This window comes from Xenopus laevis, chromosome 1L, assembly GCF_017654675.1.
Source record: "Xenopus laevis strain J_2021 chromosome 1L, Xenopus_laevis_v10.1, whole genome shotgun sequence".
NCBI classification, from domain to species: Eukaryota; Metazoa; Chordata; class Amphibia; order Anura; family Pipidae; genus Xenopus; species Xenopus laevis.
Genome location: NC_054371.1, coordinates 155,519,981 through 155,664,159, shown reverse-complemented (window position 1 = coordinate 155,664,159; position 144,179 = coordinate 155,519,981). Strand labels below are relative to the sequence as shown.

Sequence of the window (144,179 nt, the reverse complement as noted above, 5' to 3'; positions counted from 1 at the left end):
CAAGTGTACAAAGTCACTGAGAGCCACTTGGGGAGCAGTAAGGTGAAGAATAAAGGTGCTACTCAGCGAGTAGTTAGAGGTAGAAGAGTTTTGGTGGGGGCTCAGCAGTCTTTGTCTCATGAACCCAACTATTTACAAGTTCCAGACAATGTTCAGAAGTCCAGAAATGGAACAATGAGTGAACAAAACAATGAAGAAGGCCCAAAACTTGGGGCATCAATCTTGAAGAACAATGAAGAAGGCCCAAAACTTGGGGCAATCAAACGACGTCCTCAAGTGTAAACAAATCATCTCTAAGAGGAATTCTCACTCTTAGAGGCATACTGAAAAGTTACAACACACAGGGTCCAGCCGGATCCACTGTGGACAGCTTAAGAAATCATCCCATACTTTTCCAAGGTATGTTCATAGGATAGATAGTAAGAAGGGTGAGGCTTATCTACCTTCCCTCCATTAGGCAGAGTGGTTGACAAGCTGAAGAAGCGGTCCTCTTGAAACTTCCCACAACTTTTAACATGGTGCTTTAAGATGGTACGCCCATACCACCATTCGCTGAGGGTGTCACAGAGGAAGACCATGTCACGCTGCCGCTTCTGTGGATCGCTTTGAAACAATCCCTTGGGTCCCACATCTGTTTTCCTTAGAAGTTCTCCATAAAGCCATTCTTCCAAATTCTTCTCTACTTCGTCATAAACCCACTCAGGTGCATAGGGCATTGGATATCCCCAACGGTCACGCACACGGGCATTGATGATGCGTTGCACCCGTGAAACTGTGCGTGCCTTCTTGGGGTCGGCCCTTCCCTGAGCGACCCAGAAACCTTGTGCCTCTGGAGAAAGCAAGGGTGTTGACAAGCAGGCAACAGGCTGCTGAGAACTGGAATGCTCTGATGGAACCACTGTGGATGAAGCCTCATCCTTTGGTGCAGTGGTTGGCTTTGGAGTAGCAGGCCTAGGCATGGCAGGCTTGGGTGTGGCCGGCCTAGGAGTGATAGGCCTAGGTACAATATCAGGGTTCCTGCGCATAGTACTCCCCCTCCCTCTGGGTGGAACACGTGTTTCCTCACTTTTTGTGGCTGCATCCCCACTAGCGCCTACTCCATGTGAAATAGACAAAGCTTTTATAGGAACGATCAGGCTTTGCTTGCTGGGTGGACACCCTGAGGAGAAGTGAAGAGGATATGCGGGAACAGGTGCAGGAGCAGAGTCTCCTGACACTGAAGACAATCCATCTGTGTCTGTAGCGATGGATTTTGTCTTTATGCCCTTTTTAGGATCAGCATAAAGTACATAGGGACCTAACCAGCACTCGTGAAAACAATGGGGGCACGATGAGTGGAAATTACAGGTCTCTGTGGATAGTTCACGGGTACAGTGCCCGCAATAGGGAACAACTATCCGGTTATAGTGGACATTCAGTTTTTCTCCATATGTCCCGGCCCAAATATATCTAAGGCCAAAGTCTACATCTTCTATGTCCTCATCCGAGAACAGCGGAGCCCCAGATAGGTTCTCCTCCGCATCCGCCCAACCCTCCCAGGAATGGTCAGCCATAATAACTGAAAAGGGTTTTACCGGAATGAAGAATGTAGAATAGTCCTCCACTATGCCCGCAGCCGCAGGGCAGTCAGTAGTGAAGTCCGGAAGGTCTGCACGTGGATGGGCCACAGCCGAGGTCCGGGGTGGTGCAGCCTCTTGAACCAGGAGCGGTGTAGAAATCCTCCGGTTCGCTGAAATGAGAAGCTGTAAAGTAGCTGGTACAGCTGATGTGAAGAGTGGAAGAGCGGTGAAACTTCTAGGCAGCCGCCGGAAGTCCACAGGCACTAACAGGTGGAGTAGTGATTCACACGTCCTCTCTCTGCAAAGTCCCTTCACAAAATGGCGGCGGGACGTGACGTCAGGGACCGCCTTACTCCCAAAAGCGCGCCAACAGTTACAGCGCGGGAAAAAGATTGGCGCCAGCGAAATCTCGCGCTCGCGAGACTTGAGCTATGGCGCAGGCTCGTGTATCGGGAATAGAACCTCCAAGCCCGAACCCACGGCCCTGAGATACTAGGGGAAAAATACCTAGCAAATTTAGTAGAAAAAGACGTGCAGGCAGCCTTTTGCCAATCAGGTCCGCCACCTGTCACGAAAATTTAAAGCGACAGTGCACCAAAACACTAAATCACAAAAATACAAAAATAGCCTGGATTTAGGGGCGTGGCCCCACGTTGGGCGCCAAAATGTAACGCTTTTCTGGCCTAATCTGCCAATTAGGAGTTAAGGGTGACCAGCTAGATAGTGAGCATGGGTTACAATGCGAATCTTCACCCAGGGCAGAGCCTTCGCCAAATGGAAGCTTCCCCTCTAAACTATAGTTGAACTACAACTCACAGGCATATAAGTGCAAATAGAAGAATGGACGCCAGGAGGTTCTTTTGAAGGATTAAACAGGAGCACAGGTTTATTATGCCAAAGGCAAATGACCACAGGTTTACTTACAACAGTTCTGAGGACACAGCAGATGGAATCACTTTGGACAGTAAAGGTTCACAGTCAAACAGATGCGACTCCCAAAAGATATTGCAGATAGGTGTATATCAAATCCCAGTTCAACCGACGTTGCACAGTGAGGGGATCGGGATCAATCAGGTAGGGGTCAGGTAGTCCTTTGCTCACCTACTGCCCTAACAACTGAGTTCCCTGCTCTAAAGGCAAACAGGCCTTGTGGGAAGCTACTTCCTCCTACAATCCTCGTTGGAGCGACAGCTGCTCTTTCTGCTACACCTCTCTGTCTTTCTCTCCTAGAGAGAACTATAACAGTATCTTACTATTTTAGCTGGTCCTCGTTCACGGGGTTTACCTGGTCCCCGACTTAGCACTAAAGGTGTCAGGTCCCTTTAGGGTAAAGGCTTTACTGGGGCCTATGGTGATCCCAGGCTCAATGGAGATTCACCTAGCAGCAGCACCAGGAGCCAAAGAGGAAGAGGACACTCCCTGCACACACTATATAGCAGTGTGGCAGGGGAGTGTCATTACACTCTTTGTCCAATAGGTGTGGGTGTTACACTTTGCCAGTTACAAGGGCTTGGCCCAATAACAAGGGAAAAGAGAACTACATACAAACGGTAGGGGATTAACTCTATAGGGATAGGATATCCTATAGGTCCCTACACTTCTAACCTAAGAGCGACCGAATCCGCCAAATTGCGAGATCCGTCTGCTTGATTAGCTGAGCAAAAGTACTTGGTGTGCGGATCGTCCAGTATATGTAGAGAGATAGTCGCCTGCTTACTCCGTTTAAATATAGCCGTCAGCGCTGGCGAGGGGAGAGCAGGTCTCTCTAATCAAATTTTAACTGTCGGCTTCAGCCCGCACCACCCTTCCTTTGAGATGAGACCAAACCGCTAGGTGGAAGGTGTCAGAGCCACAGAGCACTGCGGCTCGTATTAGCGTACCGGTATTACCCGAACCACCCTTCCACCCTTCCGTTTTTAGACCCACAATTCCTCAAAGCACCGTCCCTACCTAACAGTTTAAAAAGAGAAAATTGTAAGAGCGCCTAGACCTGGTTTATATATATAGTACCACTTAACCCTATTTCCACCCGATCCATATATACACGGTGGGCCACCAGTACTCCAATACTGTGAGTGAAGTCGTGGGTAACTTACCATTTATTTCTAAGAAAACCCACACCGTTCCGACAAGTAAATACCGTCTACTAGCTGATGACCTTGAGTCTACTTCAGCTTCCTCTCCTAACCTTGATTTTAACATACACTTTACGTTTATTTTGTCTCACAGTAATTTTAGGATGTGATCAATAAAAGTTATATTTTATTACTTTTTTGCTTTGGGAATCCAGTTAATCAGTGTGGGAAGGTGCAATTATATGGGTCATACTTTCTCTCTTTTCTCTGTATATTCAACTATTAATGACCTTGCACACCACCACTTTTGTTTCAAATCTCTATCAATGGGTGGTGCTACCTACCAAACTAATATATTCTAATTATTTTGCTGCAGCCAGTTGGATAAAGTTTGTATTAAACAATACAAAAACTATAAAATCCACATTAGATTACATGACAACACAGGACCCAGTGCAGTCTGTATATTCTGATTATTAATCAGTCTTGCTGTATGGGCTTCTGGCAGATATTATTTGACTTGTGCTGTTTTGATAATTTATGATGATCCCTATGCAGCCCAGACCACACTGAGCATGTGCACAGTCTTGGTCTTGCAAAGATGTTTAACAAAGATGATGACCCCCTGTGGCCAACTTTGAAAGCATAAATCATTTGTTTGATTAGGCTTGTGGTGCAGTAAGTTCATGTTTATGTTTAGTATACAAAATACAGCATTATTCTATTTTAGACTTTACTTCCCCTTTAAGAACTTTTGCAGCCTATCACAAAGTCGCCAGCGTTTTTTGAACTTTGATGCATTTTCCACTCAGAATTTAATGTAAGTGACAGAAGATTGAGGTATAAATATGTATTCCATTGCACTTGCCTGGTCTGAGCTGGCGAAGGCAAGTCTGTCCTAAGAGGTAATGTTCAGTAAAATCCGCATTTTGGTGAATTTGTGGAATAACGTCTATTTGTCCCTGCGGGTGGTAATGCTGGCGAATTGTTGCTAGCGTTAGCAACTTCGCCCTTTAGTAAATCTAACCCAAGGAATATGATGCATGATGAATGTCAACACAAGAAATTCCAATTTTCCACGGTCTTCACTGTAACTGATCATGAAACACTTCCTGAAGGCAAACCATATAAACAGAAGAACAAACATGGGTCTCTCCCCAGATTAAAAATGTATCTATGTGGAAAAGTTGGTATGCTCAGTGACACTGTATAGCATTACAAAATCTCATAAAAGTTGTAATTCTTATACCAGATATAGACCTAACCTGATACATTTACTTTCAAATGTTGTGTCTAATGCAGCAGGCAGTTTCCAAAAACAAAAATGTTACAGTTGATAATGTGCGTCACTACATCAAGGAGTACATCTCAATATTTATGTAAACACATTTAAACCTACAAGGCGAGGGGAGGGGGGTTGCTGAATACAAATGGTTTGATTGTTTTCTATAGGGTAAACCATGAACTCCACAGAAAAGTAAAGTTTAACCTGGACATGAGAAACCTGGATTTGAATATGTGCTGCTTGTATTTCCCACAGCATCACTTGCTACTCACATGTCTCATGTTTTCCTGGACTTGGTCCAGTGGTGCATGTTGGATACATGAACAATAGCCTGCATGGAAGAATGTTGGTAAACAAGCCAATAGATTAGGCCTTATTGCTGCTAACTACATATCCTTTGTCCTTTGTTGTATATGAGAAGCAAATTGCAAACTGCCAAAACCTACACATGTCCAAGTAGATTAACCCAACTCAAAATATGTATGTACATTTATATAAATTTGGTATTCTCATTAATAGAAATAAAGATGGCCATAGAAGCAAAGATCTGCTCGTTTGGCGACATCGCCAAACGAGCGGATCTTTCCCCAATATGCCATTAACGAGCATGGCTATACCGGGGGTAATCTGAACGTTTGGCCGTATGGCCGAACTATCTGATTACAATGAGCAATGGGCTCCGGCGGGATCGGGGTCGGGTCAAAATTGAACCTGTCCGATCGACCAACCGACCGATCTCCGCCGGACGAAAAATTTTGGCACACTCCACACACAATCCGAAAATCGTACGAATCCTTGCTTCATACCATAGGACCTTTGCGTCTATGCCAGCTTAAGTCTTTATTTTTTATCTCAGACTTGGAATGTCAGCATTTTTAACAGCAGGCTAAAAGGGACAGAACAGGAACACTAATTCAGGAATGGGACTTATTCCTTGTCAGTATACTTGTTAAAGTATACTAAAATGTCCATTTCACCCAGTCCTCCCCCCCCCCAAGGTGCAGACATAAAAACAATATATTTAGAATTACATAGATAAAAACCTTCACAATTTAAAAAAAGAAGAAATGATATGTACCATGTTCTCAAATAGCATTTCCTTCCAGACGTACAGAAAACATATCTCTAAAACCACCCTCCATACTTTCACTCTTATATATGCCCAAATGACCAAGTGACATGAACCTTACACGTGCCTTTCACTAGTGAATCATTTTCAACCCTACCTCTTTTTAATGATCTGGATTATTTGGATAAAATGGAGTCTATGGAAGATGGCTTTACCTAATTTGGAGCTTTCTGGATGACGGGTTCCCGGATAATGGGTCCCATGCCTGTACTTTATGTCTACAAAAAAAGTATTTGAACATTTAATACACCCAACAGGGTTGTCTTGCCACCCATATGGATTAATGCAGAAAAGTTATCATATTACAAGGTACTGTTTTAAAAATCAAATTATTTGCTTGAAATGGACTTCATGGAAGATGGCCTTCTGGTTATTCAGAGCTGGATATTGAGTTCCCCGGTAAGAAATCCCATTTCTGTAATAAATAAATTCATACCTTATATAGGACCAAGTGAAAATGTGAAATTCTGCATCCACAATCCCTTAAGTAAGGAATAAATACAGCAAGAATTAGTTTTTTCAGAGAAAGTCATTTTATATCAGGGAGCATTCTAATAAGGCTTTCAGACTGGAGCCAGATGAGCATTTTAACATCATGAGAAAGTAAAACATGCATCCCATGGGCCTCTTTGGCCATCACTTTGCTGTAGTCACACCATATAGTGGTATCAGAAACAGGCAGTTGGCTAGCCATCACTTTTAATTACCTGTAGCTGGGGAAAAGGCAACACCAGTTGTGGTCAGTTTTGCATACAGTTCCCATCAGGCAGTTGGAAGAGCACACTTCTATGCAGTGCAAGGCACCCACTGTCATTGATTTCGTCATTAATGTTATCAGTCTCTCCAAGCAGAACACCCTGCAGCTGTATCTAGCTCTGAACCATATTAGACAGATCTATACATGGCAGTTAGATTGCCTGTGGGCTTTGGCCTTACAGTGTTTATTTTAGGACTGAATTAAAAACATAATTAAAACAAACAGCAGCATACATCAGGATTGCCTCCTCTTTCCATCATCATAATATTATGATTTGCTTGAGCTGTAGGTTTGCAAGAGGAAACTGATATGTCAGCTGCAGTTATTACTAGTGATCAGCAACCCTTAACCCCTTGAAATATATTGGATATGCCTTGAAAAATAGGAAAAATCTAGCTTTACCTTGAAGCTAAACAGTGGTATGACTGGAAGCAAAATCATTTTAAGCCACTTTTCATAAACCAACATTGAAACTGCATCAGTCAGTGCCTCATTGGGACCCTACACCTCCTGCCCCCACAGCAGTAACAGAACATGAGGGATTGCGACAGATCAAAATACTAGCCCTACAGATTATGTTCCATTGACTGCAGTGGGATACACTACAAACAATCTTTGGATCACATTGCCAAAAAATGGACTGGTACATAGTTTCTGGTTGTGTGCCTAGTGTATACCACATGGGCGTGACCATTTCCCCTAATGAGAAGCAACCCAAGGGCATTTCCAGGACGGCGCAGCAATTTGTATAACAACAAAAAAACAAAAGGCTTAAACAAAAATCTCTAAGAAATGTTAATATCTGCTATATCTATTGTTATTTCAAAATAATGAGAACATGCTTCCAGAGAATGCTTTATTTATTCTAAGGAATTTATGCTGGCCATAAGGGGCACATTGAAGCTGTTGGCAGCTTCTCTGCTCTGCCCAACAGCCTTCCCAACAGATATCTGGCCGAAAGAGTATACAGACATCTATCGGGTATGTTTGAACATCCCATTGGGCAAGGATCACATCAGTGCATTGCTGCTGTCCTCCCCAACGGGCCTGAATAGTCCCTTGTTAGGATCCAATTATTGGTCAGAGGGCCAAATGACCAGATCAGTTTGATTTGGCCCATACTGTAGATGACCAATTCAGGCCCATTTGATAACCTATTTATATGCAAGCCTACTTTTAGGCTTTCCTCCACCCTAGTAACCTTCTTACATACAGGACGATAGCAGCTCTCTACCTGTGAATTCATTATCCATCAGGCATTCCTCTGCCCTGCACAAATGTTCTCTTAAAACTCCCCTTTTCCATGAAGCTTACACTCATACCTAACAACTTCTAACATCTCTTCCCATAGCATATAATTTTCCACACATTACATACTGCTGACCCAATATCTCGTCACTAACAGTCATAACACTGACAATATTTCTCCAACATCTACATCTCCCACAGCTACATATTTTTATACCTAGTGTGTCACTTATCACCACCCCTTTAGATTGTAAGCCCTTGCAGGAAGGGCCCACATTACCTAATGTATCAGTTTGTTTGTCAGTTGTCAAGTACAGCACAGCAGAATATGTTGGAGCTGCATAAATAAATGTAATAATAAGGCATGAGACAATTCCCTTTATGCAGTGAAAAAAGTGTAGACGGGTATATGTTATTCTTTATAATTTACAAGTATAACCCCAATAAATTGCAGGAAGTTACAGGCAGATTACTGTCTTTTGTGTTTTACTGTATGTGGCTTTTTTGACAGGGCATTGCTGTTAATTAGGAAAATAATGACCTTTTGACTAAACAGGAAAGAAAGGTAAATATGTACATATATATATATATATATATATATGAGATTAGTGTAATTTAAATCCCCTTCCTAATCCTAATTATTTTCTTTTCCTCTTTTCATGTTTGTCCTTATGACCTGACCATTCTGTTGTGCCTTGATTATATCCATCACTATTAATTTACATATGCAGAGCAGCCCTCCTTTATTTACATTGGCTGAGTATGCCTTTCCTTATTTACATGTGCACAGTTAGTCCACCCACCTTTATTTATATAGACACAACAGCCTACCTTTATTAACATTTCCACAGCAACCCTCTCATCTTTAAAGTCATTTTGTTTTATTTATATAAGCACACCAGATGCCCCTTTATTTATATAAGCACAGCAGGGTCTACTAATATAAAGGCACAGCAGGATGCCCAATAATTTATATAGATATGGTTAGTGATGGATTTAAGAAAAAAATCGGGTCCTCTGACAGAGTGGCGATATGGAGTAATCTTCTTCAACTGCCTGTCTGCTGTTTATTTCATAGACAAGACAAGAGTTAATCTGCACCACCAATACCACAACAGCTAACAAAAAAATGTTTGTTCCACACTACTACTTCTCCATCACTTACTGGCCTCTCTATCACCATACGACCCCCAGGCTCTTCTGGAGCTCTTGTCTGGAAAGCCTTGTGGATTATGTACTTTTGAGCATGTCTTGACCCTAATAAAATAATATAGGAACAGTAGTCCCTTCCATTACCTGTCATGCAGCACTATGATAATGCCCTCTGGGTTTTTGCAGTTAATAGTACTATATTATTATGCCACTATATAATATTAGTACTAATATTAGTACTATATTATTGAGGCACTGAGAGGCACTGAGTTCTGCCTAGAAATTAAACTTGTTTCCAGATTCATCTGTCTCTTATCTGTTAGTAGATCTAAATTTGAAGATAACATATCCCGCAGTTTACAGAAGCAGACATGAAATGGACCAGCTTCTATTCATGACTAATTTTAATATTACATATATTTACAGTGTTAACTGCTACATATGGCAAATAGCAAATATTAATGGCAATTAGGCTACCTACCCAGCTTTGATTGATTGATGCCATACATTACACACCTTACACTACTGCCTTAACTTTGTAAAGGAGAATTTTGGAAGGTATGGGCAAAAGCTGTCAACTTGATTGGAAATGTCCGAGCCTACTGATTTATACAGAGATCTCAGCCTTGAATTGTTCATAACAAAAAGACTGGAGCTCAGCAAATAGAAGATAAAACATATTTTTACGAACATGGCCAAAGAAAAAATAAAAGCTAACATTGGTAAGTGGCTGGTTTTAAAACTGTCATCTATCAGTCTGAAAGAGTTGCTGTCATTAGACATAGCACTTGCAGCATAAACAGAAAATGTGACCATAAGATCTAATGTGACAGATGATATATTAGTTTGGGATGGTTTTCTACAGCTAATAGTGTTTTCTGTGATAAGATTATCAACTTGTACCTCTGTGGAAGGGAATGTATAAAAATTCTCAGAATTGAAAGAAGTTTGCAAATAGATGGATGCCTCATGTTTAGGCAGGAGATTACTAGTGCAAAGGCCGAAATGGATGCTTTTAGAGTTAATATAAAAGATCCGTGTCGATCATACTTTAGCATGAGATTGTTGCTCTTCATGTAGAGATGCATTTTTGTGTTATAGACCAGAGATTCCCAGTGGTGACTTGCTGGTCACTAGCAAAATGCCCCACTGGTCTTATTAAGTGGCCATTCTGTGGCCTAAATGGCTAATATATCTGCCATATTTTCCTAATAAAAATCAAGTCATTTGAAGGGAAATTACACATTATGTTTTATCTTGAGTGATTTATGGTCAAGGACAGGCAAGAAAAATAGTTTACTGTATGTGTGAGATTAGAATGGCCATTTCTTATGTGGTAAACAGAATTGGCAAATATGATTGGATGATATATTTATTGTAGCCTAGGGCAGCACACCCTTGGATATGAGTGTATCTAAATAGACTTACCATAAAGTGTTCTCACCATCTGAATTTTCCTGTTAAAAATATGTTTTATAGTCAGATTTAAATCCTTCTAATCTTTCAAATACTCTACTGATATTTTTGCCACTTAGCATATTTAATCATGACTTTTACTTATTTTAATCCACAGATGAGCACCCCCTGCCATTTTAGTATGAGTTTGCAAATATGCAAGATGCTCCTCTTTTTTTTCTACAACCCCTCATTGTTTTTATAATGTTAATTGATATTCTTTTTGTCTCCACACTTAATTTATGTATCAGCACATGAACACTTTGTGAATTGCTCGTGGTTTGCACCAGCTGCATTGAAAGGTAGACGAAGATAATCAAGTGGTCACATCATTTCGTTGCCAATATTTTCTGTGGGGAAAGTTGATCAGTGCTTTTTGCTGGGGTAGAGCAAAACAGACTATTCTCCCGATAAACAGGGACAGTCATTGCCTAGAAAGATAATGCTGGTAGCTCTGTAAATGAGGAGCACACTTATCTCCAGTTAGATGGAAAATACCTATTCAACAAAGGATGGTCATTGTGGCATTGTAGCTTTATTACAAGTAGTAATATCCCATAATGTTGTGCATCATACAAGTTTGGGACCTGTTATCGGGACCTGGGGTTTTCTGGATAATGGATCTTTCCATAATTTGGATCTTCTAGAAAGTCATGTAAACATTAAATAAACCCAATAACCTGGTTTTGCTTCCAATGAGGATTGATTAAATCCTATTTTGGATCAAGTAAATAATGCACCCTACCCTTTGGCAAGTAAATGCTCTTTAAGATGTAACAGAAGTTTTGGAATATTTACCTGGTGAACTTGGAGGTTTCTGATTGACAGCCCTACCATAAATGAATCGGTGTGAGAAGGTTTGTTAAATATTTGGACATGCAGATTGTTTGAGACTGGTTTATTGTATTCTTTATATTAATCTGTTTCAGACCTGCCTATACCTGTTGCAGTGCCCAATATTATACAGCTCATTTTGGGACTATGCCATAGTTAAATAATACTCTCTATCCACTTGCCAAGTACATACTCTTTGAGAGATAATAGAAGTTTTGGAATATTTATCTGGTGCACTTGGAGGTTTATGACAGCCCTACCATACATTAGTTGGGTGTGTGAAGGTTTGATATATTCTTTGTATTAAGCTGTTTAATACCTGTTGCTGTGCTTTAGCTTTTTCTTAATGAAGTTTTCTTATATAGGCATTGGCTGTTATGATTTACCATGTTATCCTTTGACACTTTAAGTAATTGTGAGGGAGCTTGGTGCAGTACCAAGGAGGGATCAGCCCGAAGGCTATATAAGGTATGATTTAGGTATAACAGCCATTTGCTCCCATGAAAGCCCAGCTTGTAGGTTAATTTAAAAGATTTCAATTTGTATATTTTTTACTCTGATATTATTAGAACTATTGATACATGGTTAATACTACAACATTTCCCTATATCAGTGACCTTGTTATGAGTTTTAGGGGGGCCTATACAAGGTTTGAAGGGAGAAAACCCAACAACAGTTTTGGCTGGAATCAAACTAAGGACCACAGCACTTGAGCCACGATGCTGCCCCTTTCTTTGAAAAACATGTAGTTAAGGTGCTGTAGCTCCACCAGATTTTGCAGAATTCTCATCCTCATATATATATAAGACAAGGAATTCCAGAAAGTTCTTTGAGCATTTATATGTTGTGTGTTCAGAGCATGTGACAGAAGTGGTGGGAGAGGTTAAGTTGACTCCACAAAGTGATGGATTCTATGTTTCCCAGAGTCCATACCTCCCAACTGTCCCGTTTTCAGCGGCACAGTCCCACTTTTGACAGCTCAACCCGCAGTCCCGCGTTTGTACTGAAAAGTCCCAGCTTTCTCTGCACTGAACAGCCAGAAAAAGAAACAAAGTTTCTAACTTAAAGGGGTTGTTCACCTTCGAGGTAACTTTTAGTATATTATAGAATGTCTAATTCCTAGCTACTTTGCATTCAGTCTTCATTATTTCTAGGTTATACTTTTCGAGTTATTTGCCTTTTTCTTATGATCCTTTCCAGCTTTCAAATATGGGTCACTGACCCCATCCAAAAAACAAATGCTCTGTAAGACTACACATTTATTGTTACTGCTTCTTTTTATTACTCATTTTTCTATTCAGGCCCTCTCCTATTCATATTCCAGTCTCTTATTCAAATCAGTGCATGGTTGCTATGGTAATTTGGACCCTAGCAACCAGATTGCTGAAATTGCAACTGGAGAGCTGCAGAATAAAAAGCTAAATAACTCAAAAACCACAAATAATAAAATATGAAAACCAATTGCAAACTGTTTCAGAATATCACTCAATACAGCACACTAAGGGGCAGATGTATGAAGGGTTGAATATCGAGGGTTAATTAACCCTCGATATTCGACTAGGAACTAAAATCGTTCGACTTCGAATATCGAAGTCGAACGATTTAGCGCAAATCCTGCGATCGAACAATCGAAGGATTATTCTTTCGATCGAACGATTAAATCCTTCGAATCGAACGATTCGAAGGATTTTAATCCAACGATCGAAGGAATATCCTTCGATCAAAAAATCTCAGGCAAGCCTATGGGGACCTTCCCCATAGGCTAACATTGACTTCGGTAGCTTTTAGCTGCCGAAGTAGGGGGTCGAAGTTTTTCTTAAAGAGACAGTACTTCGACTATCGAATGGTCGAATAGTCGAACGATTTTTAGTTCGAAACGTTCAATTCGAAGTCGAAGTAGCAGTCGAAGGTCGAAGTAGCCCATTCGATGGTCGAAGTAGCCCAAAAAACACTTCGAAATTCGAAGTTTTTTTAATTCGAATCCTTCACTCGAGCTTTGTAAATGTGCCCCTAAAAGTTAATTTAAAGGTGAACAACCCCTTTAATTGGCTTTTGGCAGAGAGCCTAGAACAGCAAGCAGGTGCAAATAAGGTACTTTGTAACAATATTGAGATAAGCAAATAAGTAATTGTAACAATCTAGATAAGGAGGTCCCTTGGGAGAAGTTAAAATTACAGCTTAAAGGGTAATTCACCTTCATTAGCAAAACTGTAATAACTGAAAAAAAACAAAAAAACGCATAAATATGTTCAAACTTTCATAACCTGCCAAATTTTGTAAAATGAACATGGTAATTAGGGGATGTGGTCACAAAAATGGGCGTGGTCAAACAATTTTTTCGCTGTGTTACGCACGGCTAATAGTTTTGTCCCTCTTTTTATTTCCAAAATGTTGGGCGGTATGGATTCCTGTTTAATCAACACGGAACTGTGAGTAGTACAAATCTGGCAGGCCCTGCAAGGGTTAATAGCCACTGATGGACAACACTTTGCATAGCACAATCACCATTATCTGAACCGCCATAATGGAGCAGCCTGTAACGTTAGGTGCTTGAATTTGGCTGATTTGAATATGCACATTTTGTTTTGGCTATTTTGACTAATCTTCTGTGGACGATTCAGTGTTTAGTTGAATTAAAATATTTTGGATTTGGTGCATCTGTAAACACCGTGTAAATGTATTGTATTGGTATTTATAACAGTCTCCATGCTGTGGCCCTCAAGCCTCTGCACAACTACAACTTCCAGCACGGCAGCATGCAAAAGCTGGAGACTGTCAGGGACTGATGGGAGTTGTAGTATAACTGTTAGCATGCAGTTTCTCTTTAAGAGTTTGTTCCCCCCATGAGCCAGTGTCCCAGAGATACCAACTCCCCCCTTGTCTTCAGGACATTACTTAGAGAGCTTATTTCATGTTACCATGGGGGTGAGCTGACATTTCTGCCTGCGGCCCTGTTAGCAGTAGTGTAACTTACAGGCAGAAATAAGCAATTTTATACAGTAAGCCGTGCATGTAATTCATACAGAGGGAAATGCCTATTTGTGACAGAGTGATATCTGCTCAGCTCAGTGTAGGACACTTTTGTGTGCAGGAGAAAAACCGCATCAGAGCAGCGCCACCATGTAACATCGATTCCCATTTCCCTGCATTGAAATATGGCTTATGTCCAAACGCGCCGCTTGTGAAGGCCCACAATTCATGCCCCCCTTCTGGCCATTTACATGCCTCTTTGGAGTGATGTGCTGACTTTGTACAAAGAGCATTTATATTCATTTAGTGTTCATACCCTGGATAAAAAGATACCAAATCCTTCTTTGTCCAGACATGCCCTTCGTGTCTGTTATTGGCACGTGCACACATTTAACATACAGCTCTCATATGATGGCACGGCCATTTCCCTCACACCAGGCATGTGTGTGCAGTGATCTCATTTATACAGTTCTATCCTTCCACATTTGTATTTATTCACTTCATTGACAGGAACACAGACATAAATAACTTTAAGATAAATAACCATGAAGATGGAGGAGTGAGAGGCAAGCAAAGGGAGTGTCTGTGTGGGAAAAGGAAGAGAGGGGAATTGTGGGAGGTCCATTTAGAAATACTAGAGGGTGCATCTGTGTCTGAGGTGCAGTGACAGAACTGTGTGTTTGTTTGGGGGTAGGTTAAGGGGGGCATGTGGGGTGGTGATAGCTGGTTGCCAGGGAAACAAGTCGTCTAAAACAGGACGATGAATATTTATCAGCTCTAATGAATATTAATAAGATTGATTGAATAATCAGGATTTCTTCACTGTTAACACTGCTCTGCAGATGGAATATTAACACTAAAGCCTCTTGGTGCAGTTGCCAGAGTGACGCAAAAAGCATCTGCCATATTGTGCCCGGACAAAACATACTATCAAATAGGACTTTTATTCAAATAACAAAAAAGCAAAACAAAGAAGAGAAAAACCTGTTAATATCCAAAGGCTTATTTAGCAGTCACTGAATCATCTTTCTCTCACACATTGAGTTCCTCATGAGAAACGGAGCCAAGACTTAAAGTTTGAAATAGATTATCCCACCTGTTCTAACTATAACATGTTATGCAATGGCAAAATGCTCATCCGCAACTCAACAAATATGTTGTTGATTGTGTCATAAATGCTGTTCTCCCTTGTGTCCGTGGTCTTATTTGTAAACATATTTATATGATGATATGATGATGACACGTCTCAGGGTATGGCTAAAACCTAGCCAATATAATAGATTATTTGTGTGCCCTGGGAATATGACCTTAGCAAAGGCAGGCACAGTGATGTATTTCATTTCTATAAATATATACAGTGAGTTGGGCCTTCAAATGACACGTCTATGGCACTAGTCGACAACATTCATAAACTGACACGTTATCACCAAAGAAAATAAATGACTTATTTAAGTTGGCATTCAAGTTATTTGCAATCCTGTGTTCAGCCATCTTTTATCTGGTGCCTGACAAAACCCATACTCATCTGTTGTGTTCAATGAAGCCTTAGATGCTCTGCCAGGGGGGCTGCTGTCATGAGGCAAGTTGAGAAACTCACCAACTCACCTCAGGCGGCAGTGCCCATCAAGTTAACAGAGGAGGTAAAAAGCTGCAGATGGTAACTTTGAATTTCAAGATTTAAACTGGAAAATCAGCTCTTCTTGTGCAAAAGAGCACAATTACACTAGCAATGCTGCCCCCCATGTCACCTGCCTGTCAGTGCACAGACAACACAGATTTTGGCATGAAAATATACTGAGATGCAGATGACATGCCTGTTAGTGCACACTGATGTTGGGGCCAAAGAGAGTGGATCTGTGTTCCCGCCATAGAAACGCCGGCAGAGAAGTGGTTAGCCCTACAGCCAGTGTGAGACTGGCCCACAGGGATACCTGGAAAACTCCCGGTGGGCCCAGATCTCAGTGGGCCCTTATGCTTCTAACCATTTAGCTTATTTCATGTTCATTCCATATTTCTTTATGGGGAAAAAATCAGGAAATGTAAGAATATAGTAGATATAAGAAGAATATAAGTAGATATAAAAGACTAGGAGAATAAAGAGGTTGAGTGAGGAGAGGAGGATTAATAGTTTGGAAAGTGGTCCCACTGACCAAAGGTGGCCATAGACGCAAAGATCCGCTTGTCTGGCGACATTGCCAAACGAGCCGATCTTTCCCTGATATGCCACTAACGGGCATGGCTATAATGGGGAAACCAGATCAGATTACGATGAGAGTGCAATGAGTTCCGGCAGGACAAAATCAAATCTGTCCGATTAACCAAACGACCGATCTCCGCAGGACGAAAAATCGTATGAATCGACGATTCGTACGATAGGATCTTTGCGTCTATGGCCAATTAAGGTTTTCTGGTGGGCCCCTGGCATCTCTGTCCGACACTGCCTACAGCTGTGTACAAGGTGCACATATGATCTGCTCATTGTTTTGTACGAACAGTGTTATTATAATAACAAGCACTCCTGGAGGCTTGACAAAGCACTAGGGTAAAGCCCAAAACGTTCCCTGTGGCACTTGATTAAACGTTTTTTCACTTTTTTCAAACATTAATGCTGCTGTTTTATACTGATTTGCAGATGGTTCAGCTTGCACCTGGGGCTGCAAAGAGCCGCCTTTTTTCTACTGTCTAGCACACTTCAACTGATAACAATGGTTCCTAATGGGACCTAGGTACCCTGGCATCCTCTCATTTTTTTAAAAAGTATTTATTTAAATTTTCAAGGGAAGGCGGGAACATACAACAAACTTGGCTCACAACAATAATAAGCATTAACACGCGGTGTCTCCAATATACGATTCACAGGAAATCATATGATCGTCAGAGAGTGTCTGACACAGCACCGTACATATATACAATATGTACCAGTTATCTTAGCGCTCAGTCTATCTAGCTAGTGAATGTTGGTATTCAAATTCAGTGAGCTCTATCAAATTAATATCAAGCCAGGGGTCCCATGTCTTTTCAAATTTTCCAGGAAATCCTCTGGCCAAGTAAGTAAGCTTAATGGAGGGCTTTAATCATTAGGTTGACCCATTGAGCGACCGTTGGAGTGCTATTGCCCATCCAGCACATAACCACTTTCTTGGCATAGTATAGGGTTACCCTCATTAGTAATCTGGCCCGATTTAGGGGTAGTAGGTCTTCTACTAGCCCAAGTAAGCAGACCTCCGGGGGGGAATCAATGTGGGAATTCCAGGAGCATCCCCTCATTTTACTAGTACAGTATGGGAATTCAGTGGCAGTCATTTACTAAAGAGCAATTGGTGCAATTGACAGTGCAAATACATCTGTAGTTATTAATTTGTTTTGGCTCATATGTATATTAATGCATACTATTGCATCCAAGATATACAATCTGAATTGCAAAGTTTACCAAGCTGGAGAGTGGTGTTGCGTAAAATCACTTCAGAAATTGTACAGTGCTTTAATGCGAAACTAACTCCACTGGGGACCAGCGCTGCAAAATATGTTGGCGCTATATAAATACATGTTAATAATAATAATAATAATAATAATAATAATAATGATACTTATATATATATGCATCCTTAGAAAATTATTTTATAATCATTAATATTATGGGAAAATAATTGATTACTGATATCACTTCATTGGCCATAATTGCACTGAATAATACATTTAGAAATTGCTAATAGATACTATTTATGTTTGTGGTAATGTGGTTATTTATGGCGGGCTAAAAAATCTGCAACACTTATAGGTTGACCTATATGATCGACAGAAACGTCGCAACCACAAGAAATAATGCTAAATTTAACCGCCACGCTTGCATGACTAACAGCAGTTACCACATATTTTGTTACAACAAATTTGTTGCATCGGACTTTAGTGAGTATGGGTGTGGAGGTAATTTTGTCACAAGACAATTCCCAGTGTTTGTGGGTGATGTAGATATGTTTTTGTAAATGGATGTCTCTTTATATATTGTTTTCCAAACAGAGAAAGTTATTTTTGAAACCAAGCTATTCATTTTGTGTGCATATCACAAACACCTTTTAATTACATTCAATATGTACAATCCAGTTTGAAATGGCAGGATACTGATACAGAGTAAAATACAGCATCTTGGTAAATTGGAAGTAAAAAATATTGTTTCATGAGTCTGTGTAAGGTGACATTTTCCCTCGTGGCTCAACCATGCAACATGCATGTGCAAGTCGGGAATAAGATTCAAAAGTGTCCCTGGCTTTTTGAGTACACACAGAGGCCCAAACAGCCCCCCACAAACCTGAAAAATAGTGACATGTCATCTTACAACAACCCCTCTGGAATTTGCCCAAATCAAGAGATTCCAGTCTGGGCATGTGCAGGAGGCACCAAGACCATCTGTCAAGCATTCCCCTAGGGCCCACGATCGGATCAGCCGATATTGCCCACCTCAATGTGGGCATATCGGGGAGAGATCCGCTCGTTTGGCGACATTGCCAAATGAGCAGATCTCTCCGTGTATGGCCACCTTTACGGGGTGGAGAAGGTTAACATCCACATATCAGATAACTGTGTGTTGAATTCTGGCTGAGCCGAGTACATTCCTTACCATTAATTTTGCATGCCCATTGTGAGTGATCGCTGCACGGAGCATTCCCAGTTCTCCTTTACAACACAGCTATGCTGTAACAGTTTACAATGCATTGTGTCTTTTTTAGCCTCTGTATAATACAATCCTAAACAAAATGGTTTCACAGGAAAATCAGAAACTCTAGTTCAGGGCCAAGATCTTCCAGCAATGCCCGTTCCCTTACAGTCTCCTTATTCAGGCTTAAGGCTGAGAAAACAATGAGAAAATACATAGATTGTCCAATTCCATTTTTGGCTGAGGGTGGACAAACATATCCCAAGGGAAGAAGGAGGGAGGTGAGGTCTCCATGATTTTGAGGTAGGCTGATTACCTTTGGGAATACACGACTGTCAGATTTATCTGCCTCCTGAAGGGCTCTGCATGGAAAATGGATTGGGCAGTTTGGGCAGGGTTGGCCAAATTCTTTGGTGCAGGTTTTCGTTGTTCCTAATTTTAGCAGCTAATTTATGCAAGAATTTACTAGGTCAGTATCTATTATTACAGCATCACTTTAATACTGGGAAGATTTAGTAGTGTATATATATATATATATATATATATATATATATATATATATATATATATATAAGGCCTCTGAAGAGGTTGAAACGTCAGTCTCCTATGTGAATAAAAATTTTTTTAATTTCTCCTAAATCCTGAGAGTGCGGACCTTATTTGTATAATATTTAATTTGATTTTGGACACTGCACCCAGGCATCTGTGAACTTTGTGACGTGAGTGCCGACTCCTCCATTGACACTATATATATATATATATCTATATATATATCTATATATATATATATATATATATCTATATATATATATATATATATATATATATATATATATATATTATGGGTTGTGTTATAGTTGTGAGTTCTCCTTATGCTATCTGAGAGCATATCTAACCTGACCTGCAAATCTGAGATGGACTATTATACTATAAAGCTAAGCCCTTTATAAAGGAGTAAGGAAATCAAGATGCTCTCAGCCACATAACAGTTTATTCAATATTTTCTAATTAATGGGATGGGTTCATTATGGAATGTGTTTAAATATGTACCATGGTCAAAGTAAAAGGGTTTTAGGAGTTGATTTAGATCTTGAATTTTGATAAAACTCTATAATGGCCATAGTTGATCTAATATTCTGGCTAATGTATAAACTGCAGAAAGTGGACTTTCATTGCAGTGGGTAGCATAGTTTCCTCCATATTTACTGTGATATATTCTGTTTTTACTTTAAGTATTACCATCTTCTCAAGTCAGGCCATATATGCACTGATAAAATCAGACAATCCCAACTCAAATCTATATACCATGGATATTGGTTGCATCAGCATACGAGGAAGTGGAAGTGCAAGCCCATGTCCTGCTGCTCCAATAATTGGGACTGTGTATGGTCCTTTGTATCATATCCATCTGTTCAGCCTGTGGGCCGATCTGTCAAGTAACATACAGAGTCAGCCTCCTTTAGTGTGCATTGTCTAGTTCATAGAAGGGTAATATGATGTCTCATACCATGAGAAGATGTAAGACTGGCAGTTAGAATGGTGAAGCAGTCACCTCTGTGGGCAGATACAGGATTGGGGCATTCAAAACAACTCTCTTAGCCAGTTGCTGATTCTGAAGGGAGTAGAAGGAATCCTGCATTGGAAATTCAGTTTTCCTCATAAATTTTTAATTTTCATAGAATTCCGTATCAGTCCAACAACATGGGTTCTGATCAGAGACAGCTGTGGCTATGCTTTTAAACCCATTGGGTAACTTTAGCCTATGGGGTTTTCTGTGATTTAAATTTAAGGAGCAAAACTGGGGTTCCTTTCCAGGATTCCCTCTGCATTGCATATGTCAAGGGACGGAGTCTGTTTCCCATGACCCACAAAGCACGGTAAAAAATTATTTCTGTCAGCTAATAACCTTTTTCTACTGTGCCAGTGATGAAAATACTTTGTTATAGATAATTTTTACTTTAGATAGAGCTTTATAAGTGGGATCAATATTTTGTATTGCATATGTATTTCTGTACATATATTTCTGTATATATGTGCGGCATATGTTAAGGCAGTCCCTGCCATACTGAGCTTACAGTCATTAATAGCTTTACATGAAGATCATTGCAGTAAATGAATAATTTAATTGAGATATTTTGGTGGCAGATTGTGCTACTGAGAATGTGAGTTATTATAGGTATTGATGATGGGCACTTTGACAAAATTGAAGCCTAGAAGAGAGACTTTGGCAGGAATTGTATGAAGGCTGTTTTTTTTTGTTCTCCTGTGTTCTTGTTACAGACTTTTTACACTGACTTCTGTTACTCTCTTGCCCTAAGTTCAGCTTCTTTCAGCACAATCTGTCAGCACTTCTTAGTGTTCTGTCTCCACTTCTGTCCTCCCACAGTCATTGTAGGCTGAAAGCTCTTCTCAGAGCTCTGTTCCTCTAATACTTCTTGCCAAATTCTAAGTCCCAATGGCGGCTTGTTCCTCTGCAGTAACGTAACTAGGTGGGGGCGGGCCCTGGTGCGGGCTGTGCAGTCGGGCCCCCCACGCCGATTTTCTTTGCGTCTGCAGCCCACTAAAGCCGGCTACAGCGGGGCGTGATCTGCTGGGGGGCCCTGTGGGGTGCAGGCCCTGGTCCAATTGCACCTCCTGCTCCCCTGGTAGTTATGCCACTGTTCCTCTGCGTCAGCACCAGAGGGAATTACTTAGACTCTTACTACCGAGCTGCTACCTGGGAACCCACTTTTAACAGATGTTACCTTTGTGTGGCATATAGGGCTAGCACTTCATACCATGCTGCCAAAAACAAAGTTAATTTAATTTTATGTATGTGAATCTTTTAGACAGGTTGATACATTAGAAAAAGATCATTACTCTTCCCATCTGTGTCTGCATCTGGCCAAGCTTATGGCAGGATGGAAGATTAAACAGAACTGGACTCCTTTTGCTTCATAAAATGCTGCCTATTACTTTACCCACCTACATCTGTTTATCTAGTGGATTTCTACTCCTGGCCTTTGCTCAGTTCAGTGTGTCGTAGTGGGTCTTTCAGGCATCCTAGGGGTTCCAATGCAGGCAACCCTATTACATGAGCATAAGAACATTTAGATCTGTTTATCACCATTTATATTGAGACACCGTCACAAAACCTGCTACACTCCACACAACAGCCTAGGTACATCATATATGTTTTACATATATATATACCCTGATATATTGTTTAATTAAATTAAATAAAAAAAATATTTGTGTTTGTACAAGACCTGTTGCAGTGCTTCCTGGGACCATTACATAATTTGTTACCAGCACCCTGGCAGGTGATATATTTTTGTGTGAGTGCTCCTCCTTTGAGACTATATATAAAGATATATTTTTGTAATACTGATTATGTTGCACATTTATTCTTTGTTTACTTGTATCCTTATTATTATAAAATATGTATGTATTTTAAATGATCTGTACAAAATGGCTGCATTGTATGCTCTTATTCTCTTCATAAACTCTCCCAGGTTTTGTGCACATTCAAGTATCAATGCCTCCTGCTTGTTAAATCTATATCAAATAAATATAAAAAGATCAAATATTCACAATAAGTAAACCCATCATGGCCTAAACCCTCCAGGAGTCAACAAGTATCTTAGTTACTGTCAACATACATCAACGTCTTCTGATTAAGGAAACATGTGGAGTCTCACATGGAGCCACTTTGTTTGATTTGTTAAATCACCTTTAAATGGTTTTCATTGACACTTTTATACTCATAATATGTAATGTTAACCATCTCAACATGTATGGAAAATTGTATGGCAAAAAACAGTGATTGACCTTGTATTTTCTTAATGTTTAAAGGGGTTGTTCACCTCTGAGTTAACTTTAGTATGATGTAGAGCAGTGATCCCCAACCAGTAGCTCGTGAGCAACATGTTGCTCTCCACCCCCTTGGATGTTGCTCTCGGTGGCCTCAGAGCAGGTGCTTATTTTTAAATTGCTGACTTGGAGGCAAGTTCTGGTTGCATAAAATCCAGGTGTAATGCCAAAAAGAGCCTCAATGTAGGTTGACAATCCACATAGGGGCTGCAAAATGGCCAATCACAGCACTTATTTGGCACCCCAATAACATTTTTAATGCTAATGTTGCTCCCCAACTCCTTTTACTTCTGAATGTTGCTCATGGGTTCAAAAGGTTGGGGATCCCTGATGTAGAGAGTGATATTCTGGGACAATTTGCAATTGGTTTTCATTTTTTAATATTTGTGGTTTTTATTCAGCAGCTCTCCACTTTGCGATTTCAGCAATCTAGTAGCTAGAATCCAAATTACCCTAGCAACCATGTACTGATATGAATATGAATGGAAGGGGGTCTGAAAAGAAAGATGAGTAATAAAAAGTAACAATACATATGTAGCGTTACAGAAAAATTGTTTTCAGATGGATTCAGTGACCCCTATTTAAAAGCCAGGAAATGCCATAAGAAAAAGGCACATAATTAAAAAAATTCTAAACAATAGTAATGAAGACCAGTTGAAAAGTTTCAAATAATTGGCCAATTCATAACATAATGAATGTTAACTTTTAAAGGTAAACCAACCCTTTAATAAACACATTATACAAAAATTTTTTTTTTACAAAAATAAAAACAATATATATATTGTTTTCTGGTATCCCTATGATTTCAGTATCTTTAATATTTATGCATTTAATTTAATATATACAAAATGGCAGCTTTGTACGCTCTTCATAAAATCACCCAGGTAGGTAGCAGTGCCTCCTGCATAAGTGCTTATCTCCATCTAGAGGCAGTAAGTGCTGGTTTTATGTAGAACTCTATAAACATTTCTGTTTTAAGAAATAAGTGCAACCTAGAGATATCAAAGACCCCACTGCTGAACTTATTCTGCAGGGGTTTGTGTTATACTTGAAAAATTATTTCTATAATCTCAAATTCATTTTATACAGTCAGTATAATCTTACGCAGCTCTCTCTCTCGGGGCAATCTTTCTAAAATCATTTTGACACTTTTCTACTGTATGTACTATAGTAATTAAGTAGGTATAGTCGGTACCTTGCAGCCCAGGGTCTTTATTTCTGGTTCTTATTCCCATTGCTGCACTGTGCATTCCCCCTGCATGCTAAGCTTTGGGGTATAAGAGGTTATGATTGGGCGTAGTACCAATATAAGCAGCCAACCAGAGCTTTGAACTCCCAGCAAAAATTGTAACATGGTGTCCTATTTTACACCAGAAACTTTTTAAAAGAAGCACTGTGTTTTTGTCTCGCTTTCATGGTCTTCATATTTTGAGCTATAAATAATAATAAAAAATAATAATGCAGAACAAACCCTCGAGTAACCATTCTATCTAAATTTCAATCACACTTCTAGAAATGTGTTTGGGGGGAGGAACCTGTCTTATTTTTTTTGTAGCCCCACAGGCCCAAATGGTGGAATGCCACACTTTAGAAACTTCCCCAATCTGAACAATTTTCTGTTAGGAAAACTCTACTCAGTAATCTATTATGGATCCCCCCCCCCATCCTCCCTCTTTGGAAGTCTTCAGTACAACTGGGATACATACCTGTTGATTTCTCTCCATTGACCAGCATTATCACTGCTAGATAACCCGGAATTCCCTCCAGGCCAGGAACCTGGTGCTTTATCTTGGTGGCAACAGAATAACTTTTATACCTGTTAACTCAGAATAATATGTTCATCCCCAACCAAACTCTAACTGAGAACTGAGCGATATCAAATTCCCAGTACTGAAATTTTTCGATATGTCCAGTTACACCAACATTTCTTATCAATAACGGCAATAAACTGCATGACCTACTCTCACTTAGGGTGGTGGCAGATGTGGCTACTGGGGGAGATTAGTCACCCAGCAACAAATCGTCTCTTCTTCGGGCAACTTTTACTCCCCAAAATTACTTCACTCCCGCTAGAATGTAAATCGCCGGGCAGGAACCCTTTGTTTTCCGAAGTTGCTGGACTACTAATCTCCCCGAGTAGCCACGTCTGCCACCACCCTTACTGTTATGTAACGGTTATGTTTACACTCCCTCTCATATAAAGGAGCTACTGTATATCTATGATATACGAAGTATTAATCCACCAAATACCCCCAGAAAGAATTCTTTATTTCTAGATTTCTAATTCTATATTCTGGTGAAAAAAGTGTTGGAAGATGAACAACCCCTTTAACGGATTAAAGTGTTCAGATGTTGTACGGACAAGAATACAATAAGGTACAGGTCTTCTACAATTTTTAATTCGCATTTACCCCTTTAATAGTAAGTATTGACATACTTTTTATGCTGGCAAATAGGCAACAAATCAAGTCGTTCAGATATAGATTTAATAGGAAAATATGTGCCAAGGACCAGTGTGGAGAACAAAGGATATGCCAGAAAGTAAATAAGCACCTGAAGGGCAGATTCCAGCAATAAATGCATATACATGGTGGTAGAAATGATCCTTTTTGATACCAATGGATTGTACCATAAAATAAGTGCTTTTTTGCAAAGGTATTCAATAACAGTGTGACATGATACCACTTTATCTGCTGTATAAAGAAATAATAGAGAGTTTCATAGAAAAAATTGCCAAGAAATCTAACTGGGCCAGAAATGTACCATCAAGTAATATACAGATGATTAAATGGGACCCATCACCCTAATAAATGATTCCAGATTCTTTTCTATAGTTAGTTAAGCAAAATACATGTTACTTTCACTGTACAGATGATTTAAATCTTGTTTCCTTCAGTCTTGGAATCACACGATCACAGCAAGCAGGCAGGCGCCATTTTGTAAACACTGTAATTAAGCCAAGCTTTGCATCATGCCAAAATCTTGTTTGTGTTCCAGAATGGGGGAATTGATGCCCTTGCGCATGCACTGGCTGTACAATTAGACAGTGAAGAAGAAGGGGGGATGTGAGGGGGGTGGAGACATCTTGGAAGTGCAGAAAGAAAAGTGAAAGTAATTGCCTGCCCCACTTCTATGCCTGAGGCAGGACAGCTGAGATTTTAAAATAGCTTTTATAACAGGTACAGATGTTTTTATAATAAACAGAATGTGGGATTCGTGTTTAATTTGCAATGGAATTTTATTATGCAACATTTTATGTGTGGGTGACAGGTCCCCTTTAAACAGACAATACTGTGCCCTAAATACCAAACGATAATAAAGAAAAAACAAGTTAATGACTGGAAAAGTACCATAATGTCTCTGTGCAGTCTTTTCCCCACTGAAAAGATAGCAGAGCTCCTGCCCTCAAATAGAAGTTGACAGAAAGTTATAATGTCGTATCAAGAAAAAGATTAGCTGTGCCTGCAGCGATAACAACAGGTGGATCTCTACAGAGACCTCACAGAGCTGTGACAGTGGTGGATCTGGCTGTTCTACTCAATCACAAAGTACCAGATTTGTGCCTTTTAAATACACCGATCCAGTCTTGCAGCAGCAGTATTACTAATACATTCCCTGCTGCGGATACATGATGTGAGCCCAACATTCCCACTAAGCTGCCTTATTGTGCACCAAGCCCCTGGAACAATTCATTAGAACACAGAAAAAAGCTTGTTTAAATCATTAATCGACAATCATTTTACAATTTTGAGTGGTGTTAGAGCTTAAAATTGCCCCTGAGCTAACAACTCGCACAACAGAATGGTTTTAACTGCTCAAAGCACTCAAACACATTCTGACCCATTTGTCAAAAATGTTTTTCGTAACATCAGGATAGTGCTTGGATAGTCCTCCTGGTGATTATTACAATACCTCATTAAAATCCAATCAATCCTAAACTGACTATAATCAACAAATGATCTTGTTTTGCACCTACACACAAGCATCCTGTTATGTCAGGAACCAGGCCCGGACTGGCAATCTGTGGGTTCTGGCAAATGCCAGAGCGGCTGCTGTACGGCTCCATAGAAAGTTACTATATAGTGGGCTGGTAGGAGGCTGTTTGGGCCTCTGTGTACTTGGAATGACAGGGCCTATTTTGACTCCCAGTCCAAGCCTGTGACAGGAACTAATGGATGAGAATATTCATCCTTGTTGGGAGCGTAGTTATAAGACAAAAGGTCTGGCCACCAGGATTTGCCCTTTGTGCCTTAATGCTGATTCTGGTTTGTCCATCTACCTGACTGAATACAGCGGATCAGTACATGCTCAGCACATAAACCACAGGATTGAAGTTTATCTGTGTGAATTCCAATCTCTGTACTCTTCATGTGCACAATGTAGCTGGGAATGGGCAGAGCAGAGATGTAAGCTGGGCATATTTGGGAGGTTAGATCATTAGTATTATAGAACTCTAGCACAAGCATGCTCATAAAGCAATCCAACAAGACTTCATTTCATACATGTTGGGTCAGATTTATTATGTGGTGTTAAAACGGTGGAATAATTCGCCACACGTTGCTGTCTAAAAAAAATGGTATAAAAATGGCGTCATTTTTTAATGCGCTTTTTCTTTCAGCAACTTCCACCGGAAGCAGTTTAAAATAACAGAGTGAAGTTTGCATGGCGTAATTTGCCATTTATTTAACACATCTTGTTTTACACACCATAATAAATAGCCCCCTTGTTTTTTTGGTCTGATTTAGTTGGTGGGATTGCCCTTTAAGGGAAGGGCAATGTGAAAAGTGCATAATATGAGTAAATGTACCATAATAAAAGAAAGAAGAAAATAGCTGACCTTTCTAAAAACCCTTCTCCTGTGTGAAGTGTTTTGTGATTTTATATGTGTTTTAGGCCAGATTAAGGGGCAGATGTATGAAGGGTCGAATATCGAGGGTTAATTAACCCTCGATATTCGACTAGGAACTAAAATCGTTCGACTTCGAATATCGAAGTGGAACGATTTAGCGCAAATCCTGCGATCGAACGATCGAAGGATTATTCGTTCGATCGAACGATTAAATCCTTCGAATCGAACGATTCGAAGGATTTTAATACAACGATCGAAGGAATATCCTTCGATCAAAAAATCACAGGCAAGCCTATGGGGACCTTCCCCATAGGCTAACATTGACTTCGGTAGCTTTTAGCTGCCGAAGTAGGGGGTCGAAGTTTTTCTTAAAGAGACAGTACTTCGACTATCGAATGGTCGAATAGTCGAACGATTTTTAGTTCGAATCGTTCGATTCGAAGTCGAAGTAGTAGTCGAAGGTCGAAGTAGCCCATTCGATGGTCGAAGTAGCCCAAAAAACACTTCGAAATTCGAAGTTTTTTTAATTCGAATCCTTCACTCGAGCTTTGTAAATCTGCCCCTAAGTGTGTGTGTGTGTGGTAGCTCACAGGTGACACTACCGTTTCATTGGTTAGATCGGAGATAGAGAACATTTGGTTACCCCACAACAGTTGGAATAGTAAAGGCTGCATTAGACAACAACCAGTGATTCTTATAAGGGCACCTGTCACTTATCCTGTAAGTCCTCCAAACTGGGGCTATTTCCTAGATTAGCTTCAGTTCTGTTAGATGTATGCCTTTCATCTTTGCATTTTGCTTCATTTATAACAAAAGTCCCATAAACATACTTTTTAAGTGAACAGCTCATGCCAAGCTATAAAGATTCCTTATATAGGATCTTGCATTCCTGCATTTTCAAGGCTATTTCCAGCATGTAAGTACCCAAGGTATATTTGCTACTGGTAAGATCACTAATGGCTCATTATTTATATTGCCAAAAAGATTAACTGCAATTACTTAGCAAAAAAATATTATAAAAGAGGTTACATATATTTATGGTAGCTGCATTCCAGGATATAGTTAACTTTCCACTGTTTAAACTGTTCCTTGTGCTGTTACATACTGCCAGGTGCAGAAATGTTATCAGGAGTAATGTAAGGCTCCTTACACCAGCATATATAATAAATGGATGAGCCACTCCAAAACACTGATTCAGTATGTACTTCTCAGTGTCAGCGGCTGGGCACATGCATTCATATATTTGTTAATACTGGCATACTAATATGCAGATGGCTTGTAACTCACTTACTTGATCTCACAGAGATTCTCATAGCAGTAAAAAATAGAAAATGATTACAGTCTTTCCCATCGTGTCATACAGTCAGGCCCGGACTGGCAATCTGTGGGTTCTGGCAAATGCCAGAGGGGCTGCTGTATGGCTCCATAGAAAGTTACCATATAGCGGGCTGGTAGGGGACTGTTTGGGCTGGTAGGAGGCTTGTTTGGGCCTCTGTGTACTTGGAATGACAGGGCCTATTTTGACTTCCAGTCCAGGCCTGCATACAGTACAATGGTATCTTCTCTTACTGGCAGAAGATGTTTTTCAGTTTGTAAGTACTCTCCAAGGCCTCATTCATAAGAGATAAACCCAATGTTTCAGTTGCATCTTCCGATCACTTCTTTGTTCATTTTTAGCAAATGGTGGGAAAGCGATGGAATGGCAGATTGTTGAGTTCATTATTTTACTCATTGCAATTCAGTCACCTGATTGTGAGTGATGCTAAATGGCTTTAACATTATTCTACTGATTGGCTTACTATATGGTATCACTTTTGTTGGTCTTTGTGTTAGCACCATTATCTCATGAGGTCATTTGGAAGGTTCCCACATGTGCTTCTAGTGGTTTCAGCACCATAACAGCACATTTATATTTGTCAGAGCTTAAGGAATCTTTCGTCTTTGCTTTTCTTAGACGGAGGTGGAAGGAAAGATGTTTTCATTTGAACCCTTAAGAAAAGGAAAAGTTGAGAACGATATATGTAACTGTTTTCATTATAGTAGTATAGACTTCTTATTATATGTTATACTTATTTTATTTTATCTTACCTTAGGCTTTCCTCCCTCAGTAATTGGCGATACTGATTTCAGACATACTGGTCCACCTAAAACATAAACATAATATGATTCCAGGCAGAAAAACATCTAGAACTCTGACACACCAAGAAGGAACATACAACAAAGAGGTAGATAGTTTATTCATGTAGACTTATGGTGCTTACCTAGAAAAGTGTCACCAACTTCTTCACTGATTTTGTCAGCCAGAGACACCCCTCCAGGAGAACGCAGTCTCCTTGGGCTTTGCACTGGGGTTAGGGCAAGGCTAAGAGATGAAGGGGATGGGCTGTGCTCCAAGGAAGAAAGAGCTACTGATGATCGAGTACGAGAACCTGGTAGGACAGAAACAGGGCCTTATATTACAAATCTGATTATTTTATATTCATTTATAGTATATTACAGCCACAGAACACCATCAAACCCACCTCTGGCTGTCAGCAAGGCACAGACTGTCCTTTCACTTATTGCACTGAAGCCAGCTTTAATGTCAAGAAAAGAGCGGTGACTGGAACCAATCGTGGAGGTATCTGGGCTTTTTTGCTCTGTAAGTAAATTAGAGTGGTCTTGTTAAATAGTACTTATGTACTGAATAGGTTATGATATGCTACTGTCAAAACATCTTATTGCTGACTGCAAGCTCACCAACAGGAACAGTTTCAGTGTAATCCCTACAAATATTATTGTCTGACTTCTCAAAATAAAGTAATGCAACAATGTAAAGACCTTTTATTTCATATTAATTAAAACGGTATTTGCAGTACAGTTATGGGATCCATTATCTGGAAACCTGATTTCCAGAAAGCTCTGAATTACGGAAATGTCGTCTCCCATAGGCTCCAGTATAATCAAATACTTCCACATTTAAAATAATTTCCTTTATCTCTTCAATAATAAAACAGTACCTTGTACTTGATCCAAGATATAATTAACCCTTATTGGAGACAAAACCAGCCGATTGGGTTTATTTGATATTTATATGATCTTTAAGTAGACTTAAGGGATGAAGATCCACATTACAGAAGGATCTGTTATCCGGAAACCCCCAGGTCCCGAGTATTTTGGATAACAGGTCCCATACCTGTATATGCCTTATTCAACACACGTTCAATAAATAGGATTTGTGCAAAATATACTATTTGCCACAACAAATTGATGATTTTTGATATTGCTCAACTAAAACAGGGAAATTAAATAACTCCATGTTTGGTCCTTGAAATAGATAATTAGAAAAACAGTACAGGACCCCCTCCCTTCCCCCTTTGTTGTTGTTTTGTTAGCAGGAGTCAAATATGCAGCCGGATCATTTGTGTACTAGTAATCAATTTATCTACTTTAAGGACCAAATATAAGGGCTGTATTTCCGAAGTCGCCCGAAGTTTCCACGTGAGGCAACTTCAGAAAACGAATTGCTCCGAGTGCCATCCCGCTGCTCGGGGAGATTAGTTGTCCCGAAGAAGAGGAGATTTGTCGCTGGGCAACTAATCTACCCGAATCTGACCGCGTGTCTCTGCCCTAAGGGTAGCTTCAGATTCCCTGTTTAGCTCAAGAAATAAAAATAGATTTTTTGTGATTAAAACAACAGCCAAACCTATTCATTGCCCTCATGTGGAACAAGTACACTCTCACTTTAAAGGGAAAATATACCCTCTTTTAGATATGAGCTCATTCAGTTGGGGTCCTGTACAAAAGGTGCATAAACACACTTTATGTATTTATTTACACATACATAGCTGATGTCACAAATTGAAAATAAACTATTATAGTCTGTCTCTGTGCTGGATGGGACCAGTGCCTCACCTCCCTTACATGCACAGTGTAATGCAAGCCCTCCCTCCCTTTGTTCCATTGTGAAATGATGGGTTCTTTCTATAGTGCTCTTTTAGATAAGACTAACTGAATGAGCTCATGTCAAAAAGACATTTTTTTCCTTTAAAAATAAATTATCATGTTCACTGCTTGTGCTTGTACAATAGGATATTGTTTCTATTTGCCTAAAGGGGTTGTTCAACTTTAAGCTAAGTTTTGGCATGATGTAGACAGCAACATTCTCAGACAATTTTTCAATTGGTTTTAATTTTTCAATATGTGTGGTTATTTAGCTTTTTTATTCATCAGCTCTCCACTTCAGCTGGTTGTTAGGATCCAAATTACCCTAGCAACCAGGCATTCAAGGTGAACCACCCTTTACAACAAAAATTCTGACATTTGTGGAAGAACTGTGTTCAAGTGTTGTTTTGTTTTGCAGTTCTATTTCTTCTTGCTGATAATCAAATTCATGGGCAGCAGCATAAAACATGTAACAATTTGTTTGCCCTTCAGGCAAAACATTAAAGTGGACCTGTCACCCAGACATAAAAATCTTTAAAGTCCTTTTCAAATTAAACATGAAACCCAAATTATATTTTTTATTAAAGCATTCATAGCTGTTGTAAACTCAGTTAAAAATCTCAGCTGTCAATCAAATATTGTCTGCCCCTCCTCTATGCCTTAGGCATTGAGGCGGGGCAGACAATTACTTTCACTTTCCATTCTGTACTTCCTAGATGTCACTGCTCTCCCCACATTTCCCCAGTTCTCTTAACCATTTAATTGTGTAGCCAGGACATGGGGATGGACATCAGGTCCCCCATTCTGGTGCACAAGCAAGATTCTGAGATGATGCAAGGCTTACCTTAATAACAAAATGGCTCCTGCCAGCTTGCTATAATTATTAATTCCCAGACGGAAGGAAACAAGATTCAAAACATTTTAACTGTGTAAATAAAATTTTGCTTGACTAACATGATAAAATAGGATTTTAAATTATTTTTTTGGGTGCTGGGTCCCCTTTAATGATGGAAATGAAATAATGTTCAGTGAAACCTCAGACAGTAACTGATATAAATCTTGCTGGCTCTTACAACAATGAAGCAATAGTGTAAAAGATTGTTATAGATATGGGAGCTCATTTTCGTCACAACTGTACCCACAAGCTAATTTTCCTGCTGCTTTAACTGTACTATACCTATATGCTTACACAATGTTAGTAACTTTACCCAACAGTGCATTGATACATTTTTAGGCCGAATGAATCCCTGTAGACTGAGAATATTTGGGTTGGTTAAGCATGCATGCATTTGCTTTTCCTTTAAACTGGATACAACTCAACTATGCATACTTTTTTAAAACGCTTATCCATTCCCACTGGGATTAAATTTAAAATCCTCATTTCTATAAATCCTTTAGTCATGTGGCGCCGCCCTTCTTCCCTAAAGATTACAGAAATGTCTTGAAACTCTGTAGCCCTCTCTGTCACACCACTACACTGGATGCTCCTTTTTTTTTGTGTTCCACACAACTGCACAATGCTGCTCCCCCTTGTTATCACAAACCTCCCTGTGTAGTGTGTAAATGCAGCACTTTGGGGAATTATTGCACATGCGCCTCCCATGGGTGGCATTGGGGGATACTTGGAAAATTAATCAGACATGTTGGCTCAGTGTCCTAGAAAAAAAGCATCCCTAGTTTAAATTTTTTATAGAAAATGTTCAGGTAGTAAGGTTGCCATACCAAGGGCCAAATGGCACCTCCCCAGTATTTTAACCTTTTGTTCTCTTAATCACTTATAAGAATTACTCTAGTTACCTTTGTGTTGCATTTTTTAAGCATTCAAGAAGCATTAAAAGAAACATATGAAAACACATAAATATTCTGTGCATGTATATAAACCCTAAAGGGTATTTTATAAACAAGCTTCCCCCTTTACTGGAGACACACACATATCAATGGGCAGCATTCCAGACTGTAGAGGTTCTAAGAGAGCACCTTTTTAAAGTAAAACAGCAGCTGACTTCAAATATTAAACTAAATAAATCCTGAAGGACGCCCAGAGGTTTGATTTTCTTTCCCATTTATCAAAAGTTTTTTTTAACAAGTTAAAACGTATTAAACTTTATACACATGTCAGTTGTTGTCAATGTGATCAGCAGCTTTGAGCGGCTCTTCAGGGTAATAACGCTCAGTGCAGTTTAGTAGCAGTGCTTAGCAATAACACCTATTTAAATAATTGTCCTGATGCAGGGAGAACATTTTGTTCAATTTACTGAACTCTGACAAATTTCCCCCATAAACTTGTGTAGGAGTTGGATTCCTGGCAGAAAATTACCCTTGGATTTTTTTGTCTTTGCTAAGTTTATCATAAACTTTTGTTTTCAATATTTGGTTCTGTGCGCACGCCTTTCGGTATTTGGGGCAAATTTACTCAAGAGAGAAGTGGCGTCATTTCGACACTTTGCCGATTTACTAACGGGCGCTGGCGTAATTACGCTAGCGAAGGAGTGCAACTTTGCACTCTTACGCCAGGCGTATTTCCGCTCTGGCGAAAGAGCGTTACTACGCAAAGTCACTACATTTTTGTTTTTACTGAACGTTACCTCTATCGCCAGACTTGCCTTCGCCACCTCAGACCAGGCGAAGTGCAATAGAGTAGATAGAAGTTCCTCAAAAAAAATTCCCCCCCTCCACACACACATTATAAGAAAATTGGTGGCCAGGGCCCCTTAAACGTCCATGCCTTCTCGAAGTCAGCAGTGTGGTGTGGCCGGGGCCCCCCTTACCCTCGGGGCCCCCTACAACTCTCCCCCCTGTCCCCCCCTGATGGCTGCCCTGCATGTGGCCCCCCTTAAAGTCACTGACTATCTCAGAGTTATAGAGCTGAAAAGCAGGAAGTTGGATTCTGGCTACTATATTAGACATCCAGTCACTCCAGCCTTTATATATTACATTGTTGGCTAACTAACTATATTAGAAACATTTTCTATTTTGCACAGCCCATGTATTTACCCAGTTTTTATTTTTACACTGAACAATTCCTTTAAGCTACGGAGGTGTGTGCATAAGACTGGATCCGCTTTCCTACAACTCTATATAAATGCCTGTGGAGGAAATCAGACAACCCACTTAGTGTGCCCAAGGCCTTAGAGCACCAACATTGCCTTATTTGGTATAAGAGTGTGTTTTTAGTATTTTTCCTCACGTCACTATTTTGTGACATATGAGATGGAGTCATTGCATTATAATACTAGAGAGATTTGCCTTCTCCTCACATTACAGACTTGCACTCTGACCCCCTCAATAGTCCATCAGGTGATAACCCTTAATTAGCTCCTGGAGTACTGGAAACTAACTAACTGATTTGTCTTTTAATATTTCTGCAGTAACAGGTGTGTGCAGCTATTAAAAAAGTAAAGAATATTTATTTTTGGAGTATTTTGATGGAAACTTTGGTGACTTTGGTGAATAAAGCAATGTGTATGTTTTCCCAGAAGCAATTTACTTAAAGGGATATTGTCATGGGAAAACATGTTTTTTTCAGTTAATAGTGCTGCTCCAGCAAAATTCTGCACTGAAATCCATTTCTCAAAAGAGCAAACAGATATTTTTATATTTAATTTTGAAATCTGACATGGGGCTAGACATATTGTCAGTTTCTTAACCGCCCCCAGTCATGTGACTTGTGCTCTGATAAACTTCAGTCAATCTATACTGATGTACTGAAATCCAGGTCCCACTGCAACACATTCAGTTACATTGAGTAGGAGAAACAACAGCCTGTCAGAAAGCAGTTCCATCCTAAAATGTCTCTTTTTGAAAGCACATGACCAGCCAAAATGACCTGAGATGGCTGTCTACACACCAATATTGCAATAAAAAAAATACACTTGCTGGTTCAGAAATTAGATTTTATATTGTAGCGTGAATTATATGCAGTGTAAACAGTATAATATAGAAATAAAAACTACACCATAAAAACCATGACAGAATCCCTTTAACTACCGGTGCTTAAGCATTTTGTGGATATTTGCCGCCCGTGGTAGAGCAGATTTAAACTTGGGTGACAAATCTCCACATGTGCCATTGAACGCTTAGTAAGACACAGGAAAAAACTCCAAGACAATTTTAAAAAATTGCATTTGAATGAAAACTGCAAATATATTAACAGAGAACTGCCCAGTGCTGATCAGAAATATGTAAAAAATTTAATAAAAACATAAAAAATCTGTTATGAATGATTTTTAAAAAACATTTGAATGTTATAGAAAACATTTTACTGCGCAGTTGGGGCAACATAAGTTTGAGTGCTATTTCCCCATCTTGTTGCTCTTATCATAGTCTGATTTGGGTCTAGGAGATCACACCCATGCCAAACTAATATAGGCAGAACTTACCTTTGCTTAGGCCTCCCTGGTCCCAAAGCAGTTTGGTTATCTCATTAGTCCAGTTCTCCTTTACTCCTATAGTCTCCGATTGTAATATTAATGTCTCCCTGGATTTCTGCCGTCGAAACCAGAGCTCCAGTCGGAAGTCTGCATCTGTAGCACTTTCTGTGAGACCCATGTCAGCTGTCTGCAAAACAGTGTGGATAGATATATAACCCTTACTTTATCAGCGCACAGCTACATTTGCAAATAAAAGCAGATTCATGTATGCAATTACCTTAAAAGATTGCTTGTAGCCATAGTTCTCCAAACCACCCTCTGCTGTCTTGAGCTTGCTTAAAAGCAAAAGTTTTTGGAAGAGAAATACATGTCGTAGAGATTTTTTCCTCCCTGATATTACGGTGAAAACATCTTTGAGTAGGAGGCGACCATGTTCTTTCTCATCCACCTGTGAGTAGGAAGATGTCAGTGACTGCAATAGAATAACTGATAGGAACTGACAAATTATCTGTAGAAACATTATTTTCTTAAACGATTAAAAGTCACATGTTGAGCAACCATTGGGGAAAATAGGAAAAAAAAGAGTTTTATGTCCTTAATATATGAGAAATATTATATAACATACTCTTAATATAACAATATTGATTGAGCTCATTGATATGTAATCCCCCTGCATGGCCCCCCTTTTCCCAAAAACATCAACTCCACTCCCAAATGCTGCCCCTGTTAGCCTGTACTTGTGTGCCAAATGCAGGGCAGCCACCATGTTTGGCAGCATCATATCCTGCCTTTCTTGGTCAGAAAATACATTTTTTAAAAGGGTAGACTAATACATTTTTTTAAAAGCTCTACATATCACTGTTGTTTTTTTTTTTAATAAAAATATGAATTAGGGTAAATCGGCTCTTGAGGAACAAGGTAAAAATGTAAAATTTTTCACCTTTAAACAGAAGGGCATAGCTTATCAGAGCACAGAACATTTTGTCTCCTTATATCACTTATAAATATGATTGGGAGTTGATTGCTTGTTAATGCACTTGTCGAAGACAATAAAAGCAAAAAGCACTATCTTTCTGTCCACTTGAGGAACTGCTGGCAGCAGACATAAAAATCAGCAGAGACAAAATCGCCATCCTTCTGGATGTGCAAGAATGCAAATATATAGAGAAGGGACAGTCTATGTGTAAATTCAGCTGTGCTTTTATGAAGAAGAAATAAATAGGGAGCCGCTACTCTAAAATGACAGAATCAGAGATCACGGCCCAAAGACAGATATGTGACCCTGAGGCAGACCAATCTTTTAATGGCAACAAGAGAAACCAGATGCAGTCTAGCCTCTCTCTACCTGCTTATCCTCAATCTACAGGCATAAAGGAGTTGTTTACCATTGAGTTATGTTTTGGTATGATGTAGAGAGTGATATTCTGAGAAAACTTGCAATTGGTTTTATTTTTTTAAATATTTGTGGTTTTGGAGTTATTTAGCTTTTTATTCAGGAGCTCTCCAGTTTGCAATTTCAGTCTGGTTGCTAGGGCCCAAATTACACTAGCAAACATGCATTGCTTTGAATAAGAGATTGAAATATGAAAAGGAGATGGCCTGAATAGAAAGAATTTTTTTAATTACTTTTTTTATTTATTTTTTTGCCGTTTTTCCAAAATCGACATTTAAGGTTCCTGTGTCTGGTATTTCAGTCTGGCAGCTCAGTATTCCAGGTGAATGCTCTAAACTATTACAATTTTGCAACATTTAGTTGATACATTTTTCAGCAACATCTTTGGAATATTAGCAACTCTTGTATTAATTACACCAGCTGCCTGTAATGAAATTCAGAGATTCTGCTCAGCAGACAAAGATAAGAAATGTATCAAATAAATGTATCAATTAGGGATGGGGCGAAAATTCGGCGAAATGCATTAGTCTATGGGCGACGCGCAACATTTTTTTTCTCCCATTGAAGTCTATAGGCATCATTTCCACATTGAAACACGGCAATACATTTGCTCATCCCAACTATCAATGTATCAAAACTGCATTAATATTAACTTCTTTTCCAACAATATAGCAGGCTGTTCAACTGAAAGACAAATAAAAATACATTCAAAATTAAAATAATAAAAAAAAGATTGTCCTCATGTCTAGCTCAAGAACATAAAAGCCTTCTGCCATAATATATCACCCCACCTGTCTCATCCACCTCTTTGTTTTCTTTTCTTTTCATTTAATACACATAAAGAACACGACTTCAAGACCAGTTCAAGGGCTATTTATACTACATCAAAATATTTAACTCTAGTTTGATCTCATATATCAAAACAATAATCATATTAGGGGTGATACCCAAGAGATATTAGGGATAAATACCTAAGAGATGTATGATTTTTTCACATTCTACTTCTTCTATATTGTCTATGTCAGGGGTCAGCAACCTTTACTATCAAAAGAGCCATTCTGCCCCCCTCATCCACTGAAGAAAAATAGTCTGAAGCCGCAAAACATAACACAGCTTATAAACTTCTAAAAGTATTAACCTTTTTTTAATTTTAACTATTACAACAACAGAATACAAGAAACAGGAGTGCAGTGTTTATGTGTAGGCCTACTTTGAAATAAATTAAACACTGAATAGCCCTATTAAATGCTAGTGTTCTCATCTGTTTGTGACTTCTGTTTCTGAAGCTCCATTCTGATCTTCTTTCTCTTGTCTTGAGTGTGTGACCACGGTAAGGACCATGATGAATCATCTTGCTGCGGCTCGGTCTTGCCGGTCACTCCTGGGACGTCTATACAGCCCTCGCTCCTGTTGGCGGCTTCCTGCGTGTGCGACCACGGTAAGCTAACCACAGTCTCACACTCAAGAAGCCGCCAGCAGGTTCGAGGGCTGTATAGATGACAATACCGAGCCACAGCAAGCAGGATGAAGAGCCGCATGAGGCTCCAGAGCCGCAGGTTGCCTACCCCTGGTCTATGTCATTCAACTACTGTTTTATTGACTATAAAAATGTACATAAATATAATAACATATTTAGATTTACAATTTGTTCTGAATAATACATTCATACGGAGATATATATATATATATATATATATATATATATATATATATATGTGGAGATGTGAATGGTACAGCTTCAAATTGTATATAATATGTACTAAAATCTGTCACACTGGTTTTAATGCAAGTGTTCACATGGACTGACAGACCTATGCTGGGTGAATGGTATTCCTTTCTGTTACTTTTCCTCTTCTCCATTAGGCTGGCCACCTAATGCACTTTCCTTTCTCTACTCTAAATCTGTCAGCACCTGTGAACCATGCATGTAATTAACTAGCTTGTGTTAAAAAAACCTAACTGCTATTGTGTTACATTTAAATGTGTAAGATAAATGCTACAATGTACACATATGCATAGGAAATGTAATTTGTGGTAACTATATTGTGAAGGATTTTAAAATACAGCATGATTGCAAATGCAGCTTTGAAGTTAAAAGTTTTACCTGTGATACAGCCTGGTGTGGTGGCTTGCACCTCTTAAGAGGCAGGCCAGCAGCACTTCCTGGAATTTAAAGGGAATGCTGCAGTGCATGTTGGGAGTTCTGACTCCTATAAAAGGCTGGAGTGATTAGAAAGCAGGGGAGTCATTTGTAAAGCACAAGTTGGAAGTGCTGGCTTAAACAAGTGGTGCTGTATGATGCAGAAATCATTTTTTTATGTGTAACAGTCTGCTTTGCAAGTTTTTGAACTGTTAACAAAAAGTTTCTTATTGTTTTTATGGAGGTCTGGAAAGTTAAATAAACCTCTGTTTTTTTTTTTCATCAAGAAGAGTATTTTTCTTTGAGAAAATGTCCCCATGCCTCACAATATATATATATATATATATATATATATATATATATATATATATATATATATAAATATATTTGTTTCAGGCCATCTTGAACATTTGGTTCTTTGTTGTTTGGATAATAAACTACATTTTGACCACTGCTATAATTTTACCTCAAACCCACGGATTGCTTCAACAGCCAATAGGTTTTTCCCATAAGGCACCAAGGAGACAACCAGTTCCCGAGCTGTATGCAGGGACTGGCGTTCTTGCTCATTCTCCTGGCCGCACTCTTGCATCATGTCTCCCAGGAAACGCTGGTACTGGTCCAGCTGCTCCAGTGGTCTCTGCAGTATTACTCGCGAGTCTTCCTCCTCCTTTTGTTCCCTGTGTCTGCCCTATTGGAAATAAAGATACAGGATGGTACAATTTGTAGCTGCGGTATATTTGAATTTTTATCTGCTATACAGGTGTAGAGTAGAATATTTGTGCTAGTTCTTCATTCGTTCATCTACTGGTTATTTATGTTTCTGTAAACATTAGATTTTACTGACTACATTAGAGCAGAGGCATACAGAAGTAGCTAGCACTAGCAACCACAATCAAAAAATATCTAAATCTATAAAAAAACCTGTAAGGGCAAATACACATCCCTCCAAGCCAGTAAAGAGATTTTTGGGTAAAATGAATACATGGGATTAACAAACTGACTACTGTCAGTAGTAACAAAAGTGATATGGAAATTGGCCAAAAAATTCCCAATGAGCTAAAAGTCCTAATTTCATTTATAAAATAATTAATATAGAGAAGAAAAGGGAGAGAAATCTCCTTGTGTTGTGCTAGTGGGTTGGCAAGTAGAATCTATTATTGAACTTTTGCTGAGATAAACCCTGGTCTGTAATTAGGGGTTATTTATCAAAAGTCAAGTTTGTGAGGTTTTTTTCTACCTCGATTAAACTCACAACTCGAATATTTTCTTATTTATGAAAAAAAACAAATGTTAAAAACTCGAATCAATAAGTTTGCAAGTTTTTTTTCTACCTCGATTAAACTCACAACTCCAATGTTTTCTTATTTATTAAAAAAATGAATGCAAAAAACCAGAATCAATGCAATTGGGGGGAAAAACTTGAATATTCAAATTGATGCAGAAAAAAACCTCAAATAGCTCAAATTGATCGATTTTTCAAGTGCAAACCACCAAAAAAAAACCCTGAAAATCATGAAGGCTAAAAACATCTTCAAATGGTCCAAGGGACCTCTGCCATTGTCTTCAACATGACCCCGACAGGTTTTAGCTGGAGTATTTTTGGATGCAAGTTTTTTGCAGCTTTGGGGCATTATACATTTTGAAAAATTTGATTATTTTTTATTTGGAAACTACTCTTGAAAACTCACATTTTTTGGGAAAACACAACTGGACCTTTGAAAATAACCCCCTTAATGTGTGTACAAGTGACTACTGCTTGGAAAAATAGCCACCGTGTGACAGTATCAGTAACCCCTTTTTATTATTGCTAAACAGAATGCTGCTTATCTGCTTGTACCACTGCATCCATTTTTGCATCCAATTTACAACATGGCACAAACTCAAACACTGAATAAAATCTATTATGCTGTTTCCAGTGGCGATTAAGACTGTTGTATGCAGTGTGCATCCCTTCACTCATTCTCTATAAAACAAAAGGGAGCATATTCTAATTTTGAGAGGTTTCAATTTATTCAACCCAAGTTTTAATGATTTGTGCTAAAGTCAATTCATTGCATTTCAGTCAGATTAGAATTGTAATCTTGCAAACTAAAGAGTGATTTATTTAAAGAGCAATGTGCAGTATAATGTTTACAAATTATAGAGAAACAATATATTATTTCTGTGAATGTCAGAGAGTTACAGCACATTAAAAGAAAAAATACTGCATGGTTTGATTCATATGCAATTTTCTAGTTTAACAGCAGAGGGTACTACATGTTACAACAAGGAAATAGTCTAAGTGGAAAGCAAGAGCAAGGCAGTTGAAGAGCAGAGGGTACAGTAAATAATAACAGGCTTTTCTTGTTAAGTAAACCAAGAGTTCCATGTCCTAGAAATGCTCCTGGAAAATCATCTGTTCCATGCTGTGATTGAGTGGTGCACTGGCAAGCTCCTTGAGCAGAGCAACCAATGTTATGTTTCAGCCATAGTGTACACTCCTTGTATATAGGTTATTGTAATGAGTACAAATAGTAGGAAAAGGAAATAAAGAATTTCTGGTCTGGCATATAAAGAGGTACTACATAGTTATTCATCCATACCTTCTCTTACATTGTGGGAAGAAATAAACATGCTTGAATGGATATTGCGACTAGTAATTAGCAAATATTGTTTCCCAACAGAAACGTTTAGAAATATGTTCTGTTTCACCAAAACAACCTTGAAACTGAACCATGGTCAGAACCTGCTCAGCCCTATACACTCGTGATTCACAATAGCCATTAAGAATGGTCCTACACATGTGGGCCCCAGAAGCTGCTGGCTTTAGTACACTCGGGAAACCAAAAGCTGTTGATGAGTCTGGGTCTCCCATTGTTACACTCCTGATTGTGCCCTACATCCCATTGGTGACCCAGAAGTACTGCATCAGGGGAAACTGAATTCATTTTTCTTCTACTGCTGCTCCGGGATCTAGCTGTCCTGTACCTCTTGTCTTATACCTCTTTGATTATGTGAGACATTCCAATGGTTGGGCAGAAGCGTTACAGCAGCAATAAGATGGAAACTACTTGATTAAAAGAGAACATTAACATTCTGAAAGCTCAATGCTTGCACAAAAGAGTACTTGTAAATTCAGCTGATTTGCATTAAAACAAAAATGTACACATAGGAATATACTCTGCCTTAAACAATTTCCACTTTCAAGGCTTAAAAGGGTAGCTCACATTTAATGTTAGTATATTTTAAACTGCACCCTAGCAACCCATTAGCTCCAGAAACTGCAAAGCTGCAGAACAAAGAGATAAATATTTTTGTTAAGAAAAAGATCAGTTGAAAACTGTCTCAGAATATCACTTTGTAAATCAGGCTCAAAGTTAATTTCAAGGTAAACTTCCCCTTTATCTCATTGTTTGCATAAATTATTGCTTCTAAAATCCATCATATTGTTGCCTTAGAAGTATGTTTTTTAGGCTGATAGCACATTGGGTGAATTGCAGCAAGATAAAAGTACCATAAATTGCCCGTTGCTGTCTTGCTTTGACTTAAAACTAGGAAATGCCTGAGAGTCCAGTATCTGCATTCATTACAATGGGAGGCGTTAGGGAGCTCCAGTTTAGAACTACTGCTTGTTGTTAACTGGTGTGTAAGTGTATTCCATGGCCTGGCAATTGTCCTGCCTTACCATCCAGTTCATGAGGAATATTATGATGGCTTTAGTTTGATTTATGATTTGGACATGTGCTTTGTTTCCTTATGTCACACACAAATAAAACAGTGTTCTTACAATTCTAGCTTTAAACATGGTTAATTTTCTAAAGCACTTTAAAGCCAACAGTGGTGCCCCTTGTCATTTGCTTTATATATATATATAAGGCACAATCTGCCTTTGTCCTGAAACACAGCCAATTCTGAGGGTCGATTGCTAAGGTTCTTCTTGAGGGAACAGTGGCAATGTTAAACTCCTTTGTCCAGTGGCCCTTATTGGTCCGGCGCAGTTAAAATAATGAAACATTCGATTGGTTGCCATAGGTTACTAAACTTATGAGAACCTTGCCCGCTCTGCAGAAACCTGTTAATCTTACTTAACTGATGTAAAACAAGGGACTCTTTGTGTAAGATGAAGTGAATGGAGCCCTGTGAGAAAAATCTCTTCCATGAAACATGATTAGAGCGGTGGCATGGAATAACCAGTTAAGCCTGAGTACAATGTAGTTAAAATATATTTTCAAGTTTATCGTTAGAAAGACTAACTTGGACCCAGCCATTCGTTACTGCTACTAACCAGCCTCATTATATCCATTCTTCTCTACATTTCCTCAAAGAATTGCATTTTCCCCTGTCCACATTCCACAACTAATGCTCTTTTAGATTCTCCACAACACACTGAAACTGTACTGGCCAAGAAACTAAATAATCTTCATCGAGCTAGATGTCAACATTCTATACTTTGCTAATCCTCCTTGACCTATGTGCAGCTTTCATACTGTAGATCACACTTTTTTCTTAATACATTCCATTCGCTTGGCATTTGAAACAAAGACCGCTTCTTGTTTAGATCCTATCCATCTCTGCACTGCTTCAGTGTCTTAAGGCTCATGACACATAGTGTTTGTGATCAGTGCATTCCTATCTTAGTAAGAACTGTGGTGATCAGCATGCCCGTCACTGCCAGCAGCTGTTTCCTCTTTATTATTTATTTCTTTCCTAGTATTTATGTAACACCAACAGATTTCCACAGTACTTTACAGAGATTATATATCATTCAAATTAGTCCCTGCCCTAGTGGAGCTTACCATCTAAGGTCCCTATAACATACATACACAGTCAGTTTTTATCAGAAGCCAATTAACCTGCTCTAGTTTGATTAGCAGGCACACTACTTTTGACAGATACTAGTGCTATTTAAATCATATGAAAGTTAATTTTAAAGGTGAACCCCCCATGGTAATGATAAGTACCCACTGGCCCCTCTCCACTGGCCCCCCTCCCTGCCTCCCCCTATTAAGTGTTACCCCAGAATTGTGTCCCCTGTAGGATTACTAACTGTACATGCAGAGTGAGCGCAGCGGAGTTCACAGACGCCATCTTCCGGCTCTTTGGTAATCTTTGGGTCTTCTTTCTTCCCTTCAGCAATTTCCGGCACTTCCGGCGCATGTGTAGTTGTTGCAAACCGGAAGATTGCTCCAACTGCATATGCGTCAATATGGTGCTCACTTTACGAAGATTACCGAAGCGCCGAAGATGGGAGGCAGGGAGGGGGGCCAGTGGGACTCATCACCATGAGGGGTTGAATTCTCCTTTTAGGCCAAGGGCACACTGTGCTGATTCTTAGCCTGAGGATAAACGCAGGCCGAAAACCAGACCCTATGCTGAAATAAGCACACTTCTGTGCCCACACCCAGAACCACCAGGACCTGGTATGGGCACACTGAATAGATTCCAATGCTAAAACATGAGAATGCATTTCAATGTCCACTCCATATGCCTGCATCTGTGCCATCTCTGGGTGCTAGCACAGAAGAGCACAGATTTGAGGTTAGGGATTTATCTGCAGGCTGAGGAATCAGTCCATTGTGCCCCTGGTCTAAGGTAAAAGAAACCTTTAACCTTGGTATTAATGATGTTCCTGAACTACTGAACTACTGAACTAGTTTTCAGCATCCTCAACATTTATGAACACATTATATTTTGCGCCAATACAAAGGAGGTTCTTACTAATTTGTAGCCCTCCAGCTTACAAACTAAAGCCTAAGGATAAGCCTAAGGATTAGCCTAAGCCTAAGGATAACTAAAGCCTAATTAAAGAAGTATCTAGAAATGTACATTATGTTTTGGACTTCTGTACCAGCCCAAGGCAACCACAGCCCTATAGCAGTAAAGATCTGTGTCTCCAAAGATGCCCCAGTAGCTCCCCATCTTCTTTTCTGCTGAAACTTTAGGTTGGTGCAATAAGTGCAGTATATAAAATATGGCATTTTTAGCCATATTCATTTTTGGGGTTTAGTTCTCCTTTAATGAAGTTTCAATCAAAACAACCTTAAAATCATTCAAATATTAGTCATAGAAACGTCCTGTGTTTGCCCATAACCAGGTGACAACATAAACGTATGATATGTTTGTTCACTCCCTGTACTAGCCGCAAATTTTTTTTATTGTAAAAGCGGTGGTTCACCTTTAAAGTTACTTTTATTATGTTATAGAACAGCAAATTCTAAGCAACTTTTCGATTGATTTTCATTATTTATTTTTTATAGTTTTATAGTTATTTGCCTTTTTCTTCTGAGTCTTTCAGCTTTTAAATGGGGCGTTGTTGACTCCCTTCTAAAAAAACAAATGCTCTGTAAGGCTACAAATGTATTGTTATTGTTACTTTTTATTACTGATCCTTATATTCTGGCCCTCTCCTATTCAAAGTCTATTCAAATAAATGCATGGTTGCTAGGGTAATTTGGACCCTAGTTACCAGATTGCTTAAGATGCAAATTGAAGAGCTGCTGAATAAAAAGCTAAATCACTCAAAATAATAAAAAATGAAAAATTCATTATATGAATATCACTCTCTGAATCATACTAAAAGTTATCTCAAAGGTGAACAACCCCTTTAAGGTGACTTTAAATAGGAATGCCTGTATTCTACTTACCTTTAAGCTCCCGCTTGGAGATGGAAGGAACAATTCTACCTTTTGTCTGTTTTTTACATACAGAGAATATAACCGCAACTGATCTGCCTAAAAAAAAATAACAACAGAGATATAGAAAAACAGATGATTTGTGTTGTTATTAGGTTAATACATGTTCACAGGGCAATACTTGATATTGTGTAAGCATCAGCTATAGCATAAAAGCGTCATGGGGCCGAGGATATGCCCAATCAAATCTATATAAGCAGGTTAAATACAGTATCCAATATATTTTCTTTAATACACAGCAGAAATTTCTCTGTTTTCTATGTGCTGTCACATTGGTATTATATGAAAGCCAAAGAAAACAAATTAATTAATATTAATGAAAAAGCAAAAATACAATCATCTTGCATTCTAATAGATAGAGGAGGAGAATTTCAATACAAAGATAATAGTTAGACTAGATGAAATATTATCTTACATGTTGTAGGAAGCAATAGGAGACAGTCAGTGGCTGGGATACACAGTTCTGCAGGTCCCGGAGGAAACAAGTGTGGAAGTTCAGAAGCTGCTCAATGCTCCCTCTCAGCGCTAGACCAGCAGGGCATGATCCTCTGACCTCCAGAGATCGACGCAATGATTGTACATAACTTCGCTCAGAGCACAAGAGATCTAACAGTAAGCGCTGAGGCGACCTATAACAAAGTAGCAATTTCAATTTAATGCATTCTCTATGGCTTTTTGTGCAGGGCAGGGTGCAAAGTGAAGAAAGTTTACACATAAAATAATTTTTTTGCACTCTTTGCATACTTTGTTGAATGGGCTGCAGGTCTTTGTTGATTGGAATTTTGTAACATTTTGTTACAGTTTTCCAAAAAAATACAGCATAAATCCAGTTAAGAGTTATTACTAGTATTGCTAAATCCAGCATGGGGACTATGGGTATTGTTGAGCACAGCAACTACAGTACATAACGTGACAGTTGCATAATATAATGAAAGGAGAACAAAGTCCTAGAAAATGTTATGGGTAAAAAGCTGTATTTTATTTACTGAAATTACTATACCAGCCTAGATGTTCTGCAGCCAAATAACAGCAGTGATCTGTGCCTTCAAAATTGTTGTTATGCTATTATCATTTGTCCATCTGTGACACGGCACCTTTCAAAACCTCCCATATGCCATAGCACATATTGCAAGAATGATGGAGGTCAAAAGAACTTGATGAACTTACCTTCTTCCTTCTGGCCTGGGAATCCCACCCCATGGAGCATCTGGTCCTCTGCCATCCCCTCTACTAAGCACATGACCCCTTGGCGGGCTGCAGGTCCTGTCAGCTAGCTCTCGACTGCTGACCTCTAAACCCCGAATTCTAACACCAACTTCTGTCCTTCGACTTTGTGGTTCTGCTACATGAAACTCACTCTCTTCTGCTGATCGTAGCTGTTGGGGAGACAAAGTTCTTAATTATGTGGGATTTTAAGCTTGAAAATGAAATGATACGAGTATTGCAAAATTAATTATTTGAATATTTATAGTAGAAACAACATGTCCCCAAGCTGGTTAATAAGTGTATTGCATTTACAATATTTTGGTGGTATGTGTGTAATTTTCCTGCACATCCACTCACTTCCTCTCAAGCCTCCCCAAAGTATTCTGCTGTCATACCTCTGGGTTTATTTTATATATTGTAGAATTTTAACATACTGTAACAAAAGCACTTGTATTTAAAATATTTCTGCATAATACACTGAATATCTTTCTTCAACATAACGCAGTGGGTGGTCCCATGTAAAGCATATAAGTATTGCACCATAATTGTCAAAGTAAAAGGTGCATTGGAAAAGAATGTCAATTCTAAAGATGTGGTGCTATGTTTTGCACTCATGCAAAACATACTCATCTTCCTTATTTTTTTCTATGTACTTGTTACTGTCCTGTGCTGTATATTTACAAAGATAAGTAGGAGGCATGTTTGGTGTCTTAATTTATCTTTGATTTTTGTCCTAACTGACTGAACTGACTTGTAGCACAAAGATTCAGAAGACTATAATACATAAAAGGGGAACAAAGACAGGCTGTTCACATGTGCAAAGCTGCAGTATTGGAATAGGTTCATACAAACAGGAACAAGGGGGTTAGTGGAAAATGTGTAAATTGGGGCAGAGCAAAGGGTGAAGTGTTGGTGAAGTCTGAAAAGTAAAAGAGTTGAGAGCTACTGTAATAACATTTACTGTATGTTCTCTACTGTAATGCTGCAAGGAACAGTTATTCAATATACAGTATATATGATACCTTTGGATGCTCGGGGCTCTCGTGGGGCTCACAAGGACATTGCCCCCATGCCACCTGGTCCTGCACAAGTTACTGATGTAAAACAACAGATTTCATACTTAGTTTTTATATGTTAGTAGTTAGGTCATGCATACTATCATGGGTACTGTTCAGCTTGTAGCACTATTAGGTGCACAGCATTAATGTTGTTCACTCTCTCACCCCCAGAGACTCCTCCCTGTAATCTTGTGGTGATATTCTGGCTTCCAGTTCCTGTAGTCTCTTGTTAGACAGCTGTACCAACTGATGCAGTGCTTCATCCACTCTCTCATACAGGTCAAATATCACTGGATCACAAATCCTACAATTTACAAAACTGGTGTTAAACAGATCCCAATCTCTCTCTCATTTACAGAGCCTTTAAATCATGCTGGCACCCTTTTACTTAGATTACCTCAAATAGGGAGATTTCTGCAACCTTGCAACTAGAGTTCCTCCGTCCCTTTGCAGATGCTGCAGTCTTTCATCAGTTAGGGCTCTTTTCATGGCATCACGGTGTTGAAATATTAAACTCTGAATATCCTTGTAAATTACAAGCAAATACAAGATGGATGCCAGAAGATGATACTGAAAAATCCCCTAAACTGATCTGCACACTACTGCCAACTAGCAGACTGGCCAAATTAGATAAACATGGTCCAGGCCTGAACAAAGGTTTTGTTACTAATACACTTCACTCAATCATAATACAGATTGATTCAGTGCCCCTCATTTGATTTGGAAACATTCTATTACTTGTTTTTGCTGCTTTTCCAGCAACCTTTCTAAAATACAAGTGAAAAGACCAAAAGGCTTTCTTTTATTCATGAGATAACAGTGGAATTTTGCTAATTTTGCTTGTTTCTCCATAGACAATGGCAATGGCTGTCATAACCTATTCTGAAAAAACAACACATGTATCTTCTTTGATACAGCTGTCAGTTTGTTATAAACTTTCCTTACTGTCAGGAAACATTCAAGAACATTTTGATAAATGGAAATATTAAACTGCCTAATTTTCCATTTCAATATATAATATTTTATTCCATTTGTCTCCTTCCAGTGTCCAATGCTTTGAGCCACATGACATTAATGAGGTTATGTAATAAAAAGATACTACGGTTGGCCCAGCTGCAGTAACCTATAGCACCAAATGAGCAGATAACATTTACTGGTCATCTATTTAAAAGCAAAAAGCTTATTGGGTTATGGGTTCAGCTTCTTCCATGGAGAAAGAACTATAAGAAACAGTAAATACCTGCGAGCTGTCAGCATCCAGACTTAGCGTCACGCTCTCCAAAGATTGCAGGACATCCGAACACAAAGAGTAGAGATTGATCAAAGACTGCAAAAAAGAGATAATTAGAAGCAGCAGAGAAAGTGAAAGGGATAGCAAGAGATAAGTTAGACATTTTAGCTTAGACATTTGAGTTAGACATTTTAGCTTGTCAATAAAAATGGTGTATTCTTTTTTTAAGCTGGACCTATTGCTTTTATGCATCTGGCTTATATTACAGTCAACACATCTCTAGCAAGGCACGTCTGTCTAACACATTTGACCTTGGTCATTTTACAGGCCTTCAGCAACTGGGGCATATAGGTTTCATATCACAGTCTGTATTCCTAGTCCTTTAAATTCTATGAATATGTGATGGGTCTTTTAGTGCTATGTTAGAGTTTTTTAGACTATGTGGACATGCCTCAAATAGTATTATCCAGTTGTATTTTCAAGAATGTAGAGTACAGTGAAAAAGGTTTACCAGAAATTTCACCCAAATTAATCTTTAACAGGGCAGTACACCCTTTGCCAAATAAGAGTTCAACAAATAGGACTTGTGCTGAACATACTTTTTGCTTATTGTTTTAATCCTGAAACATGTATGGTTTTTGTCATTTTTTGAGCTAAATATGGCAAGCAGAGAAAGTATACAACTCTCTTCCCCCTTTATTGTGACTGTTTTTCTACTAAGTGTCTACTATGCATGGGGATTATCTGTGCACAGCATGCAGGGACCAAACATGAAGTAGCTTCAATTTCCGATTTGTCCTGTTTAGCAAAAACGATAGCTTTCTAATGATTAAACCATTAGACAAAGAGAATGTTCAGCACAAATCCAATTCAATGAGCGTGTGAACAAGGGAATAAACTGTCCCTACAAGAAATATCTGAATAAATCTTTGGTCTAAATCACAACCAGTCTGGCTTTCCAGGGGATCAGCCCCACAGTTTGGGAACCTCTGTGCTATGGAATTTACCTGTGATCAGACTGTAGCATGACTCTAGTGTGAAAAGACATTCTTTCAATGATTTTTTCTGCACCTGCATAGTAAGGCACACTAAAATTAATTTTAATTTGTCTGACCAGTCTTGAATGAGGCATCCCGTCCAAAAATGTAGCCGTCTTCCTCACTCATTCTTAGTGCTGTACATTAGGCCATCACATTCTAACTGTAACTGTGGTCTCACCCTCTGAATCTTCACACTATCAATGTGCATATAAGATCTCTCTCCTCCAAACTTTTCAGGCAACTCCTTTAGTGAGACAAATTGTGACAGTTCAGCTGGCAAAACCGCCAGCACCTGCAAGGGGACAAAATACAGACTAATAAAAAAAAAACGGTGAAAAAATCTTCTGTCTTAAAGGGATACTGTCATGATAAAACATATTTTTTTCAAAACACATCAGTTAATAGTGCTGCTCCAGCAGAATTCTGCACTGAAATCTGTTTTTCAAAAGAGCAAATTGATTTTTTTTATATTTCATTTGGAAATCTGACATGGGCCTAACAACAGAACAAAGGGAAAGTAACCATATACAGTAGCAGCTCCCTAACACAAGATAACAGCTCCTTGGTAGATCTAAGAACAGCACTCAATAGTAAAAATTCAGGCCCCACTGCAACGCCTTCAGTTACATTGATTAGTAGAAACAATAACCTGTTAGAAAGAAGTTCCATAGTGCAGCACTGGCTCTTTCTAAAAGTACATGACCAGGCAAAACCAACACTTATTGGTTAAGTAATGAAATTTTATATGGTAGAGTGAATTATTTGTGTAAACTGTATAGAAATAAAAACTACACCATAAAAATCTTGACAGAATCCCTTTAAAGGAGAAGGAAAGTCCTGTTATATTTGGGGGTGCCAAAAGTTAGGCCCCAGGAAATTTGAAGAAAAAAGAAGCAGGAAAACGATCGCTCCATGGTGCTCACTGGAAGAATCCTGGACCGGTGCAGTTTTCTCCTGATTGGTGCACTGGCTCGGGTTTCAGGTAAGTAAATGCGCTCACTTGGCGTAACTTTTGGCACCCTCAAGTAAAAAGGACTTTCCTGAAGCTGCTCTGTGGAATGGAGGTCTGTTGGACCATGCCTTTTCTACTCGGTGGCCTTAGATCTCTCTCCAGGCTACAGGCTCAGGGCAGTAGTAACTGGGACATGGTGAGTATTTAGTAACGTGGTCACATTTATTAGTCTTCACATTGAATGTGAAGTTTACTGTTAAGATAATATAGACAAAAGGAAACTGCATAACTGAGCACTGAATAAACTATAACAAGTGATTCGTCAGTGGCTGTTCACTGATGATTTATCTGTAACTGATTTTGATATTACAACGAAGGGGAGAGGAAACCTATGGATTTATGCAGTCTTTGTTTATGTATTCATCTCAGATTTAATCAATTTGTTTGTTAATGTATTTGGTTAATCAATTTGTAAAATGAATTAATTGTGAAGCAGTTATGATATATATTCATTTTGAGGGCCATATGAGTGTTGCACTGCACAGGTATTGGTGGAGCATGTATTAACAAATGGTATCTGAGGTCACAGGCAGTGCAAGTATACAGTATAGACAATTGATGTATTAATCTATAATAGTGAACAATGAATAAAAAGAGTGCACCATTCAACAAATAGCATGTGTACTGCAAGCAAGGAGGTAGGATACAGAGCTATACTTGCCTGTGCGTTGGGTATGTCACAGGGAACCGGGTCGGTACTCTCTGTAGCACAGATGACAAGGACATGGTGTATACAGCTACGAGCAGAGTTCTGGGGAACACAGATATTTACAGTATTCATTTATTATTATATTTATTGTCAGGCATCTATAAGTCCTGCATTTGCCTGGGCTAGCATGATATGCTTTCCACACTGCTTACAGACTGGCATCAGCTTGTTAAGCTGATAGCATGTGATACCCTCACACCAGATTAGCCCATTTTGCATTTATACCAATAATACATCCCCCACAAAATGTCTAGTTGAATATTAACTTAATTTTCATATTCAATTTTGAGCGCAATTTCCAAAGCTGCTGTTTCCTTCAGTATAAATGTTTTAGTAAAATGCTAAGCAATTTCCAAGGTCTTGCAAATGGGATCTGAATGTATTGTACATCAAATAGTGGTATTAGGTTTCTACATTACAACTCAAGTCAAGTACCTGGCTCTCCTGTAGGATTTGGAGGAGCTTATCTGGTGGTCCTGTGCTGTCTCGTAAATCCAGGATAAGAGTCATACCCAAATCTCGCAGGTCTGGCCTAAGACAGGACAGATTTGTGGATTTAATATTTTTTAACACGCTCTAACACAGAATCTGACATTTTTTTCTTTTTCGTGCATCTTTGTTTGACCATAATTACATAGGGGTTCTCTATTGCCTTTTGCCTTCTCCTGTGTATCTCTCGCTTATCCACTCACCAGACTATAGTTATTGTGAATTTACATTGTTGTTCTCCCAAGAATCTCCAAATGGAATTTTATAAACTGGCAGTTAGTAGTTAAATTATGTCAGAGGTTCTATGTTTTACATGCAATACACTTACATATATAATGTCATTTATTAACCTTTCTACAATTATATAGAAACATTTCTATAATTATATATAAAAACACTCTAGTATACTACACAATGAACAAATGAATTCCTCTTTTTCTCTTGTCACCTGGTGTGATATTGTTTAGATCTCTACTGAACACACACAAATAAAATGCACCAAGCTTGTTAATAAGGATGCACTGAATACAGGATGTGGGGTAAGATTCAGAAAAATCCCAGCACTTTTTGCAAGAATGAGATTTATTAAAATCCTTAGGTTTGGATAAAATATGTTCAAACTAGAAGTCATGGGACTTTAATGCAATGGATAACTAAAACTGGCGATTTCTTTTTAGATTGGCTATTTTTTTGGATCTCACTCCAAAAAAAAAAACTAAAAGGTTGAACTTGTTGGACCTGTGTCTTTTTTCAACCTTGCTTACTATGTTACTATTTGAATATGAATTATTTTGCCATGGATTTGGTATTCAGACAATTCATGGATTTAACGCATCCCTGTTTTTTAATATATTCAATTAGGTTTAATCTATATATTTTTTTAAGATTTTCAAATACTGATATTTAGGTTTGTCAATAATTATAACTGTCATTAGTTATGCCACTGATTTATACCTGAGCAAAGAGTACTGATATAAGAGTGCATGGACAAGGTCTTTCTGGGTATATGAAGATGATAATTTCTCTGGAGATGTAATTACCAAAGCCCTCTTATCTTTGTCCTGTCCCCCTGAAAATAAAAGGAGAAATTCTACATTATGTGGTAATGTAATAATATTAATGTGAAGAGCCTATGAAGATTTTATCAAGACTTCTTCCAACCAAGATATAGTACTACGTACCAGTCAAGCAAAAGACTCCCAGCTCTAGTACATCCCAGTTAATATCTTTATAGAGGCACTTAAACTCAGCAGTGAGGTTCCCTGGTGGCAAAGGAATCTGTAAGATATTTGGTTCTGTGCATAATTCTAGGCAGGGTAGCTCATCTGTTTTGTTTATAATTGGTGGACCAGTTTCTTCTGAAAAAGATTTGAACATAAAAAATATATTTAAAAAGGCAATTGTAAGACAACTACACACTGTAAGCCTCTCTGGTTAGTATATTGAACTGCATATCTTACCCAGATCCCTTTGATCTAGTCTCTCCTCGCTGTTTTTTTTATCTTCTCTATCATCGGATTTATAGACAGGTTCTGTTCCCTCTTTCCTCAAATCAACTTTTGATTGTCCTGTTTTATGAGCACCTTTCTTTACTTCTGCCTTCATAGGACCTCTCCCCCTCTTGTTCCTTTTTTTCCTTCTTCCCCTACCTGTTTTATGAGGAGTTTCAGTAATCTGAGACCAAGTAGGGTGTCTTTCTTTCTCCGAAATCAATATTAGTTCATCAGATGGTGCCTGACTTTCTTCTCCTGCACATATCTGTTCCTTTGAGGTCTCCTGACCATCTGCCCATGTTCTTTCTCTTCTAGGTAATGACAATACCTGGGAAAGAGATGTTTCCTCGTGTATTCCCACTTGATTCTCGTTTTCAGTTAAAAATTGCCTGGAGCTGTCTAACTGGCAATCAGATTGGTATTTGTCTAAAATGTCTCTCTGGGTAACCTGCAAATTTTCATTTTGGTTCTCTTCAGCTGGATTCTGTATGTTGTCTCTTGAGATCTCTCTTTGGCAATCTGTAGAAATGTTTGCAGGGTTTTCAATGCACGGGGCATCCACTCTTACCTCAGAGGGATCTATTTTAAGAGAGGATTTTTCAAGCATCTTTGATAACATCTCATCTTCTTGAAAGCAGTTTCCTGAAGCAGTTCTCTCTTTACCACAGTTTTGCTTCTCAGAGGCAAATGCACAATCTTGAGTGACCCATGCATGTCTCTCAGAATGAGCACTGTTTTCACCATGTCTTTGTAAAATATCCACACCTTTTCTCCATTCTACCAGCAAATCAGTCTCATTACAGCATTTTGTTGCATCAACTTCCCAGTAACTTTGCTCCTCACGTTGTGATTCTTGCTCTTGAGTAGTTCCCATACAAGATCTTTTTTCCCAAATATCCTGAGATTTCCCTTTTAAGGTGCTCAAAGATCCCACTTTCCCTGGTCTTTTCGGATGAAGCCAAGCCTGGTTTCCCTTTTTCTTAATTTTCCTGCTAGGAGCTGTCTTAGCTCTTGAGATCCATGTGTCTCTTTCTTGTCTTTCTGTCAGTACCTTTTGAGGTGGACTCAGCTCAACATATTCCCCTTCCATGCAGTCAATAACAGACCTAGAAAGAGAATCCATCAGTGGTGAAACAGCTCCTTCTTCCCACACCTCTGTATCTTCTTGACCACTGTACGGAGAGAGATGTGCATTGACACTTGGATCTACAAGATCCCCACATGTAATACCTCCATCTCCAGGACTCCGACTCTCTAGGGGAGGTATAAGAGGTCCTGGGGGGCATTTTCTACCTACAATATACCCTCCTTTATGGATGAACCGTGGATAGATCACTTCAGACCATGGCAGGCGTATCACTTTCTCCTCCACTGCAGCAAGACAATTCTCCAGTCTTACTGCACTGCGGTCTTTATTGATGCTGTTGAGCCATTCTGCAGAGAAGAGAAAGGTATGGGAGCTTTCCGGGACCACAATTTCTTGTACTCCACTACCATCTTGAGATAGACACTTCAGTACAAGGCGGGGGGAACATTCCAAGTATGGCACCACTTGTAGGTAGAAGTCCCCTGACTTTAAGAAATGCCATGGAAGGGATGAGAGCTGCACCAAGATTTTCTCCCCAAGGCATAGTGGCCAGCCTTCATGAAAGAAGAGAAAGCCACTGTATTGTGACTGCAATAATAAAAAAAAAAAAATAACACGACTGAAGTATGTGTATGGAAAGTTCAACAAGATTTGTACTATATACTACAGTATACATGGATAATAAACGTATACACTTTCTGGGGCCTTGGAAATAACCAAAAGGCAACCATTTGAAGGAGATACGGATATTACCAAACATAATTTAATGACAAAATTGAGGTTTGTTTATGGCAAGAATATCAGACATTTTAGAGATCTGTTAAACTAGGATATTCACCAGTCTATCGTTAAACACCATTTAATAGAGATAGATAACTAAGAGAAAAATACTGTACACACTCACACACACTAAAAATAAAATATTAGACTTAAGTAATGCAAAAAATATGTAGACATGCAACTTTTCATATAAGGTCCGCAAGCTGTATCTGATCCATCATGGCACAATGATCTGCTCTGTACTATACTTATTTTTAAGTGACCCAATGATGGTCACTATTTAGTAGTCACTAAGCTTGAGACTCCCTTTGCAGCAGGTGAATGAAATCCATTCCATAAAATGCTAAATAAAATGTTTTAATACAGGTATCTACAAAAAGACTTTCATACTGATGTTGAAGCTCCGTGGTAGAGCCCTCTCAGAGCTGGGCACAGAGCAGGAAGGTTACCTGTCTGTGTTAGGAACTCCCAGAGAGACTGGGGGTGCTGCCTGCCACTGCAAGGAGCAGAGAGAGATGTGACCAAGTGACTGAGAGTCAAAAGTGATTGAGGAAAGCCAGAAGGTGAGACAGAGCAGAGACTGTTGAGCTGATATTTCAGGAGGGGAGAGTCAGCAAGGCTTAGTGACAAGCCCAGAATATTCCAGAGTGTAGACGATACCCTGTATGGTGAGAACCCTAGAGTAGGAAAAAATTGTGTGATGCTGAAACACTAATGAACTGTATGCCAGTGGTTTTATACTGTAAAGAGTTTGCAGAATAAACCTGTAATTTACCTGAAGACGTGGTGTCCCTGTCTTTATGCTCCTGACCCTACGCTTACCTGCCTACCATAGTTAAATCCCAAAAAAATTTTGTTTACAGGCAGCCAGCTTGCTTGTTATGGATTTTGCTGTTAGGTACAGCTGTGCAGAATATGTTCCTGCTCAGCATATGACTATGAATACTAATCATATGTCTGGTAATATTTGACCTGAATTGTATGTTGTTAAGCTGCTAAATTCTACTTGGAGAACATCAGAGTCTATATAGGAGTTTTTGTTAATTTATTTGAATGATACTGTCAACATTATTCATTGCAGATAGTAATCAGGAATACTCAAATACAGTACTTTCATTGAGCACTCATGCTGGCACACTACTTAATAATTATTATTGTGTTTTTGAGACAGGGGGCTGTTGCCTATCTCGTCCTATAGAAGTAATTGTATTATAGCTGTAAAACAACAGCTTAGGGGAGCAACTACAGTGAACATGTCAACAAAGAGGGAAAATTGTGCGGATTCATTTGGGTGTTGTGCTATTATTGAACCTAAATTATGTTATGATGTAAATGGCATGAAAACAAAGTGAAAAAAAATTAGTGGTGTCCCTAACCCATATCTTTCGGTGATATATGCAAAAATAGCATGTAGAAAGTTAAAATAGTCCTTACTGGGCATAGGTAAATGGTAGATGCACATTATTACAAAGCACAGTTGTCTTTCTAGAGGCACAGCTGTACTGCCTGGTTCACACTGAAATACAAAGTTGTCATGTACATGCCTGGTTCAGTAAACTCTCTGCTATTCCATGTTAAAAACATGTACAGTAGATACATACATTCATACATATTACTGTTAATATTATTGGTGGATAAGGCGCCCTACTGAGTGATCTAGCTAATAAAACTGCATTTATCTCTAATGTACATCTCTACTGGCGGAAACACACCGCCGTTCTATCACTAAACTGGTCTATGAGTGGCCAACATTAAAAGTAATCTGCAGATCCCTAACATGCTTTCCTACCCCCCAGATTCCAAGCAGTGGTGCTACATGACTAATATTGCTTCCTGTAGATTCAAATGTGCATCTGCCCAATGTGTTAAAACAGATGGTGGCTTGTCACAAAGTGTTTATTTTCCAGATCGCATGAACAGACTTGGTTTGTTTAAAAAGCTCTAGGAATGCTTAGAAGAATGCTTGCATCTGCTGATGTTTTCCAGAAGTTGGATGAATGTATTTACATGTAACATGTATAATATGTGTTATTGCAGTTCTTGTAGTACCGTTACCTTTCCCCATGGAAAAACCTATAATACACCAACAGGCTACAGGCTTGTTTAGACCCAAAAGCTTTGAATATATGCTTATCTACAAAATGGACTAGCTCTGTAAATGTCTTCCTTGTGAACGTTCAAATGCTTTTACCCAACAAAATGCTCCAATAATGATGACAGATAAACTGAAGTGATAATGTGCTCACAGAAATACTTTAAGGAACAGTTCAGTGTAAAAATAAAAACTGGGTAAAAAGATAGGCTGTGCAAAATAAAAAATATGTTTCTAATAAAGTTAGTTAGGCAAAAATGTAATGTATAAAGGCTGGAGTGACTGGATGTCTAACATAACAGAACAGAACACAACTTCCTGATTTTAAGCTCTCTAACTCTGAGTTAGTTAGCAACTTGAAGGGGGGCCACATGGGACATAACTGTTCAGTGAGTTGGCAATTAATCCTCAGTATTCAGCTCAGATACAAAAGCAAACAGTTATGACACATGTGCCCCCCCCCTTAAGTCACTGATTGGTTACTGCCTGGTAACCAGTGGAAACCAAGATAGCTGAAAAGCAGGAAGTAGTGTTCTGGACAGTCACGCCAGCCTTTATACATTACATTTTTGGCTAACTAACTATATTGAAAACATTTGTTATTTTGCACAGCCTATCTATTTACCCAGTTTTTATTTTTATACTGAACAATTCCTTTAAAATGTTTGGGTTGTTTTTAATGACATTGTGGCAGTTAATCAAAGGTGACAGAGAGTTTATTATAGGGTTGTTTATAGTAAGACATCTGGTGATGGGGGGAAACCTTAGACAGACTGGTCAGTGAGTATTGCAAAGGTACTTACACAGGCTTGGTGTTGTACATTTTGTAAAATCCTTTTTGCTGGGATGAGGAATTCCAGTGTATATCTTAGAGAATCCTCCCTATATGTCCTTTCGAGCACAGAGAAGACCTGAGACAGGAGTGTGGGGGCTGTCACCTCAAACGGAGGGTACAAGGAGGACAGAGCACTCTGCAGGCAATCTTCGACAGACTGGGGAGTCTAAAAAAAAAGCATAAAAAATTGTATTCCATACTGCCATTAAATGCCCTGGGCTCAGGCAAATATAATTTTACATTTCATTGCTGTCAAGATGTCAGCTTTAGCAATATTTTTACCATTGGTGATATAAATGCATACAGTATGCTGTTTTATATTGACTTGCATCAAGTTCAAATGGCTTGTATGGGATAAGGCCAGCAGAGGGCGTACTGATAAACAAGCCTTGTGGTACCAGTTAGCTAAATTCAGCCCCATGTTATAAATTGTATTTATTCTTAAAACAGAAACACAGCCATTTTATGCATCATTGTGAAACATGTTGTGTTCTGGATTCTGAGCCAAAACTGCAGACAATAATACTCACATTGACTGCCAGAATGCCCTCACACATAATGATGCAATAACAGCAATTAGCATATTACATTCGTATTATTCTTTGGGACTTAAAGCCAAAAAACTTCAAAGTTGCCCATAGCAGCATGTACAACCTGGAACCAACCAATATCAAAGTAGGATTAAAGGGGATGTCAACCCAAAAATACAATTTTGCTAAATGAAAGAAAATGTAATCTTTGTATTAGGCATTTTTTTTAGGTTTACATCCCCTTTATTTTAAAAAAAAGTATATTGAGTAAGCAGTTTATGTAACTAAATACATTGCTTTCTGCACTTAGTTTCCCTAAGTCTTTCCTTAACACCTTCCAGATATGACAAGGAAGCAACTTCCATTAGTTCTCCAGCAAACGTCTCCTTCTTACAAAGGGCTGCTGCTTTAGGGGTCAAATATGCTGTCAGCTTTGAAAAGCAGCTGGTATTTTTCATCTTAGTCTTCCACTGCAGAGGGAAGTAATTCTGGCATGTGTGGAAATGGCACTCAACACATTTTATCAGTGTCTATTGATCCTACCTACTGCTACAAGGCAAGGCTGGAAACATGGGTTGGTAGAATAGGCATATACTTAGGGAAATACCCTCCTCTCCCGCTGCACTGAGTTCACCCTGAATTAATTCTTCAAAGGCTGTCTGGGAGCGGCCACTTGCTGGAGGAACAGGCAAGGAGGTTCTTGCCTTGGTTGCCAGTACCTCTTAGCCTGGCTCTGCACACAATTTGGACTACTCACATCATTAGAGTGATAACATCGCTGATCATTACCCATGATCATACACTTAGAAACAAAACCCATGTACTGAAATGGTTTTATTTTTAACACTGTGATTTTCAACTGTGACTGGACTATGTATTATGTTTTATTCCAGTGATCTCCAACCAGTAGCTCATGAGTAACTGCTTGGAAGCAAGTTTTAATTGCATAAAAACTAAGTATAGCGCCAAGTAGAGCCTCCTGTAGGCTGCCAGTCCACATAGGGGCTATCAAATAGCCAATCACAGCCCTTATTTGCCACGCCAAGGGACTTTTTCATGCTTGTGTTGCTCCCCAAATCTTTTTATATTTGAATGTGGCTCACATGTAAAAAAATTGGGGACCCCTGTTTTAGGCTATTCCTCCAATCTAATTTGCTCCAGATTTAAGGTTAATCAGCAGAGCCGGGCCAACCTGGCCAGGCGCCCTAGGCAGCCTGGCGGCCAAGGCGCCGGCTCCGTGCGCGCTCGACTGCGCATGCTCAAAAGTGCGCTTCAGTGCGCATGCGCGAAATGTGTGCACGCATGCGCAGAAGCGCATTTTCGCGGAAGCTGCCAGTGCCAGCCGAGGAGAGACGGGACCGGACACGGGGTAGGCGACAGAGCAGGTGCGTGCCTGGCGCCCCCTCAGCTTTGCGCCCTAGGCACGTGCCTACTCTGCCTACCCCTAGTTCCGGCCCTGTTAATCAGACTACCCCTAAAATGTCAATAGTGGCATATATTCTGAATTCTATTGAGATTAGTGCTTCGCCTGGACATACTGTGACCCATTGGCCTCGGGTTTGCGGTCATAATCCTACTGAAACATGAACTTTCCCCAAGATTCAGTTCTGAAACAGACTGAAACAGGTTATCTAGTAACAATGTGCCCTGTCAAAAGCCACGATCTCAGCCCAATGCAGAATCTGTTTAGAATGAAGTGATCCCATCAGCATTTACCCCCATAGATCCACTGGCAGAATACTACTACTTGCCAATGAATTTATGACATAACGACATTACACTTGAGAAAAATACAGTGTTATTACAATTAAATAGCACCCATTGTTCATCTTAAAAGTAGGCTAATGTAGCTGTTTGTGGGGAATTTTAGTTTCAATGTGCCCAATCAAAAGTCCTGTTCTTAGTCCAAATGTCATAACAGCCTGGAGCAAGTTCCACCTAGAAGAATAGTTGGTACATTATTACTCCAAAAGACCTTTTTTTCTGCTGTAATGCATCTGCTAAATATATAGAGTGCTAATTAAATGCTTCTAAAGATTTTGTTTTCAAACTTAAAACAATATCACATTTAAATAATATATTTTAGGTTTCAGTACTCATATCACTAATTAATAATAATAATGTATTTTGTTTGTGTGCAATGTGACTGATTCCCCAAGCAAATAGCAGTATTCCCTACTGGTGTCAAATGATCTTGATAAATCCCATCCATAAAATGAGGGTAACATTCGTATAGAGATTATTATTATTCATATAACACTGACATATTCCATAGCACTACAAAGATGATACATAATGCATTGCTCTAGCTGTGATTACAATTTCAGGTCCCTATTACACTTACACATTTTATAAGCCAATTAAACTGCTTGTATGTTTTTGGAGCATGGGAGGAAACCCACAGACATGGAGATAACATACAAACTCCTTGCAGACAGAGTCCTGGCTGGAATGGCACCTAGAACCCCAGTGCTGTAAGACAGCTGTACTAAGCATTGCTGCACCACTCTGACATGCAGAGATTGCATATCACAAATAGATTACTTGAGAATCAAAATAACATCTGCAGTGTCTAAATATCCCAATTCATGCTAACTGAGATAGACACCTGCATGAACATATATGCTATAAAGCCTGTACCCATCTGTGAGCTAAATATTAGCCCTTGGAGTTCAGTCTGCCCATAGTTTTTGTATACCAGGAATGCAGAAACACATCTGCAAGTCAGGGGAAAGGCTAGTTCAAAATACATGTACAGTAGTTTTTAGCACTCCATTCCTCATGCCTTGGAGACGCCCATGCTACTAATAGGATTGGCACCTTCTCTGGAAAAAAAAACTGGCTTTCCTATATTTCTTTTTCTGCCTTGAATAACATTGGCATCAATCAACACTTTTACAGGCCATGTCAAACAGGCGACTTGCCCAAGGTATTGTCATGCAACAAACATCTTCCTGCTTGCATAAAGAATTACACATACTACACAGGATAAATAAGCTAAATAGCATAGGCTAAAACCAAACATTTTTGGGTATATCCCTAAAAAACACTGCACCACAGGAGTAAGAACAAATACAGGCAATCTGAGGCATTGCAGTGGGTTCCATTTACACTTCCTGCATTGCTTCCAGCTTTTGAATCCTGGGAGTTGTAGTTCAGCATATCAACAACCTTATAACAACCATTTGCATATTACTGGCCTAGAAAATATACACAAAAATCCCTGAGAGCAAATGGATTCCAAACATCCACAGTACTTTACTCCACACAGATAACTGCGTATTCAATGCCAGGGCACATTTTTTATTTCAATTATTCAAAAAAAAAAAAAAAAATCTACAGCCATACAGGCATTACAACCACCAAAGTGAATAAAAAATGACCAAAAGTGAATATGTTGCTGTTACATACCATCCATCATTTTGGAAATAGAAAGAGGCACAAAAAGATGTGCAGGGACAAATGTTTTTGCCCACGGCCATTTTTGTGGAGACACCCCCTAATTACCATGTTTATTTTACAAAATTTGGCAGGTTATGAAAGTTTGAACAAACTTCTGTGATTTTTATGTGTTATTTCAGTTTCGCTAATGAAGGTGCATTGCCCTTTAAGTTGCAAGTCACAGTTTCCCCAAGGGGCCTGCTTATCTTAAATTGTTACAATTGTTTCTTTGCTTATCTAATATATTAGATATAAATATATAATTTTAACAAATGTATCTAAGTGCACCTGCCTTGTATTCTGGGCAAATTAAGTTTTAGAGACATTTCAGTAACAATCCGGAACTGCTGGCTGAGCTGTCAAAATTGGGACTGTCCTGCAAAAAACAGGACAGTTGGGAGGTATGCTTTATGACATTGTCACTTTATGACATTTAAGTATATAGTAGTTATAAGTAATCTAAGCAACACTGCACTTGGTGTGTGATTGGTTTTATGCTGTCTGCCACTCTCAGGATGGGTGGCAACCCTAGCCTTTGCAACCAGAATGTGAATTGATGTAACACTAGATCACTATTATGTTCTTTCTGTATTTATTGAGCCCCCTTCTATTCTTCTAAGTCTGTCAATCAAATCAATTGCTGGTAGTGAAGTTCAGTGCAAGATTGCCATTATAGGGATATAGCTGACTCGGCCTTTTGTTGCCAATTCAATGTTTGCTGACATTATGCGGTCTTTGGCAACATGCTGCCATTATCTTACTCACAGGGATCAAACATGGAAGAGCTTAAATTTTCAAGTTCAGCTAAAAAAATAACAAACACCATTGATCTTTCATAATTAAAACAATAGGAAAAAGGTATGATCACAGTACAAGCCCAATGCATCACACTCATGCTGAACAAGGGGTATAACTTCCCCTTTAACTTTTGCTAAGTTACAGATAGGTCTATTTTAAGTAACCTTCTATTTGGGCTTGATTTTTTTGTATTGTTTTTGAATTCTTGTCATTCTTTTAATGCTTATTTCCAGCCTGCAACTGATAATGCTGGTTGTTGACGTCACTAACTGTGAAAGTTACCAGCGTGTGGCCACATTACTTTGTTATTAATATTTTTGATTGCTTATCAATATTTTCTGGCTCTCTCCTACTTATCCGTTCTGACTTCTTAATTGGTTTCCTACTTAGTTGCTGTTAGTCCCATTTAGTTGAAAAAAAAAAGACTAATGGCATATTGCCTTAGAATAGGGTTATCTACATCATGTTTAACGTTAATTTGAAGGTGAACTACCCCCTTAAGTGACCTGTCAACAGCAGATATACAGGCCCCTGCACATAGTAGTAATTGGGCCAAGCTGCATCACTACATATTTAGTTTTTTCCTAGCAGTTTCAAAAATAAAATGAAAAATTAAAAAAAAAAGAAATGTTATTAGAGTTTTAAACATGGAGGGAGATAGAGAGTGAGAAATGTGTTAGATAAAGTTGCATTTATAGTTGGATGAGACATATGAGTGGGGAGCCTTGTGTGGTGTGTTTTTGTCTAGGTCTCTCTCTTCCCGCTGGTCCCAGCTGTTTCCTTCTCTCACTCCGAGCCAAAGAAAACTTGTGCCTTTGTCCAAACTTCAGAAAGTACTGAATGGAACTGCAGCAGCAGTCTTCAGAAAAGCTATCTGGATCCAGATTGAGTTCATCACACAGATACTGGCGTGAGAGAAATCTGTACTTCGGCTCTCCAAGGAGGTTTTCTGGCTGTATGTACCTTTTTATGTCTGGAAAAAATATCATTGAGTTTTATGGGGGAGGGGAGTTCCTACTGTAGCTGAGAGCTGATCAGTTTCCTTGAGAGTTAAGTTAGTTTATACAGAACACCCAGGGAAAATATTGGTCTGCATTTTTAGCTCAACTGCTGGCTTTCCCTATGTGTGTGTAGGTGTGAGCATGAAATGAAAGATGGATACTTGTGTGCATGTAGGGTTATTAGTATGCTCTACTTTTTGTATATTCTATACTATACAAATAAGGGTCAGGCCATACTGGGCGTTTTGGGGAGATTTGGTAGCCTGGCGACTTATCGCCTCGTTTTTGCGGCGACCGATCTCCCTCACTCTGAGCCGGCTAAAATGAATAAACGCTAGCGCTAATCACACGCGGCGATTCATTTTCCGAAGTCGCCTGAAGGCGTTTGGGGAGATTGGTCGCCGCAAAAACAAGGTGATTAGTTGCCAGGCGACCAAATCTCCCCAAAACGCCCAGTGTGGCCTGACACTTAGGCTACAAATGTATTGTTATTGCTACTTTTTATTACTCGTCTTCTTACTCAGGCCCTCTCCTATTCATATTCCAGTCTCTTAACCATAGATGTGCAGATCTTATTCTTTGTGCGACGAACACTCTTTTGTTTCAGTCTAATGATCTACCATTAAACATTCAGATTAAAATAAGTAAGAAAAATGACAAATCAGATGATGTTCTGGCCATGAATTGCCAGATAGCAATTGTACAAAGTTATGGCTGACAAATAGTAGTGACCGCCACCCATTGATATTGTCAGATAATTGAAAAAATATTATCGGAATCATGAAAAATGTCGGGACACTCCACACACAGCCCGAAAATCGTATGACCCTTTGTTTTGTACAATGGTATATTTGCATTTATGGCCAGCTTTATTCAAATAAGTGTATTGTTGCTAGGGTAATTTGGACCCTAGCAACCAGATTGCTGAAATTGAAAACTGTAGCACTGCTGAATAAAAAAGCTAAACTACTCAAAAAACACAAATAAAAAAAAAATGAAAACCAATTGCAAATTGTTTCTGAATTTCCCTCTCTACATCATACTAAAAGGCAACACACAAAAACTGCACATATACAATCATTACACACCTACATTTTGGATACAATTTTGCTGGGTCACTAACAGAGATCTGCAGTTGCAACATAAGTGCAGAACATGCCAACTAATATATACATGTATATACACACAGGATTGATGTATGCAGTACTGTATATTCCAGTTCCCAATAAATATATATATTTATACATGTCTGTGTGTGTCCTTTCTCAGCCATAACACCAGCTGAAAGTCATTAAAGTGTGAGCTCATTTTTTCCTGGAGACAGAGAGGGAGGACAGGAGAGAGAAGGAGCAAGAAACAGGCAGACATTTAGTTAGATGGAAATAGTAAGGAGACTGAGGGGGTCTGTGACAGAACACAAATAAATTCCTGGGGTATGGGCTGTGAAGAAGGTCAAAAGAGAATAAGAGAATAACTGTGGTGAGAAAAAAATGACATATTGTATATATCCTTCCTAAAATAATTGAAGATGGGCACAAAATCTGAGTTCCTATGTCTCATGTAGTGTATTAGTAAGTATTGATATGTTTACTGTATATACATATGTGTAGTCTATTAGTAGGTATACTACAGATACATACATGTAGTTTATTAGTAGGTATACTATAGATACACATACAAGGCATGTAGTCTATTAGTATGTATATTATGGTTACATAAACGTAGCCTATTAGTAAGTATATGATTATTAGCAAGTATTGTATAGATACATACTTGCATTACATTCTAGTTATAGGTGTAGTCTATTCTACTAGTAGATATATTATAGATACATACATGCAGTCTACTAGCCAGAATGGTACAGAGTAGTATACTATTGATACATGCATGTACCATATTAATACACCCTTCCATCATGCCTTAAAGTGGTGGAAGAATGAGGCTGGTGTGGGGTAGACAGAAAGCCAAAGAGATCTGGGGTAGAAGAGAAGAGTTTCCATAGAACAAAGAGGTGCAGAAGTGGCTACACTAAAAAATTAATAACAGCTTCCATACAAATCCCCAAATTTCCCCAGCAGAGCCAAGCTAAAGGCAGAGAGGGAGAATATATATATATATATATATATATATATATATATATATATATATATATATATATATATATATATATATATATATATATATATATATATATATATATATATATATATATATATATATATAAATATCTGTTTTTATTTCTGTTGCATTCCAACGTTTCGGTCCCTGTTGGGACCTTTCTCAAGGATAATACAAAAACATTTAGCCAATCTTAAATAGCCTTACAAATTCAAATTCAATTAACCATGCACCCCAGCTGGATAAGCTACAACAGAGTACCTTGGAGTGCGGATACCCATTGGACCGTGATATATATATATATATAGTTAGTATTGTCACTTGTGCCCAGGCTGGCACTCAGTATGGCTGCACTGGCACAGAGTAAGGCTAGTATGGTTAGTCTCTTGCCATGTATATGCCCAGAATGTGCTGCCTCTGCTGCTTGGAGACACAGACTTCCACAATGGCTTTTCTTGGATGAGGACCAGATCTGGGCTAATTGGAAACAGATTTTAGGAAACAAAGGGAAGACAGAGGAAAAAAGAAGGGGCGAGAGAGAGAGAGTGAGAAGGCAAGAGCCGGGGATTGGGAGTGAGTGAGCCAGTGTCAGACAGACGAGTAGTGCCACCCAGTGTCTCACCATGTCTCGCTGCGGCTGTGCACAAGTCGCATCTTATGCAGCTCTCCCTACTTGTCCTGCCTCGCTCATTTGCTGTGGGGAGGCCAGGGCGTCAGGCGGCTGGTCTGTGCGTGAGGTGCGCTCTGTGCCGCTGGTCTGTGCCTGGAGCATCTTCTCCGCTCCTTTCTCTCTGCTTTCCTCTTTGCTCCCACTGGGGGACCCGTTAAGGGAGGGGGGTTTACTAAGAACAGCAGTCCTCCTCCTCCCCTTCCCCTTGCAAGTCTCTTGCGCTCGCCTTTCAGCCCCCCCCCCCCTGCCCGGCTGCAGCAGTGCCTTTCCTTGTCACTTTACTCTCCCCTTCTTTTCTACTTCCCACCCCCCAACTTTCCACTCACACTGCCCACTCCTTATACTCCTTACACTCTTTATACTCTTGCTGCTGCTGCTGTTGCTGCTGCCTGGCCTCCCTTCCTATGCCCTGCTGCTGCTGGCCCGTCTCTCTCATGTTGCACCTTATACACTGCTGTGTGTGGATCTGCTCCGGGGACGTATAACTGTTGCTGAACTACAACTTGCGTTATCCCCAACACATTGCTATCCCTCCACCTTCCCCTATAGTTGATTGGACTTTGTGCACTTAGTTCCCTAGCCACTGCTCCTTTATGGAGTTTCCCCGGGGGGAGGCCTCGTCTCTCTGCCACGCTCTGCTTTTTCCCTGTCTCTGGAAATATTCGGGGAAATGTTTGGGCTTTTCTCAGAGGTAAAATGAACAAACCCTCCTTTGTTTGGGGAGCCTGAGCTCACACGGAAAGTCTGCAGCAGCACAGCCATGTTTTGTGTCGCTCAGTGTCCCGCCTGTGCCGCACTCCTGCACTCACTGCCATTGTGACCTTGGCCACTTCCTGTCCCTGTGGCTGTGGCAGCTTTCATGTAATTCTCTGGTGCCCCAGGGCTGCCTTTCATGTGTCATTCCCTGTGGGAATCCTGACTGACTCGACCTCCCCCCCACACTTGGGAATGTCCTTGTGTCCCATGCCAAAACTCATCCCTGCTCCCACCATGTATATGATCTCTCCTTCCCCAACCGTGCCTTCATCTATTTCCAGCCCTGCAGCTGGCCTGCTTCAATATTTTGGGAATTCATTTCCTCTTCCACTGTCCCTCTCAGCCTCATACTGAACTGGCCATACACATAAAGATCCCACAGTGATGCAACTACTTGTTACTGGGCCCCACAACAGATTCACATTGGAGTTAACCAATTTCACCAAGATATAGAAAAAGTGCTTTCTGGGCCCCTCTGCCTTCCTTTGTGATTATGCCCACGGATCTGAACATTTGGGTTGACCACCAAACTGATCTGGTGTAGGGTTGCCACCTGACCGGTATTTTACTGGCCTGGCCAGTAAAAATGATGGTTGATCCCAATGTTATTAATAGGGAAAAAAGATAAATATATAGGAAGGTCGGTATTTTTATTCCAGAAAAGGTGGCAACCCTAGTGCTGGGCCATATTAGGTTGATACAATTCTTTAGCCCCATGCCAGTGACTGAAATATAGCGGGAGTCTATGGAGGCCTGTTGGGAGAGGTCAATGCAGTCCACACTGGACAGGAGTTTCAGCTTCTATGTGCCCTTGAATGGAAAGCTAGGAGAACTCAAGCCTAACTAAAGAAGTAGCTAGAAATGTTATACATTATGTTTTAAGCTTCTATACCAGCCCACGGCAACCACAGTCCTTTAGCAGTAAAGCTCTGCCCCTCCCCATCTTCTTTTCAGGCTCTGCTATTTACCTATTGTATCAGAGGGTGTGTGACCTGTTGCCCTTTGGGTAGGCATTTTCTTTTACTGAAATCTGACATGCAATCTACAGGACAATGCAGTGGTTCCAGGTGCAGGCAAGGAAGGGGCTGACTCTACCATGTCTGCCATTAACATTGAACTGCAATTCCCATCATCCCAAGAACAGCCAAATATAACCCACGAACAGTGGTGCAGTAGCTGCCTTAGATGAACCTTTTAGCCTAAAAAGTGTCTAGTGTATTAGATCAAATCTATGATTCCTCATATTCTTGTGCAACAGATGGCTAGCAGATGCACATATACAGTATTGCTAGGTACTGAAGTCAAATACACAAAAAGACTTAAAGGACTTTCTCCTTGTGTCAGATTTGGAATATAGTGCATGCAGTGTGGTCATACCTCATATGTAATAAAATGCACTAAGTTTGCCCTGAAGCAGTAACCCATATCAACCAATACAATTTAAACAGATGACCAGTAAATGCTTCCTGCTGATTGGTTGCTATGGGTTACTGCACCTGGGCAAACTTAGTATATTTTATTACATAGGCCCATTAGTTTCTAATGGAAGTAGAATAATGATGGCTCACCTTGGGTCCAACTTCCCTCTGGGTTTGTTAACAACAGGCTGCATGGAAAAAAAGAGAGTGCTGCACATTTGCATAACCAAATCTGTGCCCTTAAAGTCATGTGACACACACAGCCATGGGTCATGTACCTAACCAACAACCAAACAAATAGTTTTTGTTAGAGATAGCCGTGGCAGATACTACTGTAACATGCCTTGGAGCTAGGATCAACTGAAACACTACTGCTCAGGGCCCAAGACCTATATAGGTGATTTGGAAATGCATTCTTGTACATGCCTGACTGGGCTACAAAAGACTCAGATGCACGTGCAAGTGAATTAATCAGTGTCAGTCGTCACAAGATGACATTTTTGTAATTGTGACATTGTTTACCTTTCTTTGATTAGTATGGCCTGTGAATTGTCTCATTGCAGCAGATACAGAGTGCCAGCTGTCAAGCTGTCAGTTATGCCTGTATACTAAATATCCCTGCACGGAATGGATTGCACTAATTTGCTGTGTCAGGCTTGTTTACTCACATTCAACAAATTGCTTTTTTAGACTTAAATGTTTTTTACTGATACCGCCTAATGAGCCTTTTATGTAACTACCACTTGTACTTCTTTTTCTCCTACTTTCCTCTCTCCATAGAGGAGTTTTTTTGTTTCTTTTACTTTCTTAACATTTTTGTTTTTCATTCCAGACACACTGTGTAAAGATGGTTTGTATGTTGTCCTCTGTAAGTGCCTTACAGATTTCCTAGGTTTGATGTTCTTTCCTTACTTACCCAAGTCTTACTTTTGTGCTTAAATAAATTTGGCTACATACTGGCTTGCAGTGATTCCTTCAGCTGGCTTCTGAGGTTGATCGGTCAGGTCCCTAGACCTGTGTAGCCCAATCCAGTGGTGCACTAGCTCATGGACCCATAAACGAGTGAGCTATAGGACAACCTGACTGTTTGATCAACTAAGGTAAGTTCATACATTTCACTTGTTTGGGGCCCTACATACTGTATAGAACTGCTTCTGTTTGCAACCGGCCACCCTCAGACTGGACTTGGCTGAAGTGGATCATTTGGATGTCACATCTTGTTATCTTTAACTGCAAAAATGTATGGATGCAGATAAGCACCAAATTAATTTGTGTAGAATTAGAAATGCCAAATTTTCCATGAAATAATATGAATGGGAAGAGCTACTAGGTATCCATTAACACACAAACATCGCTTGATAACAAGATAGCATGAGTGCACATGGTTACAGAAAAGATAAATAGTTTGGAGGGGATTGGGTGGTTAGCAGACTTCAGGTTTAGCCAAAGGTGCAGTACCATAGATAGGGATAAGCAGACAAGGTTTCAATACAGGTTGCCCTGCATAACATTCTAAACAGCAGCATGATCTATAACAGCTTCCCCCAGCAGAAAGCTCTACATTTTGTGTGGGTGAGGAAATGTGCACACCGAGCTTCCACCCTGACACAGTGTTTAAATGGATGGTTTTCCTTTAAGTTAGCTTTTAGACTGTTATAGAATGGCCAGTTCTAAGCAACTTTTCAAATCCTTTATTTTTAATAGTTTTTAAATGAATTGCATTTTTCTTATTCTTTGGACTCTTTCTAGCTTTCAAATGGGGGTAAAACAAATGCTCTCTAAGGCTACAAATGTATTGTTATTGCTACTTGTTATTACTCTTTCTATTCAGGCCCTCTCCTAATCATATTCCAGTTTCTTATTCAAATCAATGCATGGTTGATAGGGTAACTTAGACCCTAGCAACCAGATTGCTGAAACTGCAAACTGGAGAGCTATTGACTAAAAAGCTAAATTACTCAAAAACCACAAAAATTAAAACCAATTGCAAATTGTCTCAGAATATCACTCTCTACATCATACTAAAAGTTAGCTCAAATGTGAACAACTACTTTAAGTACTTGTTTTTCTTACTGGCCAAGCCACTTCACCGTGCAGCATATAGAAGAAAAAAGTATTCATACTCCATGACTGAGTATTGGAACTTGAGTTTTTATTGCATGGGAGGGATGCAGGAGAGTGATCAGGGAGGAGGAACATAGACAATGCCACTTAGTACTAATAGAACTGAATGTCCAAATAATGGCAAACCCATCCTTCCCCGATACACATGGAGGGTCCTCCTGAAATAAAAGTACATTATTTTATTGTGTATAGGTGGAGGTAAGAATTGGGTGTGTGCGTGTGGGGGCTGTGGTTATATAATCGGTATATTTCCAGCGATGTGGTTTCTTTGTGCAGGAAAGTTTTTGGAAGCCAGACTCTGGAAATCCTGTTCTTGCACATGACAGCTGTAGCTGCTCATGCAACAGCATTGCACCAGTATATTTAATTTATACATTTATACATTTTTGAGTGCCTTAATACAAGATTTATTTCATTCAGCAATCCCCCTTTATTATTTCTTTGGGAGACTGAGCTTGTTGTGATTGTTCTTCTCCAACGGGCTGAATCAAAAAGTGATCAGCGTATGTTGGTTTGTGTCTCACTGTAAAGCCAGTAATGCTCAGCAACCCTGCGATATTGGAAAACTTTTTTTGGCTCTGCTGCTGAATCTTAGCCAAAGGTTTCCACTTGTGTCTCACCACAAACCCACATGTAAAGTTGACTGATGTGGATATTTTATGCCAGCACTAAAGGAAAATATAAAAAGGGGAGATGTTTTTAACCCTCTACATTATGTACTATAAGAGTCCAGTGTTTTATATTTATATAACAAAATATCCACTTTAGTTAATAGTTTATACAAAACTTGCAACAGGTCCTCATTGTTCACTTCTTTGTAACACTAATGTTAGGTATCTTACTTGGGTGAATTTAGGATCCAGTTCCATTGTTTTTACACCAAAGCAGACTTGTTATTTGCTGATAATGATGGACACAACAGGTTTCATATAAATATGTAAACTGTTCATCTGACATGAAACACACTACAATTCCTGTTAATAAAAGAAGGAATAGAAATACACTGCAAGGGGGCATTTACTTACCAGGCAAAGTGCAGTTTTGTGCTGCAATTTATAATTTTTCACTCAATGCATCTTTCCCCAGCCTTCCTGTGTAATTGTGACTACAACAACTTGCATCTACCACAATTGCAGGCCATTTGTCAAAAGGAATGCAAGTGCCTGACGTCACAGATAGGGTGTAATTTGGGGCTAATGTCTTCAGACCGTTTATTTGCTAAAAGCAAGTCTAATCCACTGTGGGAACCCTGGAACTAACTGCCAGATCCAGGATGTCAGTAGCTCCAGGGTTCTTCACCATCAGTAGGCAAATTTGAGCATGATTCCTCCAAAAAACAGATGCAATGGTGCTCAACTATGCGGAAGTGCAAGGAGCGTGTTTGTATGCAAGTTTCTTTAATTACAGTATTAGTATCAAAACATGAAAAAGTGATGTCCATTTTAGCACCATGGCACTTCCATTTGTGGTCATAAATTGTAAATGACCCTTGCCAACTTAAAGGGATACTGTCATGGGAAAAACAATTTTTTTTCAAAATGAATCGGTTAATAGTGCTGCTCCAGCAGAATTCTGCACTGAAAAAAAAATCTGTTTGCTCTTTTGAGAAACAGAAAAAACAGTGATTGCATATGATCCAAAAATCCTGTAGTGAGTCCAATTAAAAAGTCAGTCATTTAGGATCCCTCGCCATTTTTGCAGGAACTCCGGATTGTCCTTGAATAAAGTGGGCTGTAACATGATTCTTAGCCCCCGAGGGATACGCTGTGCTTTGACATATTCCTCCAATGAGGACATGTGCATTGCCCATGATACTTCTCGTCGCTTCAGCTGATCCAATTTACGGAGAGTTTCTGTACCGTTTGCGTGTGGTAGTTACAGGTAGGCTGTGTGCCTATTTTCTTCCTTTCGGTTTCTGTGAAGCCAAATGTATCTGCTCGACGGTCCGTTGTGGAAGCGATGTCCGCAAATGACATATTGGGTGTATTATTATTGGGGGCTTATGTGGGCCAAACATCTAGACCCATGAAAATCAGACTTAATGAACACAAATGCACAATAAGGAATTACCAAGCACCAATGACACAGGCTAATCCTGTTGGTAATAAAAGAAATGAGAAAACTAAAAAAGAAACACTATTAGCTAGGCATTTCCACATACAGGGACATCAAGTGTCACAGCTTCGATGGCAAATTCTAGAGAAGGTTAAGATAAGGCAGGGCCAGGATAAAAAAAGTCGATTACTCCAGAGGGAATGCTTTTGGATTTGGCTATTGCAATCCAGATGCCCTAAAGGCCTCAATGAAGAATATAATTTGTCCTGCTTTTTGTGAAACTTCTTAACTTTTTCTCTTTTTTCTTTAACACATAAGCGCTGATCAATATCCAGGGATAGGTAAAAATTCCCCCCTCCCCTTTCCTGTACAGATAGGGTGAGTTATCTACTTTGTTACAATAATGGTCTTTATAGTTACAACTGTTGCCAAATTTATGTAATATCAATGCTCGCTACATGGTATTGAGGTATTTCCCAATACCACTGCTTGTTACATTGTTGCATTAATCCTTATGGATGGGCTATATGTTTATAAAAGCTATTGCCTACACTGACTTTTTAATTGGACTCACCACAGGATTTTTGGATCATATACAATCACTGTTTTTTCTGCTTAGTGAACATTGGACTTTATTCAACGAACTGCACTTTATTAATATTTAAATTTTTAATATGCCTGGAAGGGGGTGGATTTATTATACTGCTTACACTAACACTGTACTGATATTTTTACAATTTTGTATGTTGAAATTTTAATTGATCACCCTATATATATATATCATGTGTAACACAGGATACGTATGCTTGATAAAGGGGCGTGGTCCTGAAACATTGCACCACCGCACTGAAATAAAGCAAGGTTTTCCTGCAAACTAAGACTGTGAGTGCTGGTAACTTTCTTCTTGTACTTAAATGGCTGCCCCCATGGCTACACAACAGCTTCTTTATATAAACTATAGTATTCTTTCTAAGATTATATTATATTACTTTGTGACTTTTGGCGCATGTGCAGTAGATCCGTACCGGCAAAATGCTCCTACTGCGCATGCGCCAAAACGCCATTCACAGTAGGAAGAAGATCGCGTGAAAGAAGATGTCGACTGTGAACTCCCTGGACTGGACCTGTGCAGAAGGGTAAGTAACAAGTTAGGGGCATTTGCCCAGCGGGACGGGTAGGCCAGGGGGGAGGAGGGAGGGTGGGCAACACACGGGGGGGGGGAGGGTTTTTGTGCCACCTAGGTTTCCTTCCCCTTTAAGAGGTACTTGGATGATTTATTCGATAAACAATATACAAGGCTATTGTTTGTGATCTTGAAATCAACAGTTAATTAGTATAGGTATATGTATGTATAACATTATACATGTGTATCAGTAGGCCTATATAGGTGAGTGTATTTATGCACTGAGGATCATTTGTTGGGATGGAACTTGATGAATTTTGTCTTTTTTTCAACCCATACAGAATATGTAACTGTGTGACACATCTTTTTTTTGGCAAGATATTAGATACTCTTGTGTACAGAACATCTAGGAGGAAGGGTTTATTTTGGTTCAGGAAACTCTCTCAGGAAGAGGGAAATTTTGACAGCTCAGATTTTTTAAGCCTGAAAGACTTCCAAAATGACCCCCCCCCCCAGACTGGAAAGGTGTTTAGAATGGTGTTTAGAATCCCTTTTATGGTTCTGGCAGATTTTTATGATCTAGAATTTAGAATAACGAAGAATACTATATTGCTATATGTACATGCTTCATAGTCATTGCACTTTATACAACAATTAACATGTTTGCCAGAGCTATAGCTAAAACCCAGATCATGCACATTTTCTTGTATTTGTTGTGTATATTGCAAACTCTGATGGTGGCACCATGGACAAGGTAGAGGTTCTCTTTAACAGTTTTATAGCCTATGTTTGATGAAATTATCAGAATGCTGAGAGTTTTCTCTCCCACTTCTGACTTCAGGAAGCCTTATAGTTTCCAGCAGTATCTGCAGCTTTACTGAAGACAGTGGAACAAAATATATTTATATTCGCTGCTACTTTCTTCAGTGCCCTTTCCTTGTATGCCTTCCTGAGATGGCAAAGAACAAAAGGCATTTTTTTGGGCAAAAAAAAAAAGAGGAAGAGAACGGAACGTCATCTTAGAACATTAAACTAGCAGATGCAGATGTTTGTAAAAATAAAATTATTTTCCTTTACTGAGTTAAAGGCAGAAGTGGGAGTTCACGTCTTGTGTTTGACGCACAAGATTCCTTAGAAAAAGAAGCATTTTATTAGGAGACTTGCATGTTACAATTGCAAATGCTAAATGTTAACAATGACTATATTGTTCAGTGCATGGTACAGTACATGCCCCTCTATGCTTGTGCCCAAATCTAGCTTTGCCAGTTATAGTTAGTTACAAGGCGGCTTTATTTTATTTGCCTTTTGGGTGGTGCCCCTACATTCATGTCAAGGTGTCTTATTTACTAGTTCCACTACTCTCAACTGTATTTTTTTTTTATAGTAATAAAAATCCTCAAAAAATTCCTTGAAAAGGAATCATAAAGCGCAGCTCACAGGGTTAGACTGGGCTGGCGGAACACTATAAAAACCTATAGAAAGTATTCGGCACAACACTTCAAATCTTTGCGTAGTGCAGGTTCCTCCAATGTCCACTTCCCATTGGTATATACATGACAGCCAGAATGGAACAGCACCACTTATCACTTATGAAGAATAAAAATGCCTTTATTGCAAACTTTTTAGAGCATTAAAGCAATGTTTCAGGCCACATTTGGCCCTTTATCAACAGTCGAAAAAAAACAGCGGGGCCCCACTAACCTAGACCCGCTCCCCTTCTGTCCCAAGAAAAGAAAATAAGGTAGGCAATGTTTGGAGGCGGAGGGGGGTTGTGGTTGGGGGGCCAGATGACTTGCGGCCGGGTCATGGGTCCCAGGGGGTTGCAGCTGGGGTGGGGAGCTGTGGGGGCCTCTGAAGCGACAGCCCTGGTGGGCCCAGTACCCCCCCCCCCGTTCCGACACTGGCAGCTGAGCAAAGGAAAATCTGTTAATTTGGAAATTGTATGGTTACCTAAGATAGTATAGTGGCAGCCTTGGGAGAGGGAACAGGGGCTCAACGCAGGAAACTTCTAACTGGAAATGCCTTCTGCACACATAAGTAAACTATGTGCCACTATCAGTAAATCTCTAATTGCTGTAAATAAGTCTTGTTCAACAATTGATATAAATTGCAAAAAGGAATAGGAAACACTTTCTGCTAATTTACTTTAAGGCTAAGGGCACACTAGGCCGCGACTTTTAATCCGCAATCGCTGTGGAAACTTTTGCGCTGGCGTCTATGGGGAATCGCGAGCGTTTTTACGCTGGCGATTTGTCGCGATTCCCCATAGACGCCAGCGCCAAAGTTTCCCCAGCGATTGCGGAAAAGTCGCCGCGAGTCAAATCGCGGCGCTATCGCCTAGTGTGCCCTTAGCCTAAAGTGCTGAAAGTTCCCCTTTAGTAAAAAATAGATGATGACAATAAGACAATTTAAAGATTAAAAAAGGTACTTGTGCTCGCTTGGGGCCTATGTAAGACAGTTAAATTTTTTTTGTACTGGTGCCCTATATATATATATTTGTTTTTTTTTTAGTTCCTGAAGACGGCTCAAGTAGTATAGCTGAAACGTTGAAGAATAAAATCTTTTTTGTTTTGTATAAAGCCCTGTTGGTGCAGTCTCTTTTTCTGATTATACTTACTGATATTTCTTACCAGCACACAGGCATTGGATTTTGTTTGAACGGGTGCACAAAATTGCTATACAAAATAGAAACATTGCTATATATATATATATATATATATATATATATATATAGTCAACTACAAGAGGTCCTCTGCACTCAACCCATTATCAATATATTTAATTTATTTAAGTTTGGGAGTTTTACTTTGAAAGCAGCTAGTAAGTTGCAGGTAAAACTTAGTCCCTTTGTAAAATGTATAAGCAATTGAATTCTTAATGAATCAGATGAAAATTAAGCTTAGGACTGGCCAGATATGGGATGACTTTGACGTAGTTGGCCAGCTTAAATATATTGCAATATATGGACAAACAATCCCTGTGTTGTTTAAAGGGTAAGGCATTTTTTAGTAGCAGTATGCACAAAATGTCTCTGTCTTAAATATATTGATAATGGGTTGAGTGCAGAGGACCTCTTGTAGTTGACTATATGTATTTTGTGGTCACACCCTCATTGCACCCCTGCCTAATGGTTTTAAAAAATAGTGGTGAGCACAACTTTCCCTTGTTTGTTATATATATATATATATATATATATATATATATATATATATATATATATATATATATATATATATATATAAAAATATATATATATTCCTTAAGAAAAAAATAATGTCTTTTAATGTGTGCACAAAAAAACCTGACGTTTCAGCCTTTTGTTCCAGCCAAAATGTCTGGGGTTTTTTTTGTGCCCACATTAAAAGACATTATTTTTTTCTTTAAGACCTGTCAGTGCCTCTTTTAAGGATTACATTCTTTTAAGGATTACATTCATACGCATATTTGAAGATGCATTTATTTACCCTCTTTTTCGAGAGTGCCAATATATATATATATATATATATATATATATATATATATATATATATATATATATATATATATACAGTGTCCTGCAACATTATTCCAGTTCATCTTCAAGTTAACTTTAAGTACGTTATAGAATAGCTAATTCTAAGCAACTTTTCAACTGGTCTTCATTATTATTATTTTTTTTTTTATATAGTTTTTTAGTTATTTACCATTTTCTTCTGACTCTTTCCAGCTTTCAAATGGGGTCCCTGACCCCATCTAAAAACTAATGCTCTGTAAGGCTACATACACATTTATTATTATTGCCACTTTTTATCTTTCTATTCAGTCCCTCTCCTATTCATATACTGTTCTATTATTTAAATCAGTATATCATTGCTAGAGTAATCTGGACCTTAGCAACTAAATTGCTGACATTGCAAGCTGGAGGGCTACTGAATAAAAAATTAAATAACTACAAAACCACAAATGATAAAAAATGAAATCCAATTGCAATTTTTTCAGACTAGCACTCTCTACTCCATACTAATAGTTAACTGAAAGGTGAACACCCCCTTTAACTTTACTTTTAGTATAATGGCTGAGACAATTTGCAATTGGTTTTTATTTTGGTTTTGTGTTTTTCTGAATTACTAGCTTTTTTTAGCATCTCTCCACTTTTTAGCAGATATCTGGTTGCTATGGTCCAATTTACTCTAGCATCCTGGCAGTGGTGGGAATGAGAGACAGAGAGCAGAGAGGTCCATGAAGATAAAGATATGTAATGAAAAAGTAACAATATTAATAAAAATGTACCTTCACACAGCAATATCTGTTTGGATGCCAAGGGCAGTGATCCCCCATCTGGAACCTGGAAATTGGCAGAAGCAAATAAACAAAAAGTGAAGCCCAATTGAAAAGCTGCTAAAATTACCTTATATAACATACTAAAAGTTTACTTAAAGGCGAACTACCCCTTAAGAACCACTTACCACTTTTAGAAGAACATCAGACCAGACCTCTTTCTTATAACAAGTTCTTTGACTATAATATGATTGGAAACTGATTAGCAGGTGGCTCTGTTGTAACAAAAGCCACTCATATTTACTGAACTATAACAACTAAATATTAAAGTTTTTTAAAGGAATGATTGGAATATACTGTTGCCCTGCACTTGTAAAACATCTGTGTTTGCTTCAGAAACTCTACTATTTTTTATATAAACAAGCTGCTGCAGAGCCATGGGGGAAGCCATTCAAGCACAGGATGCACAGTAGGTAACAGTAGAATCCCATTGTATACTATAGAGCTTATCTGTTATCTGCTTTGTATCCTGTACCTTTTCTCCTTTTTCACTTCGAATGGCTGCCCCATGGCTACACAGCAGCTTGATTATATAAACTATAGTGGTGTTTCTGAAGCAAAAACACCAGTTTTACCAGTGCAGGGAAACATTATATTATCATTCCTTTAAAACACTAATTTTTGGGGGTTACTGTTCCTTTAATAGTACATAGTAATAATAGTACATTTTCCTTAAAGGAGAACCAAACCCTTTTTATTAAAATACCCTACCCCCCTACCCTACATAGACCCCCATCCCTACTCCCCCGCCAGCCTAGGTGTTACCCTGGGTAAATGCCCCTAACTCTTTACTTACCCCTTGTTGCAGATTCAGGGTTATCAGACTTCACGGGTGCCATCTTCTTCACTTCGGTAATCTTTGGGAAGAGATCGGCGTTTCAGTGAAGCGCTGGAAGAAGACCAGAAGATTACAGATGAGAAGAAGATGGTGGCCGTGAACTCCGATGCCCTGAATCTGTGAGGGGCAAGTAAAGAGTTAGGGGCATTTACCCAGGGTAACACCTAGGCTGGGGGGGAGCAGGAAGGGGGTCTATGTAGGGTAAGTGGGTAGGGTATTTTAATAAAAAGGGTTTGGTTCTCCTTTAAGGAAAATGTACTATTATTACTATGTACTATTAAAGGAACAACAACCCCCAAAAATGTGTGATTTAAAGGAATGATAATATAATGTACTGTTGCCCTGCACTGGTAAAACTGGTGTGGGGGATTTTAATAAAAAGGGTTTGTTTCTCCATTAATATCTTGGAATCTTAAAAAGCTGCAAAAGTGCTTTGAATAGCACTCCACTCTCATCAATTTTACATTCAAACTTGTAAAAGGTTTACTTATCCTTTAAATAAAGAGCCTCCGGCATTGGATCTCAGGCTAGATATTTGAATCCCACTGTTATCAACTTGTATCTCTAGGCATGTCACTTTATTTCCTTTTGTCCCTGTTTATGAACTGATCCCAGCAGTTGCTCCCATGATTGCTGTACTGTGCTCTGGGTCACATGGGAGAAAAAATGTCCTGCAAGAATTCCCCCCCCCCTTCCTTTCTCTTTAGATACTAGAAGCTGCTAATAGTGGGGCCTGCAAACTGTCTGTATCACTATTTGTTATTGTACTGTCAGTTTGTGATAGCTGTCCTTTCCCCTTCTGCAGGAAAACATAATACACATGTAGAATACAGTGGCAATTGGTACATATTTATACAGACACATCTATACTTATATAGATAGATATACAGTATAGGAGATTAAAGGAGACATGTTATGTAAAAAAACAAGAATGTGCCAGTGCATTAAACGCTTTTAGATAGAAGGACTGTGCTTTAAAAAGTTGTGTTTCTGGTTACTTTATTGAATATTTCTGCAAAAACCCTACTTGTCTTTTCTTCTGTGACTGCAGGGCTGTGATTGGCTGTCCCCCTCCTACTGTGCTGGCAGGGACCATTAGGACACGCCCACACCAAATTTGAAACAGGGATAGGGACCAGAGAACATCTGTGGGGACAGGCCCGGGCCAAACTGGCCGGGCACCCAAGGCACCACAGCCGGCCACTTCACCCCCTCCACGGCACATGCGCTCGATGTAACGTTGCGCGGGGAGGGAGCGTGCACAGAGGAGCACACCGAGCGCTAGTGGGGGTACAAGGGTCTGGATTAGGGGTAGGCGAAAGAAGAGGTATGTGCTAGGCACCCCCCACTTTTGTTGTGCCCTAGGCACATGACCCTTCTGCCTACCCCTAGTTCCGGCTATGGTTGCCACCTGGCCGGTATTTTACCGACCTGGCTGGTAAAAATGGTGGTTGATTCCAATGTTATTAATAGGCAAAAAAGATAAATATATAGGAAGGCCGGTAATTTTTTCCAGAAAAGGTGGCAACCCTAGTTCCGGCCCTGTATGGGGATCTCAAATAAAGGGGCTAATTTTGAAGACAATATTCATTTTTTGCCAAAAGTAAAACCAGCACCATATAGTATGAATTATTACCTACAAAATTAGGAGGGGGTTTCATTTATCCTATATGTCTCCTTTAATAAACACAATGAAACATTATGTTCCTGATGTAGGCCGGTTAGCTATGCACTGAATCTGCCTACATAAAGGATCAGTCCAAATACAATAGTGTAAAGAATGTAACAATGCCATTGCATGCAAAGTGTTACTGCACACATTTGAATCAGCATGTCCTATGCCATAATGGTATTCATAAGAGATCCATGAAAAGCCCTTACAAATAAGTGCTCACTCTCCTAATCAATTTTCTATGAAAGGGTACACTGTGTCCTTGCTCCCTGCATCTGGCATAAAGTAAAGAGCACAGGGGTGATCCTGTGCCAAACACAAGAGGCAAGCAAGCACTAAATACATGGCTCAGGAACACCTTCTATCGATCCAGTGAATATTGTGATTGACATGCTAGGAAAGGGCATGTAAGGAGACGTTTACATCCCACCCAAATACCACCCTTCCTATATGATGTGAATTGCAGCAGCAAAAAGGGTCACATCTAATTAAATGAGCAATGCAAACCAAGGCAGTTTCAAATAGATTCATTCTCACATTTTCATGAGAGTATGAAATGTAACTGCCTGCATCCGTTTAGCTGTTAAATGAGACTCTTGTGTAGAGAATGGAGTAATTGTCTTAGTGGGAGTGTAGAGGTGGGGCACCCAGCCCCCACACACACACCCTTTAACCCCTCCACCTTCAGACATGTATGCATGTAAAAGTGGGTGCTGATATACAGAATACTAGTTTTAATAGTTGGTGGTTTGTAGTACAAACATAAACGTAACATTTCCAGGCATGGCATGCTGCACCCTTACCCGGTAGTTTACAACTACAACTCTAAACATCCAAAAGCTGAAGAATCAGTGCAGAATCCAATATTAATTCTGTCTAATTGCTTACCAATTAGTACTTTTCACCCCAATGTGAATGCAGCCCTCCAAGCTACAGAGCAAGATCCACTAGGTGGGTGGAACACTAAGCACAAATGATATTCAGGTGCAGAAAACCAGAATCTAAACAATGCAAATGTCAACGATTTCAAAGGTTTCTTGTCCCTTGAATGCTCATATAGGTTCAAATGCAGTGCAGAAACCCATTACGCTGCATTAAATGAATAAAAGCTAATTGCTGATTGGTCCCTATGGATTACTACACAGTGGCACAGATTAAGCCTTCCGGAATGTTGCCTGCATCCATAGAGTTTAGGTGAGAGATTTTTTCGGTTTAAACTGGATTATATGATCACGTGGGCTCAACCTAAACTGCCTTGGAGGCTGAAATCTTATTGTTTAGGGATCTGACTCTCACTGATTATAAAATGGGTTTCCACTTCCCCCTACTGGCGTTAATGTAAATTTTCACAGCATGAGTAAATGGCAGACCTCATGATACAGTGTTACACAATCTGAATAAACAGAATAAAATATATTTTGTAGCAGTAGACCGTAGTAATGTGGTTATACAGCAGCAGATGATACAGAGGCATAGACTATATCTTACAAAGTACACTCAGTCAGGCCTGGACTGTGGATTTTGGCAAATACCAGAGGGGCTGTTGTAAGTTGCCATACACACTTCCTATTTATTGGGCTGGTGGGGAGCTGTTTGGGCCTCTGTGTATTTGGAATGGCAGGACCTATTTTGACTCCCAGTCCAGTCCTGCAGGCAGTTAGTTAAGGTGTAAACAATTTACACTTGTAGGTTTTGGTAGCAGAAATGTTGAACATTGTTTCTTCACAAGGACATTCCCTGGAAATGCTGCCCATTTAGCACCTTATATGTTGGGCTTATTGTAAGGGCACATTAGCTCTACATCTCTTTCAAGGGGAAGTAAAGTCTAAAACAGAATACGGCTAGAAATGCTGTATTTTGAATACTAAACATAATCATGAACATACTGCACCACAAACCTAATCAAACAAATGATTTATGCTTTCGAAGTTGACCACAGGGGGTCACCATCTTGTAACTTAGTTAAACATCTTTGCAAGACCAAGACTGTGCACATGCTCAGTGGGGTCTGGGCTGCTTAGGGATCGTCATAAATTATCAAACAGCACAAGTCAAATAATATCTGCCAGAAGCCGATACTGCAAGACTGATTAATAATTAGAATATGCAGACATAACTTCATATTCAATAGGAGGAAGATCTATTTAGATGCTTTTCTTAACTATGGAGAGCATCTGAGGATAAAAACATCCATTGAGTTAAGGAAATATATAATTATCATCAAATATAGAATTAGAATTTTTTTATGCTGCTTAGTAGTAAACTGTTAGCTAACAAAATATATGTACCAGTCCTTATTTTCCCCTGTGAGTGAGGGAGGAGGGGAAAAAATATAATTACTTTTCCAAGCTGACCCCCGGCCCTTCCTACATTGATTCTAGCAAGGAATGCTACAGGTGTGGGATCCGTTATCTAGAAACACATTATCCAGCTCCAAATCATGAGAAAGCCATCTCCCATAGACTCCATTTTCAGGGGCGATCTTGGCCCCTCCGACGCCTGAGGCAGCAGCAGTTGCTGCTGCCCCCCCCCCAGAAATTCACTCTTAAAGTACCAGAAGCAGCATTTTTGCTGCCCCTGGTACCTAGTGGGGCACTGCCTCCTGAGGCGACAGCCTCAACTCGCCTCATTGGTGAAGCACCCCTGTCCATTGTAATCTAATAATTCAGATTTTTTTTAAGGCTTTATTTAAACAATTTAATAAAACAGAAAAGGGAAAGATAGGCAATGCCAGGGCCACCATCAGGGGGGCACAGAGGGTACATTTGTAACAGGCCCGGGCCTAAAGGAGGGCCTGGCTGTGCTGCAGTTTTCAAATGAGCCGGGCCCCTGATGACAGCGTTGAACTGCTGAAGACCCAAAGAGCTGAAGATCCAAACCACCAAAGACCCAAACCACCAAAGACCCAAACCACCAAAGACCCGAAGCAGTGAACAGAGCAGAAGCTGCGAAAACACCAATGTGTTTTTTTTTAAATGTTATAAAACCCCTGACATTTATTATTTTTAATATTATATAGACCCCTGACCACCAATGTTTTTTTAGAATATTCTATGGGGCCCCTGAACATCAATGTTTTTTTAAAAAAATTTGTAGGGGTGCCCTAAACACCAATATTTTAGAAAAAATATTACAGTAGGGGTGCCCTAACCACCAATATTTTTTTAAAAAACATTTATGTGGGGCCTGGCCACTAATGATTTTTTTTTAACTTCTAGGGGTGCCCTAACCACCAATATTTTTTGTAAAAACTTTTATGGGGGGCCCTGGCACCAATATTTTTTTTTAACTTATAGGGAGGCTCTGATCACCAATGGCTTTTTATACCTTGTGTGTGGGGAGGTTTATCATTTTTAGCGCTGTCTGTGTTGCCTTTTTACTGCGGTGTGGGTGGGATCTGTGGTTGTGCTTGGGGACTGGGGTTGGTGGGGACCAGGAGGGCCCAGAGAGTTGATGCAAATTTTTAAACTGTATTTATCTGTCTGAAATGACATAGTTGTATGCTTGTATGCTTTAGATCTAAGGTCTAAGCTTTTAAAGGTAGCACAGTAGGTCTGCTACAACTTTGATACCATAGTCTGGCCAGTGTTCATATTCCAGTAGTTCTGAGAAGCGCTCTAGATGGGATTTGCCACAGAGGGGGAGGATAGGGATGGGTTCACCTTAGACTGGTGGTGCCAAATAAGGGCTGTGATTTGCTATTTGGTAGCTCCTATGTGGACTGGTAGCTTACAGGGTACTCTGTTGTGGCAGTACATCTAGTTTTTATGCAACTAAAACTTGCCTCCAAGCCTGGAATTCATCAATAAGCACCTGCTTTGAGACCGCTGGGAACAATAGCCAATGGGTTGGTCAGCAGCATGTTATTCATGAGCCACTGGTTGGGGATCACTGCCTTATTGGATGCAGAACAATTCTGTTATGTATTTGACTCCATAGCAGGTGGTCTCCCATAATTTAGAGCTTTCTGGATATATGAGATTACATATTTGTACTAAAAAAAACACTCCTAAGGTTAACGGGCAAAGGTTTACATTTGAACAACACAATGCTACAATACTACAACAGAACGACACAATAATGTGACCTTAGCCCCACTCAAAATCTAAGGTCTAAACTGGAAATTTCAGTGCATATACAAATATAACATTGACTTGAAAGCAGGGTTTTTGCTAGGCTGCCAAAAGGCATGACATGAAAGTGAAAGCGTGTAGAAAGCTCAATTCAGTGGGCTAGCAGCAGGTTTGTGAGCTTGCCACCCAGAAAAGAAAGAAGACATTGTGCAAAGTGCAAAGATGACCAATTGCAGCCTTTTTTTGCACTTTACACACTTAGTATGGTGTAAAGAAAACTTTGTATATGACACCATACTTGCTTGTATTAACCTGTACTAACCTGTAGTACCCTAGGGGCATTACTACATGTTCTACACCTGCCTCCAGAAAACCATACAGAATACATAACCATGTGTAATACAGGTGATAATCTGGATCTTTGGCACTATACGTAAGGTATAGTACTGGCACTGGCTATCATATACAAGATCATATAATTGTATGTGACTAAATTTAAAATTAAAGCTGAAAAGTGTTTAAATGTAGGACTTTTACATCTGTCCACCCATTCCCTTCCTCCCTGTCCTGATCTCACTGTCCCCAGTCTGTACATGCTGGTGATGTTGGGGGTAAGGCCTCTCTATGAGTTGCCCCGTCATCTTCTTGTGTTACTCAGTTATCAACAGCCACTGAAGCTCTTTAATGATTATAAAAATATCAACAATCTTTTCCCCTTGCAATATTAACATTTTCTCTCATTTATATTTCATTCAGTTTTATAGGTTTACTATTATACTATACATTAATAGGCATTGATATATTTGTACGTATGGATAGATTTTACAGTTTATTTGTTTCTCCTTTTTTGCCTCTGTTTCTCTGCCCGCTTTTGTTTGTGTTTGTCAGCCTGCCTCTGTCTTTGCTTTTCAACATTCCTCTGTCTTTCTTTTTGCAGTCGCCTTTCTTTTTCCCGCTCTGCATTGCGTTCTCTCTCTCTTTGCCTGTTGCTCTTTGTTCTCCTCTCAAGTTCCCTCCTTTTATTTATCTCTCTCTCCTGTTGGTTCCTTTGTGCTCGAATAGCTCCTCCAACAGCTGCTGTGGCCAGAACCATTTCTCCATCCACTTGGCTGTTTTCTGGTTTTCTTCGGATTTCCTCTATAGAGCTTTCGCTGGGCTGATGGGTGGAAAGTTACAATGAGATCAGTCACACCTAAAGGACGATCCGTATTACCCGACTATATTCTACCATTGTACTGTATGGTAGGATAGTGACTTTTGGGATTTAAGTCTTTCTGGATAATAATTTGTTCAGGTTCCCCCTGTTATCTAAGTAACTTACTGGTTAATATGAAAACAATGTTGTGTTAATTATCACGTGGAAGCCTGGTTAGCATGGACATAAATGTACACCCCAAGTTAGTTCTTTACTGGCCTCCCAGTATGTCTTCCATAAATACCTAGAATGAATAAATAAAATGGCGCTTGAAAATTTATGAACCCTTTTGAATGATATTACCTAAAATAAGATGTCCTATAACTAAATGATACGACCCTAATTATGAAAATGAGTCAAAAACATAATGCCTGTTCATTAATTTATTGAGGGAAATGATCCAAATGTAGATTTTTGTGCTGGCTAGTCTGTGAGCTTTTGCTTTGAGTTGATGTACCCCCTATGGGCAGCAGTAACTGCAACTAAGTGTTTCAGGTCAGGATTTAGACTCAAACATTCCAAAACATTCACTTTCTTTTGCGTAGAATGATTTGAGTGTTTAGGGTCTTGCAGCATGACACTATTGCTATTGAGCTTCAGTTTATGCATGGAAACATTAAGACATTAATGCAAAAAAGTTTTATTTTTGGTCTTATTCGTCCAAAGAACATACTTCCAATAGACTCCTGACTTATCTACTAACTGTACATAGTAGTGTTTTTCTCCTTGCAACCCTGCATGCACACCATTGTTGTTCAGTGTTTCCCTAAAGAAACACTGACATTCACCAATTCAAGTAGGGCCTTTAGATTGTAAGCTCCTTTAGACCGGGCCTTCTTTACCTCTTGTATTGGTTATTTTTCTATGTGTTCTTGTATGTTTAATGTATATACCCATTTATTATACACTGTGGTAAATAGTGGTGTTTTATAAACACGTTATTAATAATAATAATAATAATAATTATAATAATAATAATTCATTAGAAGTTAGCAAGTGTTTCTCCTGAAGTATTACACGCCTTGCTCTTGATATGATTTTTGTTGGTTAATCACTCTTGAGGAGGGTAATATTGGTATTGATTTGCCTCCATTTTTACATGATCTGCCAGAAAGCAGATTGAAGAAGTCCAATCAATTTACAAATAGTTTTATAGCCTTTTTCAGCCTGGTGAGTATCTAAGATAAGAGACATTTCCAGAAACCTGTGTTTTGAAAGGGAGAATATAACCCCCCCCCCATTTGGACATGGCCTCACTCAGGTGAACTTACTTTATAATGGAACAATTTGAGAGAGAGGGTGGTATTACACGCTCAGAATCAGAGATATTGGGAAATAGCTTGATGGAGTTGTTATGGTGTACTCCAAGCTGTGGAATGAGATATTTGTGTAAATAAATACATAAGACCAATTTAATGAGCTTATGTATATTGTATATATATATAAGTTCAACCTTGGATAGTGAAGATCCAGATTTCTGTTCTTTAAAGGAACAGTAACACCAAAAAATGTAAGTGTTTAAAAGTAATGAAAATATCATGTAGTGTTGCCCTGCACTGGTAAAACTGATCTGTTTGCTTCAGAAACACTACTATAGTTCATATAAACAAGCTGCTGTGTAGCAATGGCAGAAATTGAAAAAAGGCTATATGGCACAGGATAAATAGTGTATAACAGATAACACCATTATGTTCTACAGAGCTTATCTGATATCTGCTGTGTAACCTGAGCCTTTTAAATAGCTTCCTCCATTGCTACACAGCAGCTTATTTATATAAACAATAGTAGTGTTACTGAAGCAAACCCAGCAGTTATACCAGTGCAGGGCAACACTGCATTATATTTTTATTACTTTAAAACGATTTCATTTTTTGATGTTACTGGTCCTTCAAATAAGACAGGGCCTCCCGCACTTACACCTGATGCTAATTTAATGAACTGAAAACGAGCAAAATAATATCATTTCCTCAATAAATAAACTAACAAGTATATTGTTTTTGACTCATTCATTTAACTGATCCAGTTGTAGGACTTTCATAAAAACCAGATCACCTTTAAGATCATAATTATGAAGAAATATTGAAAATTGAAAAGGGTTCATGAACTTTCAAGCACCACTGTATGCATGCACTGATATAATTATCCTAAACTGCCTGCAGGCTGAGCTCCTCTTCTGTTGCCTTTTACTCCCCAGCGTAGAAAACTATGAGCAAGAAGCTGCTTAAAGGAGAACTAAACCCTAAGGGTGGTGGCACACGGGGAGATTAGTCATCAAGCCAGTGCAATTAGCATCAGAAGTTTCCTCGTGAGACAACTTCGGGCAGCTTTGGAAAAACTGATTTGCATTCTTGCCGGCGGTAAGGCATTTGGGTAAGGCATTTGGGAAAATTGCAGTCTTCCCAAATGCCTTACCACCGGCAAGAATGCATATCAGTTTTTCCAAAGTTGCCCGAAGTTGTCTCATGAGGAAACTCCAGGCAACTTCTGAAAACGCAGCAATATGTATGCCATCCCTCTAGTTATTCACATTCTTACCGGTGGTAAGGCATTTTGGAAGATTAGTTGCCCGTAGTAAACAAGATTTGTCGCTTGATGACTAATCTCCCCCCATGCCACCACCATAAATATTGGCCTGTAATATTAGCTGATGCTACGGGCTGGTTATTAAATTCTCATGCTACTTACACTGGTTTCTGTGCTGATATGTAGTTATTATCTGAATTAATCACTAATCAGTCTTATATTGTGACATTTCTTTTCTATGTGTACTGTATATTGTGAGTCAGTCCCTTAGCTCAGCAAGTGACATCAGCACAGAGCATGTGCAGTGAATCAGCAGAAAAGAACATGGGGAGCTACTGGGGCATCTTTGGAGACACAGATCTTTACTGCTAAAGGGCTGTGGTTGCCTTGGACTGTTACAGAAGCCAAAACATAATGTACAAAATTTCTATCCTACTAAATGGGAGTATGCTTAATTTTGCAGGTTTTTTACATTTCATTCAATTGAATTACTTTTATACAGGCTGAATTAGACCTGCAATGTGCTTCCCTAAGCCTATGGGTGATGTCATGCCTAGAGCTTCATTGCCCAGCGGGAAATCTCCTCTCCCCCATGGGCATTGAAGTGTCCAACATAATCTTGCCATTCACATTTGTTAAAATTGCAGAATGTAAAACACAATACATGTGGTGATCACCAGTTATTGCATAAAAATGCCTCCTTCCCAAGGTATTGTTGAGGAGATTTCCCACCAGGTGACGAAACCCTCATGGTATCAACAATCTAAAAGCTCTTTGTATATAGCACTATTTATTGGACCCCATATGGATCACATTACAAAAATAAAAAAAAATAGTGACAGCTATTAGAATGCTGAATGCATAGAATGAGTACAGAACAAGCTGTATTAGGGGTACAGTTGCAGAAACTCTCACTCACCTCATCATACTCTGAGTCAGTCTCCGGGCGGAGGCAGCCACAGCCTTTCATTGTTAATACTTTCAGATTATTCTGGATGAGAAATGTCCTAGGGTAAGCAGAAAATAAGTCAAGCACAAATATAATGCCTTCTCCTGGCAATCCGTGTGTTGGAACTGTTTAGTCATGCCTATCCAACTTTTTCAGGGACTAGTAGTGAACTGAACATTCTCTGCAGGGTGAAAGTGAGTCACACAAACATGCACAGCAGGATCCACAATCCACCCTTTCAGTTCAGACAGCCTCCAGCATGCGTCTCAAATAAATTCTGGTTCAGTGAATGGCATTTTATAGTTTTGTGATTAATTTAAATTAGCTTCACTTGGAATATAAACCTTTTAAAAACTCAGTCTATATATTTACATGTATGTAGGTATGTAACTTTATTCTTATAGAGCTACTAGGATTTGTAGCACTGCATCATTTTACAATATAGAAAAATAAACCCTGGGAGGGCAAGCTTTTTAATAAATAAGTAAATGTAAGCAGAGATTAAGTGCCATTTGCAATGAGACACATTAAGGAGAAGGTCCCTGCCATACAGAGCTTTCAATCTGAGTGAATAACACGCAGGCACAAATAGGTGCAAGGGCATTGGCACTTAACTGCCAAAACTTTATATAATTCTTATAAAGGCAGGATCTGAGTTTCCTTTTGAAGAGGTTGAGAGTGTTCTTTATGGAGGTAGTCAGGGATGGAATGTCAGAGGTAAGGAGCAGCCAGATAGAAGGGTTTGAGACAAAAAATGGCAGTGGATGTGGATGGTGTGGCAAGACAATGGTTATGAGAGGAGCGGAAGAGACAGCCAGGAATGTACAGTGAGACAAGTGAAGAAATGAAGTGAGGAGCAGAGGAGTGAATTTTTTTTTTAAATTTGATTGCAGGGAGCAGTGATGGGAATTTAGTAAATCATTAATAGGAGGTTGCAATAGGATGAAAGCAAATAAGAAAATGGACATTGGTTTTCATCTGCACACACTGTTATATTTAACGTGAATGCATAGCTCCCAACTGTGCCCTTTTCAGAGAGACAGTCCCGCTTTTGACTGCTGAACCTGCAGTCCCGCGTTTGTACTGAAGAGTCCCACCTTTCTCTGCACTTAACAGCCAGAAAAAGAAACAAAGTTTCAAGCTTTATTGGCTTTTGGCAGAGAGCCCAGAGCAGCCACCAGGTGCAAATAAGATACTTTGTAACAATTTTGAGATAAGCAAATAAGTAATTGTAACAATTTAGATAAGGAGGTCCCTTGGGAAAAGTTAGACTCAGCTTAAAAGGCAATTCATCTTCATTAGCAAAACTGTAATAACTTAAAAAAACCACAGAAATATATTCAAACTTTCATAACCTGCCAAATTTTGTAAAATGAACATGGTTATTAGGAGGTGTGGCCAGAAAAACAGGCGTGGGCAAAACATTTTGTCACGCTTCACGCGCCAAATGTTTTTGTCCCTCTATTTATTTCCAAAATGTTGGGAGGTATGTAAATGAACCTGCTGGGTGTGTTCCACCTTCATGCTTTGTAACTATTGCTGCAGTGCCAGTGTCTAGGGCCCATTACCAGAGGGACAATGATATTAATATTAGTAAAGTGCTGTATTTTTTATTTAGGGAGATATTGCAGCCCACAAATACTTAGTCCATTGCCAACAGAGCACTTAATTTGTGTGGTCCCACAGAGAATAATGAGCAGCAACTGATGCTCTGTGAGCTGTTGAGTCTGTATATTTGCTGCAGCATCAATAAGGATAAAAATAAGTGCCATCCCCAGAATACTGGGTCTTGGGGTGGCAATGAAGCATTATTAAAGACTTGCTTCAAAGGAGTTGTTCTAACTTTTAGTATGATATAGGGAGCTATATTTGGGTCTTCATTTTTTATTATTTGTGGTTTTTGACTTATTTAGCTTTTTATTCAGGAAACCATTCTATAACCTACTAAAGTTAACTTAAAAGTGAACCATCTCTTTAAAGGATAATAATAGTAAATGTAACACGTTTTTGGACTATACAGGCCAGCGGGGTTAATCACCAGCTAGTATACTAGAGCACTGGACTCTTAACACTTTAACACGCCTTGGCAAAAAAGGAAGTATTGAAGGTGCAGTGTAGTGCAACTACAACTCCCACAGGATACTGTGCTTTAAGCACACAGCTCAGACAGTATATCAGAGGTAGATGCAGGTGCATTCCCCGAGGCTGTATTCAAGGCAGTACAACTTCCCTCTAGGCAGAAATACCTCACACATGGTCTAGATCTCACCCAGTGGAGTGGTCAGGGAGGAGAACCTGAAGCCTGACACCCTATCCATTGTGTCCCTTCACTGCCTGGGAAGCTACTCCCTGCTACACCTCCTTGATGGAGCACAAAGCTGCTCTTTCTATCTTCCCTCACTATCTTACTCGCCTAGAGAGTCTGTAACATTTATATTCCTGACACTCACTAGCCTCATTCATGGGGTCCCTGCTCCCCAACTTATCTCTCTCTCTAGAGTTGCTGGTCCCTCTAGAGCACATAGCTTTACTGGGCCTTGCTGGACCCAGGCTCCCTGGAAACATCTGGATGGGTCAGACACCAGGAGCCTAAGAGGAAGATCCACTACTTCTCACTCACTATAACAAAGTGTGTCAGGATGTGGTAAAAGCGCCTCCTGGCCAATAACTGGGATATGTAAATTACAACTAGCTACATGGGCATCTGCCCAGCAACTAGGGAGATCAGAAAATGTAGGGATTTAAAGCCATAGGGGCACATTAACCCTATGGGTCCCTACATAAATGCAGCAATGCTGTCCAACCTACAAATCTCTGAAGAAGTGGTGGTGGGGATCAACAGGGAACTGAGGTCAGTTTTGGCTGATGGGCAATATTAGTATATGTTTAATGCTATGTTTACACATAAATCCCTATTTTTCAAAGAATATGGTTGCATTCAGACTTTTTCACTTAAATTTGGGCCCTCACATAAACTGGAGAAGATCAGAGATACTGGGTGCCAGTGTTATTAAACAAACAGTATTGAGCTGCAACAGGTTAATAACATAATCACAAATACCTCATATAGGGAACTGCCTAGGTCTACGTATGCCATGGCTTTAAGGCTGTTTTGCTTCAGAAGCTTAACTTTCTTTGGACACACATCCAGCAGAGACTAAACTAGACCACACCCCTGCTTATATACACCCAGAGTCACCTGTATATGAAATTACTGCAAACCCACTCAGAGCTTTCCCACTATATGTACACCACGGAAACACTCATTTTAAACAGTATGTTCTGTCTCCCACACAACAGGGGTTAGACACTGCATAAGCATGACTAAATCACTATATCTACATATATATGTACTGTACTGTTCTTCTTCCTAAGGGCAGAGACACATGGGAAGATTCGGGGAGATTTAGTCGCCCGGCAACTAATCGCCTCTTCTTTGGGTGACTAATCTCCCGGAAAAGCCTTCCTGCTGGCTAGAATTGAAATCGCTGGCAGAATGGCACTCCATTCTTCCAGCGCTTCATTTTCCGAATTCATCCAAAGATTTCTCGTGAGGCAACTTCGGACGACTTTGGAAAGCGAAGCACTCTGAATGCCATCCCGCCGGCGATATAGATTCTAGTCAGCGGGAAGGCTTTTCGGGGAGATTAGTCACCCAAAGGAGCGTGTGCCCTTACCCTAAATGTTTGGGAAATTAGGGGAGTCGCTTATAATATAACTATACAGCTTCTGGGTGTGTTTAGCTATAGCCACTGTATAGTGACACTGAAAATCCCTACTTAGTGGTGTAACTCGATGTTACTGGACCGTTATCTACCATCCCACAAATACAATCCAACTGGGACTTCTGACTGCCCTCATTTACATCAGGGATGTCCAACTTGCAAAAATCCTTAATAAGCACAAAAGTAAATATTAAAAATATCAGTAGGACTAACAATTTAAGAAATGTAACTCTCGGGCTGTAGGTCCCAAACTACCTGCATTGCTGTGGCCCCATCTCTACCTCCAGCCATGTGTTATATCTAGCTTGTTCTGTATACTTGTACAATGCATGTTTCACTTCTCTTTCGGTCTGTCTCTCCAATCTACTTTCTCTTTTTAGCTCTAACATTTTACTGTTCCCTGGTTTCTGCTAGTACTTAAAGGGATGGTTTACGTTTAAGATAACATTTAGTATGTTAAAGAGTGGCCAATTCTATGCAACTTCATTATTTTTTTTTATCGTTTTTTAATTATTTGCCTTTTTTCTTCTGACTCCTTCCAGCTTTCAAATAGGGGTCCCTGACCCCCCCCCCCAAAAAAAAACAAATACTCTGTAAGGCTATGAATGTACTGTATTGTTATTGCTACTTATCTTTCTATTCAGACACTCCCCCATGGGTGTCCGCAGAAAATTTTCCAGGGGGGGCAAGTAATTTAGTTTAGGGTAGCATCCCCAACAGACAAATATATATATATATATATATATATATATATATATATATATATATATATATATATATATATATAGGGAATGACCACTATAATAAAGGGTGGAATGAATTTATGGAATGTAATTGCTTAGGTGCCCCAGTGTGGAAGTGGTTGGGATAGTTTATTGGCAGATTTGGAAGTAGATGGAGTGTACTACTAATGTGAGGCAGGGTCTTGACATGAAGGGGCCAGGGATGGGGGAACTCGTGAATCAGGAAGGAGCAGGCTGAGATCAGGTTGGGGAGAGAAAAGGGCAGGTCCTCACCTATTTCTTTTTCATCGCTCAGCTCAGCTCTCGCGCATTCGACTCGTCCTCACAAAGCACCCTCGCGAGTTGGCGACGTCACGTTGCGTCGGCAACGTCGCGGCGGCGTTCCGTGACGTCAATCAGAGTCAGCCCGGAGACTGGGGAAGGCAGTTGGGAAGCGCTGGCTGTGGGTAAAATTAAGCGTGCAGAGAGATTTGTGTGGACAGTCCCAGGGGGGGGCACTGCCCCCTCTTGCCCCCCTCTGTGGACGCCCATGCACTCCCCTATTCATATTTCAGTCTCTTCAAATTAGTGTATGGCTGCTAGGGTAATTTGGACCCTAGCAACCAGATTTCTGAAACTGCAAACTGAAGAGCTGCTGAATAAAAATCTAAATAACTAAAAACGCATAAATAATACAAAGTGAAAACCAATTGCATATAGCAGTTAACTCAAAAGTGAACAAACATACAACAATATAATAGTTCCACCAACCATTGGTGATGGCAGAAGATGAATATAGATGTCTCACCTTAACAGGGGTCTATGATGCAAGGAGTCTCCTTGGTTTTCATACAAGCTGATTATCTTCAGGTCACTGATTTAGTTCAGAAGGAAACAAGAGAGTAAAGCAATAGGAAGAAATGACAAGTCCCAGGGCAAAATGGACTTTATATTATATGAAGAGAGTGGAAATAGATCCACATGGGATTTAACACACAAAACTGGAACAGCAGACTAGGGGAGAGATTTGATCTGGCAGAGACAGGGAGGGAAGAGCACGAGAGAGAAGAGACAAAGAGTTAGTTGACTGCTGTTTAGAGGAGGAGAGAGACATATAGGGCTAGGAGGTGGAGAGAAAGAGGGAAGTGTGCAAACTGCTGATGAAGGACAAACAGTGTCAGGGAGTGATACAAAGATAAGTGGAGAGAGAGAGAAAGTGCAATGAAGAACCAAGTAGAGTTTTTAAGACGAAAAAAAGTTAACCTTGTGTGTAGTTAAGTTTTAGCAATATATGAGAGAATATACGAGAGAGTATTTTTCCCTTGTGATAAATCTGTACATAGCCCAGTTTGATGGCAGTTTAATTGAATTACATATTCTATCTATAAATAAATATTGTATAACTTTGGTGGGATTTTGTTCCAATGCCCCCCAGCAACAAATTGTATTGACTACACAGACAGTTTTGTGCAGGACAAGGACAAGAAGCTGGTTAGGATTTATGGAGAGATTATAATCCTACAGGGGACAGAACTGACGTGAAAGAAAGGAAGATGGAAAATCGAGGTTAGGGGTAATGAGAGACACAGGCAAGACAGAAAGGTCTCCGTCTAATCACCAACAGATGGGCCCCATGAACTTGCAGCCTCAAGAAAGAGCAGCTGATTGTGTTATATAAATGTGGGTATCCGGACTTATATCCTGCTCTCCTCCTTCTTTGGCTCTTCCCTCAGCCATCACTTCCTGAAATCACAATGAAGGTTTCTCTCCAACTTTCCTGTATGGCCACAAAAGGATTCATCCCAGTGCAGGGGGCTGCCAACTAGACTGGTGTTTAATCTCAACTCTGATCATTATTGTTGTGATTATCTGTTATTTATATACACAGTCACTTTCTTTTACTGTGATGATACCCATTTCATTTCTGTGCCAGGTGCATCAATATCTTGTGATATACATCTACATTTTCATATTTTGGCACATGTGAGAAGTCAGGGTTTGTTATGGCTCTCCAGCTCTTTTTGAGGAACATCTTCCAGCATCACCACACAGTCTGAACAAGTTGGAGGATTCTGGGAGTTGTAATGTAACAACTAATGAAGGCTGCATGTCAGATACCCATTATATAGTGGTTTTGTAACTGGCTTGCCTTACTATGCACACTGTCCCAAAAAGGAGATTCTGTCTCAGACACATTGAAGTTGGTTTCATACAACTGCTGCTTGATATCGTCCCCTCAAATAGCAGGACTGATGCACCACAAACTATTCATCCATCAAATACACAGTTATTCTTAGGGCCCACCAGTGGCCAAGCAATAATAATAGTGCTCACTGGATTTTAGGTTTCTAATACCCAAAGCCGGGCCAAGTGGTATTTGCACCCCCAAAGAAATATTATTTGTCCCAGCCATTGATTGACTGTATGGCCTCACCTCTATGTGAGTGAATGATGATGACTGTGCGCTTAAAGGGCATGTAAAGTCTAAAATAGGATAAGGCTAGAAATGCTGTATTTTGTATACTAAATATAAACATGAACTTACTGCACCACAAGCCTAATCAAACAAATAATTTATGCTTTCAAAGTTGGCTACAGGGGGTCACCATCTTGTAACTTAGTTAAACATCTTTGCAAGACTAAGACTGTGCACATGTTCAGTGTGGTCTGGGCTGCTCAGGGATCGTCATAAACAAAGCTGCTTGAGTTCTGCATGGCTGGGAAGTAAGGTGGGGGCTCCCCCTGCTGTTCATAAGTACGATTGTTTCCCTGCTCAGGAGTTAGGGACCATCTGACAATTCCTATCCACAGCAGTAAATGAAGGGAGAATTTCACTGCATACAGTCAGGTTTCTTATAAAAACGGTACTCATTTTTTAATTAAAGTATATTGGAGATAGGTTTCTTTTTCATTAAAGAAAGTAAAAATGGGATTTTATTTTTTTGCCTTTACATGCCCTTTAATGCAGGGCCAGATTGGGCCAGCAGGACCCTGGGGAAAACCCAGTGGGCCCCACCGACCCAGACTTGTACCCGCCCCCTGCCTGAGACCCTCAGTACTGTTCCTTGACCGATCACGGCCACAAGAATAAAAAAAAAGTCAATTTCCCATAGAGTCCACTTTCAACAAATCATTGTACAATGAAAGTCCAACTGATCTGGTCAAAAGAGAGGGGATTGATCTGAAAACCCCAAGTGATACGCATTCCTTATAGTAAATCATAGCATGTATTATCCAGAATGCTTGTGGCATGGCACACCTTTACATGGCTCACCAGCACAAGGGAACATTGGAATTAACTGCTTTAAGGAGATGTCACTTCTATGGCTTATAGTTAATGAATCACACATTAAAGGGGATGTTCACCTTTAAATTAATGTTTAGTATGATGTAGAGAGTGATATTCTGAGACAAACTGCGATTGTTTTTCATTTTTTAATATTTGAGGCTTTTGAGTTATTTAGCTTTTTATTTAGCAGCTCTCCGGTTTGCGATTTCAGCTATCTGGTTGCTAGGGTCCAAATTACCCTACCAACCATGCATTGATTTAAATGATAGACTGGAATATGAATAGGAGAGGGTCTGAATAGAAAGATGAGTAATAGAAAGTAGCAGTAACAATATATTTGTAGCCTTTCAGAGCATTTGTGCTTCAGTGACCCCCATTTGAAAGCTGGAAAAAGTCAGAAGAAGGCAATTAATTAAAAAACTAAAATTTATAATTTATAAAATTAATAATGACGACCAGTAGAAAAGTTAACTTGAAGGTGAACCACCCCTTTAAAGAGATACTAACACCAGAAATAAAACCTTTTTGTTACATCTATCATAACATTATGTTTGCATGCAATTTATAATTTGCTGAAAAAGATCGAAAACATTTTTGGGGCTCCCCTCCTTCCCCCCTACATTTCCTAACTCATGGCAACTTAACTATACAGTGGGCACATGTGTAGGGCAAAATAAAAATTTTATTTGATGTTTTGAAGGTTTCCCAGGCATTTGTAGTGCTGCTACATATTCCTCCATTGAAATTTGAATTTGGCGCCGTATGCAAATTAACCATCGCTAGTGTAACTTCGATTCGCCTAGCGAATCAACGCTAGCGCAACTTCGCAACCTTACACTACCCCTGAGCGCAACTTCGGATTTTAGTGAATTTGCGAAGCGCTGGCGAAACTACGCCTGGCGAAGTGCGGCAAAGTTATGCCTGGTGCAACTACGAATCTTAGTGAATGTCCCACATAGTGTTTCTCTACTAACAGCACTACTGGTCTCACCTCAGTAACAATATCTGAGAATCCGTGGCCCAACATACATTCCATCAATCACTTTTCCCCAGGACACTGCGCTATATATTTTGGTAATGAGGTGCTCAGTAAGCCAAGAAACTGTGTGCCAAGAGTGAGCAGGTTCTTAGCAGATAGAGAGCCAAGCAGTCACAGACTGGCAGAGCTCTGCAATGTTCTCATAGCTTCTGGCTTTTCTCAAACCTGTTAGCAATTCCAATAAATATTATTTGAAGGATCCTTATCTTTTCAAGGGAAAGCACCCAAACATAGAGAAGGCACAGAGCCTGTCTCTTCAGACACCATATACATTGTATTGTTTTTTTGCATTTTGCTACTGTTCAAATCCCTTTTACATTTCCTGCAGTTGACTTTGCAGCAGAGCAAGGCCATATATCAACCTGATCACTGCAGATAAAACTGAAGCAATTGTTGATAGAATACATTCCGCTTTAATGTTGGAAGCTGGCTGGGCTAGTGCAGCTGACAAGGAACACCCTTATAAGTTGGAAGGGAGCCATGTAGAATGTCACATGAATGCTCAAAATACTCATGGTGGGTTCTGCTGCCACCTTCTGGTCATAAGGGAGAAACACTTATCCCTTTCCTATTTCACCAATACTGGCCGTGCTATGGCTGCTATCTGTAGTTTTTATTCATCACATTGGCATGAAGCATAGCTATATAAGTAATTAGCTAAATCTTTCCATGGCTCAGATCACAACTAAACATTTTTCAGGCACAGAGACCAATAACTATTTTTTTATTTAAGCATTTATAACATTACGGTGTTGGGGTTCCCAGTGAAGGGGGGTCATAGTCTCAGAGGGGTACCCATACACTGTTAGTTAATAGTTTCAACTTACTCTCCTCATACCTTGTCATATTTTTCGGGGAACCCTCTTGCAGTGTAGGGGAGTTGTATCAGTGGGAGAAGGGCTCTAATTAGGTTAAGCCAGCTGGTGTCAGGGGAGAATGTGTCAGTGAAGTAGAATACACTTCCTGGCATAAAACAATAAGGTTCGGAAAATAATACATGTTGCAGATTCAAAAACAATATCATTCACAATGCCAAACAGGCACACCTTGGGTGTAAGTATTTTAGGAAGGGATGTTGTATTTTGAATATAGTCTAGGACTTGTTCCTAAAAGTGGTGTGCATGCAGGCATAGCCATATTAGATGGATGTAGTCAGCCTAGGGGGCGTTACATTTGGGGCAACGAGACGAGTCAGCCTGTAGATGATTAGACTTGTGTCTCTTGTGGAGATCAGATAGTGGTAGGCCCTGTCTGTTGCTTCCTCCCAATCTTCATAGTTGAGCTCCGGTAGATCTTGACGCCAAGCTGTGCCTGAGCTGTGAGGAAGAAAGAGTATAGTATGGTGGTCAGCTTTTTATAGGCTGGGTTTTGGAGAGTAGTTATAACGTTGGCAAGCACAAAGGGCACTATTTTCCTTTGGAATTGCTGCCAAAAGGCCTGTTGGTTGTAAATATGAGAACCAGGAGAGCGGCTCTCAGGTTCCTGTACGCCTGATGTGATCTCTAGGTAGCAGGACCCCCCCCATATTAGTCACATTTCCCAATGTACATATGCCCCAGTGGGACGAACACTTGGTATGATGCAATTTGTCGAAAGTTGGGTAGGTTAGAATTGCTCCATAATGGCAAACCGGGGGATAGGAATGGGTCTTCACGTTACAAATTCAGTATCATCTGCTGTGCTTTGTAAGGAGTCACAATGATCGGCTGGTCAGTACATAACTAGGTGGGGGAGGGCCCTGGTGCAGGCCATGCAGCCGGGCCTGGGCCCCCCTACCCTCCCTTCACATCGATTTTCTTTGCGGCTACAGTGGGGTGCGATCTGCCGGGGGGCCCTGCGGGGTGCGGGCCCTGGTCCAATTGCACCCCCTGCTTCCCTGGTAGTTACGCCACTGCGGGTGGTCAGTTAGAATATCCAATAGTTTACGGAATGGGATATATTTCAGAGGCTCGACTGAAGTGATTAAGGTTGCCTGTAGGGGAAAGTACGGGTTGATGGGATAGGGACAGAACCACCTTTGGATATAGTATACCTGTGCAGCTGGAAAGTAATATTGCTAATGTGGGAGACCTAGGCCACCTTGAACCAATGCTCTACGTTTGGCTCTAGCAAATCTGGGGGGTTTGTTGGCCTACAGTCCAGGGAGGCAAATAATGTCAGTGGACATTAAAGATTGGTGCCAGAAAGATTGGTGGAAGACGTACAGGAGTACAGAAGTATCATCTTTGGTTAGTTAATTCTTCCCCAGATGGATAAGGGACGTTTAGCCCACACCAACAATTTCTCCTTCATGGCTTGAAGAGTGGGGTCTAGGTTGTCAGGGAAGAAAGCACTTAACTCCTTCCTGATATTGATGCCCAGGTATTTAAATGTATCAACTCATTGCAAGGGTGTATGGGGGAAACATATTTGGGTCAATATTTGGGTCTAAGGGGAATACGCTAAACTTGTCCCAATTGTTCCCCAAGTGAGGCACCAGGAGAGTCCAGGTAAGCGAAAAAGCAAAAGAGCAAACTGATTTTTTTTTTTTCCATTTTGAAATTTGACATGGGGCTAGATATATTGTCAGTTTCCAGGTGCCCCAGCCATGTGACTTTTGCTCTGATAAACTTCAGTCACTCTGCTGCACTGTAAGTTAGAGTGATGTTACTTCCCCCCCCCCCAGCAGCCTAACAATAGAACAATGGGAAGGTAACCAGATAACAGCTCCCTGGTACATATACATATAAGAACAGCACTCCACCCCATTCTATTACATTGAGTAGGAGAAACAACAGCCTGCCAGAAAGTAGTTCCATAGTGCAGCACTGGCTCTTTCTGAAAGCACAGGACCAGGCAAAATGACCTGAGATGGTTGCCTACACACCAATATTACAACACCAATATTACAATAGACTTGTTGGGTTAGGAATGAAAATTTTATATGGTAGAGTGAATTATTTGGAGTGTCCCTGAAAACTGCTGCCATTCTCATACATTTAACGCGAGTGTCCCCAAACTTTGCACACTTAGTCACTGGGGGACTAGGGTTAAAGATTAGGCAAACTGGGCAGAGCCAACAACAGCCAATCAGATTTCACCCATTACATTTCATTGGTTTATATTTAAACTGCTGCCTTTCTCACAACATTAATGGCAGAGTCAAGATCATTTACCCTGCAATACAAATTATAATCCCTGAGGGTTTTTCTTATGCTGTTCATTAAAATGCTTAGACACATGACTCACGACTCCAGCTGCAGTATTCCTTACATGTGCATTTATTCACTCCTGTTTGTTTTCCCTACTTACCGGAGACCCAAAGTACTTTCTAAGCAATAAATGACACATAAGAAAAATCTGTACTTAGACTTTCTATGGTTCAAGACACACACAGATTTGTGTTGCAACACCCTGGTGACTACACTGAATATTAACAATATTCCGCTAGCTCTATTTGATTTTTCCATAGCTTGTGGCGCTGATCTATAATTTTATCTTGATTTGGCGATCCAGTGGAGGAACTGCGAAAAAGATCAACAAAGGAAACATTCTGAGGGTTTACTTTTCCTTCAATCTTGCAAATTGTGTTTGTTTTACAATTGTAACTTTGTTAAAGAATTGATGGCAGGGTCCCCACACTTTGCAGAGTTAGTCTCTGGTGAACTGCAGTTCAAGGTTATTAAAAGTGGCCGGAGCCACCAACAGCCAATCAGATTTCCCCCATTGAATTTCTTTGGTTTAAATTTAAAATGCTGCCATTCTCACATTATTTAGACCAGGGTCCCCAAACTTTACACATTTTGTTACTGGATGACTACAGATTCAAGGTTAGAAAATGCAGGCAGAGCCAACATCAGATTTACTACTACCACCACTTTGCAGCACTGGGGACTTGAGTTCACATCTGGCCTAAGCACTAGTTGCACAATGTTTATTCACATTGCAAATAATGAGGTAAGGCTGTTACTTACCAACTGTTATCTCTGAGTGTTCCTGTCGTCTCTTTGCAATGTGTTGCTACTGAAGAGTAGGGGAGAATCCCTTCCAGAAGTAACATTTGCCAAAATAATGAGAGGAATTGGCTATGAAAAGACTTAAAGTTACTGGAAGTTATGGCAACAGCTGTCATTTCCTATGGCACAAACTATACACTGGGCTCATGTGTAGGGCAATATAACAACTTTATTGTATTTTATTAAGGTTTCCCGGGCTTGTGTAGTGTAATGTATTTGCTGCAACAAATACGGCCATTGAACTTAATCTTCCCGTCGTATGCAAATTAGTAAACGCTTGCGCAACTTCGCTAGCCTTCGGCGCCCGGGACGCAACTCCGGATTTTAGTGAACTAGCATTGTCCTGGCGAATCTACGCCTGGTGAACATACATATATAAAAATTGCCAGACGATCAGCTGCGGTAGAACATGAGCAGTGACGTCAATGTAAAGGGCCATAACGAGTGGACCGTTCACGACACCATGGCACTCCTCACATCGGATAAAGCTTTTAATGAACACCACTTAGAATTGAGAGAATAAGCGAACCACCAACAGTAACTAATGGAACAAGTAAAAACTACTACTAATGAATATACGTACAGCGACTGCCCATAATGACCTACAGATGTAGGTATGTAAATGGATTTTTCTTTTTTTTTTTACACATTATGAGCCATTAGGGCCTGGAACCAAAATACTTTGAAATATTTATGGGATGCCTTTATTGTGAATAATAAAAATGACACGGGTATTTATTTATTTGTATAAGTGCTCATAATGATATGCATATGTTCAGGATAAGAGATCTTGGGTCCTTTTTGATACATTGTTTCTATCTAGTACGATAAACACTCACTCTATCCTGTTATCTATAATTTGAAACATTAGTTACTTATGAGAATTATTGAGATAGTTCCACTTGTAGTTGAAACAATTGTAACTTTAGACACATCATAGTTTGGTGTATTTGGTGTAGTTTGGTGTGAACAAGCACATAAAGTGATTAGTGGATTTGAATTTTGTATGTCTACACATCAGCCAATAGTATGTGCACACGTCACACATTCCCTACCTGACACGCCCCCCCCCACATCATTCCCTGTATAATAACCGTTTTTCATCTATCTATCTATTGTATAACAATACATTCTTAAAGTTCAGTTTTTCTCGTATTTCAGAAGAAAACTTTTTTTTTAAAAAAAATTAACCATTAAGGACACTCCTACACCTATGATAATTGAATAACAGTAATTGTGCTACCTGTTGGAAGAATTTGTAGGCAAAAATGACAAAATGATTAATGTCATTTAACATTTTATTTTTCAGTTTCAGGAAAAAAAAAACTAACAAAGAAAAATAGAAGAGAACAAAAAGAATCCTACACAGGGAGCCCCTAGCCTATACAGCCACCATCCAAATATCCCAGGTGATGCAGAAGAGATCCTCTATGAACAGAGCACTATACTGGATCTGACTCATAACTGCACTCAAAGCTGTATCTACTTAGGTACAGAAACATAATTTTACTAGACCTATGGTGCCTTCCAACCAAGCCTGTTATTGAGGTTATAAAGCTTATATATATGAAGCAACAGGATGAATGGGGACAGTATGTCAAGCAACAGGTGGGTCTACAGTTAAGAGTCAGTGGGGACTTGGGATGATTTTTAGGAAGAGCTCTACAAACACGACAAGTGGATATTTGCACTGGGATTTTGGAAACGGATTACATGAAGCAATACAGGTTACAGAAAGCCACAATATAGATTGGGAGGAATTCTAAGTACAGGCTATATGCAAGTTTACACATATTTCAATCCTTTATGGGCAGATGTTATATGGAGGGAACAGGAGGAATTATAGGGGTCCACTGTATAAAGTAACAGTTATTGGCATAAAAAGATCTGTAAATGGAGCAATAGCATTGGCACAGCAGCATAAATTTGGAGCAAAAGCAGCAAATGGTGTTCGCAGGAACAATGAGACAAAATGACAAACATAAATGACCAGTTGTCCAGTATCAAACTTACTTAGAACTTGGGAAGATACTTAATGGGAAGCAATGAGTTTGCAAGCAGCCCACAATGAACCCTCTTTCTGCCTGTAAATAGTCTGGAAAGGCAGCTTTGAGGCAAATCACAGAACATTTGGTCTTGCCATTATTCTTATTGTTTCACTTGCTCAGTGACTGACTGGTACCTCCACCAGCCCCCACACACCCAACTTCTGCAATTACAATGACATCTCTGTAAGAATGGGAAGCTGACTGCCCTTACCAGAAGGTGGAGGTTACTTGGGGAGATACAGAAACCATATTAACTTTCTCCTTTCCTCCACACACCCTAGCTTGTACCTACATATTACTTAAAATGCCTGCAAATACTCTTTAACCCTCCCACTAAGACTCATGTTTGTAACCCTGAGGGACTGTGACTGCATTGTGGAGCCAATCAAAGCAAGCTGAAGGACGTGAGAACTATTTAAAGATAACAGCACAAATTTGCTCATAGTTGCTTAATAGTACCTCTTTGTAACGGAGAACTGCATTCTGTTACCAGCTTACAGTAACCTCAAATCATAACATTTGCCCTATAAGAAGTTTTCCAGTGGTTGTACCTATAGCATTTCTCCCCTCCTCCCCACAACTCTGACTTCCCCATTGACTCTCTTGGTCACAAAGTATGAGTGACTATCAGACAGAATTAGGATGTCATGTTATCCCCACGTTACAACCTATCATTATATACATGGCAGGGAGAGCAAAGAAGCCAGTCAGGTTATTGAGAACAATTTAGTGGCAAAAGGCAAAGTCACATGTGAGGAGCTGTCTCAAGCTGCCCAGTAGTTTGTCTGGTGGAGAGTAAGAAAGGGGTGATCAATAATCAGGAATACACAAAAGAAAATTGAAAATGTAGAGATATATCAAAGAAAGACAACTCTATATAAGGGAGAAAATAAGCCAGTCTAAACTAAAGGGAAGAAAGCAGTTAAAATAAGAACAGACAGATAAAGACATCTAAATTATCTCACATGTGACTTCTGGGTTTGTTTTTAGTGTAACTAATTAGCATTATTAACTCCGCCCCCAACAGGACAGATAAAAATGCTCTTTCCCCTCAGACAGAGGTCAGGCAGGGTGTGGGAAGGGGAGGCGATCACAGGTCGCCAGGTTCACGGCCCTTCAGCAGGTCACTTCCGCCAGGGGAGCTGGAGGTCCTCCCCCCGACTCGCTGCTCTGGGACTGGGTGCGAGAACGTGAGCGATTCCCCTCGCTGGAGAGAGAGGCGGTGCGAGAGCGAGACAGACGAGTCATACATGAGGAAGCCACTGAAATGGACAAAAAGAGTAGTGAGATGGAGAAATGGGGTGAGTACATTATATAGAACAGCAGAGAAATACAATACAAATAGGGTTGCCATCTGTCTGGTTTTCTGAAGGGCTGTCTGGGTTATAACTGCACATTTCTAAATTAGGAAACCCAGACACGACTCTGAGGTAAATGACGTGGCGATCAGCCAATGACACAACAAATACAAACCAGGTCTTGACTGAGATCATAGGCCCTGGCATTTCAAGTACAGGCAGTCCTGGGTTATGTACGAGATAGGATCTGTAGGTTTGTTCTTAATTTGTATTTGTATGTAAGTTGAAACATATACATTTACTTATTAAATGCAACAAGACAGATATTTGTCTTAACATAGTATTTATTTTTACCTTTCTGTGCACTTCAGTAAAAATACACACACCGGAGGGAATTGGGGCAGGTGGTTTATTAAAGCTAAATGCTAATAAAGGCCAAGCAAACCACAGTACATTACTATAATAGCCTCTGTATGTAAGTGTGAGTTGTTTGTAAGTCGTGTGTTTGTAACTCGAAGACTCCCTGTACTCAGAGGCTCAATACATTGACAGTCTATGGCAGCCCTTATGGCATCTCCCCAAATCTACTTTCCCATTTAAAAAAAATAAAATCAAAGGAACACTCACTCATACCAATTCTGAAATTGCCCTAATCTATTACTTTTGTTACACATCACATTTCTAAGATTGTTGCTCACACAACAAGTTTAAAGGAAATCACAATACTACAGAGTGGAGGTTAGACTCTATATTATTCTGCCCAAGGGGACTAACAGCTGTCACATTGGTGCTCTTAGGCTAGGACCCCTCCATACGGATCTCGGCCTGCACAGAAATGCTGTTGCTCTGCCTGCACCCAGAAATATAATCTACACTCGGGTGCAGGCATATGTGGCAGGTTTTGATGCGAAATGCAAAATCTCACGTTTTGGCATCAATACCTGCCACATCTGCCTGCACCGGAGTGGCGGTAATGTTTCCAGGCGCAGGCAGAGCAGGGCTGCATATTCTTGGCCTGTGTTTCTCTACAGGCCTAGATCCGAAGGGTGTGACCCTAGTCTTATGGTAGTCATCTCAATCTCATCCATACACTGATACAGTGGCCAACTCGCCAAGGACAATGGTAATGTTGGCATAGCTTTACGGTGTGATTATTAGGGATGGAAGTACTAAACAAAGGCAAATCCTCTTCTGTTTACAGCAATGAACACAGTTATTACATTGATGACAAGATATACAAAACAAGATGGCTTTTACAGTAGGCTAGGAATAAGACAGCAGCTAGGAATAAGTGAGAGCCATGCTACCAGGTGATAGGTGAACGATCACAAGCTAGACAGGAACCAGCACTGCAGACTTTAAGTTAATACAGACCCCACTAGTCAAAAAAAAAAATGAATACATGAGACACACACACACATACATATAATTTATATGCTTTATAAAGGGCAAGGTGCGTGTTTTGTGCCCAGGGGCTTTGTGAAACATTGGGTGAGAAGTGGGAGCAGAAGTGCAGGGGTAAGCATCAAGGCTGGTGGAGACAATTCTTTAGAAGATACTTCACCCCATACTGCGCTTCTTATCCAGAATGTGGGGGACTGGAGAGAAGAGACAGCAAGAAAAAAATGAGAACTGCTGGAACCAATGAGAAAGGAGAAGGTGGATAGATTCTTTGGATATGAGATGAAAGACTTGGAGAAGGACAGAAGGACAGTGGTCATGGTTCTCCATCTCTGGTAAGCTGAAGCGTTTACACACTATGATACCTATGCCAAGCTTAAATGATTTCTACAGAACAGCACAAAATGCTGTAAAAACAGAAAGTGGATGAATTATGGGCATTCTAAAAAAATTGGGGTTCCCGATCTCTATTTTTTTAAAAAATATATTAAAATTAATTTAAATACTGAAAGTGCTCAGAGGACTGCGGATTAAGCCTGCATCAATTTATTTTTGTGAGGTTTAGATGCCCAAACACCAGGGACCAGTAGAAACATTACTAAAGCACACTGATGCTGTACACTATAGTGTAGCAGTTCCCTCATACCATGTGTTTCATAGGATGGCTGAACTGACAATCTTTGGGCCCTGGGCTGGCACTCAAGTTTAAAAAGACTGGATGAAAGCTGGGGGATAAATATATATTTTTTTTTATAATAGGCACAGAATTTGTTAAAAGGGGTTGCTAACCTTAAAGTTAACATTTAATATGTTATAGAATGGCCAATTCTAAGCAACCTTTGAATTGGTCTTCATTCATTTATATATTGTTGTTTTTAATTATTTGCCTTCTTCTTCTGACTCTTTCCAGCTTTCAAATGGGGGTCACTGACCCCATCTAAAAAAAACAAATGCTCTGTAAGGCTACAAATCTATTGTTACTTTTTATCACCCATCTTTCTATTCAGGCCCTCTCCTATTCATATTCCAGTCTCTTATTCAAATCAATGCATGGTTGCTATGGTTTACTCAAAGTTGAACATCTGAAGTGCAGGACCAGGTAGGCTTTTCTCAAGAGAGAAGGAGATCTAGGGAACACACATCTATTTAGAATAAGAGGTGACTCATGTATGTAATGGTCTCTAAATCCTCAGTTATGCGTCACAACTCAGGAATGGCCGTTGGGAATTTCCAAGACTCAGTCACGGAATATTCACACCAAGGACCTTCAGCACCTCAACAGCTGTTGCAATTCAATTCCTCGCAGCGTTTGTCTGAAATTAATGGAGGAGATCCTTACTTCTACTACATGGGCCCAATAAGCTTTAAAGAGCACCTATCATTCAAAAAATTGTTTCTCCCCCACCGGAGGTGCCGGGAAGCATAGCTCACACTTCAGTTGGGGGAAATCTCCTTTGTGAGCATTATGCCTCCCACAATGGCATGTGATGCAGGAACAGGGGACATACCAACCAATCCTATATTACACGCATGTAATAAGTGAGACGGGCAGTTGCTCACTCTATTCTCATCAATGTGCCCCAGCATGGCTGCCTGCACCAGGTGTTTCCACTTGGTGAGGGCTGGCATAGAGTTTGCGAGGGAGGTTTTATTGAAGCAATACTATGGTTTCCCCAAGTTGTGTGGGCTCTGTTAGACTGCACCTCCAGTGGGGGTAACTATTTTGATGTGCTTTAACAAATACCCCCCTTTTCACACAGGCTCATTTAGTTGGGCTTATGTAGACAAGGTGCATAAACACTATTTACAGTATACATAAGCCCAAGCTAATGTCAAAAAGGTATGGAGAGCAAGGTTTCCTTGTAGATTAAAATATTTGATTTTGTTTCAACTTGAAAAATCGTTTCACACAGGGGACAGGAATGGAATGGTTTATTTACCTCAACTAATAACCATATTCCAAGATTTAAATGAGGAACGCACACAATGCACATTTTATAAGTCCAGATAAATAATGAATCCTGAACAAAATGGAAACACTAATTTAATCTGTGCACACATTTTAAATATAAATTTTGGATTCTGTTTGGATCAGAACTGGCGCTGATCAAATCCAACCTTGTAAAAAAGTCCAAATATGGAGCCACCGGGACACAGGATGAGATTGAAGAGATGGCGACAGCATTGGTTGTGATGAGTCCCAAAACATCACATTACAAAAGATAAAATATAGCAGAGCGCTCTAATCTTTCAGCAGTGCTTCTCTCTCTATAGCTATAAAAAGCATGCCTCCTTGCTAAGTGAATGTTTGTTAAAATGAATTCAGTTAAGAAAACAAATAGAACAGATTTTCCTGCAGATGTGAATTCTGAATGCATAAGGTTTTTCTCCATACACAAAGAAAACAGCATATGAAAACATTTGTTCCCTCTGAATTGGTGCTTTTTAACACCTCAGTAAAAAGACATAAGGGTTTTCAAGAATATTTTAGTGAACATTTTGTTTTATTGCTCATTATATTCTAGGCATTGTGAAGGCCATTTGAAAATCTTTATCTTTTCCTCCTGTTATACCTCAAGCTCAATATTACACATCATTAAGTTGCTGAAATGTTCCAACTCAATCCTTGTTTATCTTTTGGCTGTGCAGTGTTAAACCTCTAGAATTGTTTTCGTATAGAACCCAAAATCTGGTTGGATACTGAAAAATCGCCTGATAAGTTTATCTGCTGTTACATCTTTAGGTAGATCCCTAACATGAACTGCATGCAAGGACACCCAAGAATTAAAGGAGAACCATAAACCTGAACATTTTACATCTATTAGTCCAGCAACAAATGTCCTATCTTATAAGAGTCATGAATGGCATTAGAGCCCCTGTTCATCTCCCTGGTTAGGGTTGGGGCACGCTGGGAGGTTTTCCGAAGTCGCCCCAAGTTTCCTCGCAAGTAGGTGAGCATTCATCTCCAAATTTCAACCTAATCAACCTTTAGGACCTGGACACACAAGCGGTTTTACCTAGCGGGAAAAAAAGCTGACAGCTGTGTAAATACGCTAAGTGGTTTCAAGCTTAGGCAATTGCACACTAGGTTAGCATATTTGCACGGCGATCGGCTTTTTTAAAAGCTGCGCTGAAAAAAACGAATGTGTGTCCATGCCTTTAGGCTCATTATCCCTGATCCACTGGTTTGAATTATTCATTGTGGAGCTGGACCCACAGTGTAGAAACCATTGACTTTAAATACATGGAAACATGCCACAGATTTTTGCATAATTAAAACAAAAGCACAGCACATTTTTAAGAGAATCGGCCAACTTTTGGGTTTCTGTTAAACACAGGCCATTTGCAGTTTCTACCACTTGCCCACACTTGGAAACATTATCTATTTTCCCAACACTGGCAGAAATCGATGTTCAAGAAAAAAAACGTTCTAAAAGAATGATGTTTCAAACAATTTAGAAGGGCCAAGGGAACAATTATCTATAAAACTATCAGACTTTTTTTCCACTTGAGGACACAAACATTTTAGCAGCAGGAAAAGTGCAGCTGAAGTCACAACATTAACTATGTACAATGCAGTGATACATCTCAGAAGTAGAGCACAGTTTCCAAAGAAAAGGGTAAGGAAGAAATAGGGAGAAATGGACAGAGCCAGAAAATATCTCTATATCAATATATAATCAGTAATACTCACTGTATCCCATGCCCTGCACAAAATATTTGAATGCTTCAGTCAATTTTCCAGGCTGTAACAAAAGAAAGTAAAGGAATAAAGTGAGGGGAAAATGTAGCAATAATTGCAATTGAGACATTGGAAACTACTGAAGTGAGTGTTCCTCAAACAGCAAATAATTTAAAGAGAAAAGTTATTTTGTTTTTACTGGGCAAAGGAAAGTTCACTTTAACTTTAATGTCATAGATAGACCAATTTATGACGTTTCAATGGTTCTTAAATATATAGGCCTTCTTATTTTGCCTTTATCCCTCTTTTGATCTTAAAATGTTGTTCTAAGGTTGCTGGTGGTCATTGGTAACAAAAAAACATCAGATAGCAGCACCTTAACACAAGATAACAGCTGCCTCGTAGATCTAAGAACAGCATCCAATAGTAAAATCCAGGTCCCATTGAGACACATTCAATTACATTGAGTAGGAGAAACAACAGCCTGCCAGAAAGCAGTTCCCCCCTAAAGTGCTGGATCTTTCTGAAAGCACATGACCAGGTAAAATGACCTGAGATGACTGCCTACACACCAATATAACAACTTTAAAAAAAACACTTGCTGTTCAGGAATTAAATGTTATATGGTAGAGTGAATTATTTGAAGTGTAATTTAGAAATAAAAACTACATCATAAAAATCATGACAGAATCCCCTTAAGGTTCATTAGCTCCAAGCAGAGGCACATGTGTTGGTATTCAAAATGCCAGAGCAATGCGCAACGCTTACAAGTGTCCCCAGCTTGTGCATTTGGATAGACATGTAAGAAAGGCCTGTGCCAGGTAATGCCCCACCTGGATACAATTTCTGTCTGGTCTGACTGTTTGCAAGGAAGAGTAAGCTTCAACAACCAGATTACATTACAATTATACTTGAAAAACTAAAATCCTGGTTTATATAGTGTAGGATAGTTTTTCAGTTTGTTTATGCTTCTTCTGTATTATTCAAATATGATTTTACCTGTGTTATCTGAGGCTGTCCACCAGAATCTGCCATCTAAACACAAAAAGCAAGATTATACAGTAAGTCTTTAGTCTTTCCTTTAATTCCACTCCATCCCAATGCTCTTGTGAGGAACGGCTCCTAGTCCCTTCAGTCACCTAACAACCCTACTTTATTTATAATCCAATAACTAAGGAAGAGCAATCCTTCTTTCTTCAGTTCCCTTAAAGAGATACTTACACCATAAATTAAACCTTTTTTTACATCTATCATAATATTGTCTTTGCATGCTATCTATAATTTCACCATAAAACTATTAATAGATGCTTTTACATTACCCATCTGATCCCCCATGTTCCTCTATGAGGGGGCTGCCATATTTGAGCTTCAGCAGTCTGTTAGCATTAGAAATTCTAACTGACATGTTGAGAAGGGACAGCCAGGTTTAGGTACATCAAGTAACAATTACTAACAAATGCAGCCCTATGAGTGAAAAACAATCAACATGAGCTATAAGTAACTTTTGATGTACATTAATATTTTGAATAATAATTTTTTAGTGTCAGTATCACTTTAAGGGACTCCCTATGCTATGGGATTAGTATGCCCTTATTAACCCCTTGCCTGTTAATGATACCAATTTCCTTGATTACCTTCAGGAATGAGGTCTGTGTTGGATCCAGTTTTGAGTTACATTCCACCTAGAAACATTTATACATGAATAAGATGAGTTCATATCTTGCCTTTGTTAAAAACAACTATGTATATAAAAGAAGGACGAACATACCACTGCATCCTCATGGGGAGCTTGGTCACCAACAACAAGCATCACAGGACACCTGCAACACACATCAAAATGAGTTTAAATTGGTTTGTCTCTGAAGCTCCCAAAAATGTATGCTTGTTGTATCAAATGTGCTCATTCTCTCATAATGATTCTATGAAGCTTTACGCTTCTGCCTATGTTGACCTGTAATAGCTCAATACCTATAAAACTAAGAATGAATAGGACAATAAAATTCCACCCACATTAATGCCAGTAGTTCTAAAGGTTTCCTTTAAATGTGGGTTACATTTTTAATGGGGCAGTATACCCCTGGTTCAATATGAGTGCAGTAAATAGGGCTTGTGTTGAACATACTTTTTGCCTATTGTAATAAGAAAAATCTATGGGGTTTATTATTTCTTACGCTAAACAGGGCAAAGGGGAAACTGAAGCTATTCTTGGTCTTTGGTCCTTGTGGGGTAGATAATTAGATTACCAGAATACCCTTTCTCCTTTGTTGTGACTATTTTATAGATAGGAGTCATATATGCAGAGGGATTATCTGTGCACTGGTAATCTTTCTATCTATCTCAAAAGGACCAAGCATAGAGTAATACCTTCATTTACCCTGCTTAGCTCAAGAAGTAACAAATTCCATAGATTTTTCCTGATTATAACAACAGGAAAAAAAATATGCTCAGCACAAATCCTATTTATTGCGTTTATGTTGAAAAATGGGTGTACTGCCCCTTTAATAAGAAAACATTTAAATATAGCTTTCTCTCATGGGAAACAATATTTTACAATGTTCATAAAAGTACTTTTAATGGTTGAGTGGACCATGATTTATATATATATTCCTTCTTGACTTCAGTTAATGGCAGTAGTTATATGCATAATCTGAGAGACTTGCATATCCTTAACTGAAATAGTAGTAGTGCAGTGCTTTTAAAAAGCCAGTAGCAGATTTCTGTTCTCCTGAAATTGTTTTGATGTGTACAGGGGGGATATTACTTTTATAAGAAAAAATATTATCACAGACAAAAAATGTAACATTGTATTGGAACTTAATTTCTTGGGGGTAACAGAGACAGATACTGAAAAAAGACTTGAATGCCGGACACCCCACTGTATAATAATAAAAAAAAAAGCTCCTGCATGTTCCTCCAGCAGTTTGGGAAGGATTATCATTTACTTACTTTAGAGTGACACCCCCTCCACGCTCTAGGTTCAGGTCCCGTCGGCTGTAGATGGACATACATTATCATTAAAAACAGAGTAAGAATGTTTTCATCATCATGTATTCATACAGCAGCAACACATTAGGCAAGGCTTTGCACCAATATCTTAATATACAATAACAACAATAAGAAGTACTTCAAGAGACAGATGACCTGATGTAAATGCTAGACCAATAGCTTTTGATAATAAATGTTTGAGTACCTGTTGTAACTGTTCCAGTATAGCTGGTAATTACTAATTAGAGGGGAGTTTAAAATGGATGCTTTGTACTGGCGCACAACATCAGAATTTCCGGATATTTCTTCCTGCACAAAACAAAATCATTATCTTAGCAGCCTTGATTTTAATTGGCAGACATATTTCCTGTCTTCCTGCTTATGGTTCATATTACTCACTGCACTGAAGAGATGACCGAGCATCACATCAGAGATGGATTGTGTTAGCCCTGTCAGCTGTAAGAGATATGGAATATAATCAGAGACTAACAGAAAAAAAATGATTAAAGCACAACCACAAATCATAAACAAGAAAAAGATAGAGAAGCAGTAATGGCAACAAACTGCCTAGCAGCTAGCTGAAGAGATGAAAGCACACAAAGGAAAGCTGGCATACCAGTGACAAGACTACAAATGCAAAAACTGACAGACATCTGAGCCAAGTGACATTCTACAAGTTCCAAGGACACAGAAAGTCATTCATATATAAAACGAGAGAGGCTACCAGAGACAAACAACCCACTAACACACAAATCGTGCATCTGACAGTTATCTTTACCTTTTGTGCTGCCCAGTCCATCCAGCCTTTGGCATTGGGGTCAATATTAATGAGGACTAAACCTTCCACTGTGTTAGCATGAGCAAGCTGGGGAGATAGAAAATTAGATGAGGATAAGGAATAGACACAAAGATAATAAAGCAGAAAAAAAAACTTATTTAAGGTGGCCATGCACGAGGAGAATTACACTTCCGATTCAGTCCATTTAGACAGGGTCAGCAGCTTAACTGCGTATGTATGGCCCCTTCAAAAACCGGGCAGATGTTGATCGGGTTGGTTTAAAAATCCCACCAGGGTGATGATTGCATCTGCTATTGATGCGTCATTGCCCTGCTGGCCTGTGTCCCCGTCATTATGATCTGTTTGTTCGGCTCTAGAGCCAAATGATCAGATCCGCCCGATATTGCCCACCTCAAAGAGCTTTACATATTTGGCCAGCTTAAGAGTGATGTTGCAAATCAAATGATTATAAAAACTATGTATCTTGCATATACAATGGATATATAAAATGGGATACATTTTGCTCCTTTCACATATGGGAAATTTGTGTGATAGGAATCTGTGTAGATCAATTTCATATTCACAGATATGTCACAGTAAACAGCTAAGAGACCAGATATGGTAGATCAAGATATGCAAAAGGAAGTTTGTGGAGCACAAGATAAGTTCATTTCTGCCACTTTGTCTTTAGCTGCGAGGACAAAGATTCCCTCGGATAGTAAAATGTGATTGAGAGAAACGGCTAATAACTGTGAGACAAGGCATTAAGTCAGCTGGGTGGTGAAAGAGAAGAACAGAGAAGAGACACAAATTAAGAGCAGAGGAATCCAGACAGAGAAGGCAAGAGCGATGGAGGGGGTAGAGATGCATATAAACAGAAGGAATAATAGTGAGCATCTGAGCATGAGTGAAAAGAGATTTAAAACCATGAAAGGCAGAAAAGTTATACTGTAATAATACATTAACACATTCAGCCAATTGCAAAAAAAAAAATACAGAATATGCGGTATGGTAATACAGGATAAAGACAACATAGAATAAAGACAATCAACCATTTCAGATGAAATAAAACAAATCATTTACAGATATGTCTTCCACAGCTCCTGACATTGTCTCTTAGCAAAGCCTACAGAAACATACAGGAAAACATGGCCAACCCCACCTTATAAAGATGGTTACCCCTACAATATGGTTTGGCCATTAAAGACTACTTTAAAAATATGCCAGTGATATTAATGTGCAATTATTTGCTGACACGCACAATCATGAGGGTCAGTTTAATGTAAAAACGAATAAATCAACCATTTAATTGACTATTGTATCAATTCCAACAGCTGCCTGTAATGAAACTCATGGATTCTGCTCAGCAAGGACAAAGATAAGAAACGTATCAACTAAATGTATCAATTTAGAACAGTACAGGGTCGGTGACCCCCGCTCCCAGAGTTGCTTAAGAAGGTAAAATATGTATTTCTGGTGAAATATCTGAAACCAAGTGAACTGAAAAAAGTGTTGGAAGGTGAACAACCCCTTCTTACAGTACTTTATTTTACATGTCTTGAGCACGTGTTGCAGGGTAACCCACTACTTTTTGCCACAATCGCCGTTATGTCTTGCAGAAGACTAAATGTGACCTCTTACAATGCAAGGTTATAGTGGTCCTTCACCCAAATAGGGCCAGAACTAGGGGTAAGCAGGATAGGATGGTGCCTAGCAGACTCCACTCCAGCTCGTTCTGTCTTGCTCTTTTAGAAGGGGTGAGCGGGACTGATCCTCAGCGTGGGTAGTGGTAGGGGGTTTTCACTACTGTGGACAGATAAGGGGCAAGTGGAAGGCAGGACAAGAAGTACTTGCCTTGGGCACAAGAACCTCTTGGCCTGGTACTGCACCCAAAAGCTGTTTTTTTTTTGCATAGTGTAATTCTAAGCAGCTTTTCAGTCTACATTTAACATTTTCAGTGGTTTTACAGTTAATATGAAATGTGATTGCAGTTGAAAGCAGCCTTCATGTATCCCTTTCTTTTCTCTGGGTTTGATCCTTTAAAGGGGCGATTCACCTTTAAGGTAACTTTTATTATGTTATAGAAAGGCCAATTCTAAGCAACTTTTCAATTGGTTTTCATTATTTATTCTTTATAGTTTTATAGTTATTTGCCTTTTTCTTCTGACTCTTTGCAGCTTTCAAATGGGCGTCGCTGACCCCTTCTAAAACACAAATGCTCTGTAAGGATACAAATGTATTGATATTGCTACTTTTTATTACTGTGACTTTTATTCAGGCCCTCTCCTATTCATATTCCAGTCTCCTATTGAAATCAATGCACAGTTGCTAAGGTAATTTGGACCCTAGTTACCACATTGCTTAAGATTCAAATTCAAATAAAAAGCTAAATAACTCAAAAAACACAAATAATAAAAAATGTAAAACAATTGCAAATTGTCTCAGAATTAGGGATGTATATACAGATTGCAGCACTCCAATATCGCATTAGCATAGCGACGTTTCAGACACAAAAAGTCCTTTATCAAGTTTGTTAACTTGATAAAGGACTTTTTGTATCCGAAACGTCGCTGTGCTATTTTGAAAATAAAGGCGGTTTCAATGCGATATTGGAGTGCAGCAATCTGTATATACTTGAATTGGAGGTATGTGGAGATGAACATACTTTATTGCGTGCACCCTGTGAAGCGGAGACTTTAAGTATACAAAGTGTGCTGGATAATTGACGTGATTCAGAATTAGGGATGGGTGAATTTTTTATGCCTTGCTTTGCCGCAAAAATGACAACCATAGACTTGTATGGCGTTGTGCGTCAAAATAATTTCCCGGGCAATAAATTCTTTTTTGACGCCCATAGACTTTAATGGGCTTTAACTACTCAGAATATCACGCTCTACATCATACTGAAATTTAATTTGAAGAAGAACCACCCCTTTAAGCAATGCAACAGAAATCAGCTCTCCTCAAGGTCTGTTTACCAGCTTGCAACAATGTTTTAGGACTCAGAGCCAGGAATGTAAATAGAGAGATTCTGCTTATAAAGAGCAATTACATTTGAAAATAACTTGACAACCGTTGACATTTTTTAATTAATGTATGTATAAAAGTTGCTTAGAGTTACATTTTGTTTAACTATGCATAGTTATCTTGGCATGAACCCCTTTAATTTTCTGTCCTGTCTAAAAAACAAAAAACAAAGTCAACATCAGTTGGCTGTGTGTCCACATTAGGATGATATCTGGGCAACCAGATTGGCCTATGGGTCAGTTAATTAAAGTAAGTGGCATTTGGCTATAACATTTATTTGTATAGTGTGCTAATGTGCCACATAATGGGATCACACATGAACAGATGCAAACCCAGCCATTTCTTCACAGGCAGTAACCTCCTTTACAAGCAACAATGCGTCTAAAGCAATGGACTATCTAATTGGCCAAAATAGTTGGCTTGGCATAATCAGGGCATACTGTATAATATCCCCTGCCATACAGATCACAAATAGCGGCAATGTGTAATAGAGTAGCTAAATGGCATTTACCACTGTGTCCTAACCTTACATACATCTGTGTATTTTAACAAATATCACACCTACCGTGTATTTGGCAAGAATATAAGCTCCAGCACCAACCCCAATTCCGATAATACTGGGAAAGCTATGTGACAAGGAAACAGATTAGAGGTTACATTCAGCTAATTAAAAGCAACTACACCGTTTGTAATATATTAAAACCATTGCTTACTTCAGGTACTGCAGCACACACGGGATGGTCTCAGCCATCTGATCAAGGGATGGGTATTGATACCTAAATGCAATTGAAACTAAATTAGCAACCTGATAGAGACAGTGATCGCAACATCATTTTGAAGGAAGCATATATGATTAATAAAACAAAATTTAGCTTGTATGATACACAACACTCACCCTGGAGGATAGGCCGCAGCCCCATCTTCCTGTCCTGGAGCATCAATGTGGCACACTACAAAATTCTTCACAATCTCACACATATCCTCATACTTAAACAGCGTATCAAAGCACATCTTATCTGAGAAAGTACAAAGAAAAAAAAACAATTAAACAAGACATAGACATAGGAGGGCACAGGGTGGTGAGCTCAGAAACAGGAACAGAATGAACAGAGACTCAAGGGTAGAAAGAGGTATAGAATGTCAGACAGATATTGAAACTACAGCATAGAAAGAAAACTGTAGGAACCATTGGCAGAAGGGAATCATATCTATCTTTTATTATCGATAGTTAAAATGCTTTTCTCTTACAGCTTAGTGATACTGGTGAATGTGCACACTTGTGTGGCTAAAAATATGGTATTTTATGTTGCGAAAGAGCAAACATATTCCAATTGCTCAGTGTCTGTGGGACTTTGCATTTTTAGGAGATAATAAAGAGTGGAGAGGGCTAAGGACTGACAAAAGAGAACAAAGGAACAGAAAAGTATGAGAGAAATACTGGGGGAAATAAAAGACTGAAAAGAACATGGGAATTAATGAAAGCACAGGGGATAGATGGGGATTACAGAAAATTATTAGATTAGAGTAAATGAAGATCTGTTTTATTTCCGACCCAAACACACTGGCTTATTTGGTTGAGACTATCTCAATTGACAAGCTGTAGATCACAGTCTTTTTTTAAAAGTTTGCAGACAAGGAAAAAAGGTTGGGCTGACACAATCAGAAGGAATTGCTGGTATGGAGCAAGGAAGAGCAGGTGACTGAAAGACACACAAAAAAGAGACTGGGTGCAGATAAAGAAATTAGAAATGCAGGTGACTTTAACTGAAGGGAGAACAGGAAAAAAAGCAAGAGACCTGGACAAATGTGAAGAGTTGAGACATAAGATATGATACAGAATTGTAGTCAGTTAAACAAAGTCATCAGAATGTAACATGTATGCAGGAGTTAGTTGGACACCATCACAAAAAGCAGCCACAGACAGACAAAACAAATCACTGGACATAGTCACAAGGTGGACAAAGCCACAGAGAAGAGAAAGAGACAACAAACAGAAAGACAAAGATAGTTGTTAGGACAAAGCCACACAAGGCAGTCTGGGGACAGACAGCTGGACACAAACAGCCATCATACTCACGGTCCATCCCCACATCATGGAATGTTACAATCGCAGGCCTCTTGGGTTTTGGGGTGCCCTGAATCGTGACTGTCACCACCCCATAGGGAGTCTCAATAGAGTGCTTCTACACCATGAGACACACAAAAAATAGGGGTAAGCACACAATACAGACATATGTACATACAGGAAAAACCCCTATTTTATAATTATCATATGATGAAGTAAAGTGCATTAGTGAACCTTCATTGCCCCCCACAAGCATCGCAACTGGACTACTGATGCCATAACTGTGTATTATTTAGGCCAGTGCTGAACTCCTCTGAATATATGGGATCCAATATAATATAGCAACTAAAACAGAAAGTCCCTGCACAAGGAAGGTAACACCCAATGCACCTTTCCATCTGTGTAGTGTTTACAGAAAGGCTTGTATTCAGGGGATAATATTGGAAGCCTTTACAACTTACTGAATAAAAACTTTGTAAAGTACAGAAATAAGGTGCAATAATCTGCATCAAATATGAATTACTAATTGTCAGGGTCTAATTCTCCTTTAACACTAATGTCATACTTAGCTTTTCTCCACTGGCAGAGAAAAGCCGTCACAGAAATGCATGTAACCATCTCTTATGGTTTTCATTGGCCTTAATGGGCATTGTGAGGAGTGTGGGTGTAAGACCTTTTCCACCAGAAAACGCTCTGGCAGAAAAGCACCTCGGCTTCTGCACTGTTCTCATTGAAGTCAATAAGAGCCGACAAAGACGCTAAGCAGTGTTCTCCATCAGTGCTGAACCCACTACATCTGATATTAGACTAAAAAATAGAGTTTCAATCATAACAGACACCTATTATTTATTATTTCCACTTAGTAAACTTCATAAAAACACTGATATTTTTCTCGGGTATGCTCTTTAGGAAAGACTTGCTAAGGTCCAGGTTAAGGTACAGGTCCATTACCTTAACTAGAAGTGTTGTTCGTTGGAGAATTCAGCAATTCAAGATATGCCACACTCACAGAGACGGTACACCATAACATGACAACAAACTCATTATGTCTCTTGAAACCCTGACACTGCTGCTACAGACCAACATGCTAGGCCTTAGCCCAGCTAGACATAATTCAATTTTAGCTAGTAATAAAAACAACTACAAGCAGATTCAAACATCAGCACAGAAAGATTTACAAACACAATTACTTTACCTCCATTTTAGCTTTCACAGCCTTTTCTACCAGACTATCCAGACTATACTGCCTACATGTATCTTCAAATTTTACCTTGGCTATATACTTTCTCTGAATTCATCTGTACACCTTTGAAAAAAAACATCAATGAAAGTAAATTTCCTTTCTTCTAATTCAAAACCAAAGGCTTTACATTACCATCATGTATGTATGACGCATCAACATATTAAAGGGCAAATATATGTTGAGTCTGTTGGCAAACACCTTGGGTTTTTAATGCTGATACTTGTTGTTGCTGCTGCTTAGCAATGTAAAGTGCCTTCAGCAGCCGTGCATTATACACAATCCCTAGCAGTCAATCCCCTTTTGTGTTTGGGTCACTGTAACTCTATGCTTTTACAGCAGGGCTTTCCAATCAGAGGCCACATATGTCCCCAGGCAAGGGATTTTTTAAGAACTCCATAGTATGACCATGTTTTATTTCAATCCAGCCTGGTAGAAGCAGCAGCTTTTGGACAAAACAAAGGTTAAATACACCTTAAAAACAGCACCACACAAGGTGCTGGCAATATTTTCAGACACAGGTACAAATCTATTCTACCTCACGGGCCATAGTTACTTGGAATATGCAATACTGTTTTTTATCAGAGTAACAGAAACATTGTAATTTGCTTTATCAAGGCATTCCTTTGAAGTGTGTACTTCTCAACCTTCGGTGCCACACCTCCTTTCACAAATTCTCTGCAATTTTGTCTAACTGAGATTATATATAAATGATTTACAGTATGAAACATTGATCTTCTTCAAAGGTGCAATTTATAAGAGCAGCTGGAGGGCTGTAGGACAGGTAATATTTTGGAAATGTGATTCAATGTTTTTCTTTGCTTAAAGGGATACTGTCATGGGAAAAAAAATTTTTTTCAAAATGAATCAGTTAACAGTGCTGCTCCAGCAGAATTCTGCACTGAAATCCATTTCTCAAAAGAGCAAACAGATTTTTTTATATTCAATTTTGAAATCTGACATGGGGCTAGACATTTTGTCCATTTCCCAGCTGCCCCATGTCATGTGACTTGTGCCTGCACTTCAGGAGAGAAATGCTTTCTGGCAGGCTGCTGTTTTTCCTTCTCAATGCAACTGAATGTGTCCCAGTGGGACATGGGTTTTTACTATTGAGTGTTGTTCTTAGATCTACCAGGCAGCTGTTATCTTGTGTTAGGGAGCTGTTATCTGGTTACCTTCCCATTGTTCTTTTGTTTGGCTGCTGGGGGGGAAAAGGGAGGGGGTGATATCACTCCAACTTGCAGTACAGCAGTAAAGAGTGATTGAAGTTTATCAGAGCACAAGTCACATGACATGGGGCAGCTGGGAAATTGACAAAATGTCTAGCCCCATGTCAGATTTCAAAATTGAATATAAAAAAATCTGTTTGCTCTTTTGAGAAATGGATTTCAGTGCAGAATTCTGCTGGAGCAGCACTATTAACTGATTCATTTTGGAAAAATTTTTTTTTCCCATGACAGTATCCCTTTAAGTGAAGTAAATCATATTCTCCAAGTGGTAAGTTTGACTTATTGTGTCACGCAGGGATCTGTATTGTGGCTAACATTTCTCTGCATGCACTAGCCTTGTTATTCTCTTCAATCTTAATATTTTGGTTTTGTCAACTGTAAGACAAGAACTCACTTCTTAAACAAATCTGCCTTCTAGAGTGTACAACACAGTAAAAGCATTTTACACCATGCCCGGCCGTCGTCTGTCTACAATCTGACATACTTAAAATGAAACCTCTTCTATTTTGACTCTGAGCTGGCACAGATTATAATTTCTTCGTCACCAGTGTACATGGTGTTCCAAAGGAAAGCACTACTTGACTTTCTGTGTGGCTCAAAAAGCATTCCTATTGACCTGGCACACAGGATGAAAGTTTTTACACATACAAAACTAAATCGCCCCCACACGTTTGGTGTGAAAAACCTCTTTAAATTCATCATGCAAATTCTTTTATGAAAAAAGGTGTTTTGAAAAAAAAAAAAAAAATACTGTCTGTTGAAAAACATGACTTACCTTACCTTTTAAAGGAGAATTCAACCTGTAGTTTAAAAAATGCCCCTCATTTTTTTCTCATCCCTCCGTGCAGATTCTGGCCTCAGAGTTCACAGCAGCCATCTTCTTTCTTCTGTCTTTTTCGGACATTTCAGCGCATGAGCAGTTGGAGTAAATTTCTGGTCCCGAAAATTTTCATGACTTTCGGCGCATGCACAGTTGTTCGGGACCGGAAATTTACTCCAACTGTGCATGCACCGAAAATGCAGTCAATACACGAAGATTAGCGTTGAAGAATAAGATGGCTGCCGTGAACAATAAGGCCAGAATCTACGTGGAGGGGTGAGTAAAAAAATTAGGGTAATTTGCCGGGGGGGGGGAGGAGGGAGGGGTTTTTTAAACTACGGGTTGAATTCTCCTTTAATGCCTTTAACATCTTTTCATAAAAAATAAAGCATCCTTCACAATACAGCTGAAGCAATATGAGCTGTATTACTATTTTTATGAGTTTTGCCATAGAACTGTGTAAAGTATTGTACAGTATGCAGCTGTATAAGAGAGAACACACTTACCTGCTCTTGCACTTGAAGTAATTTCGCAGCAAGTTCGGCTGCCTGAAAATAACAAACATACACAAGCTAAAGGGATGAAACTGAATATGTATGGGTAATGGCTTTAGATGTGAGTTATATATAAAAGTCTGACCTTCAGAGGGTCTTGGAGAAGAGGATTGTCCTCTGTGATTTGAACTTCTTGTAATTCAGACATCTCCAGACCTGCAAATAGTAGTGTCACATATTAGAAATGTTCATTTGCTGCATAGATACATGTTAAAGTTACAGAGTAGAAAACTTTTTTTTATTACTAAAGAACCTGACAACCCCAATCAAGGATCTATTTATAGACACCAAAGCCTTTTATAGACACCAAAGCCCTTCCCTTATGCCATAGACTATAATGCAAATAAAATTTAAAAAAGGAAACGGGCAAGAGCAGAACTACAACCAAAATGGAAAAAATAGCTGCAGGAAAATAATCTGATGTATACAATGAATTTGAGTGTGAATCATTTTCTACTTGGCAGTAAACCCAATACAATGTGAGTGCAAAGTGACATCTATCACAGGCTATTACACCTTGTAACATACTATAGTGACAGCTCCAGGCTCTAAGAACTACCCCCACAGCAGACCGTGCCAGCTCTTCTGCTGTAGGCTCACAGTCCAGGCTTCTTTCTTCTAAAGACTTGTGATTTCACTGTACCTCTCTCCCATTCAGAGGTCGTCCCTTTCACTAAACGACACAGTAACAATATGTCCCCATCAATAGAATGACAAGTGTACAGCGCAGCTATAGTCCTTCAGTCACCTGAACACATACTCAGTATTTCTCGTACTCCTCTGTGATGAACATATGTAAGACTAGAATCACTAAGCTGGGGTCTCTCCAAATGCTCATGAATCACTAAACCCAGCATGCACTTGTCAGCTTCCAGTTATAGACCAGCAAGGACTAGACAGTCAACGGCTGCTAAAACAGGGATCTTCAGCTTTTCCTTAGCTGTTGCTGAACTACAACTTACAGAAAATCAAAGACCTGATTTAGGCTGAAAGATTTATGAGAGAATACAAGACACTTTCCTATGCACTATGCACTGCTGAACAATATAAACTAGGGGGGAAATAAATATTTTCATCTTATTGCATTGGCCTGTGTAAATGTTATACTATGCAGCCGTCAACCATATAAGAGCGGCAACAACTGCAACATCATTTTCCATATAAAAAACAAACTGATCTGCCCAGAGGAGAATGGGGAAACAGTTGGCAGAAAATCAGCTATAATTTAAAAACAAACAATATGCTTCAAAACAGCTTCCACTTCCCCTCGACTCCCTTTGTGCTTGTCAGAATGGCAAAACTCCTCTATTGTTTGGTATGTTCCTGCCACAGATGAGCTATGGGTACAGCTCCCCTGTCTCCCAATGGTATGTCCCTGCCAGCAGAGGGTGGGGCTATGGCACAGATCCCAGGAGCTACGCAGCTTTTGCCCTTCAAATCCTGAAGGTCAATTGTTCAAGCCCCTGAAGAGACCAGAACAAACACAGGAATAAACGCTCTCGTATATACATATATATCTCTCTATAAATCTGTGGGATTGTACACGAATATCTCATAGCAACACATCTACTTCTGTACAATAAAGGGCATTCAGAAAATAATTCCAACACAGACACATTCAAGAAATAATTCTGTGATAGATCCTGCCAAAGCTAATTAACCATACATAATCATACAGACACCAAGATAACACAGAACGGAGACAGAATAATACTAATATTTGTAATATGTGACCTTTCTGATAGAGAAAATATCCTGAATCTGAACACAGGTTCCTTTATTCCAGTGCCCATTCTTTTAAATATTCCCCTGCCAGGGAGAATCTTCTGTAATACGTATAAACCCCTGGAATTATCAAACAATCTGTATTTTTATACCCAGGGCTGTATTGCAGTATTGTCCGGACAGGCCCATTTATATATACTGAAGCAATCCACAGATACGGCAGACCCCTCAGCTGGAGTTCTACTCCATCCCATGTATTTCTTTTAATAAAGAAAATTATAGGATAAATGAAGAGAGAGAGCGTGTGTGTGTGTGTGTAGTGTGTGTGTTGAACAGCCTATCTATTTCCCAGTTTATATTGTTATACTGAACAATTCCTTTAAAGTTATTTGTAAATGTCATTGAAACTACAGTTATCTAGCTGTCCCTTTTAGTGATGAATGGGTTTACTCAGGTTTAGGCCAGTGGTGAGTATAGATGTGGGATCGAGTAGGTGTGGGTTAGGGTCCTGTCCCTTAAAACAATGTAGCTTTTTTACAGGTCTGCTAATCGGCTGCCTTGTGATACAATTTTTGTCAGAATCACCAGGGCAGAAAGGGACAGACTGCTTTCAATATCAACTGGAATTGTCTTAAAATTAAAAGCAATGATAACATTAAAAGCAATGATCCCCAACCTGTGGCTTGCGAGCCAACCTCTTGGATGTTGCTCCCAGTGGCCTCAAAGCAGCTGCTTATTTTTGAATTCTAAGCAAGTTGCATAAAAACCAGGGGTACTGTCAAGTAGAGCTTCGTGTAGGTAGGGTTTCCACCTTTTAATAAAACTTTCACCGGCTGGTGGTGGGGGCGGGAACAAAGGGGTGGACTGTGACGTAAAAAGGGGGAAGGTGTGATGTAGAAAGGGGCGGGTCATGCCATAAAGGGGTGGAGCCAGAATGTGCGATTGGCCAGAAGGCAGCAAAAAAAAAGGTCGATTTTGAGCGGGTTGGGGGCGGGCCGAGGGCTTTTGTTAGGAGTATTACAGATTTACCGGCAGCTACATTGCTGGTAAATTTGTAATACGGCCCCGGCCTTGGCAGGTGTTTTGCCGGTAAAATACTGGCCAGGTGGCAATGCTACCTGTAGGCCACCAGTCCATATAGGGGTTACCAAATAGTCACAGCCCTAATTTTTTATCCCCAGGGACTTTTTTCATGCTTGTGTTGCTCCCCAACTCCTTTTACATCTGAATGTGGCTCGGGTAAAAAAGGTTGGGGACTCCTGATTTAAAGGAACAGTTCAGTGTAAAAAATAAAAACTGGGTAAATAGATAGACTGTGCAAAACATAAAAATATTTCCAATATAATTAGCCAAAAATTTAATGTATAAAGGCTGGAGTGACTGGATGTCTAACAGAACGCAACTCAACTAACTAACTATATTAAAAACATTTTGTATTTTGCACAGCCTGTCTATTTACCCAGTTTTTATTTTTAAATTGAACAATTCCTTTAACTTATATCAGACCACACAGAGTGGGGGCAGTCCTGTTAGAATATGCCAATATTACAGATATCAGTCTCACAAAGCCAGCTTCCCTGACTGGCACACTGATCCTTTTCTGACCCACCCAGAAGCCGTTAGGCTTTACCTAAGGTGTGTAATATGCAGCCTCTGCCAATTCACCAGGCTTGCTTCTGAAAAGCTACTATTTGTATTACTGGTAGAGCACTACATGAAACAAAATTTAATGCACAAGAAATATAACATATTGAAATACAATACAACAAATACAATGTTTAATACAAAATATAACATATACTGCTGCAAATTGACAGATTTTCAGGTCCAAAAAGAAGGTGGCATATCCCTCTTCTATGCATAAACTGGCTTATGTTACATGAAATATAAGCAAGATCCAAGCCTTCAGTAAAGTCATTGAGCTGTCTGCGTGTAGTCCACCAGTGTGAACTAAAGAGAATCAATGTCTTATTGAAACACAGAGCTACCAAAGCAGAAGCCATGGCTATCCATTGACCCACACTGGTGAGTGTTTGGGAGTCCCAGAACAACTGGGAGGATGCACCGCCATTGTATTCTGTTTCTATACCCTTCACAAAAATTAACGGTATCAATCCAATTATGACAACCAACAATGGTCAGGTTTTACAAGATGCTATCTTTCAACTCTCTCCATAAAAAAAGAGCAGAAACAGACCGTTTTCTCCTACCTTAAGCCACTGATGTCTCTACAGATCTGTATAGATATTTGCCGTTCTTCTTTCCATGCTCCCAACCCCCTCCTGTCTGCCCAAGAGAACCAATCAGAATTCATCCCATCCATGTTGCTGTGTGACACTAGAAGATATCCACTTAGGGATATTTATCAAGCTGACACGTGAATGGTCAAAATGGACTCTTAAACCCACTGATTCACAGTATACAAGCCCTGTAGCTACACTGTGAATGTCATAGATTTTATAAATGGATGTCCCATCACCATTTGTATTTGTCATGGAGAATCAACTCCCATATAACTGATTAGTAGAAGTCAGGCATGGACAGGACTATAATCCCATGCTACAGTTTAAAAGACAAAAACACACTGGTGTAGAACAGACTTTTTAAAGCATAATTTAAAGCGATACAGTCATGGGAATTTTTTTTTTAAAAAAAAATGAATCAGTTAATAGTGCTGCTCCAGCAGAATTCTGCACTGAAATCCATTTCTCAAAAGAGCAAACAGATTTTTTTATATTCAATTTTGAAATCTGACATGGGGCTAGACATATTGTCCATTTCCCAGCTTTCCCAAGTCATGTGACTTGTGCTCTGATAAACTTCAATCACTCTTTACTGCTGTACTGCAAGTTGGAGTGATATCACCCCCCTCCCTTTTTCCCCCCAGTAGCCAAATAAAAGAACAATGGGAAGGTAACCAGATAGCAGCTCCCTAACACAAGATAACAGCTGTCTGGTAGATCTAAGAACAACACTCAATAGTAAAAATCCATGTCCCACTGAGACACATTCAGTTATATTGAGAAGGAAAAACAGCAGCCTGTCAGAAAGCATTTCTCTCCTAAAGTGCAGGCACACGTCACATGACCAGGGGCTGCTGGGAAATTGACAAAATGTCTAGCCCCATGTCAGATTTCAAAATTGAATATAAAAAAATCTGTTTGCTCTTTTGAGAAATGGATTTCAGTGCAGAATTCTGCTGGAGTAGCACAATTAACTGATGCGTTTTGAAAAAAACATGTTTTCTGAAGACAGGATCCCTTTAAGCACTGGTGGGAGATTTCCTGTGATTACCCTTGCCAAGAAAGTATTCAAGAGAACAAGAACCTGCACGTCACTGCTCTGACACAAAAAGAGACCTGGGATTACATTAGTAATAGTCCCCAAGGTTCTAGTTGTGCCAAGAATAACAAAACCCCAGGCAAAATTATAAGGGAGTTGTGAAACTAAATGCACTTCTTCTTCAAAGGGGATGTTCACCTTCCAAACACTTTTTTCAGTTCAACTGTTTTCAGATTGTCCCTCAGAAATAAAGACTTTTTTCAATTACTTATTTTTTACTGTTTTTTTTTTTTTCAGAATCAAAGTTTAATGTTCCTGTCTCTGGTCTACCAGCTCAGTGGGTGCAGTTCCATCTTGACTCAGCAAGTCCAAAGATAAGAAATGTATCAACAGGGTCGGCGAGAGCTGCTTTAGAAGTTGAAAAATGACACTTCAACATAGAAAGTAATTGCTGAACTATCTGAAACAATTAGGTTTCTGAAGGTAAACAACCCCTTTAATAAATATGCCCACTATGCAGGTGGCTTTGAATCTGGTTGGGGGTCCTTAGAGCCCATACACATAGGCTTTTTTTGGTCTACATTGGACACACAGTTAGAATGTAGGTTTGAGCACACCTAAGCTCATAAAATGATTGATTTAATTTTATTCTGCCCGTTAGGAGCACTCAGCTGCAAACAGAAAATGCATATAGAAATGCAACATAGGCACATTCTAAGGGCTCTTACTCACTGGCGTTCTGACCTGTGTTCCGTTTTTTGGCGTTCACCAGCAGGGGAGCGCAGGAATAGACGCATGTCATTATTTCAAATGGGGCTGTACTCACTCAGGCGCGTGTAGGCGCCGAACGCAGGTTGAGACGCAACATGCTGCATTTTTCCTGCGTTCGGCGCCTACACGCGCCTGAGTGAGTACAGCCCCATTTGAAATAATGACATGCGTCTATTCCTGCTCTCCCCTGCGGCTGAACGCCAAAAAAACGGAACGCAGGGGAGCGCAGGTCAGAACTCCAGTGAGTAAGAGCCCTTACTCTCCTATGTAAGTGGTCTTATGGTCAACTACATTTTTATTGTGAACACAATGCTATAAGGTTTGCACATTAACCACAGAAGAGCAGTGTGGCGCTGGATTGTTTCTTTTGCAAACACTCTTGCTGATTGTTAACCAGAGATTATAAGACTTTGAGATATGAGTAATGGTTAATGGGCTTTTCTAAATAGTCGATAAGAGATGGAATGTGGGGTGGAGGGGCAGATGTGGATGTTACAGCATATTGTGCATAGATTTGTGCCGCTTCTTTGGAGCACATCTGCCACTCCCAGCATGTTCCAGTTTGCAGCTGTTTACTTCAGTAATAAAAAGGTCATTCTGCCAAACACGTGCCAGATGAGGTTTTCTCCATCTTTTACTCATAGCTTCCTCCCTGCAATACTAAAGTATAGAATACAGGTGGGACTTGTATGTTAAAAGCCTAAAATACTTTTGTAAGGCGAGTAATGCCATTTGCAACCCCCCAAAAAAAAGCCCACTTCAACACTACTTTGTAATTTATGCAATTTATTAAGTCTCACATTTAAAGGGGATGTCAAACCATAAAAATGATTTTGGCCTGATGAAAGAAAACATAATTCTAAGCATATGTATATATATTACAAAATTTCTATGATTTTTAAGTTATTTGTATCTGCATTGCTATTGAAAGCAGTACGTTTGTCCCTTTCTATTCTCTGCCCTGATGGCTCAGACTGTTGAAACAATGCAAGACAAGCAGCTGATTAAAGGAACAGTAACACCAAAACATTAAAGTGTTTTAAAGCAATTAAAATATAATGTACTGTTGCCCTGCAATGGTTAAATGAATGTGTGTGCTTCAGAAACCCTACTATAGCTTTTATAGAAAAAATATACGTTGCAGCCATGGGGCAACCATTCTGTTTGAAAAAAGGAGAAAAGGCACAGGTTAAATAGTAGATAACTGAAAGGTTCCCATTGTATTCTACAGAGCTTATCTGTTATCTTCTATGTAAAGCTGAGCCTTTTTTCCTTTCAATGGCTGCTCCCATGTCTGCACAGCAGCTTGTTTATATAAATTATAGTAGAGTTTCCTAAACCAACAACATTTTTACCAGTGCAGGGCAATAGTCCATTATAAATGAATTACTTAAATGTTTTGATGTTACTGTTCCTTTAACAGATCTGTCTTTGCTGGGGAACTAAGACTTTTGCAACATTTTTTAAAAACTAACAGAAGTTAAGCAAATGCTGCTTTCAATAACAATTGATTTTACAGATAACTTTAAAAGCACTGAACATTTTAAATACAGATATATTGGAAAGTTGCTTAGAATTATGTTGAATTAAGTTTTTATTTTGAAGTTGACTTGCCCTTTTAAAAATAATTTTCTCCCATGGATTGAGACGTATCTGATGTTCATCAATTTCCTTACTTAAAATACCTGGATCTCAGAGGTACCAAGATCAATTCTAAGCAGGGGGACATACAATTTCTGGAAGATGGAGGAATGGAAGATTTTCCATTTCTCGAGCTGGGTTAGTAAATCTTTTCAATTCAATCCAACGGAAATGTCTGTAAATGTTTCATAGATTATAATCTTATCTTTATTTATCATCCATATCATTATGATTCACTGGTCTTCCGTGGGCTTTTAGGTGGCATCTTTAGTAAGTTTCTCTGCACGCTAATTGTCTAGACAAGTATGCAGATCAAGAGACCACAGAGATGTCCTGAATGATCACCGATGATCGGTTTGGTTTAAAAATAAGCATGCCCTTGCATGATCTGACTACATGCTAGGGCACCAATAATATTATTGTCATAACTACTTTTGATTACTCATCTTTCTATTCAGGCCCTCTCCTATTCATATTTCAATCTTTCATTCAAATCAATGCTTGGTTGGTAGGATAATTGGACCCTAGCAACCAGAGTGGTGAAACTGCAATCTAGAAAACTGCTGAATAATAAGCAAAACAACTCAATAACCACAAATAATAAAAAGTGAAAACTCAAGACTATCACTTTCTATATCATACTTAGAAATTACTTTTTTACCTTTAAATTAACTTTAACATTTCACATGTATATCTTTGATGATATGACATTTGTATTTTTTCCCTTCCTTTCAGTATGTTTTACCCTGACCATCATCTGTTAAAGGCATATAGGAAATCTTTTAGAGAAAGTTTGGATTTGAGAATTTAAATTGAATTTTTTTTTTTAAAGATATACATTTTGTAAACCATTGCACAGGCTAAAAATATCTGCCAATTTAGTGGTGTCAAAGAAGAGCAACAATTGTAGCAAAACATTTTAATTTGGTTCTACACTGCAGAACGAGTGTGGGATGTGACCTTTTAAAAGTGAGCCAGTTCTGCCAAGTGTAAAAATGAATTCAAAACCAAGCCATGGATCTTATTACCTCATACATAGCTAGTGAATAACTATCCTTCAGTTACTATACGTCTTACAACTGCCAATTATATTCGCTTGCATTTAAAGATGGAATTCTAGAATATGCCTCCTTATGATAATAGATTATATAATATCTTCCTGACTTAAACTGCTGCACACAGTACAATCAGACAATGTCCATTGTAACAGAATGCCCCATGTCCTTTGGTTTATATAGTGACTCCCTTCTGCCAACTGAGATTTCCTACATCAAGTTTTGTATCGTATGACTGATGCTCCAAAAACTCGACTTGATTGAATTGTCACTGAAAAAACTCAGACTGAATCAAGTTATTGCTGCGAAAACTCATCTTTATTGATTTATCCAGCACAGAGCACAATGTCAAGGGACATCTGCCATTGACGTCTACATGCCTTGACAGGTTTGAGATGGAGTATATTCGGGGTATGATGAATCTCTAAAAAAATTTAGGTTTTAGGTTTTTTTTTTCCCACAAAAAAATTCAAGTTTTCCCCTTTAAAACCTCGACCAGATAAATTTGAGGTTTAATAAACGGTCCTCAACATACTCAGAGGCTATGGCTTTAACATGGGGGGGGGGGTGTTGACCTTTTGGGGGTATGTCACAGTGAAGTAAAGAGCAACAATCTACTGTTTTTTTACATCTCTGAACTATAGAAGGGAAGTGTTTAAACCATGCTTTCATATACTGGTACAGACATTATGGGTCAGATTTATTAAGGATCAAGCTGTGTTTCCACGAAAATAAGTTTGAGTGTTTTTTTTGTTGGTCAGAAATAAATTTTTCTGGTTAAAAAAAAAACTTTTATTTTTTTTGAGATTTATTATACCCTGACCCTGGAAAAGGCTTGAATCCGAAAATACACCATATAAAATGGCAGAGGTCCCTTGAACCATTAACCATGTTAATAGCCTTCACGATGTTTTAGTTTTTTTCAGAGGGTTTTGCTCGAAAACTTGAACAATTCGAGTTTTCGGGTTTCTCAGCTGGCTGTTGCCAGTTGAGTTTTTTCCATTCAAGTTTTTTCTTAAACAAGAAACCATTTGAGTTTTGAGTTAATTTGAGGTAAAAAAAAAAAACGCTAAAATTCGACCTTTGATAAACAACTCCCTATGAGTTGCTGAGGCCCAAACAAATTATGGCTAAGCACAATAAGTCTGAAACGTTTTCATATTGTGTGGTCTGATGCTAAAATCGACAGTGCTGGCTATTACGTATCTGATCATATTTACTAGATATTTAAAGAAATTAAATAATATTTAAAGAACTGCAGTTTAAACAGTCAAGGGGGCATAAATGTGATACTTTCTTTGGTTGCAAATTAATTTTCTACCTAAAAAATGCTACCAATATCGTTTCCATAAAAAATTTTTAACTAGGGTCACCCTAATAACACTGTTCACAGCTTCGACAGTTTAACTGCAATGCCATAAAGTTCTGTCAAAGAACAGTAACCGCAGAACCCTGGGAAACAATAAAAAACAAAAATACAAAATATCAGTTTTCCCTTTCGACTGTAATATGTATATGAAGCAACTGCCATCATTCTGATCCCATGTTGTGGCATGTCTAGATTTTGAAGATCATATGTGGTTGTTATCCTTGGGCTAAGCAATATAAGGGATTAGTCAGTTATTATTCTGAAAGAAACTAATCCTTCTTAGTATATATAAACCATATACATATAAGAACACAAATGGCATACTGCATTGGGATGAGTGTTTGGCTCTACCTTTTTAAAGACACAAATATGGCTTACACAGTAACTTAAATGCAACAATTCTTACTGGCTAGCAGAACCATTTTAAAATATAATACCACATGGCATACTGCAAACAGTTGGCATAACCATTCTAAGATAGCCTAATAAAGCCTAGGCATTGGTTTTATGTGGTACATATGCAGAAAATGATGCCTGAACCTAAAAATGCCTCCTAGTACAAAACGCAGACATTTCACAAATGTAACACTGAGGAGAAACAAAGCTAATCATCTAGTGCAGTGCTGTCCAACTTCTGTGATAATGAGGGCCGAGCAAGGCACACAAAGGGAGCATATGAAAGGCAGAACAGAGCAAGAGACAGGGAAACCTATCAGGACCACTCAGATGTACTACATACAATGACACAGTGCTGGTGCATCATTAGCATTTTGTATAAGTGTGAACAGGTGAACAATGTGGGCAGTTTCAGTCTGGGTCTCAGGTGTGAACAGTACAGAACTGTAGGGGTGTGAACAATAGAGGTGTCACAAGTATGAACAATGCAGAAGGATCACAGGTGTGAACAATACAAGGGATTAGTTTGAATTTGAGGTTTATACAATGAAGAGGCTAGTTAATCTCTGTAGTGATACCTTTTAAATCTTACACATGGTAAACAGACACAGCAGGTAGGTGGGGGGGCACAAATGGGGGGTCACGGGCCGCCAGTTGGACAGCCCTGATCTAGTGCAATCATTCATTAAATGATGTATTTTGCAGCACAACATATAGTACCAACTGTCTGTAAAATGTCTGCTCTCAGCACAAGAAAATCAGATACAACAGAATTTCATTTCATCTCTGCATTAAAGGGGTGGTTTACCTTTAAGTTAACTTTTAATATGTTATAGACTGGCCAATTCTAAGAATGTTATTTAATTGGTCTTTATTTTAATTTTTTATAGTTATATTAATTATTTGCCTCTTTCCAGCTTTCACATGGGGGGGAGGGTCACTGACCACATTTGAAAACAAATCCTCTGTTATGCTACACATTAGTGATGTGCAGGTCAAGAAAACCTTACCCTGCACCTGACCCGCCTTCCTCCCTCCATTTATTGACTCGTGCCAACCCGCCCCACCGATGACATCACAAGAGGGGCAGGGCAGGTGCGAGTCTATAAAACAGGAACCTGCCCGACACGCAGGTATCGGGTTGGCCAGCACATCATTACTACACATATATTGTTACTGCTGCTTTTTATTGATCATGTTTCCATTCAGGTCCTCTCCCATTTGTATCCCAGTCTCTTATTCAAATCAATGCATGGTTGCTATGGTAATTTTGACCCTAGCAACCAGATTGCTGATAATGCAAACGGGAGAGGTGCTAAATAACTCAAAACCCACAAATAAAAACCAAATGCAATTTGTCTCAGAATATTACTCTCTACATCAAACTAAAAGTTAATTCAAAGGTGAACAATCACTTAAATGAGAAGGAAAGGTTAAAACTAAGTAAGCCTTATCAGAAATGTCCATCTAAATATACCAGTAAACCCCCCAAGTAGTGCTGCTCTGAGTCCCCTGTCAAAAGAAACACAGCATTTCTTTCCTTCTATTGTGTACACATGGGCTTCTGTATCAGACTTCCTGCCTTCAGCTTAAACCTCCTTGCCCTGGGCAAGAGCATGCTCAGTTTGATCCTCTTCCTCCGCCCCCCTCCCTTCTCTACTCAGGCAGGAAGTGATGTCACACCACATTAATACTGCAGCTCCTATCCTAAACAAACAGAGAGTTTCTAGAACTTTTTACTCAGGTATGGTAAAACATTCTACAAAATAAATATAGCGTTCTAGCTTGCACTATTGCGGCTAATCTACTGGCAATAAAATGCCTCAGTAGCTTTCCTTCTCCTTTAAAGGGGTTGTCCGCCTTTGAGATCACTTTTAGTATGATGTATTGTAGAGAGTGATATTCTGAGATAATTTGCAATTGGTTTTAATGTTTTATTTGTGGTTTTTGAGTTATTTACCCTTTTATTCAGCAGCTCTTCAATTTACATTTAAGCAATCTTGTAACTAGGGCCCAAATTACCCTAGCAACCATGCATTGATTTGAATAAGAGACTGGAATATGAATAGGAGAGAGTCTGAATAGAAGGATCAGCAATAAAAACTAGCAATAACAATACATTTGTTGCCATACAGAGCATTTGTTTTTTAGAAGGGGACAATGACACCCTTTTGAAAGCTGCAAAGAATCGGAAGAAAAAGACAAATAACTATAAAACTATATAAAAAAAATAATGAAAACCAATTGAAAAGTTGCTTAGAATTGGTTGATCTATAGCATACTAAAAGTTACTTTAAAGGTGAACCACCCCTTTAAATTTAGTTCCTTGTTCTGCAGGAGTATATTTTATATGAAAGTGCCTATGCTAGAACCTATTGGCATATTTGACAAGTACAGGTATCGGATCTATTATTGAGACCTGGGATTTTCTGGATATTGGTTATTCCCTTATTTGCATCGCCATACATTAATTCTTCTAAAAATATATATCGACATGAAATAAACCCAATAGGATTTTTTTACCAGCAATATGGATTTGTGGCTTAGTTACCATCAACGATTCCCATAGGGAGGAAGCACACCAAACATATGATTCTGCCTTTTAGGACATTTATTCAGCAGTGTTGGCACAAGCTTTCGGGGTCAACCCCTTCCTCAGGTGCAATGATTGCACCTGAGGAAGGGGTTGACCCCGAAAGCTTGTGCCAACACTGCTGAATAAATGTCCTAAAAGGCAGAATCATATGTTTGGTGTGCTTCCTCCCTATGGGAATCGTTGTATGAAAACCAGGCTTGGAAGTAGCTGGAGGAGTTGAATGCACCCTAAAGAAAAAAGGAAAAGTAAGTGGTGTGCCGAAGAATATGTATGCTGGTTAGTTACCATCAACACAGAATAGAATTTTTTTTTTTAATGGATTTTATGGGACATAACTTATGAATAATCAGGATAACAGGGTTCTGGAAAATAAATGCTATTTGTGTACATGGCAGCAATGACCAAAATATAGGACCTCAAAAAAAATTTTAAAAAATCACAATATAAAAAACTAAAGGGTAAATTTTGCTACAGATATTTATATATGCACATATAAAAACAGTACTGGGTAAGTGTGAAACTAGGAGCTAAGGAGAGAATAATCTGAATAAAAAAAGATGATGTATTATTTATACATGTATACATTAAGCAGAAGGGAGAACAGATGCATAAAGTGAAGGGTACATATGCAGTATCACAGTGAGATAGTGGCATGCTGGATATAAGGATTATGGTGTTTCAGAATAATAACATAACTAATCCCCTATATTGCTGAACCTAAGGATAACAAAAGCAAATCACTTTCAAATTCTAGACATACCACAATTTAGGATCAGGATTAGGGAAGTGTAAAGTAACAAGAAATACACATTACTGTCTACTTTACCTTAGTACAAAGTGCAGTCTTTTTTAACAGGTTTGTAGCCAAGCTCATAATGCTGATTATACTATCACTGGGGCTATTAGGGCTCTTATACATAGGCATTTTATCTGCAATTTTTTTTAACGCATGAAGCGAAAAAAGCGAAAAAAAACGCATATATTGTGTTTAAATGCTTTTTTTATGCAATTGTTTTGTTTTTATTACACAACCAAGTGCATTTTTCCCATTCCAAACAGAACCCTCAATTCCATTGATAGTTGAACATGTGTCAGGAGCAAAAAAAATGCAACATGCTGCGTCTAGACAAACGCAATAAAACACAAATGGAGTCAAATGCAACTGATGAGTATAATCAGGCAGAATATAATAGAATCAATTAGCGAATGGGTTAATTTGCGCTCAAGCCTGCATATAAACGTGCGTTAAACACAGAAAGAAATGCAGTGTATAAGAACCCTTATATTCTCATCATCCATTTATATAGTGCTAACATATTCCCCACCACTTAACAGAGATCGTACATCATTCATATCAGTCACTGGACCAGTGGAATTGGGCTAGTGGCACACAGCGACAGTCAAAATGACCCTCTCAGTCTGCCACTGTTCCTTATGAGCTTAAATGACAAGGGCCTGGGCTAACAAACACAAAGCAGTCAAAACTGAACGTCCGCACAAAAAAAAGTGTTTTGGAGCAAAGGTCCACCTATTAACTCTCCATGTGCGTTACCCACTTATTAAAGAAATTTAGGAGTGGTCACAGAAGGATGGGGGCATTTGGTCTTCCCTGCAGCATCCAACTGTGAGTGCACACATGGGACAGATTTTGGCATGAAAATGCATACTTTCATGTCAAAGATCTGCAATTCAGAGCCACGTGCATAAGTTTGTGCTGTTTACACATAGGAATAAATTGCTCAGCTCTCTTTAAAATCTCTTTGGTCAGCCCTAATAAGCAGACCCATACTATGTGCCAGTTGTGTCCTCAAAACCGTGCTAGCCAGGGATCACCTGGTCAGAAAGATCAGTCCAATGCCAGACCTTGATCGTTCTGGAACTCATGCATGGGGCAAGTGGTTTTTGATCAGTTATAAAATAGTTCACTAACAAAATCTGCCCTGAAAGGATTACTATATATGTGAACAAATTCAGGTAAAAAAAACGTAGCTCCACGCAATTCACAATGTCATATTATTCCCTTTTTACCTAGCTGCTTAAATGCCACACGTGTGGCATACTAACAGTATATGAAAAGCTTGTGCTAATTCCACTGACACGTCATTTACCTGTCAGAAGATACAGATACTTCCCTACTGGCAGCACAAGAAACTGAATGCGGAATTGCATGGCTGCCAAGCTGGTGGGAGATGCCCTTAGGAGAGAAAGTACCCAAATGATAAGAGAGTGCATACAATAAGTTTTGACCTGGTACAACTAGAGCATTACCTGAAATATGGAAACGTAAATTCTATGTTGTTGTTAGGCTACTACCTTCCTTGCTAATGACATGGAATTTACGTTGGCATTGAAAAACTTAAATACAATGTATTGTTATCCTGTATTGGTAAACTCTGTATGTTTTGCTTCAGTGGTTTAAATATAGTTTACATAATAGTTTACATATAAAACGGACCAGGAATGCCATAGAGTGAGGATAATTTGTTTAACATTTAAACCTATGCGAAATGGGCATTTTATCTACTGCTGCCATCTGGCAGAAAACAGCTAGAGTCAAAATTGCCCCACTCTGCCTGTCACTGCTGCTACTGTCATTGGAAAAAAAATTTTCAAAACTCATCAGTTAATAGTGCTGCTTCGGCAGAATTATGCACAGAAATCCATTTCTCAAAAAAGCAAACAGATTTTTTTATATTTTGAAATCTGACATGGGGCTAGGCAGATTGTCAGTTTCCCAGCTGCCCCAAGTCATGTGACTTGTGCTATGATAAACTTCAGTCACTCTTTACTGCAAGTTGGAGTGATATCACCCCCTCCCTTTCCCCTCCAGCAGCCTAACAACAGAACAATGGGAAGGCAACGAGATAGAAACTCCCTAACACAAGATAACAGCAGCCTGGTAGATCTAAGAACAGCACTCAATAGTAAAATCCAAGTCCCACTGAGACACATTCATTTACATGGAGTAGGAGAAACAACTGCCTGCCAGGAAGCAGTTCCATCCTAAAGTGTCTTTCTGAAAGCACATGCCCAGGCAAAATGACCTGAGATGGCTGCCTACACACCAATATTACAACTTACAAAAAAAAGCACTTGCTGGTTCAGGAATTAAATTTTATATTGTAGAGTGAATTATTTGCTGTGACATGATTCCTTTAATAGACTAGTGGTGAAATGTGTGAGCACATAAAGTACACTTTATGTGTTCTATGTGTGCAGTTTTATTATTATACTAGATTTATAAAGAAAAGCTAACATAGTCCCTTAGGGCTGGGACACACTGGGCGATTTGGGGAGATTTAGTCGCCTGGCGACTAATCGCCGCGACTTTTCTCCCCGAATGCCTCCCCTCGCTCTGCGCCTGGCTAAAATGAAAAATCGCCTGCGCTAATCACACGCAGCGATTCGTTTTCCGAAATCGCCCGAAGTTGCCTCACGAGGAAACTTCGGGCGACTTCGGAAAACGAATCGCCGCGTGTGATTAGCGCAGGCGATTTTTCATTTTAGCCAGGCGCAGAGCGAGGGGAGGCATTCGGGGAAGATTGGTCGTGGAAAGTCGCGGCGATTAAGTCGCCAGGCGACTAAATCTCCCCAAATCGCCCAGTGTGTCCCTACCCTTAGTGCTGTTTTACAGAGATTATACATCAACTCCTGCCCCAGTAGAGTTTACAATCTGAGGTTCCGTCAGATCACGTCACACTGTGTCAATTTTTATCTGGTGTCAATTAACCTGCCTGTATGTTTTAGGAGTGTGGGAGGAAACCAGAGAACACAAACTCACGCAGACACAGGGAGAATATGCTTCTTGCAGACAGTGCCCTGGCTGGATTCAAACCTTGTACCCCACGCGTTTCAAGGGACTTCCACAGTTTTCTGGGGATGGCAGCTGTGATTTAAATGCCCTGGTTGTCATACAGCTTATAGTATGTATCTGTGGAAGTAGGACCTATGAATATACTGTTTCTTGGCAACACATGTACTGTTTTATACGAAAGCATGTTTTTTTGGTTTTTTTTGCTATAGATCTATAGACACGTGAATTGCATTTGGCCCCATTTTATCACCCTGTGAAATTACTACAAACACTGAATTTTACAGTTTATCGGTTGGCTGCTATGTAACCTCTAATAAAATTGGACACTTTTTATGAAACACTTTACTGTACAAATAAATCACTTTATAATACACACAAGTCATGAATATCTCGTAAATGATATTCTTATAAACGGTGAGTAGTGATGTCATTTCTGACTCACCGAAACGTGTGTATTATAGTAAATAAAGTACCCCCGGTTGCAAAATATGAGGATATTAGAAGAAACCTCGGAGTTCCATGACCTGTATAAATGGTAATGAAACTCCTCGGTAACTTATAATATCCTTATAATTTACAATAGGGGGTACTTTATACACTATATATTACCAGTTCTTTTCAAAATGTCGATAAATATGTACTAAAAAGAAGGAGCTAAGAAGCTCCATGTAGCCCTCCAAACGGTGTCCTGGGGCAGTGCATTTAGCCGGCTACTGGGCTGACTCGGTGTTACTGACAAGGGCAGGTGAGGAGCAGCAGATCAGCCAGTTTGTGTTTGTTTCTACACGTGGGGACACTAACCTGGGGGCGGAGTTTGAGGACTAGAAGCGGCCAGTGTGTTTATGGGCGTGACCTTGGGTTTTATGGGCGGGGCCTGGCATGCAATACCCTGCAGACTCGATGTTCTTGAATTTTTTTGTACTTGGCAGAAAAGTAAAAGCGCTTTTTGTGGCTGCAGCGAACACTTACTCCATTAAAATCCCATATAAATACTTTGTTATGCTGGTGGGACGTGTATTCCTTAGGGTGCGGGATTCTCAGCGCTGGGCAAGATAGCGATCCCTTAACGTGAAGCCTGTAACATTGAAAAGCCAAATCGCGTCCTTTTCGTTAATTACAGGCCAGGTGTCACGGGAGGGATATGAAGCAGAGGGGGTGTTGTACTGGTGCAAACCGGGAGCCCTTTATTTATCACACACCGACCCGCAGGCATCGCAGTGAATTCCAATAAGGACGAATGGTAGGGGTTATAACGCTGCGGCCGCTCTACATATAGTTGGGTTACAACGCCTCACTGCCAATGCCACCATAGCGGATACCCATACCTTATCAAAAGCCCAAGCTTCTCCACCTATTACTGAATCGTTGCTACCAAAACTTAGAGGATGTCGGGAAATGTAGTTCCCCATAAAGGGCTCAGAGCAGCAGGTGGAAATGATCGAGACACGTTATCTGTCATATAAGGACACATAAGCGGCGCAAATAGAAAGGCCACGGTGACCCCCCTTGTCATCTCATTGCCAAGGGGCGCGCTCACAGTCTGAAGCCCTAAGCACGCACGGTACTGGCAGCGCACACACACAAACTGGGCACACAAGGTGAACTCAATGGCAGCGCAATGTGCTATGCAAAGGCCCGGGAGGGGCGCGCTCATTCCACACAGTGGGGGTACTTACTGTGAGTCGGGGACACTGTCTCTCGTGTCGTGTCTGTGCAGCTGTGTGAGAACTGGGAGAAACCCCCCCACAGACAAAGGCAGAGACACTCCCAGAGGAAGAGACGCCAGGGGGAGGAGCGAACGAGAGACTGTTCTTGCTGTGGGGAGAGAGGAAAACACCAGGGCTCGTTGGGCTGGGCCAGGACGGGGCATGCATAGCATTGCAATCAGTGTGAGATGGGAGGAGCCCATACGGGGAGAGTGAAGAGCGGGCACAGCACACTGCAAAGGGGAATAGAGGAGCGAGTATGTGGGGTGTATGTATATATATATGTACATGCTCCATATAGTATTAGTCTAAAATGCACGCAGAAGTATTTCCCTTGCAGCCATTTAGCTAGCAATCCTACAGCATGGACATTTTATGAGCAATAAAAATAAATCATGGCTTTAGCCCATATTCATTGTGATGCAAGTTCAGCAGCGTCTGGAGGGGACGGGGTGTTGGCAGTCCCATCATGGGATACAACAAGTGGAACAGTGGTCCTGTGAGGGGGAAACTCACCCATACTGCACATTATAACTCACACGGCTGAACTGACTGTATATCATTTAAATGCAACAGAAAAATATTAACCTATTTGTAAAGCATCCTCGTATTCTGCAGCAATATACTACCCACACCCTTGAAAATACTTTTTTAATAAAGTTTTTTTTTTGATACTATAGCTCACCTACCTATGCACCATACGCACCCGCTGTTAATGGATAGGGCCAACTATATGGCACATTGCAGAACGGCCAAGAGTGCATGTGCCATAAGGGCAGCTGCAAAAGGCTTACAGTGATGTCTGAACTAAGATTCAAAGCAGGCCCTGGCATCTCTTATACAGACAGGCTGAATAAATAGTGAAAGTCAGTAGTGTAGGTCTGGCCTGCCAGGATACCAGGAAAACTCCTGGTGGGTTATGGTGTCATCTGGCCTGTTTTAACCCTTCGGCTTATTTGATGGCTATTCACTCTGTA

At 39.5% G+C, this 144,179-nt stretch overlaps 3 protein-coding genes across 4 annotated transcripts; all 3 read right to left on the bottom strand.

The window, feature by feature from the left end:
- Positions 1-28,712: 28,712 nt before the first annotated feature.
- Positions 28,713-68,156, bottom strand: arhgef40.L (Rho guanine nucleotide exchange factor 40 L homeolog). Its single transcript, XM_018260180.2, has 21 exons — positions 67,860-68,156; positions 59,318-59,515; positions 54,523-56,230; positions 54,244-54,420; positions 54,017-54,131; positions 53,009-53,105; positions 52,526-52,615; positions 51,031-51,144; positions 49,822-49,908; positions 48,979-49,106; positions 48,747-48,885; positions 47,485-47,693; positions 46,733-46,946; positions 46,270-46,356; positions 40,110-40,334; positions 36,388-36,558; positions 36,120-36,297; positions 30,339-30,455; positions 30,078-30,245; positions 29,905-29,960; positions 28,713-29,805 (listed from the first exon to the last, which is right to left on the bottom strand). Exons 1-21 carry the CDS (start codon positions 67,860-67,862, stop codon positions 29,767-29,769), a joined length of 4,320 nt encoding a protein of 1,439 aa, XP_018115669.1. The 5' UTR covers positions 67,863-68,156; the 3' UTR covers positions 28,713-29,766.
- An 18,527-nt stretch (positions 68,157-86,683) lies between these two features.
- LOC108715223 (putative uncharacterized protein DDB_G0271982) lies at positions 86,684-97,046 on the bottom strand. Its single transcript, XM_018260166.2, has 3 exons — positions 96,206-97,046; positions 90,921-91,008; positions 86,684-87,439 (listed from the first exon to the last, which is right to left on the bottom strand). Exons 2-3 carry the CDS (start codon positions 90,969-90,971, stop codon positions 87,113-87,115), a joined length of 378 nt encoding a protein of 125 aa, XP_018115655.1. The 5' UTR covers positions 90,972-91,008; positions 96,206-97,046; the 3' UTR covers positions 86,684-87,112.
- A 7,958-nt stretch (positions 97,047-105,004) lies between these two features.
- Positions 105,005-143,329, bottom strand: ndrg2.L (NDRG family member 2 L homeolog). Of its 2 annotated transcripts, XM_018260136.2 has the most exons (17): positions 143,173-143,329; positions 124,933-125,003; positions 124,800-124,841; positions 121,017-121,122; positions 119,835-119,955; positions 119,653-119,715; positions 119,505-119,565; positions 115,913-115,999; positions 115,534-115,590; positions 115,340-115,443; positions 115,096-115,140; positions 113,918-113,969; positions 113,784-113,831; positions 113,149-113,184; positions 112,162-112,213; positions 108,631-108,664; positions 105,005-107,030 (listed from the first exon to the last, which is right to left on the bottom strand). In XM_018260136.2, exons 2-17 carry the CDS (start codon positions 124,993-124,995, stop codon positions 106,859-106,861), a joined length of 1,143 nt encoding a protein of 380 aa, XP_018115625.1. In that variant the 5' UTR covers positions 124,996-125,003; positions 143,173-143,329; the 3' UTR covers positions 105,005-106,858. The 2 variants fall into 2 exon arrangements, with proteins under 2 accessions (XP_018115625.1, XP_018115633.1); XM_018260144.2 differs by lacking the exon at positions 108,631-108,664 and having other exon boundaries at positions 143,173-143,328.
- Positions 143,330-144,179: the final 850 nt, after the last annotated feature.

What these genes read in the sequence shown, in the direction of transcription:
- LOC108715223 (XM_018260166.2), bottom strand. Translation starts at nt 90,971, where the DNA reads ATGAAAGGCTGTGGCTGCCTCCGCCCGGAGACTGACTCAGAGTATGAT. An exon ending in CTGACTCAGAGTATGATGAG is followed by an intron (nt 87,440 to 90,920) that starts GTGAGTGAGAGT and finishes TCCACCCATCAG; the next exon opens with CCCAGCGAAAGCTCTATAGA.
- arhgef40.L (XM_018260180.2), bottom strand. An exon ending in GGGAGTCTTTTGCTTGACTG is followed by an intron (nt 54,132 to 54,243) that starts GTACGTAGTACT and finishes TTTTATTTTCAG; the next exon opens with GGGGACAGGACAAAGATAAG. An exon ending in ACAGGGAGGAGTCTCTGGGG is followed by an intron (nt 47,694 to 48,746) that starts GTGAGAGAGTGA and finishes TCTCCCCAACAG; the next exon opens with CTACGATCAGCAGAAGAGAG.
- ndrg2.L (XM_018260136.2), bottom strand. Translation starts at nt 124,995, where the DNA reads ATGTCTGAATTACAAGAAGTTCAAATCACAGAGGACAATCCTCTTCTC. An exon ending in TGGACTGGGCAGCACAAAAG is followed by an intron (nt 115,591 to 115,912) that starts GTAAAGATAACT and finishes TATCTCTTACAG; the next exon opens with CTGACAGGGCTAACACAATC. An exon ending in CTCCCCATGAGGATGCAGTG is followed by an intron (nt 113,832 to 113,917) that starts GTATGTTCGTCC and finishes AAATGTTTCTAG; the next exon opens with GTGGAATGTAACTCAAAACT.